We start from the raw sequence: 144,179 nt of genomic DNA on the forward strand, positions 1-144,179 counted from the left end.
TGGCCCCCTATTCCCTATGTAGTGCACTACTCTATCAACACAAATGTCCCCCTATGTAGTGCACTACTCTATCAACACAAATGGCCCCCTATTCCCTATGTAGTGCACTACTCAATCAACACAAATGGCCCCCTATGTAGTGCACTACTCTATCAACACAAATGGCCCCCTATGTAGTGCACTACTCTATCAACACAAATGGCCCCCTATGTAGTGCACTACTCTATCAACACAAATGGCCCCCTATGTAGTGCACTACTTTATCAACACAAATGGCCCCCTATTCCCTATGTAGTGCACTACTCTATCAACACAAATGGCCCCCTATGTAGTGCACTACTCTATCAACACAAATGGCCCCCTATGTAGTGCACTACTCTATCAACACAAATGGTCCCCTATGTAGTGCACTACTCTATCAACACAAATGGCCCCCTATTCCCTATGTAGTGCACTACTTCATCAACACAAATGGCCCCCTATGTAGTGCACTACTCTATCAACACAAATGGCCCCCTATGTAGTGCACTACTCTATCAACACAAATGGCCACCTATGTAGTGCACTACTCTATCAACACAAATGGCCCCCTATTCCCTATGTAGTGCACTACTCTATCAACACAAATGGCCCCCTATGTAGTGCACTACTCTATCAACACAAATGGCCCGACTATTCCCTATGTAGTGCACTACTTCATCAACACAAATGGCCCCCTATTCCCTATGTAGTGCACTACTCTATCAACACAAATGGCCCCCTATGTAGTGCACTACTCTATCAACACAAATGGCCCCCTATTCCCTATGTAGTGCACTACTCTATCAACACAAATGGCCCCCTATGTAGTGCACTACTTCATCAACACAAATGGCCCCCTATGTAGTGCACTACTCTATCAACACAAATGGCCCCCTATGTAGTGCACTACTTCATCAACACAAATGGCCCCCTATGTAGTGCACTACTCTATCAACACAAATGGCCCCCTATTCCCTATGTAGTGCACTACTCTATCAACACAAATGGCCCCCTATGTAGTGCACTACTCTATCAAAACAAATGGCCCCCTATGTAGTGCACTACTCTATCAACACAAATGGCCCCCTATGTAGTGCACTACTTATCAACACAAATGGCCCCCTATATAGTGCACTACTTATCAACACAAATGGCCCCCTATGTAGTGCACTACTTCATCAACACAAATGCCCCCCTATGTAGTGCACTACTTATCAACACAAATGGCCCCCTATGTAGTGCACTACTTATCAACACAAATGGCCCCCATATGTAGTGCACTACTCTATCAACACAAATGGCCCCCTATTCCCTATGTAGTGCACTACTCTATCAACACAAATGGCCCCCTATTCCCTATGTAGTGCACTACTCTATCAACACAAATGGCCCCCTATTCCCTATGTAGTGCACTACTCTATCAACACAAATGGCCCCCTATGTAGTGCACTACTCTATCAACACAAATGGCCCCCTATTCCCTATGTAGTGCACGACTCTATCAAAACAAATGGCCCCCTATGTAGTGCACTACTCTATCAACACAAATGGCCCCCTATGTAGTGCACTACTTTATCAACACAAATGGCCCCCTATATAGTGCACTACTTATCAACACAAATGGCCCCCTATGTAGTGCACTACTTCATCAACACAAATGCCCCCCTATGTAGTGCACTACTTATCAACACAAATGGCCCCCTATGTAGTGCACTACTTATCAACACAAATGGCCCCCATATGTAGTGCACTACTCTATCAACACAAATGGCCCCCTATTCCCTATGTAGTGCACTACTCTATCAACACAAATGGCCCCCTATTCCCTATGTAGTGCACTACTCTATCAACACAAATGGCCCCCTATTCCCTATGTAGTGCACTACTCTATCAACACAAATGGCCCCCTATTCCCTATGTAGTGCACTACTCTATCAACACAAATGGCCCCCTATGTAGTGCACTACTCTATCAACACAAATGGCCCCCTATGTAGTGCACTACTCTATCAACACAAATGGCCCCCTATGTAGTGCACTACTCTATCAACACAAATGGCCCCCCATGTAGTGCACTACTCTATCAACACAAATGGCCCCCTATTCCCTATGTAGTGCAGTACGTTGCAGATACAGGTCTGGTCATGGCATGTATAGCCAGGCGAATACACACGTCACAGACATAAATCCCACGTCTATTCCACGTTGGTGTCTTCCTGGGAAGGAGAGGAGGACCAAAATGCAGCGCGGTAGTCGTCCGTGGTTTTTTAATTATAAAACTGAACACATAACCAAAATAACAAAGTGAAAACCCAAAACCAGTCCCGTGTGGCACAAACACTAAGACAGGAAACAACCACCCACAAAACCCCACACAAAACAGGCTACCTAAATATGGTTCCCAATCAGAGACAACGACTAACACCTGCGTCTGATTGAGAACCATATCAGGCCCAAACACAGAAACAGACAAACTAGACATCCAACATAGAATGCCCACTCAGATCACACCCTGACCAACCAAAACATAGAAACATACAAAGCAAACTATGGTCAGGGTGTGACAGTAGGTTTCAGCGTAATTTCATTGAAATGATGTGGAAACCACATTGACTGAACACAGTTTATCATGTCATCTCTGGTGTAGCTAAATTCGATGATTCACCTACTAAAGTATTCTCTCCATGTATTGTAATGGTAGCAGTATGGGGGGATTCAGAACCCAGGTAAGCGAGCGTAAATTCCCTTCTTATGCACGTTTCTCTCAACGAGTATTCTGACCTTCAACTTAAGCCTGAGAATAGCAGGCTATTCACCAGATATTCATCCGCTATTCACCCGCTATTCACCCGCTATTCACCCGCTATTCACCCGCTATTCACCCGCTATTCACCCGCTATTCACCCGCTATTCACCCGCTATTCACCCGCTATTCACCCGCTATTCATTTGGGGTGGATATCAAATACGTGGAGGTGTGTCTATAGATACACTGTATTAATGGAGGTGTGGAGGAGGTGTGTCTACAGATACACTGTATTAATGGAGGTGTGGAGGAGGTGTGTCTATAGATACACTGTATTAATGGAGGTGTGGTGGAGGAGGTGTGTCTACAGATACACTGTATTAATGGAGGTGTGGAGGAGGTGTGTCTATAGATACACTGTATTAATGGAGGTGTGGTGGAGGAGGTGTGTCTACAGATACACTGTATTAATGGAGGTGTAGTGGAGGAGGTGTGTTTACTGATACACTGTATTAATGGAGGTGTGAAGGAGGTGTGTCTACAGATACACTGTATTAATGGAGGTGTGTCTACAGAAACACTGTATTAATGGAGGTGTGGAGGAGGTGTGTCTATAGATACACTGTATTAATGGAGGTGTGGAGGAGGTGTGTCTACAGATACACTGTATTAATGGAGGTGTGGTGGAGGTGTGTCTATAGATACACTGTATTAATGGAGGTGTGTCTATAGATACACTGTATTAATGGAGGTGTGGAGGAGGTGTGTTTACTGATACAATGTATTAATGGAGGTGTGTCTATAGATACACTGTATTAATGGAGGTGTGGAGGAGGTGTGTCTACAGATACACTGTATTAATGGAGGTGTGTCTACTGATACACTGTATTAATGGAGGTGTGGAGGAGGTGTGTCTATAGATACACTGTATTAATGGAGGTGTGGAGGAGGTGTGTCTACTGATACACTGTATTAATGGAGGTGTGGTGGAGGAGGTGTGTCTACAGATACACTGTATTAATGGAGGTGTGTTTACTGATACAATGTATTAATGGAGGTGTGGAGGAGGTGTGTCTACTGATACACTGTATTAATGGAGGTGTGGAGGAGGTATGTTTATAGATACACTGTATTAATGGAGGTGTGTCTACTGATACACTGTATTAATGGAGGTGTGGAGGAGGTGTGTCTACAGATACACTGTTTGAATGGAGGTGTGGAGGAGGTGTGTCTATAGATACACTGTATTAATGGAGGTGTGGAGGAGGTGTGTCTATAGATACACTGTATTAATGGAGGTGTGGAGGAGGTGTGTCTACTGATACACTGTATTAATGGAGGTGTGGAGGAGGTATGTTTATAGATACACTGTATTAATGGAGGTGTGTCTATAGATACACTGTATTAATGGAGGTGTGGAGGAGGTGTGTTTACTGATACAATGTATTAATGGAGGTGTGTCTATAGATACACTGTATTAATGGAGGTGTGGAGGAGGTGTGTCTACAGATACACTGTATTAATGGAGGTGTGTCTACTGATACACTGTATTAATGGAGGTGTGGAGGAGGTGTGTCTATAGATACACTGTATTAATGGAGGTGTGGTGGAGGAGGTGTGTCTACTGATACACTGTATTAATGGAGGTGTGGAGGAGGTGTGTCTACTGATACAATGTATTAATGGAGGTGTGTCTATAGATACACTGTATTAATGGAGGTGTGGTGGAGGAGGTGTGTCTACAGATACACTGTATTAATGGAGGTGTGGAGGAGGTGTGTCTACAGATACACTGTATTAATGGAGGTGTGGAGGAGGTGTGTCTACTGATACACTGTATTAATGGAGGTGTGTCTATAGATACACTGTATTAATGGAGGTGTGTCTATAGATACACTGTATTAATGGAGGTGTGTCTATAGATACACTGTATTAATGGAGGTGTGTCTATAGATACACTGTATTAATGGAGGTGTGGAGGAGGTGTGTCTACTGATACACTGTATTAATGGAGGTGTGGTGGAGGAGGTGTGTCTACTGATACACTGTATTAATGGAGGTGTGTCTACTGATACACTGTATTAATGGAGGTGTGGAGGAGGTGTGTCTATAGATACAATGTATTAATGGAGGTGTGGAGGAGGTGTGTCTATAGATACACTGTATTAATGGAGGTGTGGAGGAGGTGTGTCTACTGATACACTGTATTAATGGAGGTGTGGAGGAGGTGTGTCTACAGATACACTGTATTAATGGAGGTGTGATGGAGGAGGTGTGTCTACTGATACACTGTATTAATGGAGGTGTGTCTACAGATACACTGTATTAATGGAGGTGTGGAGGAGGTGTGTCTATAGATACACTGTATTAATGGAGGTGTGGAGGAGGTGTGTCTACAGATACACTGTATTAATGGAGGTGTGGAGGAGGTGTGTCTATAGATACACTGTATTAATGGAGGTGTGGAGGAGGTGTGTCTATAGATACAATGTATTAATGGAGGTGTGGAGGAGGTGTGTCTACAGATACACTGTATTAATGGAGGTGTGGTGGAGGAGGTGTGTCTATAGATACACTGTATTAATGGAGGTGTGGAGGAGGTGTGTCTACAGATACACTGTATTAATGGAGGTGTGGAGGAGGTGTGTCTACCTTGACTTAAGATCCACCACCTTCACAAGTGATGAATAAGGTTCTCAGTGCAACAGCATCTACTTTCTTTATGAAATTAAATAACATTCCGTTTTACTGCCGATGCGGAGCCCCACCGGGCCTTCACGACTGGACTACCGACTATCTGCCTGAGGGAGTTATCCAACTGGCCCCTCCGTGGCGACGTTACCTGAACGCCTATCTGCTGCCAGCTAAACGTTAGCCGTCTTATCGGCTGCTATCTGAATAGGTCTATCAGACAATTGTTCTTGGGTCACTATAACTATATCTATTTTGCCAATTGGATTGATCCCCTCTACCACACGGAACCCCACTAATCTACCGACGGAAACGCATGAGGTGTCTATTAACAGACCTCCATCCTATGCTAGCTTGCTACCGATGGCCCGGCTAGCTGTCTGAATCGCCGTGACCCCCAACCAACCTCTCCACTCACCGGACCCTTTTGATCACTCGATTAAGCATGCCTCTCCTTAATGTCAATATGCCTTGTCCATTGCTGTTCTGGTCAGTGTTTATTGGCTTATTTCACTGTAGAGCCACTGGCCCTGCTCATTATACCTTATCCAACCTTTCAGTTCCACCACCCACACATGCGATGACATCACCTGGTTTCAATGTTGTTTCTAGAGACAATATCTCTCTCATCATCACTCAATACCTAGGTTTACCTCCACTGTATTCACATCCTACCATACCTTTGTCTGTACATTATACCATGAAGCTATTTTATCGCCCCCAGAAACCTCCTTTTACTCTCTGTTCCAGAAGTTTTAGACGACCAATTCTTATTGCTTTTAGCCGCAGCCTTATTCTACTCCTCCTATGTTCCTCTGGCGATGTAGAGGTGAATCCAGGCCCTGCAGTGCCTAGCTCCACTCCTATTCCCCAGGCGCTCTCTTTTGATAACTTCTGTAACCGTAATAGCCTTGGTTTCATGCATGTTAACATTAGAAGCCTCCTCCCTAAGTTTGTTTTATTCACTGCTTTAGCACACTCTGCCAACAAGGGATGTCCTAACCGTGTCTGAATCTTGGCTTAGGAAGACCACCAAAAACTCAAGAAATCTCCATCCCTAACTACAACATTTTCAGACAAGACAGAACGGCCAAAGGGGGCGGTGGTGCAATTTACTGCAGAGATAGCCTGCAGAGTTCTGTCCTACTATCTAGGTCTGTACGCAAACAATTTGAACTTCTACTTTTAAAAATCCACCTCTCTAAAAACAAGTCTCTCACCGTTGCCGCCTGCTATAGACCACCCTCTGCCCCCAGCTGTGCTCTGGACACCATATGTGAACCGATTGCCCCCCATCTATCTTCTGAGCTCGTGCTGCTAGGTGACCTAAACTGGAACATGATTAACACCACAGCCATCCTACAATCTAAACTTGATGCCCTCAATCTCACACAAATCAATGAACCTACCAAGTACCACCCCAAAGCCGTAAACTCGGGCACCCTCATAGATATCATCCTAACCAACTTGCCCTCTAAATACACCTCTGCTGTTTTCAACCAAGATCTCAGCGATCACTGCCTCATTGCCTGCATCCGTAATGGGTCAGCGGTCAAGCGACCTCCACTCATCACTGTCAAACGCTCCCTGAAACACTTCAGCGAGCAGGCCTTTCTAATCGACCTGGCCCGGGTATCCTGGAATGACATTGACCTCATCCCGACAGTAGAGGATGCCTGGTCATTCTTTAAAAGTGCCTTCCTCACCATCTTAAAAAAGCATGCCCCATTCAAGAAATTTAGAACCAGGAACAGACATAGCCCTTGGTTCTCTCCAGACCTGACTGCCCTTGACCAGCATGGGCAGTTAGAAAAGCCAAGGCTAGCTTTTTCAAGCAGCAATTTGCTACTTGCAACACAAACTCAAAAAAGTTCTGGGACACCGTAAAGTCCATGGAGAATAAGAGCACCTCCTCCTAGCTGCCCACTGCACTGAGGATAGGAAACTCTGTCACCACTGATAAATCCACTATAATTGAGAATTTCAAAAAGCATTTTTCTACGGCTGGCCATGCTTTCCACCTGTCTACCCCTACCCCGGTCAACAGCACTGCACCCCCCACAGCAACTCGCCCTAGCAACCTCTCGTGTCGTCTGAGATTCCCAAAGATTGGAAAGCTGCCGCGAGCATCCCCCTCTTCAAAGGGGGGGACACTCGTGACCCAAACTCCTACAGACCTTTATCTATCCTACCCTGTCTTTCTAAGGTCTTCGAAAGCCAAGTCAACAAACAGATTACTGACCATTTCAAATTCCACCATACCTTCTTCGCTATGCAATCTGGTTTCAGAGCTGGTCATGGGTGCACTTCAGCCACGCTCAAGGTCCTAAACGACATCATAACCGCCATCGATACTGTGCAGCCGTATTCATTGACCTGGCCAAAGCTTTCGACTCTGTCAATCACTACATCCTTATCGGCAGAATCAATAGCCTTGGTTTCTCAAATGATTGCCTCGCCTGGTTCACCAACTACTTCTCTGATGGAGTTCAGTGTGTCAAATCGGCGGTCTCTATGGCAGCCTCTGGCAGTCTCTATGGGGGTGCCACAGGGTTCAATTCTTGGGCCGACTCTCTTCGCTGTATCTATCAACGATGTCGCTCTTGCTGCTGGTGAGTCTCTGATCCACCTCTATGCAGACGACACCATTCTGTATACTTCTGGCCCTTCTTTGGACACTGTGTTAACAAACCTCCAGACGAGCTTCAATGCCATACAACTCTCCTTCCGTAGCCTCCAATTGCTCTTAAATACAAGTAAAACGAAATGCATGCTCTTCAACCGATCGCTACCTGCACCTACCCGCCTGTCCAACATCACTACTCTGGACGGCTCTGACTTAGAATACGTGGACAACTACAAATACCTAGGTGTCTGGTTAGACTGTAAACTCTCCTTCCAGACTCACATCAAACATCTCCAATCCAAAGTTAAATCTAGAATTGGCTTCCTATTTCGCAGCAAAGCATCCTTCACTCATGCTGTCAAACATACCCTCGTAAAACTGACCATCCTACCGATCCTCGACTTCGCCGATGTCATTTACAAAATAGCCTCCAATACCCTACTCAATATATTGGATGCAGTCTATCACAGTGCCATCCGGTTTGTCACCAAATCCCCATATACTACCCACCACTGCGACCTGTACTCTCTCGTTGGCTGGCCCTTGCTTCATACTCGTCGCCAAACCCACTGGCTCCAGGTCATCTACAAGACCCTGCTAGGTAAAGTCCCCCCTTATCTCAGCTCGCTGGTCACCATAGCAGCACCCACCTGTAGCACGCGCTTCAGCAGGTATATCTCTCTAGTCACCCCCAAAACCAATTCTTCCTTTGGCCACCTCTCCTTCCAGTTCTCTGCTGCCAATAACTGGAACGAACTACAAAAATCTCTGAAACTGGAAACACTTATCTCCCTCACTAGCTTTAAGCACCAGCTGTCAGAGCAGCTCACATATTATTGCACCTGTACATAGCCCATCTATAATTTAGGCCAAACAAACTACCTCTCAAACAGATTACTGACCATTTCAAATTCCACCATACCTTCTTCGCTATGCAATCTGGTTTCAGAGCTGGTCATGGGTGCACTTCAGCCACGCTCAAGGTCCTAAACGACATCATAACCGCCATCGATACTGTGCAGCCGTATTCATTGACCTGGCCAAAGCTTTCGACTCTGTCAATCACTACATCCTTATCGGCAGAATCAATAGCCTTGGTTTCTCAAATGATTGCCTCGCCTGGTTCACCAACTACTTCTCTGATGGAGTTCAGTGTGTCAAATCGGCGGTCTCTATGGCAGCCTCTGGCAGTCTCTATGGGGGTGCCACAGGGTTCAATTCTTGGGCCGACTCTCTTCGCTGTATCTATCAACGATGTCGCTCTTGCTGCTGGTGAGTCTCTGATCCACCTCTATGCAGACGACACCATTCTGTATACTTCTGGCCCTTCTTTGGACACTGTGTTAACAAACCTCCAGACGAGCTTCAATGCCATACAACTCTCCTTCCGTAGCCTCCAATTGCTCTTAAATACAAGTAAAACGAAATGCATGCTCTTCAACCGATCGCTACCTGCACCTACCCGCCTGTCCAACATCACTACTCTGGACGGCTCTGACTTAGAATACGTGGACAACTACAAATACCTAGGTGTCTGGTTAGACTGTAAACTCTCCTTCCAGACTCACATCAAACATCTCCAATCCAAAGTTAAATCTAGAATTGGCTTCCTATTTCGCAGCAAAGCATCCTTCACTCATGCTGTCAAACATACCCTCGTAAAACTGACCATCCTACCGATCCTCGACTTCGCCGATGTCATTTACAAAATAGCCTCCAATACCCTACTCAATATATTGGATGCAGTCTATCACAGTGCCATCCGGTTTGTCACCAAATCCCCATATACTACCCACCACTGCGACCTGTACTCTCTCGTTGGCTGGCCCTTGCTTCATACTCGTCGCCAAACCCACTGGCTCCAGGTCATCTACAAGACCCTGCTAGGTAAAGTCCCCCCTTATCTCAGCTCGCTGGTCACCATAGCAGCACCCACCTGTAGCACGCGCTTCAGCAGGTATATCTCTCTAGTCACCCCCAAAACCAATTCTTCCTTTGGCCACCTCTCCTTCCAGTTCTCTGCTGCCAATAACTGGAACGAACTACAAAAATCTCTGAAACTGGAAACACTTATCTCCCTCACTAGCTTTAAGCACCAGCTGTCAGAGCAGCTCACATATTATTGCACCTGTACATAGCCCATCTATAATTTAGGCCAAACAAACTACCTCTCCCCCTACTGTATTTATTTATTTTACTCCTTTGCACCCCATTATGTTTATTTCTACTTTGCACATTCTTCCACTGCAAATCTACCATTCCAGTGTTTTACTTGCTATATTGTATTTACTTCGCCACCATGGCCTTTTTTTGCCTTTTTACCTCCCTTCTCACCTCATTTGCTCACATTGTATATAGACTTATTTTTCTACTGGATTATTGACTGTATGTTTGTTTTACTCCATGTGTAACTCTGTGTTGTTGTTTGTGTCGAACTGCTTTGCTTTATCTTGGCCAGGTCGCAGTTGTAAATGAGAACTTGTTCTCAACTGGCCTACCTGGTTAAATAAAGGTGTTCTCAACTGGCCTACCTGGTTAAATAAAGGTGTTCTCAACTGGCCTACCTGGTTAAATAAAGGTGTTCTCAACTGGCCTACCTGGTTAAATAAAGGTGTTCTCAACTGGCCTACCTGGTTAAATAAAGGTGTTCTCAACTGGCCTACCTGGTTAAATAAAGGTGTTCTCAACTGGCCTACCTGGTTAAATAAAGGTGTTCAACTGGCCTACCTGGTTAAATAAAGGCAAAATAAAAAATCCTCCTGCACTGTAATTTACAAATTGATAAGAGCAGGTACATTAGTACGCTGTTTGATTAAGGGGATTATAAATATAAATTACAATTGTTTTACAAATGTGAAACCAGTCATATTGCAGCAGGTTGAAGCATATCAATATATATATCACCTTTACCACAGGGCTGTTTATGACATGTTTTTGGCCTTATAACCTTTCAGGGATGAAATCTGGAGACCCAAGCTATAGGCTTCTGTTGCCATGTGAAAATGACAGTATAGCACCAAAACTACTGACTTGATTTATGATTTCTAGAATGTTTTCATTAAATCGTCAGTTAAATCCACCTACTGAGTTGATTTCTGATTTCTAGAATGTTTTCATTAAATCGTCAGTTAAATCCACCTACTGAGTTGATTTCTGATTTCTAGAATGTTTTCATTAAATCGTCAGTTAAATCCACCTACTGAGTTGATTTCTGATTTCTAGAATGTTTTCATTAAATCGTCAGTTAAATCCACCTACTGAGTTGATTTCTGATTTCTAGAATGTTTTCATTAAATCGTCAGTTAAATCCACCTACTGAGTTGATTTCTGATTTCTAGAATATTTTCATTATATCGTCAGTTAAATCCACCTACTGTAGATTTACAACAGTCACTGACTTCGTAGTTAATTTCCTTTGCAATGTTATTTTACCTTGCCTCCGTCTCGTTCCTGTGTTTGTCCTGATTAGTTTTTTTTTCTGTTAAACAGCAATTACTTTGCCAGCTACATCAGTCATCTAAAGAGTAGCCAGTTTCTGTTCTGCTTCCTTTTATAACTCAGTGGAAGAGCGCAACACGTACACACTGAACTATGCTCAACTCTCCCATGCCAGCCCAGCCAGCCTTCCAGAAGCTTTGTCTTCACTGGGTCCTAAAACCTAGTTGTATAAAACACTTAACACATTAACACATAAAACAACTTCAAAACAGCTTACCCGACCGCTCGGAGGCGTCCGTATGGTCCTAAAGCACACTGTTACCGTGTTTTGTATCACATTCCAATGATAACACTGGGGGGGGGGGACAGACAAAAATGCCATTTCAGAATGTGGTTGGGACATGTCCCCATCCCCACTGAAAGTTGCGCCCCTGGTTGTTCCTGAGGATAGCAAGCAATAGTGGATCATATTAGGCTAACGCCTTACAAGCTGTGAAATAGTCTGGGACATGTAGCCTATGGGAATCATTATGGAACGCAGGCCATATGTAGCAGATTAAACCTGGAGCCTGGCACACGGTTCACGATGACCGGACTGTTGTCATCACAGTTCCATGATTAGGAAGGATTATCAGGGTAGATTTATAGGACTACTGGTCAATCCCTGATTGTACACTTTTCCTCACCTTCCAGTATTTTGTGGATTTATCAATTAAAACATGGCAACTTTCAGGAGGAATCAAACCACTGTGTGTTTGATTCATCAATACATTTAGTCCATAAAGGCTCTCCAGTTCTGTTTTCATTATTATTTATATTTTCCTAACGCTAAATAATATAAAAGATTAGAGTATTTTTTAAATCTACCAGGAGATTAATGTGTGTGCTTTCTTTAATTGATCCCTAATATTCTGTTCTCTTCATATATTCTAGTGAGTCTTATATGGTTTAGAACTAAAGTTAAAGCCATGTTAGAGACTAGTGATCACATGGCTTTAAACTAAAGTTAAAGCCATGTTAGAGACTGGTGATCACATGGTTTAGAACTAAAGTTAAAGCCATGTTAGAGACTAGTGATCACATGGTTTAGAACTAAAGTTAAAGCCATGTTAGAGACTGGTGATCACATGGTTTAGAACTAAAGTTAAAGCCATGTTAGAGACTGGTGATCACATGGTTTAGAACTAAAGTTAAAGCCATGTTAGAGACTGGTGATCACATGGTTTAGAACTAAAGTTAAAGCCATGTTAGAGAATGGTGATCACATGGTTTAGAACTAAAGTTAAAGCCATGTTAGAGACTGGTGATCACATGGTTTAGAACTAAAGTTAACGCCATGTTGGAGACTGGTGATCACATGGTTTAGAACTGAAGTTAAAGCCATGTTAGAGACTGGTGATCACATGGTTTAGAACTAAAGTTAAAGCCATGTTGGAGACTGGTGATCACATGGTTTAGAACTAAAGTTAAAGCCATGTTAGAGACTGGTGATCACATGGTTTAGAACTAAAGTTAAAGCCATGTTAGAGACTGGTGATCACATGGTTTAGAACTAAAGTTAAAGCCATGTTAGAGACTGGTGATCACATGGTTTAGAACTAAAGTTAAAGCCATGTTAGAGACTGGTGATCACATGGTTTAGAACTAAAGTTAAAGCCATGTTAGAGACTGGTGATCACATGGTTTAGAACTAAAGTTAACGCCATGTTGGAGACTGGTGATCACATGGTTTAGAACTAAAGTTAAAGCCATGTTAGAGACTGGTGATCACATGGTTTAGAACTAAAGTTAAAGCCATGTTGGAGACTGGTGATCACATGGCTTAGAACTAAAGTTAACCACACCTGCATTCAACATAGTTCGTATACCTCATTTACTCAAGTACTTCCTTTATTTTGTCAGTTACATGTATATAATAATAGTATAAACACAATTAGTATACAATGAAGACTGTACACCTTGGTGTGGTTTGATAAAGCTTTAATTTCTCCTGCTATGGCACAGTTTCCAGCTGTAGATTATTCTGCTTCATAGTACAATTCATATTAAATAAAAAATAAAACGTTTTTTTTTTTTTTTAACAGAAGTTTGTCCAGCCTTTTTTGTTTTCCCGCTGCTTATAGATTAAATACCTACAATAATCATCATCATCAAAAACTTTAAATAAATTAGGCACCATAAAGCAAAAAAAAAAAAAAAAATGGTATCTACCAAACTTCATAAATATACATATCGTGACATGTTTAAAAAACAATATAACATCGGTACAATTGAAATAGACAAAATGGATTCCAAACAGACCCTGTTCTGCTACAGTGAGCCATGTGTTCCCTACATAGTGCACTACGTTTGACCAGAGTAGCTCTGTCCAAGCCGGCATGACTCCATCTCCTGTTTGTGAAGTACAACCCCCCACCAGGGACACGACTCTGGTCAAAGAAAAAAAAATTAAATAAAAATGGTGCACTATATTAGGGAAAAGGGTGCGATTTTTTTTGGACATACCCTCCAGAGACACTTGATACTTTGGTCCACTAGAAGTGCAAGGCAAGCAGTCTCTCATTCACAGATAGTTGGGTACATCATGAAGCAATCTAAAAGCAGTGTGTTCCTCTCCCTAATCAAGTTCAAGCCTCCACATACTGTGCTAGTATCAGGGGGGGGTTTGGGGGTCAATTTCAGTCAATTCAGGAAGTCCACTGAAATCTCCATTCAAAACGCTTTAAAAAAAAAAAAATGGAGGACAACTCGGAATAGCAATTGATTTTACTTTCTGAATTGACTAGAATTCCAAAGAATTTGACTCATCTACTAGTCAGCTAACTGCAAACCTTAAAGCAAATAGTTAACTTTAAATTTTTACATGCATTTTATTATATTGAATAATTGTTTCAAACTCCTGGAACAACACAATATTGAATCTGAAAGATGAAATGTTATTATTATTATTATTATTTTTTATACGGTCTTGTCTTCCAATAACAAATGTGAAATGTTTCAAAACAGGATGTAATATATTTCTCATATCCTGTTAGAGTGGAATACAGCGACATCTCGTTCAGAGAGCTGTATTCCTTTATTGCTGTTACTTTTCATTCCTCTTCCTGTCATTAAAAACAACGCCAGAGTGTGTGTCCCCCCCCCCAAATGGCACCCTATTCCCTACATAGTGCACCACCCCCCCATAAGGCCCTGGTCAAAAGTAGTGCACTATATAGGGAATAGGGTGACATTTGTGACAAATCCAATATCAGCCATATTAATATTTATAAGTTTGTATCAACAACAGATTTGACAAGACAGATAGAAGTAAACAGAACCACATCAACGTCATATCCTTCGTCTCATCAGCAGAGTAGGAAACCGGTAGCCTACGGTCAAGACAGTGCACAAACAGATCTGGGACCAGGCTAGGAGATGGACAGATCTGGGACCAGGCTAGGAGATGTGCAGATCTGGGACCAGGCTAGGAGATGTGCAGATCTGGGACCAGGCTAGGAGATGTGCAGATCTGGGACCAGGCTAGGAGATGTGCAGATCTGGGACCAGGCTAGGAGATGGACAGATCTGGGACCAGGCTAGGAGATGGACAGATCTGGGACCAGGCTAGGAGATGGACAGATCTGGGACCAGGCTAGGAGATGTGCAGATCTGGGACCAGGCTAGGAGATGTGCAGATCTGGGACCAGGCTAGGAGATGTGCAGATCTGGGACCAGGCTAGGAGATGGGCAGATCTGGGACCAGGCTAGGAGATGGACAGATCTGGGACCAGGCTAGGAGATGGACAGATCTGGGACCAGGCTAGGAGATGGACAGATCTGGGACCAGGCTAGGAGATGGACAGATCTGGGACCAGGCTAGGAGATGGACAGATCTGGGACCAGGCTAGGAGATGGACAGATCTGGGACCAGGCTAGGAGATGGACAGATCTGGGACCAGGCTAGGAGATGGACAGATCTGGGACCAGGCTAGGAGATGGACAGATCTGGGACCAGGCTAGGAGATGGAGGTCCAATTGCACTTGGTACAACACCAGGGTTTAAGTCCAGGAAAAGTCTCAAGCCAGACAACAGGGAAAGTCTCAGGCCAGACACCAGGGTTTAAGTCCAGGGAAAGTCTCAGGCCAGACACCAGAGAAAGTCTCAGGCCAGACACCAGGGAAAGTCTCAGGCCAGACATCAGGGAAAGTCTCAGGCCAGACACCAGGGAAAGTCTCAGGCCAGACACCAGGGAAAGTCTCAGGCCAGACACCAGGGAAAGTCTCAGGCCAGACACCAGAGAAAGTCTCAGGCCAGACACCAGAGAAAGTCTCAGGCCAGACACCAGGGAAAGTCTCAGGCCAGACACCAGGGAAAGTCTCAGGCCAGACACCAGGGAAAGTCTCAGGCCAGACACCAGGGAAAGTCTCAGGCCAGACACCAGGGAAAGTCTCAGGCCAGACACCAGGGAAAGTCTCAGGCCAGACACCAGGGCTGTGGTTACAGTGGAAAGAGGCCATTGGAGATTCCAGAAGCAACATGTCCTGTGACGAATTTGAAAGTATCCATCTCCCATAACAGCTGAAACATACCGTTTGCTAGTAGTCAGCATGAAGACGTTCTAAACACAATCAGCACAAGAGAATCAATCTGACAGCATATGGCATCAACTTGTTTCACCACGGCAACAGAGCAATTGTGCTTTAACGACTAATCTAATACAAATAGACCAGAAAATAATATGAGGTTACCCATGCAACAAAATAATTGTAACTAAATCAAGGTTGCCATGCCTGTGTGATAGAGTAAATTCTACTGTGGTAACATAGAGTCTACCCAGCCCCAGAGTCTAAACCTGGTTGACCCCCCATCTACCCAGCCCCAGAGTCTAAACCTGGTTGACCCCCCCCATCTACCCAGCCCCAGAGTCTAAACCTGGTTGACCCCCCATCTACCCAGCCCCAGAGTCTAAACCTGGTTGACCCCCCATCTACCCAGCCCCAGAGTCTAAACCTGGTTGACCCCCCCCATCTACCCAGCCCCAGAGTCTAAACCTGGTTGACCCCCCATCTACCCAGCCCCAGAGTCTAAACCTGGTTGACCCCCCATCTACCCAGCCCCAGAGTCTAAACCTGGTTGACCCCCCCATCTACCCAGCCCCAGAGTCTAAACCTGGTTGACCACCCCCATCTACCCAGCCCCAGAGTCTAAACCTGGTTAACCCCCCATCTACCCAGCCCCAGAGTCTAAACCTGGTTGACCCCCCATCTACCCAGCCCCAGAGTCTAAACCTGGTTGACCCCCCATCTACCCAGCCCCAGAGTCTAAACCTGGTTGACCCCCCATCTACCCAGCCCCAGAGTCTAAACCTGGTTGACCCCCCATCTACCCAGCCCCAGAGTCTAAACCTGGTTAACCCCCCACATCTACCCAGCCCCAGAGTCTAAACCTGGTTAACCCCCCACATCTACCCAGCCCCAGAGTCTAAACCTGGTTAACCCCCCCCCACCATCTACCCAGCCCCAGAGTCTAAACCTGGTTGACCCCCCCCCCCCATCTACCCAGCCCCAGAGTCTAAACCTGGTTGACCCCCATCTACCCAGCCCCAGAGTCTAAACCTGGTTGACCCCCCATCTACCCAGCCCCAGAGTCTAAACCTGGTTGACCCCCCCACATCTACCCAGCCCCAGAGTCTAAACCTGGTTGACCCCCCATCTACCCAGCCCCAGAGTCTAAACCTGGTTAACCCCCCCCCCCATCTACCCAGCCACAGAGTCTAAACCTGGTTAACCCCCCATCTACCCAGCCCCAGAGTCTAAACCTGGTTGACCCCCCATCTACCCAGCCCCAGAGTCTAAACCTGGTTGACCCCCCATCTACCCAGCCCCAGAGTCTAAACCTGGTTGACCCCCCATCTACCCAGCCCCAGAGTCTAAACCTGGTTGACCCCCCATCTACCCAGCCCCAGAGTCTAAACCTGGTTGACCCCCCATCTACCCAGCCCCAGAGTCTAAACCTGGTTGACCCCCCACATCTACCCAGCCCCAGAGTCTAAACCTGGTTAACCCCCCCCATCTACCCAGCCCCAGAGTCTAAACCTGGTTGACCCCCCATCTACCCAGCCCCAGAGTCTAAACCTGGTTGACCCCCCATCTACCCAGCCCCAGAGTCTAAACCTGGTTGACCCCCCATCTACCCAGCCCCAGAGTCTAAACCTGGTTGACCCCCCATCTACCCAGCCCCAGAGTCTAAACCTGGTTGACCCCCCATCTACCCAGCCCCAGAGTCTAAACCTGGTTGACCCCCCACATCTACCCAGCCCCAGAGTCTAAACCTGGTTAACCCCCCCCATCTACCCAGCCCCAGAGTCTAAACCTGGTTGACCCCCATCTACCCAGCCCCAGAGTCTAAACCTGGTTGACCCCCCATCTACCCAGCCCCAGAGTCTAAACCTGGTTGACCCCCCATCTACCCAGCCCCAGAGTCTAAACCTGGTTGACCCCCCCACATCTACCCAGCCCCAGAGTCAAACCTGGTTGACCCCCATCTACCCAGCCCCATGGTCTAAACCTGGTTGACCCCCAGAGTCGACACCTGGCAGGCAATTGTCACAAGTGGTCTAGTATTTAGGGGATAGGGTGCTATTTGGGTCAGACATACAACTATTGAACTTCCACACTACACAATGTGACACTAATGAAATGAATGGGGGCAGAAAACTGAAACACATGGACAATTTGGATGAGCATATTCCCACCAACAAAAACAAAAACAACAACAAAAACAACAAAAACAAAAAGTAACATTTCCAAAACCTTTGACTAAGTGCATTCTCGCCGCTTTGCCTTCTCTGTTTCAATAGAGAACGCTGACAGAGCAGGCGTGTCGAGTCAGAGGAGCGTTAAGAGGATTCTCATAGTTCAGAGAGAGAAAGCAGACACGGAGCTTCATACTGTAGGGTCAGAGGGGGGGGGGGGGTGCAGGCTTTTGTTTCAGCCCAGCACTAACACCCCCAATTCAGCTAATCGTGGTCTAAAAAGTGTGTTAGTGCTGGGCTGAAACAAAAGCCTGTACACCCAATAAAGCTCCAGGAGCTGGAGACAGTGATTTTACTGGATCAGATCAGCCTATCCAGCAGCCGAAACTCAACTCTGAAACTCCAAGCCAGTTCCAACACATTTCTTCATCGTTTCCCCTCTAATCAGGGCCTGATTTAGACCTGGGACACCAGGTGGGTGATTCCTCTCTCATCAGGGCCTGATTTAGACCTGGGACACCAGGTGGGTGATTCCCCTCTAATCAGGGACTGATTTAGACCTGGGACACCAGGTGGGTGATTCCCCTCTAATCAGGGCCTGATTTAGACCTGGGACACCAGGTGGGTGATTCCCCTCTAATCAGGGACTGATTTAGACCTGGGACACCAGGTGGGTGATTCCCCTCTAATCAGGGCCTGATTTAGACCTGGGACACCAGGTGGGTGATTCCTCTCTCATCAGGGCCTGATTTAGACCTGGGACACCAGGTGGGTGATTCCCCTCTCTAATCAGGACCTGATTTAGACCTGGGACACCAGGTGGGTGATTCCCCTCTCTAATCAGGGCCTGATTTAGACCTGGGACACCAGGTGGGTGATTCCTCTCTAATCAGGGACTGATTTAGACCAGGGACACCAGGTGGGTGCAATTAATTATCAGGTACAACAGAAAACCAGCAGGCTCTGGACCTCGTAGAGTCAGAGTTGAATACCCCTGGTTAAGAGACATGGTTGCATCACAAATGACACCCCTACGTAGGGGATAGGGTGTACACTACATTGGGAATAGGGTGTACACTACATAGGGAATAGGGTGTACACTACATTGGGAATAGGGTGTACACTACATAGGGAATAGGGTGCCATTTGCGACACATCCAGTCTTGAAAATAGCCAGCAATCTCACAGCAGAAAGACCGTGGTGCTTGAAAACCCGACCAATAAGCCAAAAAAATGGAACAAAGAGAATTCCTAGGTTTGGACCTTAAGTTTTCACATTAAAACAATATTCATTGAGTATAGAATTAAGACTAAATGAGGAATAGGGTGTAATTTGGGACGTAGGGCTCACTTCACGACAGGAGGATCTCGGTTTTCAACAGTTTGGATGGTAGACAGAAAAAGCATTAGTAATAAATGATATATTTCAACACACAGGTTAAAAACCATCAAACACTATGAATTCCATATGACGTTTTCTACCCGCCACGCCCATAAGGGGTGTTTCCTTCTCGCCGCCACGCCCATAAGGGGTGTTTCCTTCTTGCCGCCACGCCCATAAGGGGTGTTTCCTTCTATCAGTCATGCCCATAAGGGGTGTTTCCTTCTACCCGTCACCCCCATAAGGGGTGTTTCCTTCTTGCCGCCACGCCCATAAGGGGTGTTTCCTTCTATCAGTCACGCCCACAGCGGGTAGTTTCCTTCTATCAGCCACGCCCACAAGGGGTGTTTCCTTCTATCAGTCACGCCCACAGCGGGTAGTTTCCTTCTATCAGTCACGCCCACAGCGGGTAGTTTCCTTCTATCAGTCACGCCCATAAGGGGTGTTACCTTCTATCAGTCACGCCCATAAGGGGTGTTACCTTCTATCAGTCACGCCCACAGCGGGTAGTTTCCTTCTATCAGTCACGCCCATAAGGGGTGTTACCTTCTATCAGTCACGCCCACAGCGGGTAGTTTCCTTCTATCAGTCACGCCCATAAGGGGTGTTACCTTCTATCAGCCACGCCCACAGCGGGTAGTTTCCTTCTATCAGTCACGCCCATAAGGGGTGTTACCTTCTATCAGCCACGCCCACAGCGGGTAGTTTCCTTCTATCAGTCATGCCCATAAGGGGTGTTTCCTTCTATCAGCCACGCCCACAGCGGGTAGTTTCCTTCTATCAGCCACGCCCACAGCGGGTAGTTTCCTTCTATCAGTCACGCCCATAAGGGGTGTTACCTTCTATCAGCCACGCCCACAGCGGGTAGTTTCCTTCTATCAGTCATGCCCATAAGGGGTGTTTCCTTCTATCAGTCACGCCCACAGCGGGTAGTTTCCTTCTATCAGCCACGCCCACAGCGGGTAGTTTCCTTCTATCAGTCATGCCCATAAGGGGTGTTACCTTCTATCAGCCACGCCCACAGCGGGTAGTTTCCTTCTATCAGTCATGCCCATAGCTGGTTGTTTATTTTCTTCCACTGAATGTTGCCATCTCTCTCTGGCCGTATACCAAACGGCACCCTATTCCCTATATAGTGCACTACCTTAAACCAGAGCCCTATGGAACCCTATTCCCTATATAGTGCACTACCTTAAACCAGAGCAGAAACATATGGGCAAGTGTGGGCCCTGGTCAAAAGTAGTTGACTATATAGGGATGCTGATCAGTCTGTGTCTGGTATTGTCTCTGGCCCCTGGGGGTAATAGGACTCGGGTTATGTGTCCCTGTAGGCGGACTTAAGCTGGTAGCTATACATCCAGGATCTCCTCGGCCGTACCCCCACATCGTAACCTGTAGCGCCCCGTTCTCCAGCTGATGGTGGGGTCCCACAGGGCCGACAGGAAGATCTGGATGGTCATGGACTCTCTGATGAACCAGGCTACAGCGTAGTCCAGTTTGGAGAAGGCCGGCGCACCACCCTGTAGGGAGAGAAGGAAAAACATACTCCGTTGGTTGCTTCCACACAATTTATTTTCTGTCTTTTCTTTTCTGTCTCTCAGTTAAGAGTAACGAGCGGTGGTTATCAGTTTTTATGTCCCAGACATTAATAGCAGACAACCTGGTAACTTGGATGTAGTCAGAGATGATCCACACCAGACATTAATAGCAGACAACCTGGTAACTTGGATGTAGTCAGAGATGATCCACACCAGACATTAATAGCAGACAACCTGGTAACTTGGATGTAGTCAGAGATGATCCACACCAGACAGTGTGTGTGTGTGTGTGTGTGTGTGTACCTGAACTCCTCGGAGCTGGATGTAATCAGAGATGAACCACGCCAGACAGTGGCACATGAAGAAGACCATAATATCCCAGTGGAACACGTGATGCGCTGCCCAGCCAATGATCAGGCTGGCTACGAAACACTCCGAGATGGGCTCACAGATGGTGGCGGGGAGCATGTTGATACGAAGCTTGGCCCATCTGAGAGGGGAGGAACAGACCACAGAATTACAAATCAACGGATGTCCCCATTCAGGTCAATTACGTCATAATGGGTGGACTGGCGGCCATTTTGAGTGTCCACATAGCAGTAAAGCAGGAAGTAGTGGACTGGCGGCCATTTTGAGTGTCCACATAGCAGTAAAGCAGGAAGTAGTGGACTGGCGGCCATTTTGAGTGTCCACATAGCAGTAAAGCAGGAAGTAGTGGACTGGCGGCCATTTTGAGTGTCCACATAGCAGTAAAGCAGGAAGTAGTGGACTGGCGGCCATTTTGAGTGTCCACATAGCAGTAAAGCAGGAAGTAGTGGACTGGCGGCCATTTTGAGTGTCCACATAGCAGTAAAGCAGGAAGTAGTGGACTGGCGGCCATTTTGAGTGTCCACATAGCAGTAAAGCAGGAAGTAGTGGACTGGCGGCCATTTTGAGTGTCCACATAGCAGTAAAGCAGGAAGTAGTGGACTGGCGGCCATTTTGAGTGTCCACATAGCAGAAAAACAGGAAGTAGTGGACTGGCGGCCATTTTGAGTGTCCACATAGCAGTAAAGCAGGAAGTAGTGGACTGGCGGCCATTTTGAGTGTCCACATAGCAGTAAAGCAGGAAGTAGTGGACTGGCGGCCATTTTGAGTGTCCACATAGCAGTAAAGCAGGAAGTAGTGGACTGGCGGCCATTTTGAGTGTCCACATAGCAGTAAAGCAGGAAGTAGTGGACTGGCGGCCATTTTGAGTGTCCACATAGCAGTAAAGCAGGAAGTAGTGGACTGGCGGCCATTTTGAGTGTCCCCATAGCAGTAAAGCAGGAAGTAGTGGACTGGCGGCCATTTTGAGTGTCCCCATAGCAGTAAAGCAGGTGGTAAAAAAACATTATGTTTCTATGGATGAGACACCCCTTAGACTAATCTATAGACACATCTACGTAACTTTAGCCTATATCACAGTATGTCTTATCACACTATACACAAGTGAAAAATATATTTGATCTCTTTAAAAAAAAAAGAGATTACACTGATCAGAGTCAGTAGATCTGAAGCAATCTGAATCCCAACGTGGCAGGCTAGTCGGTGGACTATTAGGAGACTGAAACAGCTAAATTAGCTTTTAGAAATAAAATGCCACATGTTCAAATAATCTAGGACAACGGGTGTGTCAAACTCAATTCCCGGAGAGTTGTGTCTACTGTGACCTTAATTGATCAATCAAGTACAAAAGGGAGGAGAGAAAGAAGCCGGTCCCGTGGTCCTCCGGGAATCTGCTCTATAACAGTGGCTGAGTGTGAAAGTCTAAGCCCTGATAGTTTGTTTACCTGATCATGCGGGACTGGAACTGAGCAACTGAATAGGACCCGGAGTTCTGCATGGCTACCTGCGTTGCCATGGAGAATTTCCATCCCCTGTGAGATAAAGAGGGAGGGACAAAGGAAACAGTTAGCCCCTTCAGTTAAAAAGGGAAGTTCAGCCACAAATCACTCACGTTGATTTTTAGCTAGCGGTGGCCAAAGTTGGCAGACCTTTGTAGATGGCTGCTTAATGAAAACCAAGCCACATATTACAGAGCCTCCTTGCCCATAGACTCCTTTCAGGTTGAGGAAATATATCTAACGTCAAGTTGTAAAATAGTGAACTTCCCCTTTAAGAGCTGGAGTTAAGACCTGGCCAATGGCCGGCAATCCAATGAAAGTTTTCAATAACACCAAAACACAACCGTATCAAATCATCGATGTTTAGTGGACGAACAATAAAACAGGTCAAAGTGTCAGGGGTTAAAAGGCAAAGATGGGAACCGGGTTCAGGGCTCCCGAGTGGCGCAGGTCTAAGGCACTGCACCTCAGCGCTAGAGGCGTCACTACAGACCCTGGTTCTACACCTGCATTGCTTGCTGTTTGGGGTTTTAGGCTGGGTTTCTGTACAGCACTTTGAGATATCAGCTGATGTACGAAGGGCTATATAAATACATTTGATTTGATTTGATTCCAGGATGTATCACAGCGGTCTAAGGCACTGCACCTCAGCGCTAGATGCGTCACTACAGACCCTGGTTCGATTCCAGGCTGTATCACAACAAGCCACGTTTGGGAGTCCCATAGGGCGGCGCACAATTGGCCCAGCGTCCTGATGGTTTGGCCGGTGTCGGCCGTCATTGTAAATAATAATTTGTTCTTAACGGACTTGCTTAGTAAAATAAAAGGCTAAATACATTATTTATATAATTATTTTACATTTTTGAAAAACTTTATTATTATTTTTTACATTTTGAGGACTGACCAACACCATCAATAAACAAGGGATGTTGAGAGACATTTGTGTCCTTAAAGAACAAAAACACTCTTCCTTGTGTTTCGATGTGTAAAATATGCAAAACTTTATAGCCAACTTCATTTGAAACTTTCCTAAAACAATAATTGTCTCACGGTTCAGCCGTCGGAGATCAGAGCACTAAATGCATCAGGGCATTGCATGCTTAGACTTAGGAGTCCACTGTATGATATTAAAGATACATATAAATAATATATATATAAATAATAATAATTAATATATATATATAACACACATTCACACAGTACCAGTTGAAAGTACCCTCTCAAGGGTTTTTCTTTATTTTGACTATTTCCTACCATGATGTCTTCACTATTATTCTACAAAACTATGAAATAACACATATGTAGAAGATAGTAAAAATAAAGAAAAACCCTTGAATGAGTAGGTGTGTCCAAACTTTAGACTGGTACTGTATAGGGTACAATAGACAAACACAATTTAAAAAAAAGTGTCAACATACATGATATGATAAACTAGGCTGTATTGTGTGAAGGGTCAGGGTTAGGGTACGGTCAGGGTAAGGTGCAACATGTATAAGGTAAGGGTTAAGGTTAAGGTTAGGGTTAGGGTCAGGGTTAAGGGTCAGGGTTAGGGTCAGATAACCTTAGGTTAGCTGTAACATGTATGATGAAGGGTCAGGGTTAGGGTCAGGGTCAGGGTTAGGGTCAGGGTTAGGGTCAGATAACCTCAGGTTAGCTGTAACATGTATGATAAAGTAATGTCTGTACCTGTCAGCGATGGCCTTCGCCATAAAGTAGTCCTCGGCGATGTACTGAGCGAAGGTTATGAGCCCTCCAGCCTGGTCCAGGATATCTTTCCTCATCAAACACGACATCCCTGTCACACACTTAATACCCATCACGTTGGCTGAGATGTAGGAGCGTGGGTGGGACGTGCCAAAGTAGACCTGTTAGAAAGACGGAGGTAGATTAGTAGGACAGGTAACAGTCTCTATCCTTCGACCCCTAGAACCAAGTACCCGTGACGGAAAAGGTTAGGGAGAAAAAAACATTAAATATTGGAATTTCTGAACTTCTGTCTATTTTGTGTGTGTACGAACCACCCTCAATTTCTTTTCATTTTTATATATATATATATATATATATATATATATATATATATATTTATTTTATTTTAAATTTTACCCCTTTTTCTCCCCAATTTCGTGGTATCCATTTGTTTTTTAGTAGCTACTATCTTGTCTCATCGCTACAACTTCCGTACGGGCTCGGGAGAGACGAAGGTTGAAAGTCATGCGTCCTCCGATACACAACCCAACCAAGCCGCACTGCTTCTTAACACAGCGCGCATCCAACTCGGAAGCCAGCCGCACCAATGTGTCGGAGGAAACACCGTGCACCTGGCAATCTTGGTTAGCGCGCACTGCGCTCGGATCGCCACAGGAGTCGCTGGTGCGCGATGAGACAAGGATTTCCCTACCGGCCAAACCCTCCCTAACCAGGACGACGCTAGGCCGAATGTGCGTCGCCCCACGGACCTCCCGGTTGCGGCCGGTTACGACAGAGCCTGGGCGCAAACCCAGAGTCTCTGGTGGCACAGCTGGCGCTGCAGTACAGCGCCCTTAACCACTGCGCCACCCGGGAGGCCCTCACCCTTAATTTTTAACGCACCAAAACAAAATACTGTTTAAGTTTAGGGTTCTTCATCAGTCAGACAAACAGACGGCGAATAAAAACATGTTTTTGTTGTTGTTGGAAAACAGACATCTTAGATGAGTGAGGTTTGCACAATTCTAAAAGGCATAGGAATCTGTCAGAGGAAACACACACAGAGGTTTTGTTATTGACAGTTGTACGTTTCCACTCTTGGCTAATTTCAACAACAACAACAAAGGCGACTATCAGTTAAACACCATTTTTAAATATTTTTAGTACCTTCTCAGACAAGTGATCATAATTCATATAAAATAAAAGAGATTAGTGTTGATTTTTGCACGTTATAGTATATTACATGGGTAGTAATTACTACTTCTGTGTCTTCATGATAGCAGTCTTAGGACATGTCACAATCAATCCAGAAGCAACATAACATGGAAAGGGTCAGTCACCTAGTCAGTCAATGCGGAGGCTATATACAGGGTGTTACGGTACAGAGTCAATGTGGAGGCTATATACAGGGGGTACCGGTACAGAGTCAATGTGGAGGCTATATACAGGGGGTACCGGTACAGAGTCAATGTGGAGGTTATATACAGGGGGTACCAGTACAGAGTCAATGTGGAGGCTATATACAGGGTATTACGGTACAGAGTCAATGTGGAGGCTATATACAGGGGGTACCGGTACAGAGTCAATGTGGAGACTATATACAGGGTGTTACGGTACAGAGTCAATGTGGAGGCTATATACAGGGTGTTACGGTACAGAGTCAATGTGGAGGCTATATACAGGGTATTACGGTACAGAGTCAATGTGGAGGCTATATACAGGGTGTTACGGTACAGAGTCAATGTGGAGGCTATATACAGGGTATTACGGTACAGAGTCAATGTGGAGGCTGTATACAGGGTGTTACGGTACAGAGTCAATGTGGAGGCTATATACAGGGGGTACCGGTACAGAGTCAATGTGGAGGCTATATACAGGGGGTACCGGTACAGAGTCAATGTGGAGGCTATATACAGGGGGGTACCGGTACAGAGTCAATGTGGAGGCTATATACAGGGTATTACGGTACAGAGTCAATGTGGAGGCTATATACAGGGTGTTACGGTACAGAGTCAATGTGGAGGCTATATACAGGGTGTTACGGTACAGAGTCAATGTGGAGGCTATATACAGGGTGTTACGGTACAGAGTCAATGTGGAGGCTATATACAGGGTGTTACTGTACAGAGTCAATGTGGAGGCTATATACAGGGTGTTACTGTACAGAGTCAGTGTGGAGGCTATATACAGGGGGTACCGGTACAGAGTCAATGTGGAGGCTATATACAGGGGGGTACCGGTACAGAGTCAATGTGGAGGCTATATACAGGGTATTACGGTACAGAGTCAATGTGGAGGCTATATACAGGGTATTACGGTACAGAGTCAATGTGGAGGCTATATACAGGGTGTTACTGTACAGAGTCAATGTGGAGGCTATATACAGGGTGTTACGGTACAGAGTCAATGTGGAGGCTATATACAGGGTGTTACGGTACAGAGTCCATGTGGAGGCTATGTACAGGGTGTTACGGTACAGAGTCAATGTGGAGACTATATACAGGGTGTTACGGTACAGAGTCAATGTGGAGGCTATATACAGGGGGGTACTGGTACAGAGTCAATGTGGAGACTATATACAGGGTGTTACGGTACAGAGTCAATGTGGAGGCTATATACAGGGTATTACGGTACAGAGTCAATGTGGAGGCTATATACAGGGTGTTACGGTACAGAGTCAATGTGGAGGCTATATACAGGGGGGTACTGGTACAGAGTCAATGTGGAGACTATATACAGGGTGTTACGGTACAGAGTCAATGTGGAGACTATATACAGGGTGTTACGGTACAGAGTCAATGTGGAGGCTATATACAGGGTATTACGGTACAGAGTCAATGTGGAGGCTATATACAGGGTATTACGGTACAGAGTCAATGTGGAGGCTATATACAGGGGGTACCGGTACAGAGTCAATGTGGAGGCTATATACAGGGGGTACCGGTACAGAGTCAATGTGGAGGCTATATACAGGGGGTACCGGTACAGAGTCAATGTGGAGGCTATATACAGGGGGTACCGGTACAGAGTCAATGTGGAGGCTATATACAGGGGGCACCGGTACAGAGTCAATGTGGAGGCTATATACAGGGGGCACCGGTACAGAGTCAATGTGGAGGCTATATACAGGGGGTACCGGTACAGAGTCAATGTGGAGGCTATATACAGGGGGCACCGGTACAGAGTCAATGTGGAGGCTATATACAGGGGGTACCGGTACAGAGTCAATGTGGAGGCTATATACAGGGGGTACTGGTACAGAGTCAATGTGGAGGCTATATACAGGGGGCACCGGTACAGAGTCAATGTGGAGGCTATATACAGGGGGTACCGGTACAGAGTCCATGTGGAGGCTATATACAGGGGGGTACCGGTACAGAGTCAATGTGGAGGCTATATACAGGGGGTACCGGTACAGAGTCAATGTGGAGGCTATATACAGGGTATTACGGTACAGAGTCAATGTGGAGGCTATATACAGGGGGTACCGGTACAGAGTCAATGTGGAGGCTATATACAGGGGGTACCGGTACAGAGTCCATGTGGAGGCTATATACAGGGGGGTACCGGTACAGAGTCAATGTGGAGGCTATATACAGGGGGTACCGGTACAGAGTCAATGTGGAGGCTATATACAGGGTATTACGGTACAGAGTCAATGTGGAGGCTATATACAGGGGGTACCGGTACAGAGTCAATGTGGAGGCTATATACAGGGGGTACCGGTACAGAGTCAATGTGGAGGCTATATACAGGGGGTACCAGTACAGAGTCAATGTGGAGGCTATATACAGGGTGTTACGGTACAGAGTCAATGTGGAGGCTATATACAGGGTGTTACGATACAGAGTCAATGTGGAGGCTATATACAGGGGGTACCAGTACAGAGTCAATGTGGAGGCTATATACAGGGGGTACCGGTACAGAGTCAATGTGGAGGCTATATACAGGGGGTACCGGTACAGAGTCAATGTTGAGGCTATATACAGGGTGTTACGGTACAGAGTCAATGTGGAGGCTATATACAGGGGGTACCAGTACAGAGTCAATGTGGAGGCTATATACAGGGTGTTACGGTACAGAGTCAATGTGGAGGCTATATACAGGGTGTTACGATACAGAGTCAATGTGGAGGCTATATACAGGGGGTACCAGTACAGAGTCAATGTGGAGGCTATATACAGGGGGTACCGGTACAGAGTCAATGTGGAGGCTATATACAGGGGGTACCGGTACAGAGTCAATGTTGAGGCTATATACAGGGTGTTACGGTTCAGAGTCAATGTGGAGGCTATATACAGGGTGTTACGGTACAGAGTCAATGTGGAGGCTATATACAGGGTGTTACGATACAGAGTCCATGTGGAGGCTATATACAGGGGGTACCGGTACAGAGTCAATGTGGAGGCTATATACAGGGGGTACCGGTACAGAGTCAATGTGGAGGCTATATACAGGGGGTACCGGTACAGAGTCAATGTGGAGGCTATATACAGGGGGTACCAGTACAGAGTCAATGTGGAGGCTATATACAGGGTGTTACGGTACAGAGTCAATGTGGAGGCTATATACAGGGTGTTACGGTACAGAGTCAATGTGGAGGCTATATACAGGGTGTTACGATACAGAGTCAATGTGGAGGCTATATACAGGGGGTACCAGTACAGAGTCAATGTGGAGGCTATATACAGGGGGTACCGGTACAGAGTCAATGTGGAGGCTATATACAGGGTGTTACGGTACAGAGTCAATGTGGAGGCTATATACAGGGGGTACCGGTACAGAGTCAATGTTGAGGCTATATACAGGGTGTTACGGTACAGAGTCAATGTGGAGGCTATATACAGGGGGTACCGGTACAGAGTCAATGTGGAGGCTATATACAGGGTGTTACGGTACAGAGTCAATGTGGAGGCTATATACAGGGGGTACCGGTACAGAGTCAATGTGGAGGCTATATACAGGGGGTACCGGTACAGAGTCAATGTGGAGGCTATATACAGGGGGAGGCACAGGTTATTCGAGGTAATATGAAAGACTCACAGCTGTTATCGCTAATGTATTGACTCAGGGGTTGAATTCTTATCTAATCAAGATAGTGTTTTATTTTCCATTAATTTAAAAATAAATGTTCAAATTTATCTTCCACTTAGACATTTTGTGTAGATCGTTTACAAAAAAAAAAATTAAATCCATTTTAGTCCCACAACCTAACAACAAAATGTAGAATAAGTAAAGAAGTGTGAATGCAAATCACACACACACACACACACACACCTCTGATTTGGTAACTTGCTGTTTGGAGAGTCAATATTCCAGAACGGATTTGAAAAGTGAACTTGAGCATTAAGGCCTGTAGTGTGAACACGGCTTCCGGACTCTGAGGGTTAAGTCACATAGATCTAGTAGAGCACCAGACTAGTGGTCTGTCTCTGTCTGGAAGAATGCTACTGTCTACCGGCTCCCCAGGCTCCCCAGGCCCCCCAGGCCCCAGTCTCCCCAGGCCCCCCTGGCCACCAGCTCCCCAGGCCCCCCTGGCCACCAGCTCCCCAGGCTCCCAGCTCCCCAGGCCCCAGTCTCCCCAGTCTACCGGCTCCCCAGGCCCCCCTGGCCACCCGCTCCTCAGGCCCCCCTGGCCACCCGCTCCCCAGGTCCCCCAGCCCCCCCCCCCCCCGTCTCTTTCTCAATTTAGATTTTTTTTTAAAATTATTCCTTGCGTCCTCTTTCCTCTGACTTTTGAGATAGAGTTAAGGACAGAGGATGCAAGGGATGGAGGGAAGATGAACTGAGAGCCTCCGTCTGTAAGGATGCCCACCAGCTCCCCAGGCCCCCCGCTCCCCAGGCCCCCCTGGCCACCAGCTCCCCAGGCTCCCAGCTCCCCAGGCCCCAGTCTCCCCAGTCTACCGGCTGCTGGTACTGTGTTGTATTAGAGAGGGAGTGGGGTAGTCACAAGGGATGGAGGGAAGATGAACTGAGAGCCTCCGTCTGTAAGGATGCCCACCTGCTCCCCAGGCCCCCCGCTCCCCAGGCCCCCCTGGCCACCAGCTCCCCAGGCACCCAGCTCCCCAGGCCCCAGTCTCCCCAGTCTACCGGCTGCTGGTACTGTGTTGTATTAGAGAGGGAGTGGGGTAGTCACTAGGGATGGAGGGAAGATGAACTGAGAGCCTCCGTCTGTAAGGATGCCCACCTGCTCCAGTGTAGCCGCGAAGCCCTGTCTGTCGGCCACGTAGGGAAGGCCATGAACCAACCCCACCTTCTCAGTCATCTGATTGGCCATATCGGTCAGAGTGTCCGGTTTCACTGGGGAGGAACAGGAACAAAATCATTCTATCAATGTATATAGAAAGCCCATTGTTCATTTTATTTTAATTAAAAATCAGCAGTTTACAGATCAGGCAATGGGATCTAACGTATCGTTTTCATCCAACTACAGTACTTGAATATAGGTGAATAAAATAAACGTTGATTGCTTAACATACAAACATAACGTCTGGTTTATCTAGGTTCAGTTTATTTGTTCAAGGTTCAAAACTAGAATACATCAGATAGTCTCTCTATTATCTAACGGCTGTGAGTCAGTGATAAGAACGAAAACAGAGACCGCCGGCTGATTTGTAACAGCGCAGCTGATTCATTCTGTTACGATTCAAAATCAGAGTAAGGAAACGGTCCCCAAAAGGCACCACAATCCCTACGTAGTGCACTACTCTTGACCAGGGCAGTGCACAACGTAGGGAATAAAAAAGGTGCCATTTGGGACACAGGCAAAGTGGAGTTTCCTACCTCGTATTCCGCTGTCGCAGATCCACACGAGGTCATACTTGGCCCCTTCATAACCCGGCATCAGGTTATTAATCTTGGGGTTGATGCCGACCTTCTTTCCTCCTGCAACAGAACGTTAGTTCAGTGACTTGACGTGCACTAGGACCGTCGGCATCACCAAGACTGTGTTGTAAAAACCAAGAGATTCTCTTCAACCCTCCTTTACAGACGGTTTCACTTCACTTCAGCCTTTTCATCCAGCAGGGAGCCCGTTTTGTGCGTGGCCTTATATGGGACTCGCGGGTCACGGCAGGTGAATGACACAGCCTGGGATCTTCCCAATTCATTACATTTTAATCTCGAAGACAACCAATACATACATTTACTCAATAAAAATGTTATTTTTTTAAATGATCTGTCTCAATAAAGTTAGAATATTGTCCAATCAAAAGAAATCAGTAGTTCATTCTGCCCCCCAAAAAACTAAATGTGAACGTATTCATTGTATCTTTTGGCGACTGCGGAGGAAATTGCTATACACTTCATGAGGAGGAAGGACGTCTGACATTTGTATCACTTCTTTATTTTTTGGGGGGTGATGAAAGTGGACGTTTTTGACAGATTTAAAACCTACAAAATGCCTTCCAGTCAGAACCTATGTACATGATACAGACAACGTCTAGCCATTATTCTGTCAGACCCCACGATCTGTGATCCGTACATGATACAGACAACGTCTAGTCATTATTCCGTCAGACCCCACGATCTGCGATCCGTACATGATACAGACAACGTCTAGTCATTATTCCGTCAGACCCCACGATCTGCGATCCGTACATGATGCAGACAACGTCTAGTCATTATTCCGTCAGACCCCACGATCTGCGATCCGTACATGATACAGACAGCATCTTGGTGTCATTTTACTCTTTATATTGTGCTGTAAAATAAGGTCCCTTATTGTCTAGATTCTGAAATACAATGTTTCACATTCATTTATTAAAAATGAGAAATACTCTCTCCAAAGTACCCTTTTTTGATTTTTTAAAACATATTGTCTGGAACAATATAATCATCAAAACACGACACCTTTCCTGAGTGGCTCTCTGCTGTTAATGACAAGACCCATTTTATACATAGAAAATGACATTATAGGTCATTAACGAATCACAGCCTTCCTTTTGAATCCATTTTCCCCATTCACTGTGTTGGTGGTGCTCCTGAAATTGATTATAAACGTCAAAATCAGCAGCGAGCCCACTCTGGAAATGTGATGTACTTGTAGAGCATATTGTTCCAAACAATGTCTAAAAAAAATAGGATAAATGAAATTGAGTACTTTTGAGATATTAATAACAATATTTTTAATTAATCCATATTTTACAGAACAGTATAAGTAGTATAATGACAGCAATATATGGACACTATTTCAGCCACACCTGTAGCTGACAGGTATATCAAACCGCCATGCAATGTCCATAGACAAACATTGTCAGTAGAATGACCTTACCTTAGAGCTCAGTAACTTTCAATGTGGCACCGTCATAGGATGCCAACAAGTCAGTTTGTCAAATCCCTGCTTTGCTAGAGCTGCCTCAGTCAACTAGTAAGTGCTGTTATTGTGAAGTGGAAACGTCTAGGAGCAACAACGGCTCAGCCACGCAGTGGTAGGCCACACAAGCTCACAGAACGGGTTTCCATGGCCGAGCAGCCGCACACAAGCCTAAGATCACAATAAGCAATGCCAAGAGTCGGCTGGAGTGGTAAATAATGCTGGCAGTCCGACAGACGAATCTGGGTTTGGCGAATGTCAGGAGAACACTACCTGCCCGAATTCATAGTCCCAACTGCAAAGTTTGGTGCAGGAATAATGGTCTGGGGCTGTTTTTCATGGTTCGGGCCCCTTAGTTCTAGTGAAGGGAAATCTTAATGCTACAGCATACAATGACATTCTAGACAATTCTGTGCTTCCAACTTTGTGGCAACAGTTTGGGGAAGGCCCTTTCCTGTTTCAGCATGACAATGCCCCCATGCACAAAGCGATGTCCATACAGAAATGATTTGTCCAGATTGGTGTGAAAGAACTTGGCTGATCTGCACAGAACCCTGACCTCAACCCCATCGAACACCTTTGGGTTGAATTGGACCGCCGACTGAGAGCCAGGCCTAATCGCCCAACGTCAGTGACCAACCTCACTAATGCTCTTGTGGCTGAATGGAAGCAAGTCCCTGCAGCAATGTTCCAACATCTAGTGGAAAGCCTTCCCAGAAGAGTGGAGGCTGTTATAGCAGCAATGTTCCATCGTCTAGTGGAAAGCCTTCCCAGAAGAGTGGAGGCTGTTATAGCAGTAATGTTCCAACATCTAGTGGAAAGCCTTCCCAGAAGAGTGGAGGCTGTTATAGCAGCAATGTTCCATCAGCTAGTGGAAAGCCTTCCCAGAAGAGTGGAGGCTGTTATAGCAGCAATGTTCCAACATCTAGTGGAAAGCCTTCCCAGAAGAGTGGAGGCTGTTATAGCAGCAATGTTCCAACATCTAGTGGAAAGCCTTCCCAGAAGAGTGGAGGCTGTTATAGCAGCAATGTTCCATCATCTAGTGGAAAGCCTTCCCAGAAGAGTGGAGGCTGTTATAGCAGCAATGTTCCAACATCTAGTGGAAAGCCTTCCCAGAAGAGTGGAGGCTGTTATAACAGCAATGTTCCAACATCTAGTGGAAAGCCTTCCCAGAAGAGTGGAGGCTGTTATAACAGCAATGTTCCAACATCTAGTGGAAAGCATTCCCAGAAGAGTAGAGGCTGTTATAGCAGCAATGTTCCATCATCTAGTGGAAAGCCTTCCCAGAAGAGTAGAGGCTGTTATAGCAGCAATGTTACAACATCTAGTGGAAAGCCTTCCCAGAAGAGTGGAGGCTGTTATAGCAGCAATGTTCCAACATCTAGTGGAAAGCCTTCCCAGAAGAGTGGAGGCAGTTATAGCAGCAATGTTCCAACATCTAGTGGAAAGCCTTCCCAGAAGAGTAGAGGCTGTTATAGCAGCAATGTTCCAACATCTAGTGGAAAGCTTTCCCAGAAGAGTGGAGGCTGTTATAGCAGCAATGTTCCAACATCTAGTGGAAAGCCTTCCCAGAAGAGTAGAGGCTGTTATAGCAGCAAATGGGGGGACCAACTCCATATTTAATGCCCATGATTATGGAATGAGATGTTTGATGAACAGGTGTCCACATAATATTGGTCAAGCAGTATTGGTGGTCAGTGTAATGTAGGGTTCAGAGGTCAAAGGGTCTTACAGTATAGGTATAGGCATGTATAGGCATGTATAGGTCTAAAAAAAAAGGGGCATAAAAATGTCCACTTTCAAAATTATTTAAAAATAAAATACGTGACAAAAATGTACCAAACGTCCTTCCTCCGATTACATTTATATGTGAGAATTGCCAGAACAATCTTAGATGGCAAAAACACATTTTCCATCCAGCCACGCTCAAAAAGGAATTGGCCAACTGTGTATTGTTGTTCAGTCCGTCTCTTTGTGTCCCGACAGGCCACCATACTGAGCATTGACACGTTTCCCTACTTACAACTACACATATTAACACAGTTATTAGACAGATCTTAGAATAGCAGGACATGAGATATGAATATTAATTAACAGTTGTTCAAAGAATTCATCAACCAGACTCTTTCTTACCTATAAATAACCGAGCATCAACGTTGGGATATTTTCCTAAAAGCTTTTTACAAACATCAATGGCTGGGTCGTCATGGTCCTGTACACAGAGTAGGATCTCAAACTGGGCAGAGAGAGAGAGAGAGAGACAGACAAAACATTAGTTCAATACTGTAGAGAAACTGTAGAGAAAGACAGATATGTTAGTTCAGTCCAATACTGTAGAGAGACTGTAGAGAAAGACAGATATGTTAGTTCAGTCCAATACTGTAGAGAAAGACAGATATGTTAGTTCAGTCCAATACTATAGAGAAACTGTAGAGAAAGACAGATGTTAGTTCAGTTCAATACTGTAGAGAAAGACATATGTTAGTTCAGTCCAATACTATAGAGAAACTGTAGAGAAAGACAGATGTTAGTTCAGTTCAATACTGTAGAGAAAGACATATGTTAGTTCAGTCCAATACTATAGAGAAACTGTAGAGAAAGACAGATGTTAGTTCAGTTCAATACTGTAGAGAAAGACATATGTTAGTTCAGTCCAATACTATAGAGAAACTGTAGAGAAAGACAGATGTTAGTTCAGTTCAATACTGTAGAGAAAGACATATGTTAGTTCAGTCCAATACTATAGAGAAACTGTAGAGAAAGACAGATGTTAGTTCAGTTCAATACTGTAGAGAAAGACATATGTTAGTTCAGTCCAATACTATAGAGAAAGACATATGTTAGTTCAGTCCAATACTATAGAGAAACTGTAGAGAAAGACATATGTTAGTTCAGTCCAATACTGTAGAGAAAGACATATGTTAGTTCAGTCCAATACTATAGAGAAACTGTAGAGAAAGACAGATGTTAGTTCAGTTCAATACTGTAGAGAAAGACATATGTTAGTTCAGTCCAATACTATAGAGAAACTGTAGAGAAAGACAGATGTTAGTTCAGTTCAATACTGTAGAGAAAGACATATGTTAGTTCAGTCCAATACTATAGAGAAACTGTAGAGAAAGACAGATGTTAGTTCAGTTCAATACTGTAGAGAAAGACATATGTTAGTTCAGTCCAATACTATAGAGAAACTGTAGAGAAAGACATATGTTAGTTCAGTCCAATACTGTAGAGAAAGACATATGTTAGTTCAGTCCAATACTATAGAGAAACTGTAGAGAAAGACAGATGTTAGTTCAGTCCAATACTGTAGAGAAAGACATATGTTAGTTCAGTCCAATACTGTAGAGAAACTGTAGAGAAAGACAGATGTTAGTTCAGTTCAATACTGTAGAGAAAGACATATGTTAGTTCAGTTCAATACTGTAGAGAAACTGTAGAGAAAGACATATGTTAGTTCAGTCCAATACTGTAGAGAAAGACATATGTTAGTTCAGTTCAATACTGTAGAGAAACTGTAGAGAAAGACATATGTTAGTTCAGTCCAATACTATAGAGAAAGACATATGTTAGTTCAGTCCAATACTATAGAGAAACTGTAGAGAAAGACAGATGTTAGTTCAGTCCAATACTGTAGAGAAAGACATATGTTAGTTCAGTCCAATACTATAGAGAAACTGTAGAGAAAGACAGATGTTAGTTCAGTTCAATACTGTAGAGAAACTGTAGAGAAAGACATATGTTAGTTCAGTCCAATACTATAGAGAAACTGTAGAGAAAGACAGATGTTAGTTCAGTCCAATACTGTAGAGAAAGACATATGTTAGTTCAGTCCAATACTATAGAGAAACTGTAGAGAAAGACATATGTTAGTTCAGTCCAATACTGTAGAGAAAGACATATGTTAGTTCAGTCCAATACTATAGAGAAACTGTAGAGAAAGACATATGTTAGTTCAGTCCAATACTGTAGAGAAAGACATATGTTAGTTCAGTCCAATACTATAGAGAAACTGTAGAGAAAGACAGATGTTAGTTCAGTTCAATACTGTAGAGAAAGACATATGTTAGTTCAGTCCAATACTATAGAGAAACTGTAGAGAAAGACATATGTTAGTTCAGTCCAATACTATAGAGAAACTGTAGAGAAAGACATATGTTAGTTCAGTCCAATACTGTAGAGAAAGACATATGTTAGTTCAGTCCAATACTATAGAGAGACTGTAGAGAAAGACAGATGTTAGTTCAGTCCAATACTGTAGAGAAAGACAGATGTTAGTTCAGTCCAATACTATAGAGAAACTGTAGAGAAAGACAGATGTTAGTTCAGTCCAATACTGTAGAGAAAGACAGATGTTAGTTCAGTCCAATACTATAGAGAAACTGTAGAGAAAGACAGATGTTAGTTCAGTCCAATACTGTAGAGAAAGACAGATGTTAGTTCAGTCCAATACTGTAGAGAAAGACAGATGTTAGTTCAGTCCAATACTGTAGAGAAAGACAGATGTTAGTTCAGTCCAATACTGTAGAGAAAGACAGATGTTAGTTCAGTCCAATACTGTAGAGAAAGACAGATGTTAGTTCAGTCCAATACTGTAGAGAAAGACATATATTCAATTCATTTGTTTAACTTCAGCAGTGTTCCACTCTGACCCCTTCAGCAGTGTTCCACTCTGACCCCTTCAGCAGTGTTCCACTCTGACCCCTTCAGCAGTGTTCCACTCTGACCCCTCCAGCAGTGTTCCACTCTGACCCCTTCAGCAGTGTTCCACTCTGACCCCTCCAGCAGTGTTCCACTCTGACCCCTTCAGCAGTGTTCCACTCTGACCCCTTCAGCAGTGTTCCACTCTGACCCCTTCAGCAGTGTTCCACTCTGACCCCTCCAGCAGTGTTCCACTCTGACCCCTTCAGCAGTGTTCCACTCTGACCCCTTCAGCAGTGTTCCACTCTGACCCCTCCAGCAGTGTTCCACTCTGACCCCTTCAGCAGTGTTCCACTCTGACCCCTTCAGCAGTGTTCCACTCTGACCCCTCCAGCAGTGTTCCACTCTGACCCCTTCAGCTGTGTTCCACTCTGACCCCTCCAACTGTGTTCTACTGGCCCTCTGACCCCTCCAACTGTCTTCCACTCTGACCCCTCCAACTGTCTTCCACTCTGACCCCTCCAACTGTCTTCCACTCTGACCCCTCCAACTGTCTTCCACTCTGACCCCTCCAACTGTCTTCCACTCTGACCCCTCCAACTGTCTTCCACTCTGACCCCTTCTGCAGTGTTCCACTCTGACCCCTTCAGCTGTGTTCCACTCTGACCCCTCCAACTGTGTTCCACTCTGACCCCTCCAACTGTGTTCCACTCTGACCCCTCCAACTGTGTTCCACTTGCCCTCTCCAACTGTGTTCCCCTCTGACCCCTCCAGCAGTGTTCCACTTGCCCTCTCCAACTGTCTTCCACTCTGACCCCTTCAGCAGTGTTCCACTCTGACCCCTTCAGCTGTGTTCCACTCTGACCCCTTCAGCTGTGTTCCACTCTGACCCCTCCAACTGTGTTCTACTGGCCCTCTGACCCCTCCAACTGTCTTCCACTCTGACCCCTCCAACTGTCTTCCACTCGGACCCCTCCAACTGTCTTCCACTCTGACCCCTCCAACTGTCTTCCACTCTGACCCCTCCAACTGTCTTCCACTCTGACCCCTCCAACTGTCTTCCACTCAGACCCCTCCAACTGTCTTCCACTCTGACCCCTCCAACGGTGTTCTACTGGCCTTCTGACCCCTTCAACTGTGTTCCACCCTGACCCCTCCAACTGTGTAAATCAGAGGCTTATTCTGAATAATACTACTCACTACTTTTGACCAGGTGCCCTTCAGTGCATTTGGAAACTTTTCAGACCCCTTGACACATTGTTACACCCTTATTCTAAAATTGATAAAATAGTTTTTTCACCCCTCAATCTACACACAATACCCTATAATGACAACGCAAAAACAGTTTGTTTTTTTAAATCAATTTTAGCTAAATAAAAAATACTTAAATATCACATTTACATAAGTATTCAGACCCTTTACTCAGCACTTTGTTGAAGCACCTTTGACAACAATTACAGCCTCGAATCTTGGGTATGACGCTACAAGCTTGGCACACCTGTATTCTCTGCAGATCCTCTCAAGTTCTGTCAGGTTGAATGGGGAGCGTCGCTGCACAGCTATTTTCAGGTCTCTCCAGAGATGTTCGATGGGGTTAAAGTTCAGGCCACTCAAGGACATTGAGACTTGTCACAAAGGCACTCCTGTGCTGTCTTGGTTCACCGTAGGGATGGTGCCAGGTTTCCTCCTGACGTGACAGTTGGCATTCAGGCCAAAGAGTTCAATCTTGGTTTCATCAGAACAGGGAATCATGTTTCTCATGGTCTGAGCGTCCTTTAGGTGTCTTTTGGCAAACTCCAAGCGGCCTGTCATGTGCCTTTTACTGAGGAGTGGCTTCCGTCTGGTCAGTCTACTATAAAGGCCTGATTGGTGGAGTGCTGCAGAGATGGTTGTCCTTCTGGAATGTTCTCCCATCTCCCTGACCAAGGCCCTTCTCGCCAGATTGCTCAGTTTGGCCAGGCGGCAAGGTCTAGGAAGAGTCTTGGTGGTTCCAAACTTTCTTCCACTTAAGAATGATGGAGGCCACTGTGTTCTTGGGGACCTTCAATGCTGCAGACATTTGTTGGTACCCTTCCCCAGATCTGTGCCTTCGACACAATCCTGTCTCGGAGCTCTACAGACAATTTCTTCTACCTCATGGCTTGGTTTTTGCTCTGATGTGCACTGTCAATTGTAGGACATGATATAGACAGTTGTGTGCCTTTCCAAAACACGTCCAATCGGTTGAATTTACCACAGGTGGACTATCAATCAAGTTGTAGAAACATTTTAATGATGATCAACGGAAACAGGATGCACCTGAGTCTTATTTTTTTTATAATTTAGCAAAAAAAATTATTATAATAATTTTTTTCTCACTTTGTCATTATGGGGTAATATGTGACTCTCGGGCACGGTGTTTCTGGCTGTCGGGCACGGTGTTTCTGGCTGTCGGGCACGGTGTTTCTGGCTGTCGGGCACGGTGTTTCTGGCTGTCGGGCACGGTGTTTCTGGCTGTCGGGCACGGTGTTTCTGGCTGTCGGCCACGGTGTTTCTGGCTGTCGGGCACGGTGTTTCAGGCTGTCGGGCACGGTGTTTCAGTCTTACTGGCACGGTGTTTCCGTCTTACTGGCACGGTGTTTCCGTCTTACTGGCACGGTGTTTCAGTCTTACTGGCACGGTGTTTCTGTCTTACTGGTACGGTGTTTCAGTCTTACTGGCACGGTGTTTCAGTCTTACTGGCACGGTGTTTCAGTCTTACTGGCACGGTGTTTCAGTCTTACTGGCACGGTGTTTCTGTCTTACTGGCACGGTGTTTCAGTCTTACTGGCACGGTGTTTCTGTCTTACTGGCACGGTGTTTCAGTCTTACTGGCACGGTGTTTCTGTCTTACTGGTATGGTGTTTCTGTCTTACTGGCACGGTGTTTCTGTCTTACTGGTATGGTGTTTCAGTCTTACTGGTATGGTGTTTCTGTCTTACTGGTATGGTGTTTCAGTCTTACTGGCACGGTGTTTCAGTCTTACTGGTATGGTGTTTCAGTCTTACTGGTATGGTGTTTCTGTCTTACTGGCATGGTGTTTCAGTCTTACTGGCACGGTGTTTCAGTCTTACTGGCACGGTGTTTCAGTCTTACTGGCACGGTGTTTCAGTCTTACTGGCACGGTGTTTCTGTCTTACTGGCACGGTGTTTCTGTCTTACTGGCACGGTGTTTCTGTCTTACTGGTATGGTGTTTCAGTCTTACTGGCACGGTGTTTCTGTCTTACTGGTATGGTGTTTCTGTCTTACTGGTATGGTGTTTCAGTCTTACTGGCACGGTGTTTCTGTCTTACTGGTATGGTGTTTCAGTCTTACTGGCACTGTGTTTCAGTCTTACTGGTATGGTGTTTCAGTCTTACTGGTATGGTGTTTCAGTTAGATTATTCATCATGTTTCACAGCTATTACTGAATATGAAAAGATAAGGACATAGTGAACCTGTAGAGACATGTTGGTTAAGGCTTGTTGTAATCGAGTATCACCCTAGGAAGGTAAGGCAGGGCGTTTTAAATACCTCTCAGTCATCCCTAACCTCACGTCCTATCCAGGTACTGTAACGGCAAAGTCCCTGCATGAAAGGCTATCGCCAGCGTCAATCATCTGGTTTGGTTGGTAACACGCACCGACGTCATGGATATGTTGCGTAATGCTTCCCTTTACAGCATCGTTCAATGGGAAGCAGGTACTTCTGGCTTCCTACACTCTAATGCATTACTATGACGTGTGCAACTGTATTGGAACATTATCTATAACAGTAGACTGATGGTTACTAACAAACAGTGTGGTGGGTAGGCCTGGGCAGTATACCATGTATTAACATACATACACCAGGGTACTTGGAAAGCCACGGGATTATTTTTCCATACCGTCAAAAACAATTTATTTTAAAGTTACTCAATAAATTGGAATATTTGTAGCTACTTTTTAAAGTTATTGCCAGCAGTCAACTTGTGCAATACGCCGGGAGACAAAGCAGACTGCGTTCTTCATTAGGTCATGAGGCTTACCGTAGTTCCTCAGAACAGTTGAGCCCGTCACGTGATTTGTTTGTAAAATATCACAGCAGGAGAAAGCATGAGTCAGTGAGTTCCGCTTTCTAGATCTATCAGTGAGTCTTAGTTGTAACGGTGCACATGAGATGACCAAGTTACACTTGTACGCAATTCACTACTAAATATTTGCCATGAAGATGTTTGAGAGAATGCCAAGAGTGTGCAAAGCTGTCATCAAGGCAAAAGGGTGGCTACTTTGAAGAACCTCAAATATAAAAAAATATATTTTGATTTGTTTAACATTTTTGTTTTTTTGGGGGGGTTACTACATGATTCCATATGTGTCATAGTTTTGATGTCTTCACTATTATTCTACAATGTAGAAAATAGTAAAAATAAAGAGAAACCCTTGAATGAGTAGGTGTGTCCAAACTATTGATTGGGTACTGTGTGTCAATATTTATCTTCAGAAATTAGCATGGCATTTAGCCCATTAATATAATGCAGCTTTGGACCCCCGTCTCAAAACCACAAAGAGCGTTTGGAATTTTACAGAGAGCTATTAGCCTATTAGTTCAGGGCTAAGCCTACCTCTCGTTGACGCAAGCAGCCGTGTCTCTCGTACTGTGCACACACAGTTGTTATCTGACAGTTAAGCCCTGTTTACATCTGAGCAGTCCACTGCAGAGCTCCGGACGCAAAACAGCATTTATTCATGAATTTAGCAGTAGTGTATGTATTAGCCATGAGAAAAATAAAATATCAGCTCTATGGAGAAATGTGTTGAATTACAGGAAATTGTCTTAAAAATGTTAGTTTCTGTACAGCTATATAAAATTCTCTAAAAGACAGCCGCCTTGCCACACCCATTCATTCACGTCACTGGGGACCATCCGGAGTGATATCGCAGCACCCCCACGCAGTTGAAAAGCTACGTTGCGAAACGAATGCCGCATACTTTACATTTGTACATACTTTACATTTGTACATACTTTACATTTGTACATACTTTACATTTGTACATACTTTACATTTGTACATACTTTACATTTGTACATACTTTACATTTGTACATACTTTACATTTGTACATACTTTACATTTGTACATACTTTACATTTGTACATACTTTACATTTGTACATACTTTACATTTGTACATACTTTACATTTGTACATACTTTACATTTGTACATACTTTACATTTGTACATACTTTACATTTGTACATACTTTACATTTGTACATACTTTACATTTGTACATACTTTACATTTGTACATACTTTACATTTTTCCAAACATTGCGTTTGTCTTTAATGCAGCCAGAGTCTGTCAATGGAAAAGGAAGTTACCAGACCACACAACAAGATGAAAATGTGTTTTTTTGAGCAATAGTTAGTTAGCAACATGTAAACAATTAACCATTCCTATAAGTGAGTACTATTTAAATGTTAAAATAACACACATTGGCTGTTACAAAGTCTTATGGATAGGGGGCAGTATTTTCACATTTGGATGAAAAGCATCCCCAGAGTCAACTGCCTCCTACTCAGTCCCAGATGCTAATATATGATTATTATTAGTAGTATTAGATAGAAAACACTCTGAAGTTTCTAAAACTGTTTGAATGATGTATAACATAACTCATATGGCAGGCAAAAACCTGAGGAAAAGAATCCAACCAGGAAGTGGAAATCTGAGGTTTGTAAGTTTTCAACTCAGCCCCCATTGAATATACAGTGGGATATGGGTAATCTTGCACTTCCTAAGGCTTCCACTAGATGTCAACAGTCTTTAGAACGTTGTTTCAAGCTTCCCTGTGAAGGGGGGCCGGATGGGAGGGGAATGAGTCAGAGGTCTGCCAGCAGCCTCGGTCTCGTGATGCGCGGTCATGAGAAAGTTACCTCTCGTTCCATTGCTTTTCTACAGACAAATGAATTCTCCGGTTGGGACATTACTGAACATTGATGATAAAAACATCCTAAAGATTGATTCTATACATCGTTTGATTTGTTTCTACGACCAGTAATATAACTTTTGGGGATTTGTCCGACATTTCCCGCTGGAATTGCCCGTGAGTTTCGATTTGTTTACTAAACGCCCTAACAAAAGGAGGTATTTGGACATACATTATGGACTTCATGGAACAAAGCAAACATTTACTGTGGAACTGGGATTCCTGGGAGTGCATTCTGATGAAGATCATCAAAGGTAAGTGAAAATTTATGCTATTTCTGACATCTGTTGACTCCAACATGGCGGATATCTTCTTGGGTTGTGTTGGTCTCTGAGCGCCATACTCAGATTATTGCATGGTTTGCTTTTTCCGTAAAGTTTTTAAATCTGACACAGCGGTTGCATTAAGCAGAAGTATATCTTTAAATCTTTGAATAACACTTGTATCTTTTATTAATGTTTATTATGAGTATTTCTGTGATTTGATGTGGCTCTGTGCGAATTCACAGGATGTTTTGGAGGCAAAGTCAAATGTAAACTGAGTGTTTTTTTTTATATAAATATGAACTTGATTGAACAAAACATACATGTATTGCGAAACATGTCTCGGGAGTGTCATCTGATGAAGAATATCTAAGGTTAGTGATTCATTTTATTTATATTTCTGCTTTTTGTGACTCCTCTCTTTGGTTGGAAAATGGCTGTATGCTTTCTGTGACTAGTTGCTGACCTAACATAATGATATGTTCTGCTTTCGCCGAAATGCTTTTTTGAAATCGGACACTGTGGTTGGATTAACGAGAATGTTATCTTTAAAATGGTGCCTAATACTTGTATGTTTGAGAAAATGTAATTATGAGACTTCTGTTGATTGAATTTGGCGCCGTGCAATTTCATTGGGTGTTGGCGAGGGGTTCCACTAGCGGAACGGGGTTGTTGCCTACCGTTTTAGTTTATTGTGATGATAAAGAGATTTTGTTTTCGCTGATAATTATTAGGTGGTGGTTGCTAGATACAATTATACATTCAACCTAGCCTAGCTTTTAGCTAACTGCTCGGTAACCTAGCTTGACTTGCTAGAAAGTTTAAAAAATATATATATATCTCTAAGTTACTTACTGTTTTATCATCACCTGAATCAATGTTTCATCGGTCTTGAATGAAACTGTACTAAATCTCCCAAAATAAATGCGATATTTGACGAAAGACTAGGTTTCTCAATCTTGTCTTGCGTTTTGAAACACTGTGTTCTCATCCAGTAGCGAAACGTGATTTACGTGAAGGTGGCGTACGGCGTAATGAACTACGCTGTGATGTCATACGTAGTTAAATGCATAAACGTTCCATAGGCTATGGAACTGATGGAGGGAGCATCAATTCAGTCGCAACAGATGGATATTTTTAAAGTCAGATATTTTAAGAGTGAAAACTATTAAAGTGAACCGGTGATTCATAACGTTTGAAACTGGTTTCCTGACCGATGCTTCATTTGGATCGGCTTGGGCACCCGCAGACCGATATTTTTATTTATTTCACCTTTATTTAACCAGGTAGGCAAGTTGAGAACAAGTTCTCATTTACAATTGCGACCTGGCCAAGATAAAGCAAAGCAGTTCGACAGATACAACGACACAGAGTTACACATGGAATAAAACAAACATACAGTCAATAATACAGTAGAAACAAGTCTATATACGATGTGAGCAAATGAGGTGAGATAAGGGAGGTAAAGGCAAAAAAAGGCCATGGTGGCAAAGTAAATACAATATAGCAAGTAAAACACTGGAATGGGAGATTTGCAGTGGAAGACTGTGCAAAGAAGAAATAGAAATAATGGGGTCCAAAGGAGCAAAATAAATAAATACAGTAGGGAAAGAGGTAGTTGTTTGGGCTAAATTATAGATGGGCTATGTACAGGTACAGTAATCTGTGAGCTTCTCTGACAGCTGGTGCTTAAAGCTAGTGAGGGAGATAAGTGTTTCCAGTTTCAGAGATTTTTGTAGTTCGTACCAGTCATTAGCAGCAGAGAACTGGAAGGAGAGGCGGCCAAAGGAGGAATTGGTTTTGGGGGTGAACAGAGAGATATACCTGCTGGAGCGCGTGCTACAGGTGGGAGATGCTATGATGACCAGTGAGCTGAGATAAGGGGGGACTTTACGTAGCAGGGTCTTGTAGATGACCTGGAGCCAGTGGGTTTGGCGACGAGTATGAAGCGAGGGCCAGCCAACGAGAGCATACAGGTCGCAGTGGTAGGTAGTATATGGGGCTTTGGTGACAAAACAGATGGCACTGTGATAGACTGTATCAAATTTATTGAGTAGGGTATTGGAGGCTATTTTGTAAATTACATCGCCAAAGTCGAGGATCGGTAGGATGGTCATTTACATTTGAACAAGGGACTGATTTGTATCGGTAAATCGTTACATCCCTAATATAGAACAAGTCGTACCTTGGAGGGATAGGGTATAGGACATAGACATGTAGGATATAGAACAGGTAGTACTGTGGGGGGATAGGGTATAGACATGTAGGATATAGAACAAGTAGTACCGTGGGGTAGTCGAGCTCAAAGAAGGTCTCCAGGTTATTGATGAGGTTGGGGTCTACTCCTTTCAGAGGCTTCAGTAGAGAGACCCCCGACAGCTTACTGTAGGGCTGCTTGTCAGGGCTCTTCTTATTGAGACAGAGTCGGCTACAGGAGAGACAGACAAGCACAATTACAACGTTATTGTCAATGCTCTTCTTATTGAGATAGAGTCGGCTACATTCAGGGAGACAGACACACAGAAAGAGAGACAACAAACGAGATCTTCCGTTTTTTTTTTTTTAATTTGTTTTTTTTTTACATGTGGCCCTAGTAATCTTAGAATGGACACATTTCCGACACGATTAGCCAAAATTGAGGCAACTTTGAATAGACACAATCACAAACACTGGTATAAATGGCTTTAAAAAGAAAAATAATGACTTCACAGGTTGTTTTCCCGAAGACAAGGCATCAAAAGTGTTGTTTATGTTGTGATAAGATAAATCCATGCTACGGTCTTTACAGGCCTAGTCTACATCTCACGCTCAATCCCAACAGGAAAGAAAAGCACCGCCTACAAACGCTGGAATTAGACTGTCTGTCCAACCATTGGGGTTGAAGCCTAATTATCTGCATTTAATGCCATCGATCATGTGACCGACTCGACATTCCACAATCTCTTGAGGTGGCCTGAATGAAACGCCTTTGTTTCTGAGTGAGTCACACAAATGCTTTCATGGGGGCTTGGATCCCAAATGGCACCCTATATATAGTCTAGTGCACTACTTTTCACCAGAACCCAATGGGCCTTGGTCCAAAGTAGTACACTATGTGGCCTAGGGTGGTCTAGTGGTCTAAGCCACAGCCCTCGGTGCACATATAACGCTGCAGCATGAGTTCCAATCCTGCCCACTGCTCATCTCACTACTCTCCTTCAGCCAATCCTGCCCACTGCTCATCTCACTACTCTCCTTCAGCCAATCCTGCCCACTGCTCATCTCACTACTCTCCTTCATCCAATCCTGCCCACTGCTCATCTCACTACTCTCCTTCATCCAATCCTGCCCACTGCTCATCTCACTACTCTCCTTCATCCAATCCTGCCCACTGCTCATCTCACTACTCTCCTTCATCCAATCCTGCCCACTGCTCATCTCACTACTCTCCTTCATCCAATCATGCCCACTGCTCATTTCACTACTCTCCTTCATCCAATCCTGCCCACTGCTCATCTCACTACTCTCCTTCATCCAATCCTGCCCACTGCTCATTTCACTACTCTCCTTCATCCAATCCTGCCCACTGCTCATTTCAGCACACTCTCCTACATCCAATCATGCCCACTGCTCATTTCACTACTCTCCTTCATCCAATCCTGCCCACTGCTCATTTCAGCACACTCTCCTACATCCAATCCTGCCCACTGCTCATTTCAGCACACTCTCCTTCATCCAATCATGCCCACTGCTCATTTCACTACTCTCCTTCATCCAATCCTGCCCACTGCTCATTTCAGCACACTCTCCTACATCCAATCCTGCCCACTGCTCATTTCAGCACACTCTCCTTCATCCAATCATGCCCACTGCTCATTTCACTACTCTCCTTCATCCAATCCTGCCCACTGCTCATTTCACTACTCTCCTACATCCAATCCTGCCCACTGCTCATCTCACTACTCTCCTTCATCCAATCCTGCCCACAGCTCATCTCACTACTCTCCTTCATCCAATCCTGCCCACTGCTCATCTCACTACTCTCCTTCATCCAATCCTGCCCACTGCTCATCTCACTACTCTCCTTCATCCAATCCTGCCCACAGCTCATCTCACTACTCTCCTTCATCCAATCCTGCCCACTGCTCATTTCACTACTCTCCTTCATCCAATCCTGCCCACTGCTCATTTCACTACTCTCCTTCATCCAATCCTGCCCACTGCTCATTTCACTACTCTCCTTCATCCAATCCTGCCCACTGCTCATCTCACTACTCTCCTTCATCCAATCCTGCCCACAGCTCATCTCACTACTCTCCTTCATCCAATCCTGCCCACTGCTCATTTCAGCACACTCTCCTACATCCAATCATGCCCACTGCTCATTTCACTACTCTCCTTCATCCAATCCTGCCCACTGCTCATTTCAGCACACTCTCCTACATCCAATCCTGCCCACTGCTCATTTCAGCACACTCTCCTTCATCCAATCATGCCCACTGCTCATTTCACTACTCTCCTTCATCCAATCCTGCCCACTGCTCATTTCAGCACACTCTCCTACATCCAATCCTGCCCACTGCTCATCTCACTACTCTCCTTCATCCAATCCTGCCCACTGCTCATTTCACTACTCTCCTACATCCAATCCTGCCCACTGCTCATCTCACTACTCTCCTTCATCCAATCCTGCCCACTGCTCATCTCACTACTCTCCTTCATCCAATCCTGCCCACTGCTCATTTCACTACTCTCCTTCATCCAATCCTGCCCACTGCTCATCTCACTACTCTCCTTCATCCAATCCTGCCCACTGCTCATCTCACTACTCTCCTTCATCCAATCCTGCCCACTGCTCATCTCACTACTCTCCTACATCCAATCCTGCCCACTGCTCATTTCACTACTCTCCTTCATCCAATCATGCCCACTGCTCATCTCACTACTCTCCTTCATCCAATCCTGCCCACAGCTCATTTCAGCACACTCTCCTACATCCAATCCTGCCCACTGCTCATTTCAGCACACTCTCCTACATCCAATCCTGCCCACAGCTCATCTCACTACTCTCCTTCATCCAATCATGCCCACAGCTCATTTCACTACTCTCCTTCATCCAATCCTGCCCACTGCTCCTTTCAGCACACTCTCCTACATCCAATCCTGCCCACTGCTCCTTTCAGCACACTCTCCTTCATCCAATCCTGCCCACTGCTCCTTTCAGCACACTCTCCTACATCCAATCCTGCCCACTGCTCCTTTCAGCACACTCTCCTACATCCAATCCTGCCCACTGCTCCTTTCAGCACACTCTCCTTCATCTTTCCCACAGTCTCTCTATCCAATAAAGCATAAAAATGCCATGAAATAAATAAATAATATATATATATATAAAAACAAAGATCTAAAAAGTAGTGCACTATATATGGAATAGGGTGCCATCCTCATCATCCTCCTTGTGGATTCTCTGCCGTCTCCCTGCTGAACATGAAGTATTATCTACTACCGTCTGTCTCCCTGCTGAACATTAAGGATTATCTATTACCGTCTCCCTGCTGAACATTAAGGATTATCTACTACCGTCTCCCTGCTGAACATTAAGGATTATCTACTACCGTCTCCCTGCTGAACATTAAGGATTATCTACTACCGTCTCCCTGCTGAACATTAAGGATTATCTACTACCGTCTCCCTGCTGAACATTAAGGATTATCTACTACCGTCTCCCTGCTGAACATTAAGGATTATCTATTACCGTCTCCCTGCTGAACATTAAGGATTATCTATTACCGTCTCCCTGCTGAACATTAAGGATTATCTATTACCGTCTCCCTGCTGAACATGAAGGATTATCTATTACCGTCTCCCTGCTGAACATGAAGGATTATCTACTACCGTCTCCCTGCTGAACATTAAGGATTATCTATTACCGTCTCCCTGCTGAACATTAAGGATTATCTATTACCGTCTCCCTGCTGAACATTAAGGATTATCTATTACCGTCTCCCTGCTGAACATGAAGGATTATCTACTACCGTCTGTCTCCCTGCTGAACATTAAGGATTATCTATTACCGTCTCCCTGCTGAACATGAAGGATTATCTACTACCGTCTCCCTGCTGAACATTAAGGATTATCTATTACCGTCTCCCTGCTGAACATTAAGGATTATCTATTACCGTCTCCCTGCTGAACATGAAGGATTATCTACTACCGTCTCCCTGCTGAACATGAAGGATTATCTATTACCGTCTCCCTGCTGAACATGAAGGATTATCTACTACCGTCTCCCTGCTGAACATTAAGGATTATCTATTACCGTCTCCCTGCTGAACATTAAGGATTATCTATTACCGTCTCCCTGCTGAACATGAAGGATTATCTACTACCGTCTCCCTGCTGAACATTAAGGATTATCTATTACCGTCTCCCTGCTGAACATGAAGGATTATCTATTACCGTCTCCCTGCTGAACATGAAGGATTATCTACTACCGTCTCCCTGCTGAACATGAAGGATTATCTACTACCGTCTCCCTGCTGAACATGAAGGATTATCTACTACCGTCTCCCTGCTGAACATGAAGGATTATCTACTACCGTCTCCCTGCTGAACATGAAGGATTATCTACTACCGTCTCCCTGCTGAACATTAAGGATTATCTACTACCGTCTCCCTGCTGAACATGAAGGATTATCTACTACCGTCTCCCTGCTGAACATTAAGGATTATCTACTACCGTCTCCCTGCTGAACATTAAGGATTATCTACTACCGTCTCCCTGCTGAACATTAAGGATTATCTATTACCGTCTCCCTGCTGAACATGAAGGATTATCTACTACCGTCTGTCTCCCTGCTGAACATTAAGGATTATCTATTACCGTCTCCCTGCTGAACATGAAGGATTATCTACTACCGTCTCCCTGCTGAACATTAAGGATTATCTATTACCGTCTCCCTGCTGAACATTAAGGATTATCTATTACCGTCTCCCTGCTGAACATGAAGGATTATCTACTACCGTCTCCCTGCTGAACATGAAGGATTATCTATTACCGTCTCCCTGCTGAACATGAAGGATTATCTACTACCGTCTCCCTGCTGAACATTAAGGATTATCTATTACCGTCTCCCTGCTGAACATTAAGGATTATCTATTACCGTCTCCCTGCTGAACATGAAGGATTATCTACTACCGTCTCCCTGCTGAACATTAAGGATTATCTATTACCGTCTCCCTGCTGAACATGAAGGATTATCTATTACCGTCTCCCTGCTGAACATGAAGGATTATCTACTACCGTCTCCCTGCTGAACATGAAGGATTATCTACTACCGTCTCCCTGCTGAACATGAAGGATTATCTACTACCGTCTCCCTGCTGAACATGAAGGATTATCTACTACCGTCTCCCTGCTGAACATGAAGGATTATCTACTACCGTCTCCCTGCTGAACATTAAGGATTATCTACTACCGTCTCCCTGCTGAACATGAAGGATTATCTACTACCGTCTCCCTGCTGAACATTAAGGATTATCTACTACCGTCTCCCTGCTGAACATTAAGGATTATCTACTACCGTCTCCCTGCTGAACATTAAGGATTATCTACTACCGTCTCCCTGCTGAACATTAAGGATTATCTACTACCGTCTCCCTGCTGAACATTAAGGATTATCTACTACCGTCTCCCTGCTGAACATGAAGGATTATCTACTACCGTCTCCCTGCTGAACATGAAGGATTATCTACTACCGTCTCCCTGCTGAACATTAAGGATTATCTACTACCGTCTCCCTGCTGAACATTAAGGATTATCTACTACCGTCTCCCTGCTGAACATTAAGGATTATCTACTACCGTCTCCCTGCTGAACATTAAGGATTATCTACTACCGTCTCCCTGCTGAACATTAAGGATTATCTACTACCGTCTCCCTGCTGAACATTAAGGATTATCTACTACCGTCTCCCTGCTGAACATGAAGGATTATCTACTACCGTCTCCCTGCTGAACATTAAGGATTATCTACTACCGTCTCCCTGCTGAACATTAAGGATTATCTACTACCGTCTCCCTGCTGAACATTAAGGATTATCTACTACCGTCTCCCTGCTGAACATGAAGGATTATCTATTACCGTCTCCCTGCTGAACATTAAGGATTATCTACTACCGTCTCCCTGCTGAACATGAAGGATTATCTACTACCGTCTCCCTGCTGAACATTAAGGATTATCTACTACCGTCTCCCTGCTGAACATTAAGGATTATCTATTACCGTCTCCCTGCTGAACATTAAGGATTATCTATTACCGTCTCCCTGCTGAACATGAAGGATTATCTATTACCGTCTCCCTGCTGAACATTAAGGATTATCTATTACCGTCTCCCTGCTGAACATTAAGGATTATCTACTACCGTCTCCCTGCTGAACATGAAGGATTATCTACTACCGTCTCCCTGCTGAACATTAAGGATTATCTACTACCGTCTCCCTGCTGAACATTAAGGATTATCTACTACCGTCTCCCTGCTGAACATTAAGGATTATCTACTACCGTCTCCCTGCTGAACATTAAGGATTATCTACTACCGTCTCCCTGCTGAACATTAAGGATTATCTGTTGCCGTCTCCCTGCTGAACATTAAGGATTCTCTACTACCGTCTCCCCACTGAACATGAAGGATTATCTGTTGCCGTCTCCCTGCTGAACATTAAGGATTATCTGCCGTCTCCCCACTGAACATGAAGGTGTGTTCCCTGAAGCAGTAATTATGATGTCATGGGGAAGGAAGGTGTAGAAACTGGCAGAAACAGGGTGTTGGCTATGTGGAAAAGTCATGTTGCAACAGAGGACAACTATCAACCAGTAAAACTGGGAAATCTCTTTTCGATCCCCACAATAACAATGACTAGCACGGCAATCTGGGGGAAGTATCGGGGGACTCATGTAGTGAATTTAATTCCACTGCTCCCATCCATCACTAGGCTAAATATACAGAGCTTTCAGAAAGTATTCACACCCCTTGACCTTGTCCACATTCTGTTGTGTTACAGCCTCAATTTAAAATGGATTAAATTGAGATGTGTGTGTAGGCCAGTGACACACACACACACACACACACACACACACACACAATACCCCCATAAAAGGTCAGTGGAATTATGTTCTTTGAAATGTTCACAAATTAATTAAAAATTAAAAGCTGAAATGTCATAAGTCAATAAGTATTCAGTCCCTTTGTTATGACAAGCCTAAATAAGTTCAGGAGTAAAAATGTGCTTGACAAGTCACATAAATAAGTTGCATGGACTCACTCTGTGTGCTATAAACATGATTTAAAAATGACTACCTCATCTCTGTACCCCACATACAATAATCTGTAAGGTCCCTCAGTAGAGCAGTGAATTTCAAACAGATTCAACCACAAAGACCAGGGAGGTTTTCTAATGCCTCGCAAAGAAGGGCACTGATTGGTAGATGGGTAAAAATAAATAAAAAGCTGCCGTTAAAAATATCCTTTTTCAGCATGGCGAAGTTATTAATTACACTTTGGATGGTGTATCAACACACCCAGTCACTATAAAGATACAGGCGTCCTTCCTAACTCAGTTGCTGGAGAGGAAGGAAACCGCTCAGGGATTCCATCATGAGGCCAATGGTGACTTTAAAACAGTCTCAGAGTTTAACATGGTTGTGAAAGGAGAAAAATGAGGATGGATCAACAACATTGTAGTGAGGTGTCCTTTTGAACACAGAAAATAAGTTAAATGCAACCAATCAACATTAAAAAAAACCTGGTAAACTATGTATGCTGTGAGAAATGCACCATAAGCAATGTTTGAAGACTAAGCTTCACTCAGGCAGAGGGACATTAGCTTACAATTTAATTCCTACAGAAACAGGCCTCAGAGGAATGTACAGAAGACTGTTTATCACATGTATCCTTTATAGGGCACTACTTTTTGACCAGGCCCGTTACACTATATAGGGAATAGGGTGCTATTTGTGACACAGTCCATGTCACCTGGCATGGAGGGATGACATTCTGGAGATTACTCACACCCCTCCTGTTAGAACAGCAGGAGCTGAACAAACTAGTTGTTTGGTCTTCACTTTCACTAAGGAAGCTTCGCTTCAAGTGTGTTTTTTGTTGTCATTTTGTTTTGTTGCTGTGATCGTCTCTCTAAAAACATAGATTAACTAGGCCCAACGATTGGTGGCAAGAAGCTGGGTTGTATTCATTAGTGCACACCGTAGCATAAAACAGTTTGAAACAGAAAAACGAGTTCCTCCCTGTTTCAGTCTGCTCTCCTCCGTTTTAGTGAGTAAAGAATACGACCAGGCAACAAGGCAATTAGTGATTGTCAGCAAGCCAAGAGGCATCCCACGTTTGAAATCCATCCGTCTATAGCATAGAACAAGTTGGCCTTCTGCTAGGGATTTAAAAAAAAATGGTATTTCACCTTAATTTAACCAGGTAAGCAAGTTGAGAACAAGTTCTCATTTACAACTGCGACCTGGCCAAGATAAAGCAAAGCAGTTCGACACATACAACGACACAGAGTTACACATGGAGTAAAACAAACACACAGTCAATAACACAGTATAAACAAGTCTATGTACGATGTGAGCAAATGAGGTGAGATAATAAGGGAGGTAAAGGCAAAAAAAAGGCCATGGTGGCAAAGTAAATACAATATAGCAAGTAAAACACTGGAATGGTAGATTACATCTTGTCTGACACAACAACTAGAGGGGAATATTTAAAATACTATATAAAGGAGGTAGGGTTTCAGGTGCTTTCAGAAGATGGGCAGGGACTCTGCTGTCCTAGTTTCAGGGGGGAGCTGGTCCCACCAAATGGGGTGCCAGGACAGAGAAGAGCTTGGACTGGGCTGAGCGGGAGCTGACCAGAGGTGGCAGAACAGAGTGCTCGGTGTTGGGGTGTGTTATTGGAGCTGTGACTGAAACATATAAAGCAGTGCTTCAATTTCAAACAGTGTAATTTGTGATTGCTAAGCATACAAATAAGATTATTTATCGAAAACCTTTGAAACAAGGTCTACTTGCGGCCGCAACCGACATGATTGTGAAGTGAATGAAATTGCTTGACTGCTTGCGCAATAGGATATCCTTCGCAAACTGCAGAAGCCACACAAAAGATTTGTTCTCGAGTTCAAGTGTTGATCAGGAGGCAGGCGGAGCATGTTCTGAATGTATTGCATTCATTCTTGCACCATATCAATCATTTATCAACATGTACTTTCCATATATGCTGCCTGATCTAATTTTTCTGCACACATGATAGACAGTTGGTGGTTGGAGTACGGTATAAATTATGCTGTAACCAGCAAGTCAAACTAACAAATGAAATTACTCATAAGAAAAATCATGACTCGAGTCAGTCTACACTTCGCTATTCCTCGTTGGTGTGCCAGTCGGAGCTAGGCAACATGTCTGACCAGCTAGATGGTTGAACACCACAGCTGTACCACCACAACAAGTCAGAAAGGTCTCAACGCGGTCACAGGTGTGTGGAGAACACTCCACAGCCAATTAGCACAGGTGTGTGGAGAACACTCCACAGCCAATTAGCACAGGTGTGTGGAGAACACTCCACAGCCAATTAGCACAGGTGTGTGGAGAACACTCCACAGCCAATTAGCACAGGTGACCCGCCTATGTCTTCCGTTAACAAACCGCGTAACACGGCCGTGTGGGAACACTAACCCTATAAAAAAAGGTGTAGTAATTTAACCTTTTTTAGTAAATTTATTTATTTATTGCCGGTATGAATGATACGTTTATATATTTCGAAACCCGTAACATAACCAATCCTTTTCAACTTTCAGGACGAGTGTCGGAAGAACAAACGAACCCGAGCAGAAGAGACCATCAAATATGCACTAAAAGCAGTTAGTCTATGACTGGGGTACAAGATAACTAGCGAACTCAATGAATTAAACGGTGTAATTGGGCTATAAGAACTTGTTAATTAACAAGTTATCGTCTATCATCGTGACCATGTCAGAGGTGTTAGGTCAAACGACAAAAATACCATACCGACATTACCGATGTCTAGGCTGTATCACAGCATCAACATCATGTCAGCTAACGTAAAATCCGTAACAAAATAAACTGATATCCAATTGTGTCTGTGCCAGTAACGTTAGCTAGCTAAATACAAGGGAACGCTGAAAAAACAGTTTAGACATTTAAACAAAAAAACGAAACAACGCGTTAGACAGTGACTAACAATTGAATGGTATTCAAGAGACACATTACTTTACTTAGCTGGCTAAACATCGATTAGTTTACTATCTATCATGTGAGAGGTTGTAATTTCAGTCTATCGACATAGATAGCTAAGCTAACTAGCTGACGTTATATTTGACATCATGCTAACGTTAGCTTGAGACATACTTTAGCTAGCTAACGTAGTGGTGTCACTAGCTAAATTGATAGGTAATACTTACACATAGACGATGGACATGAAATGCATAAACCAGAGTACCAGAAATAGAATGAATCCAAATATAGAGAAACCTTGCATGGCAAGATCCAAAAGAGCCATCATTGTGGCTAAGCTGCTACGTTAACAACACCGGCGGTGTAAATATCCAGGCGGACTGGCGAGTCCGGGCGGGGTATGGCACTTCCGCCCTGTCTTTTCTTCTTCTGTGGATTTTACATGTGTCATTTGGCAACCAACTTTACAGTGCATTGCCGCCACCAACTGGACTGGAGGGTGGTCTAAATCTAAGGAAAACTTTTTAATTTTTTTTTATACCATTATTTAACTAGGCAAGTCATTTAAAGACCAACTATTTCTTTACATTGACAGCTGGGTAAATTGTGCACTGCCCTATGGGACACCCAATCACAGCCAGATGTGATGCAGCCTGGATTCGAACCAGGTACTGCAGTGACGCCTCTTGCACTGAGAAGCAGTGTCTTAGACCGCTGCTCCACTCTGGAGCCCTCCACATAGCACTGAGATGCAGTGTCTTAGACCGCTGCTCCACTCTGGAGCCCTCCACATAGCACTGAGATGCAGTGTCTTAGACCACTGCTCTACTCTGGAGCCCTCCACATAGCACTGAGATGCAGTGTCTTAGACCACTGCTCTACTCTGGAGCCCTCCACATAGCACTGAGATGCAGTGTCTTAGACCGCTGCTCCACTCTGGAGCCCTCCACATAGCACTGAGATGCAGTGTCTTAGACCACTGCTCCACTCAATCTTGTGTGTCCCAGTCTCATCCTTGTGTGTCCCAGTCTCATCCTTGTGTGTCCCAGTCTCATCCTTGTGTGTCCCAGTCTCAGTCTTGTGTGTCCCAGTCTCATCCTTGTGTGTCCTAGTCTCATCCTTGTGTGTCCCAGTCTCAGTCTTGTGTGTCCCAGTCTCATCCTTGTGTGTCCCAGTCTCAGCCTTGTGTGTCCCAGTCTCAGTCTTGTGTGTCCCAGTCTCATCCTTGTGTGTCCCAGTCTCAGTCTTGTGTGTCCCAGTCTCATCCTTGTGTGTCCCAGTCTCAGTCTCAGCCTTGTGACGACCCTTTCCTCCCTTCTCTCTCGGCCTGAGGACCCCCCCCTGCCCCCACTTTTTCCTGGATCTTATACAGGGGTCTTCCCTTTCTCTCCATGTTCCACAACTCTTGCCATTTGTTTTTATCCACTGTTCTTATTAACCCCTTGGCTTCTGCTTTACTGATTGACAATTCCATTCATACTCCCGAGTGGCGCAGTGGTCTAAAGCACTGCATCTCAGTGCAAGAGGTGTCACTGCAGTCCCTAGTTTGAATCTAGGCTGTATCACAACCGGCCGTGATTGGGAGTCCCATAGGGGCAGCGCACAATTAGCCCAGCGTCGTCCGGGTTTGGCCGGGGTAGGCCGTCATTATAAATAACAATTTGTTCTTAACTGACTTGCCTAGTTAAATAAAGGTACAAAATCATTTCAACATTAGGATGCTTTAAGAGCCTGCTTGGAGATAATATCCATCTCCTCGTTCCCCTCTACTCCCACATGAGCTGGTATCCAGAGGAACATCACAAATACACCCCCGGTCTGTTTCACCCTGTACAAGCACTGCAAAACCTCATACAATACATCCTGTCTGCTCTGAGACACAAATGCATTTAAGCTTATCAGTGCTGCAGTATCAAGCTAGATAACATGGGGGTTGGAGGATGGGTTTTTAGTGCTGCACAGGAATCAGAGCAGATGACTACTCTGTCTGGCCTCAACCTCCTCCACCCACTCTGCAGCCAATAGAAAGGCCGACAACTCCATTGTGTAAACAGATAAATGATCCATTGTTCTTTTCGTCACTGCCACCTTAAACTCAGGAACACTAAACACTAAACACTAAAAGCTGTCCTGTCCTCCTTGTTTTAGGGTCCTTAGATACAGTGCCTTGCGAAAGCATTCGGCCCCCTTGAACTTTGCGACCTTTTGCCACATTTCAGGCTTCAAACATAAAGATATAAAACTGTATTTTTTTGTGAAGAATCAACAACAAGTGGGACACAATCATGAAGTGGAACGACATTTATTGGATATTTCAAACTTTTTTAACAAATCAAAAACTGAAAAATTGGGCGTGCAAAATTATTCAGCCCCCTTAAGTTAATACTTTATAGCGCCACCTTTTGCTGCGATTACAGCTGTAAGTCGCTTGGGGTATGTCTCTATCAGTTTTGCACATCGAGAGACTGACATTTTTTCCCATTCCTCCTTGCAAAACAGCTCGAGCTCAGTGAGGTTGGATGGAGAGCATTTGTGAACAGCAGTTTTCAGTTCTTTCCACAGATTCTCGATTGGATTCAGGTCTGGACTTTGACTTGGCCATTCTAACACCTGGATATGTTTATTTTTGAACCATTCCATTGTAGATTTTGCTTTATGTTTTGGATCATTGTCTTGTTGGAAGACAAATCTCCGTCCCAGTCTCAGGTCTTTTGCAGACTCCATCAGGTTTTCTTCCAGAATGGTCCTGTATTTGGCTCCATCCATCTTCCCATCAATTTTAACCATCTTCCCTGTCCCTTCTGAAGAAAAGCAGGCCCAAACCATGATGCTGCCACCAACATGTTTGACAGTGGGGATGGTGTGTTCAGCTGTGTTGCTTTTACGCCAAACATAGCGTTTTGCATTGTTGCCAAAAAGTTCAATTTTGGTTTCATCTGACCAGAGCACCTTCTTCCACATGTTTGGTGTGTCTCCCAGGTGGCTTGTGGCAAACTTTAAACAACACTTTTTATGGATAACTTTAAGAAATGGCTTTCTTCTTGCCACTCTTCCATAAAGGCCAGATTTGTGCAATATACGACTGATTGTTGTCCTATGGACAGAGTCTCCCACCTCAGCTGTAGATCTCTGCAGTTCATCAGAGTGATCATGGGCCTCTTGGCTGCATCTCTGATCAGTCTTCTCCTTGTATGAGCTGAAAGTTTAGAGGGACGGCTAGGTCTTGGCTAGATTTGCAGTGGTCTGATACTCCTTCCATTTCAATATTATCTCTTGCACAGTGATCCTTGGGATGTTTAAAGCTTGGGAAATCTTTTTGTATCCAAATCCGGCTTTAAACTTCTTCACAACAGTATCTCGGACCTGCCTGGTGTGTTCCTTGTTCTTCATGATGCTCTCTGCGCTTTTAACGGACCTCTGAGACTATCACAGTGCAGGTGCATTTATACGGAGACTTGATTACACACAGGTGGATTGTATTTATCATCATTAGTCATTTAGGTCAACATTGGATCATTCAGAGATCCTCACTGAACTTCTGGAGAGAGTTTGCTGCACTGAAAGTAAAGGGGCTGAATAATTTTGCACGCCCAATTTTTCAGTTTTTGATTTGTTAGAAAAGTTTGAAATATCCAATAAATGTCGTACCACTTCATGATTGTGTCCCACTTGTTGTTGATTCTTCACAAAAAAATACAGTTTTATATCTTTATGTTTGAAGCCTGAAATGTGGCAAAAGGTCGCAAAGTTCAAGGGGGCCGAATACTTTTGCAAGGCACTGTACAACTCTAACCCTTTATTTAACCAGGTAGGCAAGTTGAGAACAAGTTCTCATTTACAGCTGCGACCTGGCCAAGATAAAGCAAAGCAGTTCGACACATACAACGACACAGAGTTACACATGGAGTAAAACAAACATACAGTCAATAATACAGTAGAAACAAGTCTATATACAGTGAGCAAATGAGGTGAGATAAGGGAGGTAAAGGCAAAAAAAGACCATGGTGGAAAAGTAAATACAATATAGCAAGTAAAACACTGGAATGGTAGATTTGCAATGGAAGAATGTGCAAAGTAGAAGGAGCAAAATAAATAAATAAAATGAATACAGTAGGGAAAGAGGTAGTTGTTTGGGCTAAATTATAGGTGGGCTATGTACAGGTGCAGTAATCTGTGAGCTGCTCTGACAGCTGGTGCTTAAAGCTAGTGAGGGAGATAAGTGTTTCCAGTTTCAGAGATTTTTGTAGTTCGTTCCAGTCATTGGCAGCAGAGAACTGGAAGGAGAGTCACCGGGGAGGTCCTGATTGCTCCACAACTTATTCTTAGTGCTTGAGCCTGGATTATATCTAGCTTTTTAAAGATGTTTGAGTTGCATATCCTTGCCTAGTTTAAATAAAAGTGAAATATTTTTTTTTTAAATATCCATATGCTACACTTCCATAATCCAGTGATGACCTTAGCACTGCAATATATAGCATGACCTCTCAATATCAGGTCTCACCTGGGAGAATACATTGTCAATCATAATGGAGAACAACAAAGGACTAATGACACTTCCCTGGGGGGTGCCATTATCTACCTCATATCTTTTCTGACATAGAGCCCCTCCCCCCTTCACTTGTATTGATCACCCAAAAATAAAATCCTTTAACCAGTTAAAAATCCATCCTCCATCCCCCATGTTATCCAGCTTGGTACTGTAAGTATGCTTCCCTTTCACATCATATCTTCTGTGCATCAAAGAAAAAGACTACCAGCGTCTCTTTATTTGCCTTCAGTATGACTGAGTCAAGGCCCAGTACGGGATCCATTGGTCCCCCTGCCTTTCCTGAACCGTCTGGTGACATTTGTCCTCTACTCTACAGAAAGTAAGTCAACCTTTCCGCTATCATCCTTTCCGTACGTTTACATACATCAGCGTCTCCTTATTTGCATTTGCCTTGAAGGCCCAGTACAGGATCCATTGGTCCCCCTGCCTTTCCTGAACCATCTGGTGATATTAGTCCTCTACTCTACAGAAAGAGTCATAATTTCCATACGTTTACATACATCAGATGTCAATGCTATCGGCCTATAGCTTAAAGGACAGGCTGCTTCCAACTTCCAGGCAGTTTTCCTTCCTGCCACACCTTATTGTAAAGTTACAATACTTTCCCCTTTCTTCCATAGACTTACCCAGTAATTACGACAACTTCCGGAGGACGTCCTATCAGAGCTCTTGCAGCACAAACTGACATGTTGTCCACCCAATCAAAGGATCAGAAAATGAATCTAGTACTGAAAGCATAAGCTACAGCTAGCTAGCACTGCAGAGCATAACATGATGAATCTAGTACTGAAAGCATAAGCTACAGCTAGCTAGCACTGCAGAGCATAACATGATGAATCTAGTACTGAAAGCATAAGCTACAGCTAGCTAGCATTGCAGAGCATAACATGTGGTGAGTAGTTGACTCAAAGAGAAAGACAATAGTTTAACAGTTTTGAACAAATTATTTTCTTCCAAAATTAAGAAGAAGCAAGAGAGAGAGCTTGCTATATTTGGTTGCATTTTTTAAACGTTCACTTAGCTATCAAATGCAGCTAGCTAGTTTAGCATACTCAAACACCCGGCTCAAACAGAGAGGGATGCTATGTTAGCTAGCTGGCTATGGCTATCCAACAGAGAGGGATGCTATGTTAGCTAACTGGCTATGGCTATCCAACAGAGAGGGATGCTATGTTAGCTAGCTGGCTATGGCTATCCAACAGAGAGGGATGCTATGTTAGCTAACTGGCTATGGCTATCCAACAGAGAGGGATGCTATGTTAGCTAGCTGGCTATGGCTATCCAACAGAGAGGGATGCTACGTTAGCTAACTGGCTATGGCTATCCAACAGAGAGGGATGCTATGTTAGCTAGCTGGCTATGGCTATCCAACAGAGAGGGATGCTATGTTAGCTAACTGGCTATGGCTATCCAACACTGGAACTCTTCCAGCTTTTGGTTTTATTAATTTATTTCCACCGGGGCCCACCGGTGTAACTGCTAAACTGTACACTGTACTGCACGATTATAGCGGGTTTACTAACACGTTAGTTCTAGTAGCTATGTTGACTATGACGTGACAACGATGTAGGCTGTGTGTAGCGGTTATGATATGAAGGTTTGGCTTGGAAAGTTGTTTTCTCCTGGTCACAGACAGCTGATGTGTTGTGCACTGAAGTCCAGAAGGAAAAGGTGAGAGGAGCAGAACGTGTAGATAGTTGATCATGCTGTTTGTATGTGGCTGCTGTGAAAGTGAGCTGTTTGCATGTGATCGGGGGTGTATTCATTCTGCCGATTCTGTTGAAAAACGTTTATTAAACGGAAGCAAAGGGAACAAAACGGGGATAAACATACCAGAATTTGTCCAATAGAAACTTTAGTTTGTAACTGTTGGACTAATGATTACACCCTAGATCAGCTAGATGCAGGCAAGAGTGTTCAAGGTGGTATTGAATGTGTCACTGTCTGTCACCTTTATTACAAAGAATTATCGTGACCTGTGAACCTACATTGTAAACTTTCATTCATAGGCTAGGTTGTAACAACCTCATGATGGGTATAGGGAAAATTTGAGATTTTCCATGAATCGGCTTTAAGTGCCTATACTACGAATCAAGTTTCAAAAATCAAATCAAAGTTTATTGGTTGCGTACACAGTTTAGCAGATGTTATAGCGGATGCAGCGAAAATGCTTATCTTACTATCTCCTAACAGGGCAGTAAAATGCTTATCTTACTATCTCCTAACAGGGAAGTAAAATGCTTAACTTACTATCTCCTGTCAGGGCAGTAAAATGCTTATCTTACTATCTCCTAACAGGGCAGTAAAATGCTTATCTTACTATCTCCTAACAGGGCAGTATAATGCTTATCTTACTATCTCCTAACAGGGCAGTAAAATGCTTATCTTACTATCTCCTAACAGGGCAGTAAAATGCGTATCTTACTATCTCCTAACAGGGCAGTAAAATGCTTATCTTACTATCTCCTAACAGGGCAGTAAAATGCTTATCTTACTATCTCCTAACAGGGCAGTATAATGCTTATCTTACTATCTCCTAACAGGGCAGTAAAATGCTTATCTTACTATCTCCTAACAGGGCAGTATAATGCTTATCTTACTATCTCCTAACAGGGCAGTAAAATGCTTATCTTACTATCTCCTAACAGGGCAGTAAAATGCGTATCTTACTATCTCCTAACAGGGCAGTAAAATGCTTATCTTACTATCTCCTAACAGGGCAGTAAAATGCTTATCTTACTATCTCCTAACAGGGCAGTAAAATGCTTATGTTACTATCTCCAAACAGGGCAGTATAATGCTTATCTTACTATCTCCTAACAGGGCAGTATAATGCTTATCTTACTATCTCCTAACAGGGCAGTAAAATGTTTATCTTACTATCTCCTAACAGGGCAGTAAAATGCTTATCTTACTATCTCCTAACAGGGCAGTAAAATGCTTATCTTACTATCTCCTAACAGGGCAGTAAAATACTTATGTTACTATCTCCAAACAGGGCAGTATAATGCTTATCTTACTATCTCCTAACAGGGCAGTATAATGCTTATCTTACTATCTCCTAACAGGGCAGTAAAATGCTTATCTTACTATCTCCTAACAGGGCAGTAAAATGCTTATCTTACTATCTCCTGTCAGGGCAGTAAAATGCTTATGTTACTATCTCCTAACAGGGCAGTATAATGCTTATCTTACTATCTCTTAATAGGGCAGTATAATGCTTATCTTACTATCTCCTAACAGCAGCACTCCACTAATCAGACCTTTATGGTAGAGTGGCCAGACGAAAGTAAAAGGCACATGACAGCCCCCTTGGAGTCTGAGACCATGAGAAACAAGATTCTCTGGTCAGATGAAACCAAGATTGAACTCTTTGGCTTGAATGCCAAGCTTCACGTCTGGAGAAAACCTGGTACCATCCCTACAGTGAAGCATGGTGGTGGCAGCATCATGCTGTGGGGTTGTTTGTCAACGGCAGGGACTGGGAGACTAGTCAGGATCGAGGGAAAGATGAATGGAGCAAAGTACAGAGAGATCCTTGATGAAAACCTGCTCCAGAGTGCTCAGGACCTCAGACTTGGGAGAAGGTTCACCTTCCAACAGGACAACAACCCTAAGCACACAGCCAAAACAATGCAGGAGTGGCTTCGGGACAAGCCTCAGAATGTGCTTAAGTGGCCCAGCCAGAGCCCAGACTTGAACCTGATCGAACATCTCTGGAGAGACCTGAAAATAGCTGTGCAACAACACTCCCCATCTAACCTGACAGAGCTTGAGAGGATCTACAGAGAAGAATGGGAGAAACTCCCCAAATACAGGTGTGCCATCACAGCCCGCTTGGGGTTTGTCAAAAGGCACCTAAAGACTCTCAGACCATGAAAAACAAGATTCTCTGGTCTGATGAAACCAATGAAGAATGGGAGAAACATTTATAAAAACCTGTTTTTGCTTTGTCATTGTGGGGTATTGTGATGTCATTATGGGGTATTGTGATGTCATTGTGGGGTATTGTGTGTAGATTGAAGTGTAGTATGTGTAGTATCGGGACAGGGAGTTGAGTATAGGGACAGGGAGTTGAGTATCGGGACAGGGAGTTGAGTATAGGGACAGGGATAGGTGAGTATAGGGACAGGGATAGGTGAGTATAGGGACAGGGAGTTGAGTATGGGGACAGGGATAGGTGAGTATAGGGACAGGGTTGGTTGAGTATAGGGACAGGGTTGGTTGAGTATAGGGACAGGAAGTTGAGTATAGGGACAGGAAGTTGAGTATAGGGACAGGAAGTTGAGTATAGGGACAGGGTTGGTTGAGTATAGGGACAGGGTTGGTTGAGTATAGGGACAGGAAGTTGAGTATAGGGACAGGAAGTTGAGTATAGGGACAGGGTTGGTTGAGTATAGGGACAGGGTTGGTTGAGTATAGGGACAGGAAGTTGAGTATAGGGACAGGAAGTTGAGTATAGGGACAGGAAGTTGAGTATAGGGACAGGGTTGGTTGAGTATAGGGACAGGAAGTTGAGCATTGGGACAGGGATTGTTGAGTATAGGGACATGTATCTTAAATGTATGCCTACATTCAGATATACAGTTGAAGTCACTTAGGTTGGGGTCATTAAAACTCGTTTTTCAACCACTCCACACATTTCTTGTTAACAAACTATAGTTTTGGCAAGTTGGTTAGGACATCTACTTTGTGCATGACACAAGTCATTTTTCCAACAATTGTTTACAGACAGATTATTTCACTTATTATTCACTGTATCACAATTCCAGTGGGTCAGAAGTTTACATTCATGGGAAGACCACAGGCACAGTTCTTGTTAAGGCCAGAAGTGGCAGGCCAAGTAAAATATTGGAGAGGCAAAGGCGAAGGATGGTGAAAACGGTCAAAAACAGCCCACAGACCACCTCCAAAGACCGACAACATCATCTTGCTGCAGATGGTGTCACTGTGCATCGGTCAACAATTCAGCGCACTTTGCACAAGGAGAAGCTGTATGGGAGAGTGATGCGGAAGAAGCCTTTTCTGGACACACGCCACAAACAGAGTCTCTGGAGGTATGCAAACGCACATTTGGACAAGCCAGCTTCATTCTGGAATAAGGTGCTGTGGACTGATGAAACAAAGATTGAGTTATTTGGTCATAACAAGGGAGGTTATGCATGGCGGCAAAATAACACAGCGTTCCAGGAAAAACACTTGCTACCCACAGTAAAATTTGGTGGGGATTCCATCATGCTGTGGGGCTGTGTGGCCAGTGCCGGTACTGGGAATCTTGTTCAAGTTGAGGGTCGCATGGATTCCACTCAATATCAGCAGATTCTTGGGATTAATGTTGAAGAAGGAGTCACAAAGTTTAAGTTACGCCGGGGCTGGATATTTCAACAAGACAACGACCCAAAACACTGCTCAAAATCTACCCGGGCATTTATGCAGAGGAACAAGTACAATGTACAATGCCATCCCAGTCGCCAGACCTGAATATCATTGAGAATCTGTGGGATGATTTGAAGCGGGCTGTCCATGCTCGGCAACCATCAAACCTAAATGAATGTTTTGTGGTCTTGTGGTCCAAAATACCTTCATCCAGAATCCAGACACTCATTAGAGGCTATGGGAAGCGTCTAGAGGCTGTTATTTTAGCAAAAGGCGGCTCTACTAAATATTGATGTGATTTTTTGCCCAAATTTATGCACCTGTCTAATTTTGTTTTGATGCATATTGCAAATTTTCTGTTAATCCAATAAACCTCATTTCACTACTGAAATATTGTCCATCAGTTATACGATAGATCAAAAGGAAATGGCTGATCCAAACACCCAATTATTTATAAATGGAAATCATGTAAATTGTCAGGGGCTGCCCAAACTTTTTCATACGACTGTAATTAGGAATGTACTTTTGCAATTCTTGTATCTGTTGGGCGTTTCCAAACACTCCCCCTCTCTCACACACACACACATATATACACATATATTTCCCTAGGCAAGTCAGTTAAGAACTAATTCTTTATTTCAATGACAGCCTAGGAACAGTGGGTTAACTGCCTGTTCAGGGGCAGAACGACAGATTTGTAGCTTGTCAGCTCGGGGGTTTGAACTTGAAACCTTCCGGTTGCTAGTCCAACGCTCTAACCACTAGACTACCCTGTATACATACACACACACATCTATATACACACACACATACACACACACACCTATATATACACACACACACACATATATACACATTTATACACACACACACATATATACACACACATATAAACACACACACACACACACATATACACACACACACACACACATACACACACACGATGACTTCCTCGTGTGTGTTATATGACTTCAGAGAGATTGTCCGTGAGAGAGAGTGAGGCAACACTCAGCGTGTCATAGATGTTGCCATAATAAGTATCGGTGGAAACTGCCAGAGAAGGAGCGCAGTGTCACGTGACATCACGAGGACACTTATCCAGGTCACATGATGCCATGAGGTCACATATCTATTGGCGGTGACAGGTGACTTCACATTAGTCATATAGACTATGATGTGGGTGTGTTTGGGGGGGGAAGTTCGCTCACTCAGTACACTTTATCAACGTTACCACAATAGGTCTGTATACCATCAATAGAAATCATTTCAGGTCATAAGTAGCAAATCAAACACATTTTGGTTAAACATGATTTTATTAATTTACACACAGACAGGCCACATGTGAAACAAAAGCACGTTATTATTGAGTTTTAGACATAATTTAAAACTCAACAGAGCACAATATTTGAAAGATACCAAACAGACGGGTAAACTATCAATCCAAAATGAATCTGTGCAGCCATGCTGGATTGTTTACTAAACGTTTGGCTTTCTGTCGCACTTAAAACAACCTCTAGAAATCACTGACTGTTGTACATCTAGCAACACTCAAGACTTTGTCCTCCTGTAAAATAATGTCCTGTCTTCATCTGGTTTAATCTCATCCAGTAATGTCTGTTTTACAGTTTTACAGTAATGTCTGTTTTACAGTTTTACAGTAATGTCTGTTTTACAGTAATGTCTGTTTTACAGTTTTACAGTAATGTCTGTTTTACAGTAATGTCTGTTTTACAGTTTTACAGTAATGTCTGTTTTACAGTAATGTCTGTTTTACAGTTTTACAGTAATGTCTGTTTTACAGTTTTACAGTAATGTCTGTTTTACAGTTTTACAGTAATGTCTGTTTTACAGTTTTACAGTAATGTCTGTTCTTCACCAGGATGGACATATTAATATACAACTATATGACGGAACAGCTACATACATACAGTAGTAACCTAGCGCCTTTAAGGGGTAGCAAGTGTTTTATGATACTAAAGGTGTCCATCTTGTGGTGAATTGAAAGGGTTGCAGAATGTTCCATTTATCTGGTATCTAGCCTGGTAAGAAGAAAAAAAATGTATATTGTTTTGAAGGAGGGGCCTGCATATGAAAACATGAACATCCTTTAAATACATGGAGAAAACCACTTAAAACGGAACCCGGTGGAGGAAGTTTATGAATGACCTTGGCCTATAGGGAGGAGGTCAGAGAACTGGCAGTGTGGTGCCAGGACAACAGAGCTAGACAAAGGAGCTGATCGTGGACTACAGGAAAAAGGAGGTTCAAACAAGCTCCCATTAACATCAACGGGGCTGTAGTGGAGCAGGTTGAGAGCTTCAAGTTCCTTGGCGTCCACATCTCCAACAAACTAACATGGTCCAAGCACACCAAGACAGTAATGAAGAGGGCACGACAAAACCTTTTCCCCTTCAGGAGACTAAAAAGATTTGGCATGGGTCCCCAGATCCTCAAAAGGTTCTACAGCTGCACCATCGAGAGCATCCTGACCAGCATCCTGACCGGTTGCATCACCACCTGGTATGGCAACTGCTCGGCATCTGACCATAAGGCGCTACAGAGGGTAGTGCGAATGGTCCAGTACATCACTGGGACCAGGCTTCCTGCCATCCAGGACCTGTATATCAGAGGGTAATGCGAACGGCCCGGTACATCACTGGGACCAAGCTTCCTGCCATCCAGGACCTGTATAATAGGCAGTGTCAGAGGAAAGCCCAGAAAATTGTCAGGGACTCCAGTCACTCAAGTTATAGACTTTTCTCTGCTACAGCAGGGCAAGCGGTACCGGAGAGCCAAGTCTAGGACCAAAAGGCTCCTCAACAGCTTCTATCCCCATGTCATAAGACTGCTGAACAATGAATAAAATTTCCACCGGACAATTTACATTGACCCCCCCCCCCCCCCCCTTGTACTGTTTATTATCTATACATAGTCACTTCACCCCCAACCAACATGTACAAATTACCTCAACTAGCCTGTACCCCTGCACACTGACTCTGTACCGTAACACCCTGTATATAGCCTCCACATTGACTCTGTACCGGTACCCCCCTGTATATAGCCTCCACATTGACTCTGTACCGGTACCCCCCTGTATATAGCCTCCACATTGACTCTGTACCGGTACCCCCCTGTATATAGCCTCCACATTGACTCTGTACCGGTACCCCCTGTATATAGCCTCCACATTGACTCTGTACCGGTACCCCCTGTATATAGCCTCCACATTGACTCTGTACCGGTACCCCCTGTATATAGCCTCCACATTGACTCTGTACCGGTACCCCCCTGTATATAGCCTCCACATGGACTCTGTACCGGTACCCCCTGTATATAGCCTCCACATTGACTCTGTACCGGTACCCCCTGTATATAGCCTCCACATTGACTCTGTACCGGTACCCCCTGTATATAGCCTCCACATTGACTCTGTACCGGTACCCCCTGTATATAGCCTCCACATTGACTCTGTACCGGTACCCCCCTGTATATAGCCTCCACATTGACTCTGTACCGGTACCCCCTGTATATAGCCTCCACATTGACTCTGTACCGGTACCCCCTGTATATAGCCTCCTTATTGTTATTCTTATTTTGTTACTTTTTATTATAACTTTTTTATTTTAGCCTACTTGGTAAATATTTTCTTAACTCTATTTCTTGAACTGCACTGTTGGCTAAAGGGCTTGTCAGTAAACATTTCACGGTGAAGATCTACACTTGTTGTATTCGGCGCATGTGACTAACAAAGTTTGAGTTGCTCCCGAAAAAGCAGAAGTAAGTCAGTGTTTTCCGTTGAGGTGTAACCAGGCTGTTAACAAGAAAAACGTTAAGTGAGAGTGACCTACATGTATCAGCAGACATGTTCAAATGATATTACCCTCTCTTCATCTGACGATGACAAACAACTGGGAAACCACTAATAACAATCATTAATGAGGGAATCTGGGATTCACACGACAATGGCTATATGCCAATATATATTTTTAAATAATGAAAATGCAACAATCCCAGATTGCCCCTTTTTTTTTAGAAGCCTGATGAAGTTTTTCCACTCAATAATGAGTGTGTTTGTAATGTTTGTGTGCATGTTAGGTTTCCTTGCGAAAGAGACCTTGGTCCCTGGACCCACGACTGCCGCTCTTGTATCAAACAGGATATGGCAAAATAACACTATGTCTCAAATGGCTCCCTATTCCCTATGTAGTGCACTACTTTGGACCAGAGCCCTATGGAACCCTATTCCCTATATAGTGCACTACTTTAGACCAGAGCCCAATAGAACCCTATTCCCTATATATATAGTGCACTACTTTAGACCAGAGCCCTATGGAACCCTATTCCCTATATAGTGCACTACTTTAGACCAGAGCCCTATGGAACCCTATTCCCTATATAGTGCACTACTTTAGACCAGAGCCCTACGGGCAATAAGGTGCCATTTGGGACACAATCTAAGTTAAAGGGAAAGGGAAGTCACAGTAACATCCTGTGGTCAGGGGCTCTACTGACACTGGGCGGTGGTGGAAGCATACGTCTATGGGTGGAAAGTGCTTTCCTTGGTATCAGTTACAGCTTTTCCACGACGCTAAAAGAAACCGATCGAGTTCAGTCCGTGGCTGCCCCCCCCCCCGTCTCAGCACAACATCTTGTATGTTGTGAATTAACTGGAAGTAACTGGAATTCCATGTGAATGATTAAGTATCTGTGGTGGGTTTAAACAGGAAGACCTAGCTTCCTGTCACTGACTATAAGTGGTTTCCATTATACATCGTTGTCTCAACAACAGGAAAGGAAGGAGTTTAACGATTCCGAGGCAGTTTTGAGTCCCCCCCCCCCCCCCCCCGACTTAAAACATCTCTTCAGTTTAAGATGATGCAATGCAAAACAAAGCTAAAGAACAATGTTGTAATTACAGCATTAGACCTATTTTACCCCTCCTGTATAAGATCAAGTTTATATTAAATGTTACCAAACTTGTAAAAAAAAACAAAAAATAACTTTGGGACTAAAAATACTAACATCCAAGAAACAAATGTAAAAAATGAGCTCCAATATACAAACCTATTATTACTTCACATAATATATATTATTGAAGAAACCTGACGAAGCCACGTGGCACAAGAGAAAACAAATATCTCTCAAATGAACGCAACCTGATCACTTTTTCATCGTTTTTTGGATTCCAACTGAAGTTTTCCTCTGCATGACTCTGCCGTTTCTGTGTCTTGTCCTGCAAAAAAAACACATAACATACATATATATATACACATATATATATATATATATTTTAAAGGAGGATAGAAAGCGCTGTAGCCCTTTGTAGATGGAAGTTGCTCTTGGGTTAAAGGGTTCATTGGTCATCAAAAACAAGGACCAAGGCAGAAGGCACTTCATCATATTTAGTTGTATTTCCCCTCTCAGAGGAACCAGCAGGCCCCCTGCATAGGTCCCCCAGCCTAGACCCTGGTCTAAAGTGGTGCACTATATAGGGGAATAGGGTTCCATAGGGCTCTGGTCTAAAGTAGTGCACTATATAGGGAATAGGGTTCCATAGGGCTCTGGTATAAAGTAGTGCACTATATAGGGAATAGGGTTCCATAGGGCTCTGGTCTAAAGTAGTGCACTATATAGGGAATAGGGTTCCATAGGGCTCTGGTCTAAAGTAGTGCACTATATAGGGAATAGGGTTCCATAGGGCTCTGGTATAAAGTATTGCACTATATAAGGAATAAGGTTCCATAAGGCTCTGGTCTAAAGTAGTGCACTATATAGGGAATAGGGTTCCATAGGGCTCTGTTCTAAAGTAGTGCACTATAATAGGGAATAGGGTTCCATAGGGTTCTGTTCTAAAGTAGTGCACTATATAGGGAATAGGGTTCCATAGGACTCTGGTCTAAAGTAGTGCACTACATAGGGAATAGTTTAGTACCTTAGAACAGGTTACAGGATCGTGGTTCTCTGAAGGGGTTGGAGCCTGCCGGAACCCCGACCAGCAGAGCATCTTTAGCCGCATTCTGATGGCAGTACTGCTGGAGCTCTGCAGCTGCCTGAGACACCTGGGGGTACAATTAGTGTTTAAATGCTTAAAAAAGGGCATGTGAAGTCAAAAAACGATGTTCCTACCATGTTTTGTATCATATGTGTACAGCAGCTGATGAAACTAACACTGCTAAAGTGTGTGTGTGAGGGGGGGGAATACGATCAGTGTTTATTTCCTGATAGTTTCTGGTTTAAGATCAATAGGACACCGAATCATAACTCTATTGGCATTTTTTTTACCTGATACCTAATATCATCAAGCAATAATTCCATATAGTTAATGAGACGGCAGACAATGAATGAATGAATGAATTATATAATACCATGGCGAATCAATTTTCATTTAGGAAGTATCAAGGCCAATTTTGGTCGACTCAATTTCTAAACGGAATTAACGAATCTTTTCACAGCATCAGTCACATCACAGTCGGACCACATAAGAGCTGTCTGAAAGAGATACTGTAGACTAAATTAAATGCCATCATCACCCACACGTTTACAATCATCTTTTCAAATGACATTGCAAGAAATATACCCCAAAATCTATCCTAAAAGCTTCTGCCTGTCTTTCTTTAAGATGTTCTTTTCGTTTACCTTAATCCGTTCCAAACTGGCTTCGAGTTTCAGTTGTTCAACAAGTCGACGCATGTTGGACACGTTGGAATTAGACGTCATGTTTTCTTTCTTTCTTTCTTTCTTGTTTTTTTTTTGTAAAATAGTTTGAGGACTATTAGAGATATGGACGGGAAACGGCGCTTTCTGGACTGGTAAAAAAAAAGAACTTCCCAAACTTTTGAAGCAGGAAGCCACATCCTCAGATGGGGAGGACCAGGGGCGTCATGCAACTCACACATCTGAGGGGGCACAAAGTATGAGTATGTTTTCCTTTTTTTTTTTTAAAACAACATTTATTTATTACTAGACACCTAGCAATTGTATGACGTTAGCTAGCAAGCCCAGATAGGTTCCCAATCTCCCATCCTCATAACTAGCTTCCAAAAAAGCCATTTCAGGCTATAAATCAATTTAGAATAGCTAGTTTGTCTAACTATCTTAGCTGGCATGTCTGCTGGCAGGTTTGGTATACTTTAGAAAAGCAAGCAATAACTAAATGAACTGAATAAGATATTCAGTATATAATAACACGCATTCCTTTACATTTTTTTCTACCCTGAACGGAATTTGCAAAAATGCAACAACAAAAAACGTCTTTAAACTGTTGATCAATGCACCATCATACCAGGTCATTTAATGCTTAAAAACAAAACAAAATTGTATGAGTAAGATATTTGGCCAAATAAGTGCCCTTTCTTACTGATCTCTACAGCTTCCGGTCAAAACCAATCCGGTGAAATGACGTCAACAAATACTGGAGGAGTTACTGGCTAGCTTAGCTAACAAACTAGCTAGGTCGGTTGCGATGTGCATGACCAGAATGAGACGTCAACGAACCCCCAAAGGCACACCCCGATTTTTGTTAGAAAATTGAGAAAAGGGTGGAGTTGGACAGTTTTTTTTTTGTGTGCCCAAATTTGAACTTTAACGGCTAAAATCTGAGGGGGCATTTGCCCTTGTGCCCATGCTCCCTATGGCTATGACGCCTCTGGGGAAGACCACCGAGGACCAAGTAGAGAGCCAGGGCTGTTGGATCTCCAGACCCAAAAATAAAATCAGGCTCTCAGTGGCCCGCAGCTGCAGTGTTGGCACTACATTTGCATTGGCATCTATATGTTTTGCATCTGACAGGGACAGTTGAAGTCGGAAGTTTACATACACTTAGGTTGGAGTACTTAAAACTCGTTTTTCAACCACTTCACAAATGTCTTGTTAACAAACTATGCCTGTGGATGTATTTCAAGGCCTACCTTCAAACTCAGTGCCTCTTTGCTTGACATCATGGGAAAATCAAAAGAAATCAGCCAAGACCTCAGAAAAACAATTGTGGACCTCCACAAGTCTGGTTCATCCTTGGGAACAATTTCCAAACGCCTGAAGGTACCATGTTCGTCTGTACAAACAATAGTACGCAAGTATAAACACCATGGGACCACGCAGCCGTCATACTGCTCAGGAAGGAGACACATTCTGTCTCCTAGAGATGAACGTACCTTGCTGCGAAAAGTGCAAGTCAATCCCAGAACAACAGCAAAGGACCTTGTGAAGATGCTGGAGGAAACAGGTACAGAAGTATCTATATCCACAGTAAAACGATTCCTATATTGTCATAATTTGAAAGGCCGCTCAGCAAGGAAGAAGCCAATGCTCCAAAACTGCCATAAAAAAAAGCCAGACTACAGTTTGCAACTGCACATGGGAACAAAGATCGTACTTTTTTGGAGAAATATCATCTGGTCTGATGAAACAAAAATAGAACTGTTTGGCCATAATGACCATCGTTATGTTTGGAGGAAAAAGGGGGAGACTTGCAAGCCGAAGAACACCATCCCAACAGTGAAGCACTAGGGGGGCAGCATCATGTTGTGGAGGTGGTTTGCTGCAGGAGGGACTGGTGCACTTCACAAAATAGATGGCTTCATGAGAAAGGAAAATTATGTGGATTTATTGAAGCAAATGGGTCTTCCAAATGGACAATGACCCCAAGCATACTTCCAAAGTTGTGGCAAAATGGCTTAAGGACAACAAAGTCAAGATATTGGAGTGGCCATCACAAAGCCCTGACCTCAATTATATAGAAAATGTGTAGAAAATGTGTGGGCAGAACTGAAAAAGCGTGTGCGAGCAAGGAGGCCTACAAACGTGACTCAGTTTCACCAGCTCTGTCAGGAGGAATGGACCAAAATTCACCCAACTTATTGTGGGAAGCTTGTGGAAGGCTACCCAAAACATTTGACTCAAGTTAAAACAATTTAAAGGCAATGCTACCAAATACTAATTGAGTGTAGGTAAACTTCTGACCCACTGGGAATGTGATGAAAGAAATAAAAGTGAAATAAATCATTCTCTCTACTATTATTCTGACATTTCATATTCTTAAAATAAAGTGGTGATCCTAACTGACCTAAAACAGGGAATGTTTACTAGGATTAAAAGTCAGGAATTGTAAAAAAAAACGGATTTTAAATGTATTTGTCTAAGGTGTGTGTAAACTTCGGACTTCAACTGTGTATGACAAAGACATCCACAGTTAAAATATGTCATTTTTAATATTTTAGGAGGGGTTATGAATACTTTGTATAATTGTGTGTACCGGTACTTTCAACTGTGATTCAAAACAGTCTTCCCAGGTAAAACAATGTCATTCGGATTACGGGGAGCTTTGCCTGACCCAGATGAAGACTGTTCCTTTATTTAACTAGGCAAGTCAGTCAAGAACAAATTCTTATTTACAATGAAGGCCTACACCGGCCAAACCCTAACCAGGACGACACTGGGTCAATAGTGTGCCGCCCTATGGGACTTCCGATCACGGCCGGTTGTGATACAGCCCAGGATTGAACCAGGGTCTGTAGTGACGCCCTCTAGCACTGCGATGCCTTAGACCGCTGCGCCACTCGGGAGCCCCCAATGGTTCACGGACCAACGGAGACCAGAAGTAGAGCTAATTTGGATCTGATGGGATGACAGACCAGAGACAGACGAGCAGCTACAATGGACTGTAAACCTTGGGTTGTGTTCCAAATACAGTAGGCTTCGTAATAAGAGCAGCTCCTTCAGGCAGGTTTCTGATACAGGCAGAACGCTGAAAGACCATTTTATGAAAGGCAGCACCAGCAGTGAGTACACTGCAAAAAGATTCCATATACCTTAAAAGCTATAAAAATACCGTTCACCTTAAAATGTCCCCAATCCATGAAAAAAATGATAATTTGAAGTACTACTCATTAATAAATGAGTATAGAGGATATATGAACATAGAGATATACTAGAGCTCATCTTTTACCTTTGTTAAGTGTGCCCTCTATCCAACTAAATGCTCATGCACAATAACAGAGAGCAACAGTGTGAGGAAATCTGATGGGGCAACACTTCAAGCAGTGGTTTGAAGACGAGAAGCTATGATATAGACTCCACCTGTGTCTTCTATCAAAGAGGAGGGTTATCCCTCGCCAAACTCTGTCCAAAATAAGCCCAATGCATTTCTATGGGCTTAAGCAGACCAAAGATGATTGCCTGTCGGGACAACGACTCCTGTCGTTAGGGCGGAGACATGAGCATCTCATCATTATATAAAAGATCTCTGTCCCGATAGAATAACTCTTGAAAATAATGTCACCATTCCGTACAAACAGGAATTATTGTTAATCGTCTGTATAAACAGCATCAGTAGATCTATTCACAAATACACAGGTATACAAACACAGTGTGACTGTATAACAGGCACAAGTCAGGTGTGATTATTGATCGGCATGTTGTCAATCGTCAATAAAAGTGAGTCGTCCAGGTCCTTCATTCTTCATCCACCGTCGGTACCTCTTCCACCTGGGGTCCAGGGCCATCTTCGTCTTCATCTCTTCCTCCTGTTCTTCCTTGTACACCTGTACAACAACAGAAGACAATAGAACTGTAGAAACACATTCAGAAATCATTTGGGGTTTTAAATCTGTAACCATTTCCCCATTAGTGTCAGTCTGTTTCTGCCCCCCTTTGTCAAACATGGAGTTGGCAAAACACCTATATGTTGTGATCACATCATTATACATGGTGCAAAGCTTCACACTGTTACTATTACTACTACAACTATACGGCTACCACTACACTGCTACAACTACACTACTGCTACTACAACTACACTGCTACAACTACACTACTGCTACTACAGCTATACTGCTACAACTACACTGCTACAACTACAACAACTATACTACTACAAATAACATACTACTACACTACTGCAACTATACTGCTACAACTATACTACTACACATATCATACTACTACACTACTGCTACTACAACTATACTGCTACAACTACTACAACTATACTACTACACTACTGCTACAACAACTATACCACTACACATATCATACTACTACACTACTGCTACTACAAATATCATACTACTACACTACTGCTACTACAACTGTACTACTACAAATATCCTAATACAACTATACTACTACTACTGTTACTAGCTACTACAACTATAACTATACTACTACATAATATTACTGCTACTAATACTGCTACAGCGTTACTACTAGCTCTATACTACTATACCAGTGATACTACTACTACTACTACTATAATACAACAACTCCTGCCCCCCCCCCACTACTACTACTACTATAATACAACAACTCCTGTCGTCCCCCCACCACTACTATAATACAACAACTCCTGCCCCCCCCCCACTACCACTACTACTATAATACTACAACAACTTCTGCCCCCCCCACTACTATAATACAACAACTCCTGTCCCCCCCCCCCCCCCCACTACTATAATACAACAACTCCTGCCCCCCCCACCACTACTACTATAATACAACAACTCCTGTCGTCCCCCCCACCACTACTATAATACAACAACTCCTGTCGTCCCCCCCCCCCCCACTACTATAATACAACAACTCCTGTCGTCCCCCCCACCACTACTACTACTATAATACAACAACTTCTGCCCCCCCCACTACTATAATACAACAACTCCTGTCGTCGTCCCCCCCCCCACTACTATAATACAACAACTCCTGTCGTCGTCCCCCCCCCCCACTACTACTACTATAATACAACAACTCCTGTCGTCCCCCCCACCACTACTATAATACAACAACTCCTGTCGTCCCCCCCACCACTACTATAATACAACAACTCCTGTCGTCGTCCCCCCCCCACTACTATAATACAACAACTCCTGTCGTCCCCCCCCCCACTACTATAATACAACAACTCCTGTCGCCCCCCCCCCCCCCACTACTATAATACAACAACTCCTGTCGTCCCCCCCACCACTACTATAATACAACAACTCCTGTCGTCCCCCCCACCACTACTATAATACAACAACTCCTGTCGTCCCCCCCACCACTACTATAATACAACAACTCCTGTCGTCCCCCCCCCCACTACTATAATACAACAACTCCTGTCGTCCCCCCCACCACTACTATAATACAACAACTCCTGTCGTCCCCACCACCACTACTATAATACAACAACTTCTGCCCCCCCCACTACTATAATACAACAACTCCTGTCGTCCCCCCCACCACTACTATAATACAACAACTCCTGTCGTCCCCACCACCACTACTATAATACAACAACTCCTGTCGTCCCCCCCACCACTACTATAATACAACAACTCCTGTCGTCCCCACCACCACTACTATAATACAACAACTCCTGTCGTCCCCCCCACCACTACTATAATACAACAACTCCTGTCGTCCCCCCCACCACTACTATAATACAACAACTCCTGTCGTCCCCCCCACCACTACTATAATACAACAACTCCTGTCGTCCCCCCCACCACTACTATAATACAACAACTCCTGTCGTCCCCCCCACCACTACTATAATACAACAACTCCTGTCGTCCCCCCCCCCCACTACTATAATACAACAACTCCTGTCGCCCCCCCCCCCCCACTACTATAATACTACAACAACTCCTGTCGTCCCCCCCCCCCACTACTATAATACAACAACTCCTGTCGTCCCCCCACCACTACTATAATACAACAACTCCTGTCGTCCCCCCCCCACCACTACTATAATACTACAACAACTCCTGTCGTCCCCCCCCCACCACTACTATAATACAACAACTCCTGTCGTCCCCCCCCCACCACTACTATAATACAACAACTCCTGTCGTCCCCCCCACCACTACTATAATACAACAACTCCTGTCGTCCCCCCCACCACTACTATAATACAACAACTCCTGTCGTCCCCCCCCCCCACTACTATAATACAACAACTCCTGTCGTCCCCCCCCCCCCACTACTATAATACAACAACTCCTGTCGTCCCCCCCCCCCACTACTATAATACAACAACTCCTGTCGTCCCCCCCACCACTACTATAATACAACAACTCCTGTCGTCCCCCCCACCACTACTATAATACAACAACTCCTGTCGTCCCCCCCACCACTACTATAATACAACAACTCCTGTCGTCCCCCCCCCCACTACTATAATACAACAACTCCTGTCGTCCCCCCCACCACTACTATAATACAACAACTCCTGTCGTCCCCCCCCCCCACTACTATAATACAACAACTCCTGTCGTCCCCCCCACCACTACTATAATACAACAACTCCTGTCGTCCCCCCCACCACTACTATAATACAACAACTCCTGTCGTCGTCCCCACCACTACTATAATACAACAACTCCTGTCGTCCCCCCCCCCCCACTACTATAATACAACAACTCCTGTCGTCCCCCCCCCCCACTACTATAATACAACAACTCCTGTCGTCCCCCCCACCACTACTATAATACAACAACTCCTGTCGTCCCCCCCACCACTACTATAATACAACAACTCCTGTCGTCCCCCCCACCACTACTATAATACAACAACTCCTGTCGTCCCCCCCACCACTACTATAATACAACAACTCCTGTCGTCGTCCCCCCACTACTATAATACAACAACTCCTGTCGTCCCCACCACCACTACTATAATACAACAACTCCTGTCGTCCCCCCCACCACTACTACTACTATAATACAACAACTCCTGTCGTCCCCCCCACCACTACTATAATACAACAACTCCTGTCGTCCCCCCCACCACTACTATAATACAACAACTCCTGTCGTCCCCCCCCCACTACTATAATACAACAACTCCTGTCGTCCCCCCACCACTACTATAATACAACAACTCCTGTCGTCCCCCCCACCACTACTATAATACAACAACTCCTGTCGTCCCCCCACCACTACTATAATACAACAACTCCTGTCGTCCCCCCACCACTACTATAATACAACAACTCCTGTCGTCCCCCCACTACTACTATAATACTAGATACTATAATACTACAACAACTCCTGTCGTCCCCCCCCCCCACTACTATAATACTACAACAACTCCTGTCGTCCCCCCACCACTACTATAATACAACAACTCCTGTCGTCCCCCCCCCACTACTATAATACAACAACTCCTGTCGTCCCCCCCACTACTACTATAATACAACAACTCCTGTCGTCCCCCCCACCACTACTACTACTATAATACAACAACTCCTGTCGTCCCCCCCACCACTACTACTACTATAATACAACAACTTCTGCCCCCCCCCCACTACTACTACTACAGACCTCATAGTTGTCTTTGATCCAGAGCTGCCTCTCCAGTAACGTGTCTCTCTGCTCCGCCTCCAGACTGTCGAACTGAGACTGAGACATCTTCATGTTCCTCCTGATGATGTAGAGCTTCTCCTCGTCTCCGTACTCCTCTCTGCAGATGGTGAACCTGTAGATCCACTTACAGTACCAGACCACATAGGCACACAGGCAGTAAGGGAACAGGACAATCTGACAGAGCAGGATGTCCAAGATTTTAGGCTTCTGGTAGCCTCCCTTGATGTCGATCTTGTTCTTGATGATGTCACGGATGACCTCTTCTTCCTGTTCCCGGATCTCCTCTTTGGACCGTCGGTTCTTGCCCTTCTCTTTTGTCTTGTTCAGGAGACCCAGCTGCTTGGCTATCTCTGTCGCCTGGATACGGTACTTGGGGACCGTTGATAGGTAGTTGATGGCTTCAGTGTAGCTGGCCCACCAACTGTAGTACTGAAGGATGAAAAGCGTTAGAATGTTTCCCAAATGGCAACCTATTCCCTATTCAGTGCACTTCTTTTGACCAGAGCCCTATGGACATGAAATAGGTTGCCACGTGGGGACTATTTGGTTTTAGTGTGGAAACAATTTCCATTGAAATATATAATTGCATTTAAGCCAAGAGACTTTTGAGAGTATGTGAAGATACGACTGTACCTGGAAGATGGATATAGCAACCACGGTGACCAGAATGACAATCCGCACGTCCACTTTAGGTGCCAGTCGTCTCCTGTAGTAGGTGTAGTAGTGGCTGTAGTACTCTTCGGGGTGGTCCAGCATGTAGTCGTAGTCTCTACGGGAGTCCTCATCCTGATACACAGGAGGAAATGGCCCTTATTTTCACCTTCCTTTAACAAACTATTACGACCACTAGATAATAGGCCTAGTAACAAGACTACAAGAAGATTATTTTAAAATATATATATTACCTTTATTTAACTAGGCAAGTAAGTTAAGAACAAATTCTTATTTTTAATGACAGCCTAGGAACAGTGGGTTAACTGCCTTGTTCAGAACGACAGATTTTTTTATCTTGTCAGTTCGGGGATTTGATCCAGCAACCTTTCGGTTACTGGCCCAACGCGCTAACCACTAGGCTACCTGTCCCTTATCAGAATGATTTACAGCTGTATGTATATATCAAATCAAATCTATTGAGTCAATTGAGTAAATATATCAATCATCTATGAGTAGGATCAGTTTTTGCCTTTTAGATTACAACAAACAAGAGAATATAGCCATGGGGGCCCCGATCCTAGATCAGCACCCCTACTTTAAGAAGCAGGAAGGACATACCTGCTCTACCTTTCTCAGGATACTACTACGGTAGCTCCGTGAAAAGGGACTATCCTGATCACTTCACTGTTGAGTCTCTTCAGGTCTATTGAGTAAATAGTCATTGACAGTATTAGTACACTATAAGCCAAAAGGTTCAAATTGACTGCGGGCCTTTGATTCAGAGGTTAGAGAAAAGTGCCACATTGGCATATACAACATGAGTTGACGTCAGCGAGAACCGACGGCAACCCCAGCTTGGCCAGAGAGCTGGAGAAATGGAGGTCTATGGTATCTGTGGGGTTTCTACACTTACCTTCAGAGTTTCATATGCAGTTGCAATGAGCAAAAAATGTTGATGAGCACTTTCACGTGTCTCGCCTGTAAGACTTGAGAATCTATCGGGGTGATACTTTCTGGCTAACTGTCTGTATGCACGACCTATGTCGGATTTAACCGCATCTCTCGGTACTCCGAGTACATCGTAACAAATCTCCGTGCCACAATAAAGTCCCTCGATAAGCGCCGTGGCAGAGGGTATGAGACCCCCCCAAAATAACAAAATGCCTATCCATTGACCAAAGTGTCGCCCATTCTTCATGGGCGCAGCCATTTCACTATCGTCACAAGTTCTTCTTCGTGTTGCTTTCCGGTAGAATAGACGCTTTGTTGCGTCTTGCTGCCTTTCACAGTTTGGAATGTATATTGCACATTTATTCACAAAAGGGGGGGGGGGGGGGGGGGGGGGGGGTAATAGCACCGCTATCTAACCTAGGGTGACCACATTTCCCGGATTGTGCGGGACAGTCCCACACTTTGGCCCGTTGTCCCGCAACCAAACAATAATGTCCCCGCATATTATAAACAAATTCAAACACCGCAGAAGATAAGTCGATTTATCTCGTATTTCAGTCAGACATTCCGACCTGTGTCTAGCAGTCGCGTTGCGTTTATGAACATTATATATCATAAAGATGTGGCAGAAATTTGACCAACTGACTTGTTGGAAAGGTGGCATCCTATGATGGTACCACGTTGAAAGTCACTGAGGTCTTCAGTAAAGGCCATTCTACTGCCAATGTTTGTCTATGGAGATTGCATGGCTGTGTGCTCGATTTTATACACCTGTCAGCAACAGGTGTGGTCATAAAAAGCCAAATCCACTCATTTGAAGGGGTATCCACATACGTTTGCATATACAGTGCATTTGGAATGTATTCAGACCACAGTTAAGTTACAGCCTTATTCTAAAATGGATTAACTTGTTTTTCCCCCTCATAAATCTACACACAATACCCCATAATGACATCACAATACCCCATAATGACATCACAATACCCCATAATGACATCACAATACCCCATAATGACATCACAATACCCCATAATGACATCACAATACCCCATAATGACAAAGCAAAAACAGTTTTTTTGGTGTGCAAATATATATATATATATAAATGATATCACATTTACATAAGTATTCAGACCCTTTCCTCAGTACTTTGTTGAAGCACCATTGGCAGTGATTACAGTCCGACTCTTCTTGGGTATGACGCTACAAGCTTGGCACAAATGTATTTGGGGAGTTTCTTCTCTGCAGATCCTCTCAAGCTTTCAGGTTGGATGGGGAGCGTTGCTGCACAGTTTTTTTCCCCAGATCTCTCCAGAGATGTTTGATCGGGTTCAAGTTTGTGCTCTGGCTTGGCCGTCATTGGCCGTCATTGAAAATAAGAATTTGTTCTTAACTGACTTGCCTAGTTAAATAAAGGTAAAAATATATATATAGACAGGTGTGTGCTTTTCCAAATCCTGTCCAATCAATTGAATTTACCACAGGTGGACTCCAATCAAGTTGTAGAAACATCTCAATGGAAACAGGATGCACCTGAGCTCAATTTACTTCTGTAAATAAGGTTTTTACATTTGCAAAATTTCAAAAAAACTGTTTTTACTTTGTCGTTATGGGGTATTGTGTGTAGATCGCTGAGGAAAAAAATACGTTGTTATTACATGATCATTAACAGATATCGCCACCGAAGGTAATGGTGGATGTGTAGAAGAGGACTGGCCACCCCCCCACAGCCTGGTTCCTCTCTAGGTTTCTTCCTAGGTTTTGGCCTTTCTGGGGAGTTTTTCATAGCCACTGTGCTTCTACACCTGCATTGCTTGCTGTTTGGGGGTTTTGGGCTGGGGGGTTTCTGTACAGCACTTTGAGATATCAGCTGATGTACGAAGGGCTTTATAAATACATTTTATTTGTGTACTGCACTGAGAAGAAGAGCCCAGCATTTAGCATTTCACTACAGCATTTAGCATTTCACCTCAGCATTTAGCATTTCACTACAGCAATTAGCATTTCACTACAGCATTTAGCATTTCACTACAGCATTTAGCATTTCACCTCAGCATTTAGCATTTCACTACAGCAATTAGCATTTCACTACAGCATTTAGCATTTCACTACAGCATTTAGCATTTCACCTCAGCATTTAGCATTTCACTACAGCAATTAGCATTTCACTACAGCAATTAGCATTTCACTACAGCAATTAGCATTTCACCTCAGCATTTAGCATTTCACTACAGCAATTAGCATTTCACTACAGCAATTAGCATTTCACTACAGCAATTAGCCTACATCATGTGACCAATAAACTTTGATTTGATCACATCTGATGTTCAATCAGTACAAACCTCTATTTCCTTCTGTCCATCTCCATTGTATTGTCTGTATCTGTGTCGTGTAGCACCAGGTCAGTATGCTGTGATCTGATCTGATCTGCGATCTGATGTGATCTGTGATCTGATCTGGCGACACCATAAGAACATGGTGGGTTCAAGAAGGATGGAAACCAAGAGTTCAACAAGAGGACCATTTTCTACAGGAGATACCCAGATACACACATCTATATTGAGGTTAGAAAGACACACACACAGTTCACTGGGTTGACACAGAAAGGTTACAGTACTAATGATTTGAGTCACACGTGTTTGTGTTTGTGTGTGTGTGTGTGTGTGGAGGAGGCAGCTGATGATCTGCGGGTCATATTACTATTAGTGATGTATTATTAGGCTTAAATACACCGTGGCCAGTTTATTAGGTACACCACCCTTTCACACAACATTTTTCACTCCTACAGACAGTGGAGTCATGTGGCTTGTTATATAAAGCAGGCAGACAGGCATCGAGGCATTCAGTTACTGTTCGATTAAACATCAGACTGGACAAAACTAGTGCCCTAAGTGACTGAGCCTGGTATGATCAGTGCCTGGTGCATCGGTTCCAGTACCTCAGAAACGGCCTCCTGGGCTTTTCACGCACGACAGTGTCTCGGGTTTACTGAGAATGATGCAACAAACCAAAACATCCAGTCAGCAGCAGTCCTGTGGGCGATAACATCTGGTTGATGAGAGGTTGAAGGAGAAAGGGAAGAATCATGCAAGTTAACAGCTGGTTGATGAGAGGTTGAAGGAGAAAGGGAAGAATCATGCAAGTTAACAGGCGGGCCTCAAACAGACAAATAACGGCGCAGGACAACAGTGGTGCGCAGAACGACATCTCAGAACCCACAACTCGTCGGTCCTCGTCATGGATGGTTCTATTACAGAAGACGACCACATTCTATTACAGGAGATGACCACATTCTATTACAGGAGACGACCGTGTTTCACTCCTATCAGCTAAAAAACAAGAAGAAGTGTCTCCTGTGGGCACTGGACAATTGAGGAGAGGAAAAACCTAGGCTGATGAATCCCAGTTCCTGTTGTCATGCTATTGGCAGAATCCATGGCCACATCTTGCCTAGTGTCAACGGTACAGCCTGGTGACAGTTTTCCTGCCACATGTTAAATCCCTTGATACCAATTGAGCAATGTTTTCACGCCCCAAAGAATTCAGGCTGTTCTGGAGGCAAAGGGGGGTCCGACCCAGTACTAGATGAGTGCACCTGATAAACTGTCAAAAGTTTGGACACACCTACTCACTCATTCCAGGGTTTTTCTTTATTTTTACAAATTTCTACATTGTAGAATAGTAGTGAAGACATCAAAACTATGAAATAACACATATAGAATCAAACCAAACAAGTGTTAAAAAATCTAAATATATTTTATATTTGAGATTCTTCAAAGTAGCCACCCTTTGCCTTAATGACAGCTTTGCACACTCTGGGCATTCTCTCAACCAGCTTCATGAGGTCGTTTAATCCATTTTAGAATCAGGCTGTAACGTAACATGTGGAAAAGGGGAAGGGGTCTGAATACTTTCTGATTGCACTGAACATTAAGAACACCTGCTCTTTCCATGACATAGACTGACCAGGTGAATCCAGGTGAAAGCTTGCATCCCTGTGGAACGCTTTAGACACCTTGTAGAGTCAACATGGACCAGCATCCCTGAAGATGTACAGTAGGCCTGATCATTTCTACAGTAAGATGTACAGTAGGCCTGATCATTTCTACAGTAAGATGTACAGTAGGCCTGATTCATTTCTACAGTAAGATGTACAGTAGGCCAGATCATTTCTACAGTAAGATGTACAGTAGGCCTGGTCATTTCTACAATAAGATGTACAGTAGGCCTGATCATTTCTACAGTAAGATGTACAGTAGGCCAGATCATTTCTACAGTAAGATGTACAGTAGGCCATATCATTTCTACAGTAAGATGTACAGTAGGCCAGATCATTTCTACAGTAAGATGTACAGTAGGCCAGATCATTTCTACAGTAAGATGTACAGTAGGCCAGATCATTTCTACAGTAAGATGTACAGTAGGCCTGGTCATTTATCCATCTGTACCGTTACTTAGGGTTGCACCATCAGTAACTAGCTAGCTTGCTTTGGCTAATGTTAGCTATTAGCTGTGTAATTTACAAGACCAGGGGATTGTTTGAAAGAGAAACTCACATATACTACGATGAGAGAGAAGCACCGTTTCCCTGATCCACCGTTTCCCTGAACCACTGTTTCCCTGAACTACCGTTTCCTGAAGCACTGTTTCCCTGAACCTGAACCACTGTTTCCCTGAACCACCGTTTCCCTGAAGCATGCTGCCCTGTTCTGACATAGCTCCCTGGGTTTACCATCATGCTGCCCTGTTCTGACATAGCTCCCTGGGTTTACCATCATGCTGCCCTGTTCTGACATAGCTCCCTGGGTTTACCATCATGCTGCCCTGTTCTGACATAGCTCCCTGGGTTTACCATCATGCTGCCCTGTTCTGACATAGCTCACTGGGTTTACCATCATGCTGCCCTGTTCTGACATAGCTCACTGGGTTTACCATCATGCTGCCCTGTTCTGACATAGCTCACTGGGTTTACCATCATGCTGCCCTGTTCTGACATAGCTCACTGGGTTTACCATCATGCTGCCCTGTTCTGACATAGCTCACTGGGTTTACCATCATGCTGCCCTGTTCTGACATAGCTCACTGGGTTTACCATCATGCTGCCCTGTTCTGACATAGCTCACTGGGTTTACCATCATGCTGCCCTGTTCTGACATAGCTCACTGGGTTTACCATCATGCTGCCCTGTTCTGACATAGCTCCCTGGGTTTACCATCATGCTGCCCTGTTCTGACATAGCTCACTGGGTTTACCATCATGCTGCCCTGTTCTGACATAGCTCACTGGGTTTACCATCATGCTGCCCTGTTCTGACATAGCTCACTGGGTTTACCATCATGCTGTGGCTGTTTGGTCAGGACGTGGCGTTTTATTTATTTTAAGAGAGACTCGTTACTAAAGGTTAAGCACTTCCCGGCACAAAACACATTGTGGGCGCTCCTCGTTATTTCTCAAAGTGTGTATGAAAGAGAGAAACTCATCCTTGTATTTGCGTTTCATTATCAATTGAGCTCAGTCAGAAATGTGGCTAACGTGAGTCCATTTGATGACAGCGGTGAGTGATGGCGAGTGGGAATGACAAGTCAGGGGCTGGCAGGGCATCATGTGCTGCTGAACCACAGCGCTGCGTCCTGTGTCGCAGAGTTATCAACACAACTGCAGAGAAAAGATCTGGTGAACCGCGAACCACATGGGCATCTCCCTCTCACACAGCAGAGACCGCTGCTAAGCGGCTGCTGCAGAGAGACCGCTGTTAAGCGCAGAGACCGCTGCAGAGAGACCGCAGCTAAGCGCAGAGACCGCTGCAGAGAGACCGCTGCTAAGCGCAGAGAGACCGCTGCTAAGCGCAGAGACCGCTGTTAAGTGCAGAGACCGCTGTTAAGTGCAGAGACCGCTGCAGAGAGACCGCTGCTAAGCGCAGAGACCGCTGCTAAGAGCAGAAAGACCGCAGATGCACTTGGCCAAATCAATTCCAGTAATTAATGAAATTATACATTTACTCTGACACGTCGCGACCCACCATTAACACCCATACCTGAAGGCTGCTTTAAAAGGATGACTTTTCCACCAGCAGCACCGCAAACACTTCTGTCACACAGAGACAAAGGGGATACCTAGTCAGTTGGGGATACCTCGTCAGTTGGGGATACCTCGTCAGTTGCACAACAATGTGTTGAATTGAAATGTCTTCAGCATTTAACCCAACCCCTCTGAATCAGGGAGGTGTGGGGGGGGCTGCCTTAATCCACGACATCGGTACCCGGGGAGCAGTTGTTGTTGGGGGTTAACTGACTTGTTCAAAGGCAGATTATTATAATTTTTTTTTACACCTTGCCCGGTCGAGGATTCGAACCAGCGACCTTTCGGTTATTGTCTCAACGCGCTTAACCACTAGGCTTTCTACACTGGGTCACTTTACACCCTTACAGGTGTCTGTAATAAATTAAAATAGATGTTTTACAAAGGGTGAGGGAGTGCCAAGATGGAGGTACGGTGGCTTCGACACAGCGCCCCCTATCAGTATATATACGAACGACACAGCGCCCCCTATCAGTATATATACGAACGACACAGCGCCCCCTATCAGTATATATACGAACGACACAGCGCCCCCTATCAGTATATATACACGAACGACACAGCGCCCCCTATCAGTATATATACACGAACGACACAGCGCCCCTATCAGTATATATACGAACGACACAGCGCCCCCTATCAGTATATATACGAACGACACAGCGCCCCCTATCAGTATATATACGAACGACACAGCGCCCCCTATCAGTATATATACACGAACGACACAGCGCCCCCTATCAGTATATATACGAACGACACAGCGCCCCCTATCAGTATATATACGAACGACACAGCGCCCCCTATCAGTATATATACGAACGACACAGCGCCCCCTATCAGTATATATACGAACGACACAGCGCCCCCTATCAGTATATATACGAACGACACAGCGCCCCCTATCAGTATATATACGAACGACACAGCGCCCCCTATCAGTATATATACGAACGACACAGCGCCCCCTATCAGTGTATATACACGAACGACGCAGCGCCCCCTATCAGTATATATACGAACGACACAGCGCCCCCTATCAGTATATATACACGAACGACACAGCGCCCCCTATCAGTATATATACACGAACGACACAGCGCCCCCTATCAGTATATATACGAACGACACAGCGCCCCCTATCAGTATATATACGAACGACACAGCGCCCCCTATCAGTATATATACGAACGACACAGCGGCCCCTATCAGTATATATACACGAACGACACAGCGCCCCCTATCAGTATATATACGAACGACACAGCGCCCCCTATCAGTATATATACGAACGACACAGCGCCCCCTATCAGTATATATACACGAACGACACAGCGCCCCCTATCAGTATATATACACGAACGACACAGCGCCCCCTATCAGTATATATACGAACGACACAGCGCCCCCTATCAGTATATATATACGAACGACACAGCGCCCCCTATCAGTATATATACGAACGACACAGCGCCCCCTATCAGTATATATACGAACGACACAGCGCCCCCTATCAGTATATACACGAACGACACAGCGCCCCCTATCAGTATATATACGAACGACACAGCGCCCCCTATCAGTATATATATACGAACGACACAGCGCCCCCTATCAGTATATATATATACGAACGACACAGCGCCCCCTATCAGTGTATATACGAACCATTGATTACGATGTTCATCGTGATGTAAAGCGTTCTATTATTTATTATACTTCAACACACAAAGGTGTTATGACTGGTTTCATAAAGGTTTGAATGCCTTAAAAAAAATATACTCAGTTCTGAGTAAAAACAGTTTCTGTAAAGTGAATCAATCCAGACCAGTCTTTTACTTATCAACTGACGACAGTAGTAAAATACACAGTATTTTTGTTGTACAAAACAGACCTTCAAAACATACTTTCCCCCCCCCCCCCCCCCCAAGCAAACATTCTCTCATCGCCTTACAGCACTGATTAGAGTCTGGATTTAAACTTCAGAAAATCAAGATCTAGACAGACAATATTGCTTTTTGCTTCTGGACCGGTTAAAAAAAAACTTGAAACGTCTTGAAACTAAAAAGACCAGGAAACAAAAGAGATTTACTACAACAGATTCAGTACAACTCAATTACACCCCTTGAAGTAGTAACATCTTAAATGTGAACCAGGTACAATTATGAACAACACAAAAACACAATGTGGAATGAAAAACATTTAAAAAGTCATTACTGTCTGTCTGGGTCTCAGGAAGAAACTAAAACAAACGAACATAAACATCTGCAATAGTTTGACGCTCCAAACCCCTTTCTCCTGGTACTGCCTTTGTTCAGTTACACTGCTTTTATGATACACATGAGCGGATGACTTGACAACATAACGGTAAAAAAAACAAGAGTACACAATCACTTAAAAAGACACAGCTTATTTATAAAAAGGAAACGCGGTAAAATAAACTACTGCAGAGGACTTGCTGTTTGATTTTAGTCCCTGATTATCTCCTGTAGTGCCCCCTCTCCTTCTCCTTCTCCCTGTCCCTGATCCTGTCTCTCTCCCGGTCGCGTCCACGATCTCGGTCCCGGCGGGCATCTCTGGGCCGTTCTCGCTCCCTTTGCCTGTCTCGTTCCCGCGGACGGCTGCGGCGACTGGTCACCACGGCCTGGGTCCGTCTCAGGAAGTCATCCACGCGCATATCATAGTCATGCTGCAGAGGGAGAGAGATGTGGCGTTCACTAGTTAAAAACTCACCCCTCTGGACATTAACACATTGAAGTGAACATTTGATATGTGAATGGGTAATGCACAGTCCTTCTGTTGGGTAGGCTGGGCACTGGACACCTATCAAGTACGAGCTCAGTGGAGCAAACTACTCATAACACCTGTATTGTAACTAAATGAAACATTTCCACAGTTGTGTCGTATGGCAAAACAAGTGGTCACTACAAAAGACAAGGGAACACCGACACCATCTCGCTCCAAACAAGGTGCACTAGGAGTAAACTGAAGTGCCGAGGATATCCAGCCACTCAGTGGATTTTGATAAAAGCTCTTCTTTATATTGATAAAAAAAACTAAAAGTAATTAATTCAGCCCTTAAGTCTTCATTTGTAATTTTCTGTTGCGTTTTTAAATCAACTTCCACTGCCCTCCAAGTGTGAATGTCCTCTTTTAAAACAAGTAAATCACATCAGAGCAGACAGAAATAAGCGTTTACCACGCTGGAGCTATAGGAGCGGACAAGTCTCTTCTCTCTGAAGCGGGCGTCGTGTGGTACAGGTTCTCTGAAGCGGGCTTCGTGTGGTACAGGGTGTTGCCCAGCATAGGGTGGGTGTGACTGGGGAGGAGGAGGATGGTGCTGGTAGAACGGGTGGTGAGGTTGCTGCTCCATCCCAGGGTACTGTGCCTACAGACGAAAAGGAGCATCTTATTAGATTTATACAATTAATGGATGAACAGGTCAGTGGGAAAAAAAAAGTCCCCTGAATGGCAGGTAGATAAAGTGGTCAGTGTAGGAGCAGATCAGCCTATTATATTACAGAAGGTCGCATACGGCAACCTGTTTCGACCAATCAGGTCTTTCGTTTAGCTGCATTTTTCTCTTTTGATTTATCAAACCATAGAGATGTAGATATATGAAACTAGATAGAGATGTATCAACACTATATATACACACACACAGCAGTATGTGGACACCCCTTCAAAAATGAGTGGATTGGACTACTTCAGCCACGCCCGTTGCTGACAGGTTTATACAGTACAGACACTGATCTGAAACAAGCAGCTGAAACACTGCTATGTCCAAGTCTAAAACCGGATTGGTGCACATTACGAATAGAGGAAGTGGAGAAAGAAAGAAGTTCTTAGGTATCAGTTGGCCAGAGATTCTAAAACTTTGGAAAAGGCAAGATAACTACCGTCCAAATTCCAAATAAACAAAGTCAGAAGGATCTCCTCCTTTATGTAGGGGAAATTTGTTAGAATAATATGTAAATAGTAGATTTCAGGGTGAAAAGCTGGGGCGAGTTTAATTCTCAGCAGAGAACGATTTAGCACAGTACAAATATCTTTCATACCATCAGATACTGGCAATCAACCAATCTAGATGAAGATCACGCGCTATCAGTCATTCAGATTGAGCATAGTTAGACATCAGGTCAATTTACTGAAAGCACATAATGAAGGCAAGAGGGAGATTGATATTTTATTTGACCCTTTTTTTAAAAACATTTTTAAAGTTGAATGAGAACACATTCTCATTTATAGCAACACGGGAGAGGGGGATGAATGAGCCATTTTGTAAACTGGGGATAATTAGGTGATCGTGATGATATGAGGGCCAGATTGGGAATTTAGCCAGGACCCCGGGGTTGACACCCCTACTCTTACGTTAAGTGCCATGGGATATTTAGGGACCACAGAGTCATGACACCCGTTTAACGTTCCATCTGAAAGACAGCACCCTACTTAGGGCAATGTCCCAAATCACTGCCCTGGGCCATTGGGATATTTTTTTAGACCAGAGGAAAGGGTGCCTCCTACTGGCCCTCCAACACCACTTCCAGCAGCATCTGGTCTCCCATTCAGGGACCAACCAGGACCAACCCTGCCTAGCTTCAGAAGTAAGCCTGTAGTGGGATGCAGGGTGGTATGCTGCTGACCAGGATGGTATGATAAATTACCACTAGCGTCAGATGGACATTTTTTTACCAAGTCCCACATTTAGGACTAGACATACTAATTGCTTAGGGACAAAGGGCCCGATTCGGGCCCAATGACCAATTCTAGAACATTTAGCATCTACTGTAGATTCTAGAACATTTAGCATCTACTGTAGATTCTAGAACATGTAACATGTACATTCTAAATCATTTTTAACATACCATTCCTTGCCAAGGAGGAGGCTGCCCAATGGTGTGGTGGAACTCTCTCATGTAATCGTTGTAGGACTGTGGATCAAATGAACCACATCATGTTACTATCAATAGGACTGGGGATCAAATTACCCACATCATGTTACTATCAATAGGACTGGGGATCAAATTAACCACATCATGTTACTATCAATAGGACTGGGGATCAAATTAACCACATGTTACTATCAATAGGACTGGGGATCAAATTAACCACATCATGTTACTATCAATAGGACTGGGGATCAAATTAACCACATCATGTTACTATCAATAGGACTGGGGATCAAATTAACCACATCATGTTACTATCAATAGGACTGGGGATCAAATGAACCACATCATGTTACCATCAATAGGACTGGGGATCAAATTAACCACATCATGTTACTATCAATAGGACTGGGGATCAAATTAACCACATGTTACTATCAATAGGACTGGGGATCAAATTAACCACATGTTACTATCAATAGGACTGGGGATCAAATTAACCACATGTTACTATCAATAGGACTGGGGATCAAATTAACCACATGTTACTATCAATAGGACTGGGGATCAAATTAACCACATCATGTTACTATCAATAGGACTGGGGATCAAATTAACCACATGTTACTATCAATAGGACTGGGGATCAAATTAACCACATCATGTTACTATCAATAGGACTGGGGATCAAATTAACCACATCATGTTACTATCAATAGGACTGGGGATCAAATTAACCACATCATGTTACTATCAATAGGACTGGGGATCAAATTAACCACATGTTACTATCAATAGGACTGGGGATCAAATTAACCACATCATGTTACCATCAATAGGACTGGGGATCAAATTAACCACATGTTACTATCAATAGGACTGGGGATCAAATTAACCACATCATGTTACTATCAATAGGACTGGGGATCAAATTAACCACATCATGTTACTATCAATAGGACTGGGGATCAAATTAACCACATCATGTTACTATCAATAGGACTGGGGATCAAATGAACCACATCATGTTACCATCAATAGGACTGGGGATCAAATTAACCACATCATGTTACTATCAATAGGACTGGGGATCAAATTAACCACATGTTACCATCAATAGGACTGGGGATCAAATTAACCACATCATGTTACCATCAATAGGACTGGGGATCAAATTAACCACATCATGTTACTATCAATAGGACTGGGGATCAAATGAACCACATCATGTTACTATCAATAGGACTGGGGATCAAATGAACCACATCATGTTACCATCAATAGGACTGGGGATCAAATGAACCACATCATGTTACCATCAATAGGACTGGGGATCAAATGAACCACATCATGTTACCATCAATAGGACTGGGGATCAAATTAACCACATCATGTTACTATCAATAGGACTGGGGATCAAATTAACCACATGTTACTATCAATAGGACTGGGGATCAAATTAACCACATCATGTTACTATCAATAGGACTGGGGATCAAATTAACCACATCATGTTACCATCAATAGGACTGGGGATCAAATTAACCACATCATGTTACTATCAATAGGACTGGGGATCAAATTAACCACATGTTACTATCAATAGGACTGGGGATCAAATTAACCACATCATGTTACCATCAATAGGACTGGGGATCAAATGAACCACATCATGTTACTATCAATAGGACTGGGGATCAAATGAACCACATCATGTTACCATCAATAGGACTGGGGATCAAATTAACCACATCATGTTACTATCAATAGGACTGGGGATCAAATTAACCACATCATGTTACTATCAATAGGACTGGGGATCAAATTAACCACATCATGTTACTATCAATAGGACTGGGGATCAAATTAACCACATCATGTTACCATCAATAGGACTGGGGATCAAATTAACCACATCATGTTACTATCAATAGGACTGGGGATCAAATTAACCACATCATGTTACTATCAATAGGACTGGGGATCAAATTAACCACATGTTACTATCAATAGGACTGGGGATCAAATTAACCACATCATGTTACTATCAATAGGACTGGGGATCAAATTAACCACATCATGTTACTATCAATAGGACTGGGGATCAAATGAACCACATCATGTTACTATCAATAGGACTGGGGATCAAATTAACCACATGTTACTATCAATAGGACTGGGGATCAAATTAACCACATCATGTTACTATCAATAGGACTGGGGATCAAATTAACCACATCATGTTACTATCAATAGGACTGGGGATCAAATTAACCACATCATGTTACCATCAATAGGACTGGGGATCAAATTAACCACATGTTACTATCAATAGGACTGGGGATCAAATTAACCACATCATGTTACTATCAATAGGACTGGGGATCAAATTAACCACATCATGTTACTATCAATAGGACTGGGGATCAAATGAACCACATGTTAATATCAATGACAGTTTAATATATAACTGAAAGCAATAGCAGGGTGCCCCTGAACTCACCCCATTGAGAAAAACATCTCTCCTCACTCCAGTGGGGAACCGCCTTGGGGAAAAAATGGACTGATTATTGGTTGGGGGAGGGCAAGGGGCTGGGAATGATTGGTGGAGAGAGGAAGGGCAAGGAAATGATTGGTGGAAAGAAGAAGACTTGGGAATGATTGGTGGAGAGGAACCACGTGCCCTAACATCGACCACTTGTCACTTGTGGAGCACTAAGAGGACTGGGTTGATGGAAGCAATATGGTGCCAGCTTTGTCTTGGCCTGATAGGCCAGGTGAAAGGTTTACTGTATTGCTTATACCCTACCCAATCCTCTCCAAGCTACACAAGTGCCTATGGGCTAGGGTTTATATTTGGGGTCAAAGGTGAGTCTGTTGTGAGGTACTTACCGGTCAACTGGCGGGTTGCGAGGGTCCAGTGTAAAGCCTGTACGAAGAGAGAGAAGCTGATTCACTGACTGGCGAGTATGTCCCGATGTAACACCTCTCTGTCTACAAAAATACACTAGCTCTGGTTTCCTAAACGTTTGGTCCTGATATAGTCAGTCACCAGTAGAGACACTAGCTCTGGTTTCCTAAACGTTCGGCCCTGATATAGTCAGTCACCAGTAGAGACACTAGCTCTGGTTTCCTAAACGTTCGGTCCTGATATAGTCAGTCACCAGTAGAGACACTAGCTCTGGTTTCTCTACGTTTGGTCCTGATATAGTCAGTCACCAGTAGAGACACTAGCTCTGGTTTCCTAAACGTTTGGTCCTGATATAGTCAGTCACCAGTAGAGACACTAGCTCTGGTTTCTCTACGTTTGGTCCTGATATAGTCAGTCACCAGTAGAGACACTAGCTCTGGTTTCTCTACGTTCGGTCCTGATATAGTCAGTCACCAGTAGAGACACTAGCTCTGGTTTCCTAAATGTTCGGTCCTGATATAGTCAGTCACCAGTAGAGACACTAGCTCTGGTTTCTCTACGTTTGGTCCTGATATAGTCAGTCACCAGTAGAGACACTAGCTCTGGTTTCCTAAATGTTTGGTCCTGATATAGTCAGTCACCAGTAGAGACACTAGCTCTGGTTTCCTAAACGTTCGGTCCTGATATAGTCAGTCACCAGTAGAGACACTAGCTCTGGTTTCTCTACGTTTGGTCCTGATATAGTCAGTCACCAGTAGAGACACTAGCTCTGGTTTCCTAAACGTTTGGTCCTGATATAGTCAGTCACCAGTAGAGACACTAGCTCTGGTTTCCTAAACGTTTGGTCCTGATATAGTCAGTCACCAGTAGAGACACTAGCTCTGGTTTCCTAAACGTTCGGTCCTGATATAGTCAGTCACCAGTAGAGACACTAGCTCTGGTTTCTCTACGTTTGGTCCTGATATAGTCAGTCACCAGTAGAGACACTAGCTCTGGTTTCCTAAACGTTTGGTCCTGATATAGTCAGTCACCAGTAGAGACACTAGCTCTGGTTTCTCTACGTTTGGTCCTGATATAGTCAGTCACCAGTAGAGACACTAGCTCTGGTTTCTCTACGTTCGGTCCTGATATAGTCAGTCACCAGTAGAGACACTAGCTCTGGTTTCCTAAATGTTCGGTCCTGATATAGTCAGTCACCAGTAGAGACACTAGCTCTGGTTTCTCTACGTTTGGTCCTGATATAGTCAGTCACCAGTAGAGACACTAGCTCTGGTTTCCTAAACGTTTGGTCCTGATATAGTCAGTCACCAGTAGAGACACTAGCTCTGGTTTCCTAAACGTTCGGTCCTGATATAGTCAGTCACCAGTAGAGACACTAGCTCTGGTTTCTCTACGTTTGGTCCTGATATAGTCAGTCACCAGTAGAGACACTAGCTCTGGTTTCCTAAACGTTTGGTCCTGATATAGTCAGTCACCAGTAGAGACACTAGCTCTGGTTTCCTAAACGTTTGGTCCTGATATAGTCAGTCACCAGTAGAGACACTAGCTCTGGTTTCCTAAACGTTCGGTCCTGATATAGTCAGTCACCAGTAGAGACACTAGCTCTGGTTTCCTAAACGTTCGGTCCTGATATAGTCAGTCACCAGTAGAGACACTAGCTCTGGTTTCTCTACGTTCGGTCCTGATATAGTCAGTCACCAGTAGAGACACTAGCTCTGGTTTCTCTACGTTCGGTCCTGATATAGTCAGTCACCAGTAGAGACACTAGCTCTGGTTTCTCTACGTTCGGTCCTGATATAGTCAGTCACCAGTAGAGACACTAGCTCTGGTTTCTCTACGTTCGGTCCTGATATAGTCAGTCACCAGTAGAGACACTAGCTCTGGTTTCCTAAATGTTCGGTCCTGATATAGTCAGTCACCAGTAGAGACACTAGCTCTGGTTTCCTAAACGTTCGGTCCTGATATAGTCAGTCACCAGTAGAGACACTAGCTCTGGTTTCCTAAACGTTCGGTCCTGATATAGTCAGTCACCAGTAGAGACACTAGCTCTGGTTTCCTAAACGTTCGGTCCTGATATAGTCAGTCACCAGTAGAGACACTAGCTCTGGTTTCCTAAACGTTCGGTCCTGATATAGTCAGTCACCAGTAGAGACACTAGCTCTGGTTTCTCTACGTTTGGTCCTGATATAGTCAGTCACCAGTAGAGACACTAGCTCTGGTTTCCTAAACGTTTGGTCCTGATATAGTCAGTCACCAGTAGAGACACTAGCTCTGGTTTCCTAAACGTTTGGTCCTGATATAGTCAGTCACCAGTAGAGACACTAGCTCTGGTTTCTCTACGTTTGGTCCTGATATAGTCAGTCACCAGTAGAGACACTAGCTCTGGTTTCCTAAACGTTTGGTCCTGATATAGTCAGTCACCAGTAGAGACACTAGCTCTGGTTTCCTAAACGTTTGGTCCTGATATAGTCAGTCACCAGTAGAGACACTAGCTCTGGTTTCTCTACGTTCGGTCCTGATATAGTCAGTCACCAGTAGAGACACTAGCTCTGGTTTCTCTACGTTTGGTCCTGATATAGTCAGTCACCAGTAGAGACACTAGCTCTGGTTTCCTAAATGTTCGGTCCTGATATAGTCAGTCACCAGTAGTCAATACGATCTTGAATAGGTACTTATGAACACACACGTCAAAGAATACATAATATACTACTTAACATTATGGTTTTATATATCGCACACTCTGATTAATAACAATACCACCCCAAAGAGTGGAAAACATTACAATACCAAATACCATAGTATCATATAAAATGCAATTCAGACAGCAGTCAGTCACATGTACCCATAGTAACCCATAGTTGTAACAGTAGACATTCAGACAGCAGTCAGTCCCTTGTACCCATAGTAACCCATAGTTGTAACAGTAGACATTCAGACAGCAGTCAGTCACTTGTACCCATAGTAACCCATAGTTGTAACAGTAGACATTCAGACAGCAGTCAGTCACTTGTACCCATAGTAACCCATAGTTGTAACAGTAGACATTCAGACAGCAGTCAGTCACTTGTACCCATAGTAACCCATAGTTGTAACAGTAGACATTCAGACAGCAGTCAGTCACTTGTACCCATAGTAACCCATAGTTGTAACAGTAGACATTCAGACAGCAGTCAGTCACTTGTACCCATAGTAACCCATAGTTGTAACAGTAGACATTCAGACAGCAGTCAGTCACTTGTACCCATAGTAACCCATAGTTGTAACAGTAGACATTCAGACAGCAGTCAGTCACTTGTACCCATAGTAACCCATAGTTGTAACAGTAGACATTCAGACAGCAGTCACATGTACCCATAGTAACCCATAGTTGTAACAGTAGACATTCAGACAGCAGTCAGTCACATGTACCCATAGTAACCCATAGTTGTAACAGTAGACATTCAGACAGCAGTCAGTCACTTGTACCCATAGTTGTAACAGTAGACATTCAGACAGCAGTCACATGTACCCATAGTAACCCATAGTTGTAACAGTAGACATTCAGACAGCAGTCAGTCACTTGTACCCATAGTAACCCATAGTTGTAACAGTAGACATTCAGACAGCAGTCACATGTACCCATAGTAACCCATAGTTGTAACAGTAGACATTCAGACAGCAGTCAGTCACTTGTACCCATAGTAACCCATAGTTGTAACAGTAGACATTCAGACAGCAGTCACATGTACCCATAGTAACCCATAGTTGTAACAGTAGACATTCAGACAGCAGTCAGTCACATGTACCCATAGTAACCCATAGTTGTAACAGTAGACATTCAGACAGCAGTCAGTCACTTGTACCCATAGTAACCCATAGTTGTAACAGTAGACATTCAGACAGCAGTCACATGTACCCATAGTAACCCATAGTTGTAACAGTAGACATTCAGACAGCAGTCAGTCACTTGTACCCATAGTAACCCATAGTTGTAACAGTAGACATTCAGACAGCAGTCACATGTACCCATAGTAACCCATAGTTGTAACAGTAGACATTCAGACAGCAGTCAGTCCCTTGTACCCATAGTAACCCATAGTTGTAACAGTAGACATTCAGACAGCAGTCAGTCACATGTACCCATAGTAACCCATAGTTGTAACAGTATACATTCAGACAGCAGTCAGTCACATGTACCCATAGTAACCCATAGTTGTAACAGTAGACATTCAGACAGCAGTCAGTCACTTGTACCCATAGTAACCCAGTTGTAACAGTAGACATTCAGACAGCAGTCAGTCACTTGTACCCATAGTAACCCATAGTTGTAACAGTAGACATTCAGACAGCAGTCACATGTACCCATAGTAACCCATAGTTGTAACAGTAGACATTCAGACAGCAGTCAGTCACTTGTACCCATAGTAACCCAGTTGTAACAGTAGACATTCAGACAGCAGTCAGTCACTTGTACCCATAGTAACCCATAGTTGTAACAGTAGACATTCAGACAGCAGTCAGTCACATGTACCCATAGTAACCCATAGTTGTAACAGTAGACATTCAGACAGCAGTCAGTCACTTGTACCCATAGTAACCCATAGTTGTAACAGTAGACATTCAGACAGCAGTCAGTCACTTGTACCCATAGTAACCCATAGTTGTAACAGTAGACATTCAGACAGCAGTCAGTCACTTGTACCCATAGTAACCCATAGTTGTAACAGTAGACATTCAGACAGCAGTCAGTCACATGTACCCATAGTAACCCATAGTTGTAACAGTAGACATTCAGACAGCAGTCAGTCACATGTACCCATAGTAACCCATAGTTGTAACAGTAGACATTCAGACAGCAGTCAGTCACTTGTACCCATAGTAACCCATAGTTGTAACAGTAGACATTCAGACAGCAGTCAGTCACATGTACCCATAGTAACCCATAGTTGTAACAGTAGACATTCAGACAGCAGTCAGTCACTTGTACCCATAGTAACCCATAGTTGTAACAGTAGACATTCAGACAGCAGTCACATGTACCCATAGTAACCCATAGTTGTAACAGTAGACAATCGTTCATCTGGATTCAACATTTTGTCCATATGGTTGCATGAATGGATCCACTGAGCTTTCATTTGAAACTCCAAGTAGTTTTCAAGACCACGTTCTATCGTTCAGATCCTGTTAACCAATAAAAGGACAAGACAGACCAACACCAACGTTGGTCCATGCGCAGCAGGTGGCCGTCCAATCACCTCTGACCGCAGAACGTCGGCCACCATTTTCTGTTTATTTCCCGTGGCCACATTTATCGAGGTGCGTGCACACACACACACAAATACTCCAAACCTTGTGCGCACCAGCTGTCCAAAGCAAAGGTATTTATACATTTTGAAGTTGACGGCAAATCGCAAATCACAAAACAGGTGTTTGACGCACCGGGATTATAATAATGGCAGAGCATAGAAACATCAATCTATTGATCTCAGAGCCTAAACCAAGGCAGGCCATAGAAACATCAATCTATTGATCTCAGAGCCTAAACCAAGGCAGGCCATAGAAACACAAGCTATTGATCTCAGAGCCTAAACCAAGGCAGGCCATAGAAACATCAATCTATTGATCTCAGAGCCTAAACCAAGGCAGGCCATAGAAACATCAATCTATTGATCTCAGAGCCTAAACCAAGGCAGGCCATAGAAACATCAATCTATTGATCTCAGAGCCTGAAACCAAGGCAGGCCATAGAAACACAAGCTATTGATCTCAGAGCCTAAACCAAGGCAGGCCATAGAAACATCAATCTATTGATCTCAGAGCCTAAACCAAGGCAGGCCATAGAAACATCAATTGATAAAACGAAATATTGAACAATTAATCATTGTAATTTTTCACAGCGTGGGCTGTTGTATTTACTTTAAATGGTTTGAACAGAATAATTGAAAAATACGACAACATTCTGCCCACAGCTCTACAAAAATGTCATCAAAATTTGCCATTGCACTTTATCTGAACGATCATGGCCCCCTTCCAACATCTACAAACCATACAGCAAATGAGGCCGTTTTTGTTACCACAGAGGGTGAACGGAGGGCGTTTTTGTTACCACAGAGGGTGAACGGAGGGCGTTTTTGTTACCACAGAGGGTGAACGGAGGGTGTTTTTGTTACCACAGAGGGTGAACGGAGGGTGTTTTTGTTACCACAGAGGGTGAACGGAGGGTGTTTTTGTTACCACAGAGGGTGAACGGAGGGCGTTTTTGTTACCAGAGTATATGGAGAGTTTCAGGCAGGGGTTCTGGTGCTCGTTCACGCCCTTACAAATATAATATGGCTCTGAATTATCAATGAAAACATGCTTATATATATATATATATATATATAGTGTGCGACAGTTAAATAAATCCCAATAATTTACGTACGGCATAATTTAGTAACGAATGTAGAAGTGTTTGATAAACGACGACTTTCAGCACCATGGTTTGTTCCTAACAGACCTACTGCTCATGGCTGACCATCGGGTTGGCATTTCCTGTCCTTATAATAAACAACAAACTGTACCCAATACAATAAGTAGTTATGTGCCCAAATGGTGGGCGGGCACAGGTCAAGAATAGTGCACTATATATAGGGAATAGGGTTCCATAGGGCTCTGGTCTAAAGTAGTGCACTATGTAGGGAATAGGGTTCCATAGGGCTCTGGCCTAAAGTAGTGCACTATATAGGGAATAGGGTTCCATAGGGCTCTGGTCTAAAGTAGTGTACGACATAGGGAAAAGGGTTCCATAGGGCTCTGGTCTAATGTAGTGTACTACATAGGGAAAAGGGTTCCATAGGGCTCTGGTCTAAAGTAGTGCACTATATAGGGAATAGGGTGACATTAGGGACATAGATCATTTTCATACTGTACCAATTCATATGGTAGTAATAGTAACCTGGTCTCTGTGGGAACTCTGCTGGATAATCAATCCTCGGCCGTTTCCTGTTGTGAATGGCATTTTCCTCTGGCCGACCCCTACATGAATTAGGCAAACAATTGAGACAAGGAAACACAAGATAAAGCACAACATCCCAGTAGCCCTATAACATCATAGATAAAGCTCAACATCCCAGTAGCCCTATAACAGATACAGCACATCATCCCATCCCAGTAGCCCTATAACATCATAGATACAGCACATCATCCCATCCCAGTAGCCCTATAACAGATACAGCACATCATCCCATCCCAGTAGCCCTATAACAGATACAGCACAACATCCCAGTAGCCCTATAACAGATACAGCACAACATCCCAGTAGCCCTATAACAGATACAGCACAACATCCCAGTAGCCCTATAACAGATACAGCACAACATCCCAGTAGCCCTATAACAGATACAGCACAACATCCCAGTAGCCCTATAACAGATACAGCACAACATCCCAGTAGCCCTATAACAGATACAGCACAACATCCCAGTAGCCCTATAACAGATACAGCACAACATCCCAGTAGCCCTATAACAGATACAGCACAACATCCCAGTAGCCCTATAACAGATACAGCACAACATCCCAGTAGCCCTATAACAGATACAGCACAACATCCCAGTAGCCCTATAACAGATACAGCACAACATCCCAGTAGCCCTATAACAGATACAGCACAACATCCCAGTAGCCCTATAACAGATACAGCACAACATCCCAGTAGCCCTATAACAGATACAGCACAACATCCCAGTAGCCCTATAACAGATACAGCACAACATCCCAGTAGCCCTATAACAGATACAGCACAACATCCCAGTAGCCCTATAACAGATACAGCACAACATCCCAGTAGCCCTATAACAGATACAGCACAACATCCCAGTAGCCCTATAACATCATAGATACAGCACAACATCCTAGTAGCCCTATAACAGATAGAGCACAACATCCCAGTAGCCCTATAACATCATAGATACAGCACAACATCCTAGTAGCCCTATAACAGATAAAGGACGGTGCTCTAATATCCTAATACAAACATTTCTGAAGCAATCTGAACAGATTATTCCATAACACAATTAACAGATTGAGAAATAAAGGTGATTTAGGCTATATCGCATGTCATATCGCCTGTCATATCACCTGTCATATTGCCATTGTATCCACCTCCAGAAAAGGGTGGAAACTTTTTTCATGTCTAAAACTGAAGATTTCATTGAATGTTTTGATAGTAGTAGTTTAAAAACACTAAACACGTACAGACAGTTCTACTGAGCAGACCATCACCATCACCATCACTATCATATTCTCAATGACATTTTACTGCTTACAGACAGTTATACTGAGCAGACTATCACCCATTATATTCTCAATGACATTTTACTGCTTACAGACAGTTATACTGAGCAGACTATCACCCATTATATTCTCAGTGACATTTTACTGCTTGATCAACCATTATACTCTCAATTACATTTTACTGCTTGTAGACAGTTAATTCACCAGTTAGTTCCATGCAGCTAATTCACCAGTTAGTTCCATGCAGCTAATTCACCAGTTAGTTCCATGCAGCTAATTCACCAGTTAGTTCCATGCAGTTAATTCACCAGTTAGTTCCATGCAGTTAATTCACCAGTTAGTTCCATGCAGTTAATTCACCAGTTAGTTCCATGCAGTTAATTCACCAGTTAGTTCCATGCAGTTAATTCACCAGTTAGTTCCATGCAGTTAATTCACCAGTTAGTTCCATGCAGCTAATTCACCAGTTAGTTCCATGCAGTTAATTCACCAGTTAGTTCCATGCAGCTAATTCACCAGTTAGTTCCATGCAGCTAATTCACCAGTTAGTTCCATGCAGCTAATTCACCAGTTAGTTCCATGCAGCTAATTCACCAGTTAGTTCCATGCAGCTAATTCACCAGTTAGTTCCATGCAGCTAATTCACCAGTTAGTTCCATGCAGCTAATTCACCAGTTAGTTCCATGCAGCTAATTCACCAGTTAGTTCCATGCAGCTAATTCACCAGTTAGTTCCATGCAGCTTAAGCATGATGTTTACAGTAGCTTAACTCTTGAGGTACATTCTTGTTAGATATTTTTTTTTAAATAAATTAAAAAAAAAAAAAAAAAAAGAGGTTTGGGGCATCTGTTATTTACCTCCTTGGCATCCATCTTTGGGAGTTGGCCCATGTTTTTGATAAAATAATTTAAATGTTGAAAGGTAATGATAAAGTAATTCCACTCTGAAACCTTATAACTGTATGAAATTGATTAGAATCATAAAATTATAATCTGATGATGCGTGTAGTTTTAGTCAGAATTAGGTGTCTGTATAGTGGAAAAACAGACTGTCTGAGCAAGGCGTAGCTTAGCATTTGAACTTGTACGTGGGGGCCGAAGGAAAATACCGTAGAACAATTAAAACTGTGTTTGGACCGACCTGGCTAGGCCTCTGAGGAACCTATGAGAGCATAGGGAGTACTTCTCAAGGTTTCCCTAATCTCGGGGGAATGGACCTGTCGGCTGGGTGGTGATACACAGTGGTGAGAACTACGGAGAAGGATAAAACTCACCTACTGTTTGTGTGGAAGTATGTGCGTAGGATACCTACCGTTTGTGTGGATGTAGGTGTGCAGCTATAAAATGGATGTCTTTGTATAGAGGACTTCAGAACGTCCTCTGAATAAACGGTACTAATATTTTGAATAAGCTGAGTCTTTGACTAATTATTATGAAAATTCTTGTGACAGTTTTAGTACATTTCCACGTTGTTCCAATAACGAGCTAGAAACTGTATTATCTGCATTAAACCAGTATAGTTATTGCTTCTGACTAGCCAATCAATATAACAATTAAACCAATTTATATCATGGCATTGTTGAATACTCCTTTCTGATTGGCTTGAAGGGCATTCTAGAGCGTGCATTATTTCCCTATAACGCACAGTATATTTGCATGGTGGAATTCAATGGGTATAGTTCACTTTTACATATTTTGTTTGAGCTGTTTTTTGTAAGTAAAAGTTGAATTGAAAACAGTATTGTTATTGTTGAATTCGATTTTCGTAATAGCAAGCTAGTACTGATGGTTTGGTTAGCTAAACTAGCGAGTGTTTGGTTACCACGGCAACTACTGTAACTATCCAGTAAACGGGCTAGCTACTTCAGTGGATGTTGGAAGACATTTCTATATAGCCATGGTATAAAAGGGATAATCGACTCGGGGCTCTATACGTTCTCTGGAAAATAATGTAAGTCCATAAAGCCCTGAGTTGATTATCCCGTACATAGTCACTGCTTCTGACTAGCCATCAACATAAAACAATGTACGCACTGAAACGCCACACCTTGTTCAATTAAAAATCAACCAGATACAGTTAAAATGTAAAAAAATAAAACAGCAGAGTTAACTGTCACCAGGTAAATTAGTAAGAGCTGGTTAAAATGGTAACATACCGCTTTCTTGTAGTTGTGTTACCGTTGCTGGTTAAGTAATCAGAAGTTCATATAGACAGTCCATCTTATGGTTTAGGGTCTACAGCCACAAATACATGACAAGGAGGGGCCTGGCTGAGAGGGCAAAGGGGCTGATTGACTCAGTCCATTGCAATCAAAACAAAAACAAAAACGCAGGATGAGCTTCACTTCGGACGTTTTATAAAACTAAAAAGTGACCGACCCTCTTTGGCTTAGACCTTCCCTTCCTTGTGGTGTCATTCTCAGTTCATTAAAGCCTTAAAAAGGGAAAGAGGTGGGTTTGTATCACTCTGCCTCTGGGTCTCCTCCTAACTAACACTCCTGCCCTTTAGGTCGGGGTATGGAAACACTCCTGTCCTAGTCCTTTAGGTCGGGGTATGGAAACACTCCTGTCCTAGTTCTTTAGGTCAGGGTATGGAAACACTCCTGCCCTTTAGGTCGGGGTATGGAAACACTCCTGTCCTAGTCCTTTAGGTCAGGGTATGGAAACACTCCTGTCCTAGTCCTTTAGGTCGGGGTATGGAAACACTCCTGTCCTAGTCCTTTAGGTTTCCCTAACCACCTAACTGCCAACAGATGACATTCATTCCTGATGAAGTTAAGGTTTAACAACATGAATTTCCTCAGTCCAGTCTGCGGGGGGGGCAATGACCGACTGACCGACCGTTGACCAACTAGGTTCCCAGGTCCCCTTGCATGACCAGGTTCCCAGGTCCCCTTGCATGACCAGGTTCCCAGGTCCCCTTGCATGACCAGGTTCCCTTGCATGACCAGGTTCCCTTGCATGACCAGGTTCCCAAGTCCCCTTGCATGACCAGGTTCCCAGGTCCCCTTGCATGACCAGGTTCCCAGGTCCCCTTGCATGACCAGGTTCCCAGGTCCCCTTGCATGACCAGGTTCCCAGGTCCCCTTGCATGACCAGGTTCCCAGGTCCCCTTGCATGACCAGGTTCCCAGGTCCCCTTGCATGACCAGGTTCCCAGGTCCCCTTGCATGACCAGGTTCCCAGGTCCCCTTGCATGACCAGGTTCCCAGGTCCCCTTGCATGACCAGGTTCCCAAGTCCCCTTGCATGACCAGGTTCCCAGGTCCCCTTGCATGACCAGGTTCCCAAGTCCCCTTGCATGACCAGGTTCCCAAGTCCCCTTGCATGACCAGGTTCCCAAGTCCCCTTGCATGACCAGGTTCCCAGGTCCCCTTGCATGACCAGGTTCCCAGGTCCCCTTGCATGACCAGGTTCCCAGGTCCCCTTGCATGACCAGGTTCCCAGGTCCCCTTGCATGACCAGGTTCCCAAGTCCCCTTGCATGACCAGGTTCCCAAGTCCCCTTGCATGACCAGGTTCCCAAGTCCCCTTACATGACTAGGTTCCCAAGTCCCCTTGCATGACCAGGTTCCCAAGTCCCCTTGCATGACCAGGTTCCCAAGTCCCCTTGCATGACCAGGTTCCCAAGTCCCCTTACATGACCAGGTTCCCAAGTCCCCTTACATGACTAGGTTCCCAAGTCCCCTTACATGACTAGGTTCATCTCCCCAGGATAGAAAGAAAATACTGTGGGAACCAATTTAAAACAACTTACCTAGAGAAATGCATTCAAGCAGTGAACCTATGGACTATTGAAAAGTGTGTATAAACTCAACTAAAACATTGGTGGTTTAATAAGTAGCTAGTGAGGGGGTTTAAATTGAGACTATTCAGTACAGGGAAAGATCAAGACCCCCAAATTAAAACCGGTTTCTTTACACATCACCACCACGTGCAGACAGAAACAAACCAGACTCAAACTACTAGTACCCTGGTTAGCGCTGGGCCGCAGAGACACCGTGGTTAGCGCTGGGCCGCAGAGACACCGTGGTTAGCGCTGGGCCGCAGAGACACCGTGGTTAGCGCTGGGCCGCAGAGACACCGTGGTTAGCGCTGGGCCGCAGAGACACCGTGGTTAGCGCTGGGCCGCAGAGACACCGTGGTTAGCGCTGGGCCATAGTGACACCGTGGTTAGCGCTGGGCCATAGTGACACCGTGGTTAGCGCTGGGCCATAGATAGATAGATCTATCCTCCTCAGAGCTGCTGTAAACAGTCCTAGGCAGCAGACCAGAGGATTTCAGGTACCCTTCTTCGTGGGGATGTGATGAGAGTAGAGAACTCTGGGAAGGACGGTTAGATGATCATATCAGAACCGCTCCGTCATCACAAGAGCTCACTAGCAGTCTAAATAACAATGTCTAACCTTCCCGGGTCGCCTCGGGTGGGCTCTCTGTGCGGCGGGCGTCCTCGAGAGCGCGGCTCCGAAGGCATCCTCCTCTTGTGTCGCATTTTATGAATAACTTGAAACAAGTTAATGCTCTCGTCCTGGGGGAACGTCACACACAGCTGCATTCCACACCCTGGCTCCATTTCCTGCAGGGCCGGAAGGGGGGGACAGATTAGTAGATCAACCCATAGAATCTCTGTGAATCTAAGTTCAAGTTAGTTAGTCTTAACTATTCCCCCTTTGGGATGCTAACAGTTAACCATTAATTGGTTAGCCGCCGGTCACTCTTTAGGGTAATTTGCATGACAGTGAATAGTTAGCGAGACAAGGGATCAAATTAATTTTATAAAGCCCTTCTTACATCAGCTGATATCTGAAAGTGCTGTACAGAAACCCAGCCTAAAACCCCAAACAGCAGGCAACGCAGGTGTAGAAGCACGGTGGCTAGGAAAAACTCCCTAGAAAAAGGCCAAAACCTAGGAAGAAACCTAGAGAGGAACCAGGCTATGAGGGGTGGCCAGTCCTTTTCTGGCTGTGCCGGGTGGAGATTATAACAGAACACGGCCAAGATGTTCAAATGTTCATAAAATGACCAGCTGGGTCAAATAATAATAATCACAGTGGTTGTCGAGGGTGCAGCAGGTCAGCACTTCAGGAGGATGGATAGTATGTTCTCTTCATTGGCTAGATGGTGCTTTCAGAAAGTATTCATACCCCTTGACTTATTCCACGTTTTGTCATGTTATAGCCGGAATTCAAAATGGTAAAAAAAAATATATATATATATATATATATATCACACAAACACAGTGAAAACAAGTTTTTAGAAATGTTTGAAAATGAAATACAAAGTATCACACCACTGAGTCAATACATTTTCAATGTACCTTTCAATGCAGTGATTGAAGCAGTGAGTCTTTCTGGGTAAATCTCCTAGAGAGTTGCACTCCTGGATTGGTCAATATTTGCATATTCTTTTAAAAATTCTTCCAAGTGCTGATCAGTGCTTGACACCCATTTTTAAAAAAAAGTCTTGCCATAGATTCTCAAGGCCAAAAATCTAGTTAAATCAAAACTGGTAACGAGGCCATTCAAGGAACATTCAACGTTGCCTTGGTAAGCAACTCCAGTGTTTATTTGGCCTTGTGTTTAAGGTTGTCCTTCTGAAAGGTGAATTTGTCTCCCCAGTGTCTGTTTCTTTTTAGGGAGTGGCTCCTAATCTGTGAACAGACCTTTTATTTCCGAGGCTCTGTATCCGTGAGTGAGTAAAATCTTGCAGTATCTTGTGTGAATTTGGGACTTGATGAATTTCCTCATGCCGTAACCAGATTAGAATAGATACATACCGGTAGTTAAATCAGAGTTAAAATGACAATAATAAAATATTTGCAATTTCACTAAAAAAAACACAAACCAAAACATCAACAGCCACTATAATGTCGAAACATAACTTTGTCATGAGTTCAATCCCATTTGCTTAATTTTGCAGACCCACAACCAGATGAGAAGGCGTATCGCTGCAGAATACTGTGGTAGCCATGCTGGTTAAGTGTGCCTTGAATTCTAAATAAATCACAGACAGCGTCACCAGCAAAACACCTCCTCCTCCATGCTTCACAGTGGGAACCACACATGCAGAGATCATCCATTCACCTACTCTGCATCTCACAAAGACACAGTGATTGGAACCAAAAATCACAAATTTGGACTCGGACTAAAAAGGACAGATTTCCACCGGTTTAATGTTCATTGGTCGTGTTTCTTGGCCCAAGCAAGTCTCTTCTTCTTATTGGTGTCCTTTAGTAGTGCTTTCTTTGCAGCAATTTGACCATGAAGGCCAGACTCCTCTGAACAGTTGATGTTGAGATGTGTCTGTTAATTGAACTCGGAAGCATTTATTTGGGCTGCAATTTCTGAGGCTGGTAACTCTAATGAACTTATCCTCTGCAGCAGAGGTAACTCTGGGTCTTCCTTTCCTGTGGAGGTCCTCATGAGAGCCAGTTTCATCATAGCGCTTGATGGTTTTTGCGACTGCACTTGAAGAAACTTTCAAAGTTCTTGAAATTTTCCAGATTGACTGAACTTCATTTCTTAAAGTAATGGACTGTCGTTTCTCTTTGCTTATTTTAACACTTCTTTGGTTACTACATGATTCCATACGTTATTTCATAGTGTTGATGTCTTCACTACTATTCTACAATGTAGAAAATAGTAAAAATGAAGAAAAACCCTTGAATGAGTAGGTGTGTCCAAACGCTCCCAAGACCCCATTTTTACAACAGGTGACCCCCACTTGGCGACCCCTAGTTTGGGAACCGCGGTCTTACGAGGTGGTGTTGACTGGGAGGGCCTGTGATACAATAGACAGCCAAGTGGTCAATTGCATTTTGTTCTAAAGAGAGAACAAAGCTCTTTGATAATGCACTTTTACAACCAAAATGACTACTCCTTGTATCTGCTTGGCTGGGTAATTAACATTTTTTTTTTTTTTTTTTTTTTTACACCTTTATTTAACTAGGCAAGTCAGTTAAGAACAAATTCTTATTTTCAATGAAGGCCTAGGAACAGTGGGTTAACTGCCTGTTCAGGGGCAGAACGACAGATTTGTACCTTGTCAGCTCGGGGGTTTGAACTTGCAACCTTCCGGTTACTAGTCCAACGCTCTAACCACTAGGCTACCCTGCCGCCCCAACATAACACACATTACTGTTGATGATGAAGCTGTCTGTGTCATCAGGGCAGTAACTAGGGTCAAGACAAGTCTAAGTCATCACTAGTTACCACAGCCACAACGTTTTTAAAAAAACACACAAAAAAAAAAAAACAGGCCTATTTCTACCATTTTACTTAAGTGAGTTTGGCCTTTACCTGTTTGTTAGATCCATGAACACTGTCTCCATTTATTTCTTGCGCAAGAACTACGAGCCAAATGTCAGAGAAATTGTGGACTAATATGCAGTGTATTGACAGCTATTCTGTCATATGCTTTCTTTTCTTTTGCTCAAGATAATGGAGATGACGCCAGGGCAGTAACTAACTACTTTACAACATGCTAGCTCATAGCTATGTGAACGTATGTGTACTGACTGTTATTAACTACTGATAATTGCATGAGAACTGCATCTGTGTATGTGCCAGTGTTGTTGCGTCCCCTGGGACAGTCCATTCTCGTTTTAATGTTGACACAACACCAGAGTCGGTCTTTGACTGGTCCTGCCATGCAAACAAAGAGTTTATAACACCTAACAGACAGGGGTATAACATATCGAGATTCATTTTCTAATTTGTTAAATACTTTTATGGTGCCTATTGCTTTTGTTGTTTTCACATTTACTGATAATTGCAAAATAATATTTAAAATCTAATTGAAAAGGAGTTTGTTCTCTGCCCACTTCATTTTATGGATAAAAAAACACTAGCATTGCTAGCATGCCAATGTTAGTTAGCTAGCTAATGACAATACACCATAGTCTCACGGGTCTTTAAAATCAAGCAAATGGTACTGAACATGGCAAAAAAATCATGTTTTGACATTGTAGTTGCTTGTCTTTTGCTTAGTGACATTGCTAATATTATATTTTTGTCTTTTAACGTTTTTTTAATCGCTTTGTATCTAATCTGGTTTCGGCATGAGAAAATTAGCAAAGTCCCAAATTCCTGCGAGAAACTGAGAGAATTTGCACACTCACTGATACGGAGCCTCAGAATTAAAAGATTCGGTCAAGAAACTGATGTTAAGTGCCTTACCCAAAAGTTACCCAAAATGTCAATTTAATCTATTATAAATTCAGGCTTTAACACATTAAAATGTGGAAAAAGTCAATTGTGAAGGCTCTGTCTAAAGAGGTGAATTAGACGAGACCGATAGATACAGATATATTTCAACTTCAAATTAATGGATTAGGCCATTTCAGCCACAACCGTTGCTGACAGGTGTATAAAACTGAGCACACTGCCATGCAATCTCCATAGACAAACAGTTACCTTACTGAAGAGCTCAGTGACTGTTAACGTGGCACAGTCATAGGATGCCATCTTTCCAACAAGTTAGTTCGGCAAATTTCTGCCCTCCCTGAGCTGCTCCCGTCAAATGCAAGTGCTGTTATTGTGAAGTGGAAACGTCTAGGACCAAAAACGGCTCAGCCGCGAAGTGGTAGGCCACACAAGCTCACAGAACGGGATCGCAGAGTGTTGAAGAGCGTAAACATCGTCTGTCCTCGGTTGCAACACTCACTACCGAGTTCCAAACTGCCTCTGGAAGTAACCTTTGCACAAGAACTGTTTGTCGGGTTTCCATGACGGCGCAGCCGCACACAAGCCTAAGATCACCATGCGCAATGCCAAGGCTGGAGTGATGTAAAGCTCACCGCCATTGGACTCTGGAGCATGGAAACACATTCTCTGGAGTGATGAATCACATTTCACCATCTGGCAGTCTGACGGACAAATCTGGGTTTGGCGGATGCCAGGAGAATACTAACTGCCCGAATGCCAACTGTAAAGTTTGGTGGAGGGGGAATAATGGTCTGAGGCTGTTTTTATGGTTTACAATATTTTTCGTCTCTTTCAGTCTAGGACTAGGGTTTGGCCTAGGCCCCAGTTGAGGGAAATCTTAACGCTACAGCATAGCGTACATTCTGTATTTCCAGCTTTGTGGCAACAGTTTGAGGAAGGCCCTTTCCTGTTTCAGCATGACAATGCCCCATTGCACAAAGCGAGGTCCATACAGAAATGGTTTGTCAAGATCGGTGTGGAAGAACTTGACTGGCTAACACAGAGCCCTGAACTCAACCCCATCGAACACCTTTGGATAAATTTGAACTGACTGCGAGCCAGGCCTAATCGCCGACCTCACTAATGCTCGTGGCTGAATGGAGACCCCACAGAATTGTTTTCATTTAACATTTATTTAAACTTTATTTAACTAGTTAAGAACAAACTCTTATTCACCGTAACGGCCTACCCCGGCCAAACCCGGATGGGCTAATTGTGCGCCGCCCTATGGGACTCCCAATCACGGTCGGATGTGATACAGCCTGGATTCGAACCAGGGACTGTATTGACGCCTCTTGCACTGAGAAGCGGTGCCATAAACCGCTGAGCCACTCGGGAGCAAAGTTCCAACATCTAGTGGAAAAACTTCCCAGAAGAGTTGGAGGCTGTTATAGCAGCAAAGGGGAGGACCAACTCCTTATTTATGCCCATGATTTTGGAATGAGATGTTCGACAGAGCAGGTGTCCACATACTATTGGTCACGTAGTGTATATAGGAGGTGAATTAGAGGAGGAGACAGATGTGGGGACAAATAGACTGGAAGGTCACAGGGCGGGGTTTTTCAACCCATGCCCAGGGGTCCAATGCGCGGTCCGGCACTGCGACTGGGCCCGACTGACTCATGGATAGAAATGATTAATCAATAATGTTTACCTGTCCGTCTCGGCCGATCTTTACAGGCTTGTGTTCGTTCCACGAGTTGGAGAGGTGAGCCGTTTTAGTGAACGGCAACTCCCGTCTGAAAACAAAATGGTTTAGAGCAGAAGTTTTAAAAACAGGTCTGGGACGACAAAACACCAAGGGGCGGTTAAAAGCTCTTTAGGGGCGGCAGGGTAGCCTAGTGGTTAGAGCGTTGGACTAGTAACCGGAAGGTTGCAAGTTCAAACCCCCGAGCTGACAAGGTACAAATCTGTCATTCTGCTCCTGAACAGGCAGTTAACCCACTGTTCCTAGTCCGTCATTGAAAATAAGAATTTGTTCTTAACTAGCCTAGTTAAATAAAGGTAAAATTATATGGAGATTATCCATAGAGTTCTTTCAGTCTAGGACTAGGAAAATCTCCCGTAATTAATTTTGTCTGAAGTTACATTTGAATTATAGCTACCACATTATAAAAAGGCATGGTTTAGGCCTTACCGGCAGATCCAGTCAATCTTGAACACCCCACCCAGCATCTTGGCGTTCATCCCAGCAGGCAGGACCCAGTGGATGGGAGACCCTCCATGATGAGACTCCGAGGACAGCCTGGCAAAACCTGCACGCACAGGAGGACAGACCATATTCAGTACACTACACACAGGAGGACAGACCATATTCAGTACACTACGCACAGGAGGACAGACCATATTCAGTACACTACACACAGGAGGACAGACCATATTCAGTACACTACACACAGGAGGACAGACCATATTCAGTACACTACACACAGGAGGACAGACCATATTCAGTACACTACACACAGGAGGACAGACCATATTCAGTACACTACGCACAGGAGGACAGACCATATTCAGTACACTACGCACAGGAGGACAGACCATATTCAGTACACTACACACAGGAGGACAGACCATATTCAGTACACTACACACAGGAGGACAGACCATATTCAGTACACTACACACAGGAGGACAGACCATATTCAGTACACTACGCACAGGAGGACAGACCATATTCAGTACACTACACACAGGAGGACAGACCATATTCAGTACACTACACACAGGATGACAGACCATATTCAGTACACTACACACAGGAGGACAGACCATATTCAGTACACTACACACAGGATGACAGACCATATTCAGTACACTACACACAGGAGGACAGACCATATTCAGTACACTACACACAGGAGGACAGACCATATTCAGTACACTACGCACAGGATGACAGACCATATTCAGTACACTACACACAGGAGGACAGACCATATTCAGTACACTACACACAGGAGGACAGACCATATTCAGTACACTACGCACAGGAGGACAGACCATATTCAGTACACTACACACAGGAGGACAGACCATATTCAGTACACTACACACAGGAGGACAGACCATATTCAGTACACTACACACAGGATGACAGACCATATTCAGTACACTACACACAGGAGGACAGACCATATTCAGTACACTACACACAGGATGACAGACCATATTCAGTACACTACACACAGGAGGACAGACCATATTCAGTACACTACACACAGGAGGACAGACCATATTCAGTACACTACGCACAGGAGGACAGACCATATTCAGTACACTACACACAGGAGGACAGACCATATTCAGTACACTACACACAGGATGGCAGACCATATTCAGTACACTACACACAGGAGGACAGACCATATTCAGTACACTACACACAGGATGACAGACCATATTCAGTACACTACACACAGGAGGACAGACCATATTCAGTACACTACACACAGGAGGACAGACCATATTCAGTACACTACACACAGGAGGACAGACCATATTCAGTACACTACACACAGGATGACAGACCATATTCAGTACACTACACACAGGAGGACAGACCATATTCAGTACACTACACACAGGAGGACAGACCATATTCAGTACACTACGCACAGGAGGACAGACCATATTCAGTACACTACACACAGGAGGACAGACCATATTCAGTACACTACACACAGGAGGACAGACCATATTCAGTACACTACACACAGGAGGACAGACCATATTCAGTACACTACGCCCATGATCACTCTGGATGAACTGCAGAGATCTACAGCTGAGGTGGGAGACTCTGTCCATAGGACAACAATCAGTCGTATATTGCACAAATCTGGCCTTTATGGAAGAGTGGCAAGAAGAAAGCCATTTCTTAAAGATATCCATAAAAAGTGTTGTTTAAAGTTTGCCACAAGCCACCTGGGAGACACACCAAACATGTGGAAGAAGGTGCTCTGGTCAGATGAAACCAAAATTGAACTTTTTGGCAACAATGCAAAACGTTATGTTTGGCGTAAAAGCAACACAGCTGAACACACCATCCCCACTGTCAAACATGGTGGTGGCAGCATCATGGTTTGGGCCTGCTTTTCTTCAGCAGGGACAGGGAAGATGGTTAAAATTGATGGGAAGATGGATGGAGCCAAATACAGGACCATTCTGGAAGAAAACCTGATGGAGTCTGCAAAAGACCTGAGACTGGGACGGAGATTTGTCTTCCAACAAGACAATGATCCAAAACATAAAGCAAAATCTACAATGGAATGGTTTAAAAACAAACATATCCAGGTGTTAGAATGGCCAAGTCAAAGTCCAGACCTGAATCCAATCGAGAATCTGTGGAAAGAACTGAAAACTGCTGTTCACAAATGCTCTCCATCCAACCTCACTGAGCTCGAGCTGTTTTGCAAGGAGGAATGGGAAAGAATGTCAGTCTCTCGATGTGCAAAACTGATAGAGACATACCACAAGCGACTTACAGCTGTAATCGCAGCAAAAGGTGGCGCTACAAAGTATTAACTTAAGGGGGCTGAATAATTTTGCACGCCCAATTTTTCAGTTTTTGATTTGTTAAAAAAGTTTGAAATATCCAATAAATGTCGTTCCACTTCATGATTGTGTCCCACTTGTTGTTGATTCTTCACAAAAAAATACAGTTTTATATCTTTATGTTTGAAGCCTGAAATGTGGCAAAAGGTCGCAAAGTTCAAGGGGGCCGAATACTTTCGCAAGGCACTGTACATGGGGAAAGCCAACTCCAGTCCTGGGGGAGCCTCAACACTTCTGCTGGAGATGAATGAAACACATACATGGGGAAAGCCAACTCCAGTCCTGGGGGAGCCTCAACACTTCTGCTGGAGCTGGAGGAATGAAACGTGTACATACATATTAACCATATGAACTTCACCTTGGAACTTGCCACTCTCCTTGACTGAGAAGACCAGGATGACACTGCGATCGGAGCGGAAGGCAGCGTTCAGCTTCTTCTCATTAACAGGCAAAGTGGACCACACACCCTGGAAATAACAAAGTCAACATCCAACCGTTTTGCTTGTATTCAACATGGTGAAACATTTTCATACCAACTTTTATTTCGGTACATTTTCTGCAGTTCAAAAGGCATTTGACAGTGTTTTGTACAGTCTTCCTAAGAGACTATGGTTACGTCCGCGACGCCACCCGACCTCCCCCGAAGCCACCCGACCTCCCCCGAAGCCACCCGACCTCCCCCGAAGCCACCCGACCTCCCCCGAAGCCACCCGACCTCCCCCGAAGCCACCCGACCTCCCCGAAGCCACCGTATTCACTATATGATGCACTACTTTTAACCATGGCAATACCGTCGGTCACAAGCAGTGCACTACGTAGGGAGTAGGGTGCCATTTGGTACATAGCTTCTGAGTTAAAGGGATACTGTGAAATCCTGGCATACAAGGCCCCTGTTCTACTTATAGCATTCTATAGTGCACGCACAGACATACAAAGTCCGTAGTAGTTTCACGTGCCAATGCTAACTAGCGCTAGCGCAACGACGAAGTCTATAGATACGGTAACATTGCTAACTTCTTTTATACTGCACACAGAGACATGAAAATGGTATCCGACTCTGGGGAAGTAGAACACTGGTATATGTGTGCTAGAATTTCCCAACATCCCTTTAAGATACCTTAGCCTTGGCCAGGGACACGTTCTCATGGTTGTTGCTCTTGATCATGAAGAAGCGGGCGTCTCGTATCACGTACTTCAGCTTGCTGTTCTGGTTCTTGCGGACAGCGCGGACAGACGATGACAGTTTCTCGTGCGTTTTCTCAGAACCTGGAGAACACCACGCAGTTTTCAAATACGTGCAAATAACTTATTCATAGCACATGGCATGGCTGCAACAAAAACAACACTCAGAACAAGAGAAAGATCGATACATTGATTCTTCAGCAATGAAAAGACACAAAATGGGCAGTGTGCTTTAAGGATATAACAACTAACAGATAAGCATCGGTCCCCGATTCAAATGTTTAAGGCGCTAGTGCATCAGTCCGCGGGAGCCCAGACCGATCCAAAAGGGTGCATCGCTAATAAAACCGATTCCAATGTTATGAATCGCCAGTTGACTAATGATCTTCAGCCTTATTCCTCTCATCTGTTGTGACTGAATTGATGAGTCTCCCTCAGCCTTATCAAACTTGTCTGCGTGTAACGGAGTCTCCCTCAGCCTTATCAAACTTGTCTGCGTGTAACGGAGTCTCCCTCAGCCTTATCAAACTTGTCTGCATGTAACAGAGTCTCCCTCAGCCTTATCAAACTTGTCTGCATGTAACAGAGTCTCCCTCAGCCTTATCAAACTAGTCTTCGTGTAACAGAGTCTCCCTCAGCCTTATCAAACTTGTCTGCATGTAACAGAGTCTCCCTCAGCCTTATCAAACTTGTCTGCATGTAACAGTCTCCCTCAGCCTTATCAAACTTGTCTGCATGTAACAGAGTCTCCCTCAGCCTTATCAAACTAGTCTTCGTGTAACAGAGTCTCCCTCAGCCTTATCAAACTAGTCTGCGTGTAACGGAGTCTCCCTCAGCCTTATCAAACTTGTCTGCGTGTAACGGAGTCTCCCTCGGCCTTATCAAACTTGTCTGCGTGTAACGGAGTCTCCCTCAGCCTTATCAAACTTGTCTGCATGTAACGGAGTCTGACACGGACCTATAAGTCAGATAACTGTCCTACCAGTGCGGGAGGCTAACGAGAGGTAGACCTACCATATTCCCTGTTCTAATATCAGTAGGTTACATCTGCATGGGAAATGATAGGCGTTATTCATTGAGGGACAACCAGTGTAATTTGCTGGAAATGTAAGAGGTTTTTAAACAGGCAGAGTGGTGTAGGTTACCGGAGTGGACAACTCACATCTAACTGCTGACCGGGGCTTTCCGTTAACAGGTTCACCATACTAAATATGTTTTTGGGGAGTTCTGGTATAAACAGTCAGTGCATTGGGTCATTTTTAAATCCGAAGTGTAAAAGGTGTAATTTCAGAATTTTCATAAAGCCTAAGAGAGTGTCCCAATAATCTCTTCTTCCTGAATTGTACACTTGTTCACTACTTCCCACAAATGTATCAACCATTGAATTGGTGTAAGCAAATAGACTAGAGGGGAGTTCCCACCATTTTCTTATTCCAGTCATTTCCTTCTTAATCCATGAAGGGAAGTGAACAAGTGCACACTTGGGAAGAGGGACATAAATTGGGACATAGCCCACGTGAATGTTGAGCAGGTGTGTTTTACCTGAAGCCTCAGAGGCAGAGCCGGAGAGAACAGACTCGCCCTCAGAGAAGGACACAGACTCAGACCGGGAGTCGCTGACTTCACTGCGAATGTCGTAATCATTTGGAGCATTCTTGGCTCTCTGATCCACTTCCTGCACCTCATACTCTTCCTCCTCGCCCTCCTCTTCATCTTCCTCTCCCTCCTCCTCCATGTTGGATTGGTGTCCCTCGGAGGACTCGGCCGTGCTGCCCGTCTCCTGGTCTGATGCCCCCTCTTCTTCTGCTGCTTCCTTAGAGGGGCTGACCCTGCCCTCCTCGCTGGGAGGACTCAGCTTCTAGACAACAAAACAGATGGACATCAGTAACCTAACCCTCAGTCTCTACAGAGGAAGGACATCAGTAACCTAACCCTCAGTCTCTACAGAACACAGAGGGACATCAGTAACCTGACCCTCAGTCTCTACAGAACAGATGGACATCAGTAACCTGACCCTCAGTCTCTACAGAACAGATGGACATCAGTAACCTAACCCTCAGTCTCTACAGAACACAGATGGACATCAGTAACCTAACCCTCAGTCTCTACAGAACAGATGGATATCAGTAACCTGACCCTCAGTCTCTACAGAACAGATGGACATCAGTAACCTAACCCTCAGTCTCTACAGAACAGATGGACATCAGTAACCTAACCCTCAGTCTCTACAGAACACAGAGGGACATCAGTAACCTGACCCTCAGTCTCTACAGAACAGATGGACATCAGTAACCTAACCCTCAGTCTCTACAGAACACAGATGGACATCAGTAACCTAACCCTCAGTCTCTACAGAACACAGAGGGACATCAGTAACCACTGGGAGTCTGTCCCCGGGGAACCACTGGGAGTCTGTCCCCGGGGAACCACTGGGAGTCTGTCCCCGGGGAACCACTGGGAGTCTGTCCCCGGGGAACCACTGGGAGTCTGTCCCCGGGGAACCACTGGGAGTCTGTCCCCGGGGAACCACTGGGAGTCTGTCCCCGGGGAACCACTGGGAGTCTGTCCCGGGGGAACCACTGGGAGTCTGTCCCGGGGGAACCACTGGGAGTCTGTCCCGGGGGAACCACTGGGAGTCTGTCCCGGGGGAACCACTGGGAGTCTGTCCCGGGGGAACCACTGGGAGTCTGTCCCGGGGGAACCACTGGGAGTCTGTCCCGGGGGAACCACTGGGAGTCTGTCCCGGGGGAACCACTGGGAGTCTGTCCCGGGGGAACCACTGGGAGTCTGTCCCGGGGGAACCACTGGGAGTCTGTCCCGGGGGAACCACTGGGAGTCTGTCCCGGGGGAACCACTGGGAGTCTGTCCCGGGGGAACCACTGGGAGTCTGTCCCGGGGGAACCACTGGGAGTCTGTCCCGGGGGAACCACTGGGAGTCTGTCCCGGGGGAACCACTGGGAGTCTGTCCCGGGGGAACCACTGGGAGTCTGTCCCGGGGGAACCACTGGGAGTCTGTCCCGGGGGAACCACTGGGAGTCTGTCCCGGGGGAACCACTGGGAGTCTGTCCCGGGGGAACCACTGGGAGTCTGTCCCGGGGGAACCACTGGGAGTCTGTCCCGGGGGAACCACTGGGAGTCTGTCCCGGGGGAACCACTGGGAGTCTGTCCCGGGGGAACCACTGGGAGTCTGTCCCGGGGGAACCACTGGGAGTCTGTCCCGGGGGAACCACTGGGAGTCTGTCCCGGGGGAACCACTGGGAGTCTGTCCCGGGGGAACCACTGGGAGTCTGTCCCGGGGGAACCACTGGGAGTCTGTCCCGGGGGAACCACTGGGAGTCTGTCCCGGGGGAACCACTGGGAGTCTGTCCCGGGGGAACCACTGGGAGTCTGTCCCGGGGGAACCACTGGGAGTCTGTCCCGGGGGAACCACTGGGAGTCTGTCCCGGGGGAACCACTGGGAGTCTGTCCCGGGGGAACCACTGGGAGTCTGTCCCGGGGGAACCACTGGGAGTCTGTCCCGGGGGAACCACTGGGAGTCTGTCCCGGGGGAACCACTGGGAGTCTGTCCCGGGGAACCACTGGGAGTCTGTCCCGGGGAACCACTGGGAGTCTGTCCCGGGGAACCACTGGGAGTCTGTCCCGGGGAACCACTGGGAGGCTGGGCTGAGTTGTTATCTCCTCTCTCATACTGACTCTAGTCTGTCCTGAGGAACCACTGGGAGTCTGGACTGTATCATATTAGCGCCACTCATGTTATAAAGTTAAACACATTTGAATAACGCAACACGGCATGTAGAAATGTTGAATCTGTTAAATTACTGTTCGCAAAACAATGTTAATTACAGACTAAAACACTTTGAAATGTGAGAAGATACCGGTAGTGTCCAACTTTCTTATAGGCCTAAAATATGTGACAATGTTACATACAAGGACATACCATTTCAAATGATTAATTTAATAAAAACTAACTTTTCAATTTAGCCTTTTGTTTTTATGAGGTGCACCCCATAAAAAAACAACTGGCAGCTGACTGGTAGCCTGTTGGTTATGTTGGCCAATCAAAGCGGCTCAATGTGTAGCAAGTGGAGTGAGAGTTCACTAATGCAAGATGGAGTAAAATTACAGAATTTAAAGCTAGCGAAATAACATGTACATTAGAGTGTCTAGTTTGAGAAACAGACGTCTCACAAGTCCTCAACTGGCAGCTTCATTAAATAGTATCCGCAAAACACCAGTCTCAACATCAACAGTGAAGAGGCGACTCTGGGATGCTGAACTTCTAGGCAGAGTTCCTCTGTCCAGTATCAACATCAACAGTGAAGAGGTGACTCCGGGATGCTGGCCTTCTAGGCAGAGTTCCTCTGACCAGTCTCAACATCAACAGTGAAGAGGCGACTCTGGGATGCTGGCCTTCTAGGCAGAGTTCCTCTGACCAGTCTCAACATCAACAGTGAAGAGGCGACTCTGGGATGCTGGCCTTCTAGGCAGAGTTCATCTGTCCAGTGTCTGTGTTCTTTTGCTCATCTTAATCGTTTATTTTTATTGTCCAGTCTGAGATATGGCTTTTCCTTTGCAACTCTGCCTAGAAGGCCAGCATCCCAGAGTCGCCTCTTCACTGTTGACATGGAGACTGGACAGAGGAACTCTGCCTAGAAGGCCAGCATCCCAGAGTTGCCTCTTCACTGTTGACATGGAGACTGGACAGAGGAACTCTGCCTAGAAGGCCAGCATCCCAGAGTTGCCTCTTCACTGTTGACATGGAGACTGGACAGAGGAACTCTGCCTAGAAGGCCAGCATCCCAGAGTCGCCTCTTCACTGTAGATAGAAGCTACAGAATTGTATTTTTGTTGAGTTTGGACAAGCGAATGTGATCGAGAGGCATTGAGTGAGTGAACAAAGTTTACGCACATGCAGTACTGGCTCTGAGTGTCTCCTACACGCTGCGTCTGTGTCGAGTCTGGAGTTGCTAGGTCAACGGTAGCAGGGTAGCCTAGTGGTTAGAGCGTTGGACTAGTAACCAGAAGTTTGCAAGTTCAAACCCCCGAGCTGGGTGTCGTTCTGCCCCTGAACAAGGCAGTTAACCCACTGTTCCTAGGCCGTCATTGAAAATAAGAATTTGTTCTTAACTGACTTGCGTAGGTAAATAAAGGTTAAATACATTTTAAAAAATAAAAACGGAGAGGAGTAAAAGTATTAATTCAGCCATTTACTTTGGTACCAAGTTCAACTAGGGGTCGTGTTAACAATTCCGTTTTTTTTCAAGCAGGGAAAAAAAAATGAAGAAATATCTTCCTGTGTGTTGTAAACGTACATCTAAAAAAAAGGCGTATTTTTGTCATTTCTGCATCAGACTCATTTTTTTGTGCTTCAGTTGCACTTGAGAATTCACCAGAAGGCATTCTATCAGCCGACAGCGCTCTGCGGATCTACTTCTCTCTGCTACTTGTCCGGGTGTAGCCAGCCTACTTGTCCGGGTGTAGCCAGCCTACTTGTCCGGGTGTAGCCAGCCTACTTGTCCGGGTGTAGCCAGCCTACTTGTCCGGGTGTAGCCAGCCTACTTGTCCGGGTGTAGCCAGCCTACTTGTCCGGGTGTAGCCAGCCTACTTGTCCGGGTGTAGCCAGCCTACTTGTCCGGGTGTAGCCAGCCTACTTGTCCGGGTGTAGCCAGCCTACTTGTCCGGGTGTAGCCAGCCTACTTGTCCGGGTGTAGCCAGCCTACTTGTCCGGGTGTAGCCAGCCTACTTGTCCCCAGTAAAATGCCAGATTAACTTTAAGCAAAACATAAGGACATGTAGCGGACTCCATTCTTTCTGTGATAGGTCTAAACAGTATCAGTATGATGGCCATGCATCTTGCCTTTTCATTGTAAGCTCATATACTTGTGGCTCCCGGCCAAATAACGTTGAACTTCCGTTGTCACCGGATAAAAATGAAGCCATTTACTATTTGATTTTGGGACAGAAACCATGTGTGGCTTGGATTAAGTTATATACTATGCGCTGTTCAATGGCTACCCTGGAAGGTTTTCACTTGTGGACAGCAGGTGAGTGCCAATATCTACCAGGTAGAAACGATTCATGCCCACCAGGACCAGAATTGAACAGCCCTGCAGCTATGCTAAAGTAATCCCCCCCCTCCCCCCCCATAATCCTTGGTAAAGCAGCTCCTACCTCGGTGGTGAGCTCAGGCATGATCCTGTGTCTGTCTGGCTCTCTCCTGCGGCCAAGGGGCTTGTCAGGGTGGGCTGCTTTGGGAGGCTCCCCTCTCTGCGCCCCACCATCTCTTATAGGATGGGTCTTCCTGCGGCCAAGGGGCTTGTCAGGGTGGGCTGCTTTGGGAGGCTCCCCTCTCTGCGCCCCACCATCTCTTATAGGATGGGTCTTCCTGTCCTCATAGTAACTATCAGTATCGTACTCGGAGGGGTGCCGTCCCCTCCTGGAGTTGACTGGCTTTTTACCGCTGGCCCCAGCCGAGGGGGCTGATCTCTTAGTAGCCTGTCTGGCGGTGGTGTGAGCCGTGGGTCGCAGACGCTTCAGCACGTGGTTATCCCCTCGGTTGTTCTTCCTCTTAGACCCTGGAGGGCGGGAAAAGTCATTCATCTTCAAATATTAAAAAGGTCAATATCTAACCTGGTCTGTTTAGTGCTCTTGGGTCTATTTGGGATTCGATACTGAATTCAATAGAAGCTAAAAGTAGTAAGAAGCATCAGGGTTTAATTTTTATTTTATTTTACGTGTGCACCCTTATTCAACCATCCGTTTGCGCTCTTGCCAGCGCCATTACAAACCGGAATGATTACTATGAGTGGATTTAGCATTGACGGCACAAACAGACTCGGGCTAACCAATATAGGCTTTTTAAATCTGCCAATTCTCAGAACTGTGTGGTTAAAAAAAAAAAGTACCTTTTTTCTGGTTGACGTGCTGTTCACTCTCAGGGTTATAGAGCTCGTCATCCTGGTCAGGGGCCTCGGTGAGGATGTCATCCAGCACGTTGAGCTCTCCGTCTGGGACGACAGATTCAACCACACTGTGTTTAATAGAAAATCTACTACATTTGATCAAGGCCCATAGAGCTCTGGTCAGAACTAGTGCCCTATGTAGAGCAGGGCTGCCCAATCCAGGTCCTGTAGGGCCTAAACACTTCTGGTTTTCATCCTCGCTTTCTAAAACCAGGGACTAATTCAGACCGGGGGCACCAGGTGAGTGCAATTAACTACTAGTAGAAAGAAAGAAAAAAACAGGAGGACCTGGATTGGGCAGCACAGATTACGAGAACAGGATGCTACTTGGGACGTAGCATTAGTGGTTTATAATTAGTAGTATTAGTGGTTTATAATTAGTAGTATTAGTGGTTTATAATTAGTAGTATTAGTGGTTTATAATTAGTAGTATTAGTGGTTTATAATTAGTAGTTTATAATTAGTAGTATTAGTGGTTTATAATTAGTAGTATTAGTGGTTTATAATTAGTAGTTTATAATTAGTAGTATTAGTGGTTTATAATTAGTAGCATTAGTGGTTTATAATTAGTAGTATTAATGTGTGCACAACAGAGTTAAGCACCTATGGCCTAGTGAGCTGATGTTTGGACTGGCCTTCTTGCCTGCGTACAGGGCTAATCAATGGTTTTTAGATATTATTATCATCATCATCAAACTAGTTAGTGCCACAGGAGACAAGTCATCCAAGCCTCTGGTCTCAGCTAGAGCTAGGGGGTGCACAACTCAGAACAATCGAGTTGCACAGTTCTGCTTGATCTCATTTAGCTAGCTAATGAGACGCGATTGGTTCTGTTAACCATCTCTGTAGCTTAGTTAGTTAGCTAATAGCTAGCTAACTGAATAGCTAGCTATGGCCAGAGGGTAAAAACCAAAAATATATATAACCAAATTGGGATGTACGATATATCGGTGAACATATCGTATCGGCCGATATTAGCTAAAAATACCAACATCACCGATGTCTAGGTTAACGCCCGATGTACAAAACCGATGCCAAAGCTGACGTGCAGACCTATATAACGAAGGTACATGACGTAATGACGCCACGTAAAATGTAGCGCTACACAGCATTCCTAACCTAGCCCACAATGTCTGCTGTGTGGATCAACCAGTCAACAAGTCCGGCAGTCATTTGAAAGAGTAAGAACATTTCAGCAAGATAACTCAAAAGGCGAAATCCATTAACGCCAAGAAAATGGAATTCATTGCCCTTGACCAATCAACCGTTCTCTGTCGAGGGTGATGTTGGCTTTCGCCGACTGGTCGCGGACCGGTACACACTACCAAGTGCGCTTTTTTCAGATGTTGCCCTACCGGAGTTACACAGTAATAGCGACACTGCTATTAGCTTCACGACATACATACATACTATGGAACTCCGTTTGGATCTTTGCATGTCAAAAAAGATACAGTAGCACTGTCAAAGCTGTACAAAAAAAAAATATCTGCAAACACCGATGTTTTTACAATACCGCGTTGTTCGACCGCAAACTTCTGGGGTAGCTAGCTTTAGCTTGGTACGTAGCTAGCTTTAGCTTGGTACGTAGCTAGCTTTAGCTTGGTATGTAGCTAGCTTTAGCTTGGTACGTAGCTAGCACCAATACAACCAGCCTGAAAACTGCAGTCCTTTTCATTATTCTTAGCAATGATTTAGGAATCCTTGTAAGATTTAGCTAGGTTGCCACTGGTTGTTTGACTATTGAAATTGAACTTCTGTTCATGAAAATAAATAGCTAGCCAGCTACTTAACCCTGTTGCCCAAAGTTAATGTTATAAGCAGCCAGCTAGCTTCATCTGGCTAGTGAGGCTCGACCGGACCGAGTTATGAAGCTAGCCACAATAAGAATTAGGCACAAGTGGAATTTGCGGTTTGCCTTCAAAATAAAATAATGTAATTGACAGTGATGAAAAATAATATATAGTAGAATTATGCCATACTTTTATTTTGAAGGCTAACTGCAAAGTCCACTTGTGGCTAATCCTTATTGTGGCTAGCTTCACAGATGAGTCCGACCACCATTAATCAAATAAGAACTGTCTTATAAACTAGGCAAGTCAGTTAAAGAACAAATTCTTATTTACAATGATGGCCCGGATGACGCTGGGCCAATTGTGCGCTGCCCTATGGGACTCCCAATCCCGACCGGATGTAATACAGCCTGCATTCGAACCAGGGGCTGTAGTGACGCCTCTTGAACTGAGATGCAGTGCCTTAGACCGCTGTGTCTATGTGTGTGTGTGTTAACTATTTAACTGTACTAGAATGTTTAAAAGGCTGCTAAAATGTTTAATATCGGTATCGTGTTTTTTTTGGCAAGGAAAATATTGGATATCGGTATCAGCTAAAACTGTGATATTGGTGCATCACTAATAACTAACCCAGACAGTTCATTTATGTTCTTTTCAATGTCTTCTCTGTGCACATTAACTTAAATAGCCCCTGCACTCTTTATAAAAACACTTTTGCTTTTAAACTTTAGCTAAGGGTCACGTTCACAAAACAGTTAACTGCGGCAGATTTGTACCTTGTCGGCTCGGGATTCGACCTTGCAACCTTTTGGTTACTAGTCCAACGATCTAACCACTAGGCTACCTGCCGTTGAATTGCGGCTCCACTGTCTTTGTAGTGACATTTTGCCTGTTTGATTGCCTTACAAAAATGTTAGTTATTTCCTGTGTATTGGATCATATTCCCAGTGACCTCGACATGGTTAAATGCAGTGGTTCACGCTTTCAGTTTTGCGCGAATGCTGCCATCTATCCATATGGATTCAAATTATTTGTATAAATTTTTACATTTAAAATGTAACCTTTATTTAACTAGACATGTCAGTGAAGAAATTGTTCTTATTTACAATGACGGCCTACACCGGCCAAATCCGGACGACCCTGGGCCAATTGGTAACGTTTTCCTCAAATTTGCTTTGTTAAAATCTCCAGCTACAATAAATGCAGCCTCATGCTGTCATTTCTAAACCTTAAACCCCGACCTGGTCTAGAAGGGTGAAATTGCGGCCTGCATTTCTAGGGCGTTCCTGCATGTGGGCAACAGTAGGAGCGGGGGCGTCAACAGTAGCTAGCTGGCTGTGCACCGGTAGACAGTGTCCTTCATCCCCACCTGTCTGGTACTGCTTTCTCGCAGTTATGTTAATGACAGCCAGGGCAGGTGGGAGCTTAGGACACAGTGTGCTAGCTTAGCCAGCTAGTCCGGTACACAGCAGGCAGGGGCGAGATCAAATCTGTGTCGACACTGTTAGCTAACAAGCATGCTAGCTAACATAGGGTGTTAACATAGGGTGTCCTTAACTAGCAAGCTAGCAACTAACACACAGTGTTGTGCTAGTGGGAGGCGGGGGTGACCGGCAGACAGTGTCCTTTGCCCCCGCCCGACAGGCAACGTTTTCCCATAGTTCTGTTGACAGGGGTGATGGGGGAGGGGGGGGGGGTTCATGCAGGAACCAATGGGGTACTTGAGGGGAGGAAGTTCACACATTTTAGTAATTTAGCGAACGCTCTCATCAAGAGCAATTTACAGTAGTGAGTGCATACATTTTCGCATTCGAACCAATGGGATAGTCGAGGGGGGTGTTAATGAAGGAACAAATGGGATAGTCGAGGGGGGTGTTAATGAAGGAACCAATGGGATAGTCGAGGGGGGTGTTAATGAAGGAACCAATGGGATAGTCGAGGGGGGTGTTAATGAAGGAACCAATGGGATAGTCGAGGGGGGTGTTAATGAAGGAACCAATGGGATAGGCGAGGGGGGTGTTAATGAAGGAACCCCAGAATTGCACATTGTTTGCCCTGGTCTGCTTGGCCAGCGTTCCCGGTAGTCTCGCACATCTGGTTTTTAGAAACTGTGGTGCTGTTTTCTTTGCTAATTAGCTATAACAGTAAGACTAGTATCTAGTAACCAAATGAGTATTATAACTCGTTAACTAGCTATCAAAACGTGGTAACGTTAACCTGGCTTTGTGTAAATGAATATTAGCATATTTAAATGAACTCACTGACTGGCCATTCCAAAAAGCCAGTTGGGAGAAACTCGCGTCGTTGACAAAACTTCATTAATTACTGACTTCATTGTCCCCATGGGGAAATGTTGTTGCAGTATCATGTACACGTTTAAAGTGGCGTTTAAATACAGAACAAAAATGGACAATACAACTTCTATAACAGTTACACACACACATATATGTTTTGTTTTAAAGACTAGCCTGCTGGCCTTACTGAGTTTATAGGAAGATTATCCCGAGGTATTTAGGAGGGATATCACACCTGGCACAAAGGATGGTTAGAAACACAGCCAGAGAGATGTATATAATGATGCTCATGTCTCCGTCCTAACAATGGGAGTCATCCTAGAGTCGGGAAGGCTAGGGGACAAGTTTAGGTCCAAAAAAATAAGCCCATAGAAAATCATAAACCCATAAACTACTGCGATTAACGTTACGTACCTTTCTCATCTCGTTTGTCGACCGCCATCTTCCGCCCCTTTCCCTGCTTTCCGCTAACCTTTAGAGGACTCGTTTTTACCTTCGCTCACGGGTGACCCGATAGCTAACTAAATACTTATTTAGCAAAAAAAATGTGTTAAATTGATGCCCCCCCTCCCCTTCAATGTTTACTAGAAGTGGGTCTCATCGTAGCTACTGAAATGGCGGATCCCTCCTTTATCTTCGTGTTCATTTCCGGTTGACTAGACCCCGTGTTGCGTATTGCTGCCTTTCGCAGGTCGGAGTGCAGATTGCACATTTCTAACAAAAAGGCATTTAAATTGCACCACGATCTAACCCTACACCCATCCCACTACTTTGGCCCTCTAGATGACACTACACCAGGCCGTTGGACTGGAAAGATGGAACCCCTTCTCTCAAAACTCCCTGTAGATCTCCTGAACTAATTTATTCCACCTTTATTTAACCAGGTAGGCTAGTTCTCATTTGCAACTGCGACCTTTTTTCAACTTGCACGCACCCTGTGAAGGTGAAATAAACACCTACCGCGCTCTGCGCGTGAATCCACACCTTTCTCTCCCTGAGTATTCATTACAATGTTGAAGTTGAAATGGTGCCCGAGGAGTGGAGGAAACGTTTTTGGCGACTTGCGGTAAAATTCTCTGTGGTTCTAAATCAAGTTGTTGTGAAGTCTGAAAATGTCAGAAACATTAACTTTCTTGACCCCTGCAGCCGGTCATGTAACTGTTTGTTATATGCAATATTTGATTTGTGGACTTCATCAGACAGATGTTGTTCCCTGGTTTTGTAATGAAACAAAGGTGTGGTTGAATTTATTTATTCTTATTGTCTCAGCCTTCATGCCTTTATATCACGTTGGCAAGGCATATGAACTCACAGGTTATAGAACAAACAACGCAATTATCACAACACATCGGTTGTAATATGGCTTTTCCCCCCTGACTTAAAAATAAATAAATAATTTCACCTTTATTTAACCAGGTAGGCCAGTTGAGAACAAGTTCTCATTTACACCTGCGACCTGACCAAGATAAAGCAAAGCAGTGCGACACAAACAACAACAACAGAGTTACACATGGAGTAAAACAAACATACAGTCAATAACACAGAGTTACACATGGAGTAAAACAAACATACAGTCAATAATACAGAGTTACACATGGAGTAAAACAAACATACAGTCAATAATACAGAGTTACACATGGAGTAAAACAAACATACAGACAATAATACAGAGTTACACATGGAGTAAAACAAACATACAGTCAATAATACAGAGTCACACATGGAGTAAAACAAACATACAGACAATAATACAGAGTTACACATGGAGTAAAACAAACATACAGTCAATAATACAGAGTTACACATGGAGTAAAACAAACATACAGTCAATAATACAATATACTTGGCTTCCCCACTGATTTTACTCACGCACCGCTACAGCATTCAACACAAATCAAATGGTAATTGTCAAATGCTTCATTAACAGGTGTAGACTAACAGTGACATACTCACTTACAGGCCCTTCCCAACAACGCAGAGAGAAAAAATAGAAACATAATAACAAGAGGAATAAATACACAATAAGTAACAATAACTATAAACACATGGTGTACCAGTACTGAGTCTATGTGCAGGGGTACCAGGTAATAACATGGTTATATACAGGGAGTACCAGGTAATAACATGGCTATATACAGGGGTACCAGGTAATAACATGGCTATATACAGGGAGTACCAGGTAATAACATGGTTATATACAGGGAGTACCAGGTAATAACATGGCTATATACAGGGAGTACCAGGTAATAACATGGCTATATACAAGCAGTAGCAGGTAATAACATGGCTATATACAGGGAGTACCAGGTAATAACATGGCTATATACAGGAAGTACCAGGTAATAACATGGTTATATACAGGGAGGTAATAACATGGTTATATACAGGGAGTACCAGGTAATAACATGGCTATATACAGGGAGGTAATAACATGGTTATATACAGGGGGTACCAGGTAATAACATGGCTATATACAGGGAGTACCAGGTAATAACATGGTTATATACAGGGAGTACCAGGTAATAACATGGCTATATACAGGGAGTACCAGGTAATAACATGGCTATATACAGGGAGTACCAGGTAATAAATAACATGGCTATATACAGGAAGTACCAGGTAATAACATGGCTATATACAGGGAGTACCAGGTAATAACATGGTTATATACAGGGAGGTAATAACATGGCTATATACAGGAAGTACCTGCGCTGTGATTGGCTCAGTGTTCTGTCACTCATGGAGACACTACGTCACTGCAGAATCTACAGGGAGAGCTAGACAGTTGAAGCCGTCTTGGATGCTGCCATAGATTTACATTATGAGTGCCCATCCAAGAAGGTTCAAGGTCATTGGCCACGGATAAAATGACCTCAAATCACGTTATAGCAACCGTAACTTTTGTTTGGACTGATCATGCTACTTTCAAAATCTTAGCTAGCAAGCTAGACAAGCAGTCATCATCATGAACCACGTCCACAATCTACTGGCAAATCCTTTTCAATCCTATGAAGATAAATTATAGATACAAGGTATCGGTTCTCATCGGACATTTGACAAGTTGGAAATCGCAAATTGTACAATGAGGGGTTTGGAACGAATCAGTGGCTAACTGCAAGCGTTTCAAAGCAATCACTATTTTACTTCCTCTGCCTGCTATACGGTGGAGAGGGTTTGTGGTCCAAATCTGGATTTAAGGCTTTAAAACATCTGTCTTAAATGGTCTATTTTCCAAGCTTAAAAAGGATAAACATTCACTTAGCAACACCATAGGCCAGAAAAGGTTGAATACATTGACCGTGCTGTCAATCCAGCATGACTTCTGCCGCGTTCAAGACAACTGGGAACTCGGTAAAAAACGTGCTGTCAATCCAGCATGACTTCTGCCGCGTTCAAGACAACTGGGAACTCGGTAAAAAACGTGCTGTCAATCCAGCATGACTTCTGCCGCGTTCAAGACAACTGGGAACTCGGTAAAAAACGTGCTGTCAATCCAGCATGACAGTCTTTTCCCATTCAAATATTTGTTTTCAACATAAAGTTCAGTAATAGACTGTGTGATTCTAGGGCTTGTAAGTAAGCATTTCACTGTAAGGTTGTATTCGGTGCATGTGACAAATAAAATTTGATTTGATATTGTTGTTGGGTTGTTTTATGCAATGCACTGTCTGTTGTCTAGAAATCGTTATTTTATTTTCCTCTTTTGGATCACACATAATTATTGAAGAACCAAGTTTTCATTATCTTTTTTAACTTTTACCCCTTTTTCTCCCCAAATTCGTGGTATCCAATTGTTGTAGTAGCTACTATCTTGTCTCATTGCTACAACTCCCGTACGGGTTCAGGAGAGAAGAAGGCATGTCATGCGTCCTCCGATACATAACCCAACACAGCGCGCATCCAACCCGGAAGCCAATGTGTCGGAGCACCTTGCACCTGGCAACGCTGGTGCGGGATGAGACAAGGAGATCCCTACCGACCAATCCCTCCCTAACCCGGACGACGCTAGGCCAATTGTGCGTCGCCCCACGGACCTCCCGGTCACGGCCGGTTACGACAGAGCCTGGGCACGAACCCAGCGCCCTTAACCACTGCGCCACCCGGGAGGCCAAGTTAATGTCATTATCAATTTAGGTTGTAAGCATTACCTTTTTACTCCGGGTAAGGTAAGGTGACTTTTTATGTCAGAAGCATTTGATTTTGCAATTCCATATATAATTTTATATATATGTTATAACGTTTCGTTCCTCACGTCCTTGTCAATCATTGGTTCATTGGTGAAATTAGCATTATGACGTCTTTAATGAAATCATTCAAAAACCTTTATTAATGCAATTGCAGACAGAAGTTGACAAACGGGAACATAGCACGCATGTTTCTGAGTAAGTTCTGCCTCATACTAAAGGTCACAAGTTGTTTAATTAAACCAAAGTCCCGCCTTAGTGATGTCACTGCCTACGCCATTACCTTTTTACTCCGGAGACCAATACCCTGCATCCATGGCGATACAAGCATAGAGCTTCAGGGTTTATCTAAAAGCCCCTCCCCAAAGTGGATTTATTGTGGAATGTCTGAGTAGTCGCTTATCTCCCACACTCCCCTGCAGAGTTCTGTCTCAGTCACACATTGAGCGAGTGAATGAGAAAACAACTGTGGAACAATTCTAAACCTCTATAATGAATATTGTTAATCTGTAGTCTAGGACCCTATTAACTATTAATATAACATAAGCACAATCAATTATTCTAATACATCAAACATTTGTACAGCCCCAAATCATGACCGCTAGGTGAATCCTGACATGTCCATAACAACTGTTTTCACCCCATGACATAAGGAGACATGTCCATAACAACTGTTTTCACCCCATGACATAAGGAGACATGTCCCCATGACATAAGGAGACACGAAATGTTATGTAGCTACGCTGGATTTCTGAAATCTCTATACAAAAAAAACTGTACGACAACTAGATCCAAGTTCAATGTCTAATTTAACTGATTAATGTTTTTTATATGTTATAATGACAACTTACACTGCTATAAATGCAAGGACAGAAAAGGTAATGCTTTTTATATGTTATAATGACAACTTACACTGCTATAAATGCAAGGACAGAAAAGGTAATGCTTTTTATATGTTATAATGACAACTTACACTGCTATAAATGCAAGGACAGAAAGGTAATGCTTTATGGCACATGATTTTGGACAAATCAATCAAGACACCAACCATGATAAAGGGATACACATAGGTGTTAAATCACCAAGGACATTTTATTGACTATAGTTAAAATCCCCTCATATATCTTAATGTAATGACATGAAAACAAAATGGCTGATTATTATAAATGACTTATCAGCAGCTTTAACATGTTGTCCCGTGTAGGAAATGCTCATGGGTACCCTAGTTCATGAAGACCCTTTCGCACTATGATAATGTCGCCCATGATGATAATGCCCACTACGATAATGTTGTCCACGACGATAATGCACACTACGATAATGTTGTCCACGACGACAATGCACACTACGATAATGTCACCCACAACGATAATGCCCAATATGATAATGTCACCCACGGCGATAATGACCACCACGGTAATGCCGCACACGACGATAATGCCCGCTACGATAATGTCGGTCACGGCGATAATGCCCACTACGATAATGTCACCCATGATGATAACGCCCACTACGATAATGTCTCACCATGATTGTTTCAGTACATTACATTATTACCAGACCAGGGTAGTCACTCTGTCTTCGGTCTTGCTTTAGTTTTCCTGAAGCAGAAAGTACATGTTTTAACTGAGACTATAATGAAGAGTGCCGTCACGGAGAGCAGGGCAGCGGTCACGTCCAGACAGTGGTACTGGTACCAGCTCAGGTTATGGGACTCCACCCTCAGGTGCTTGGCACCCTTGTTGCGTATCACAAACTCAATCCAGAACACTGCTGTATCCAATGGCTTCATTGGCTGGTCGTGGTGGAGACTGGAAAGCCTCATCACGTTTTCTTTGTACCTGGTGAAAGAGAAAGGGATAGTAGTTATTTTTGTCTTATAGTATCCAGTCTGTTTATGCCATCACACCAAACTGTAACCAGTGCATGCAACCTGGTTCAGTACCTACCAGGGTAGTTTACAAACAGCACAGGAATGAAATCATCATCATGTATTGATCACATCTTTTTCTAATGCTGCAGAAATGTGCTTGAAAAGCATCATATCCAGATCCATTGGATGCAGTGATCACAACATAGTAGGCGTGTCTATGAAAACCAAAGTTCCAAAGGCGGGGCCTAATATAGTGTATCAGAGGCTTCATTGGCTGTATTCTTATGTTGTTGATGTAAATAATATTTGTTGGTCTGTGGTGTGTAATGAGGAGCAACCAGACGCTGCTGGTCTGTGGTGTGTAATGAGGAGCAACCAGACGCTGCTGGTCTGTGGTGTGTAATGAGGAGCAACCAGACGCTGCTGGTCTGTGGTGTGTAGTGAGGAGCAACCAGACGCTGCTGGTCTGTGGTGTGTAATGAGGAGCAACCAGACGCTGCTGGTCTGTGGTGTGTAATGAGGAGCAACCAGACCCTGTTGGTCTGTGGTGTGTAATGAGGACCAACCAGACGCTGCACTTGACACATTTATGAAATTGGTTATTCCAGTTACTAATGAGCACGAACCCATTAAGAAAATAACTTTTAAAAACTGTTACATCGCTGTGGATTGATGAGGAATTGAAAAATGGTATGGTTGAGAGGGATGAGGCAAAAGGAATGGCAAATAAGTCTGGCAGCACAACCGATTGGCCAAAGTATCGCAAATTGAGAAATCATGTGACTAAACTGAATTAAAAGAAGAAGAAACGACACTATGAAACCAAGATAAATGACATAAAGAATGACAGTAAAAAAGCTTTGGAGCACCTTCAATGACAGCTGCATCATTCATTGAATCAGATGGTTCATTCATCACAATGACATTGCTAACTACTTTTTCATTGGCAAGATTAGAAACCTTAAGACATGACATGCCAGCAGCAAATGATGACACAACACATCCAAGTATATCTGGACAAATTATAAAAGACAAGATTTGTACTTTTGTATTCCGTAAAGTCAGTGTGGAAAAGGTGATTTTTTTGTTGTTGTTGTCTATCAATAATGATAAGCCACCGGGGTCTGAAAACTTGGATGGAAATTTACTGAGGATAATAGCGGACGATTTTGCCACTCCTATTTGCCATATTTTCAACAGGCCCTAGTTTTGTCACACCTGGACTACTGTTCAGTCATGTAGTCAGGTGCCACAAAAAGGGATTTAGGAAAATTGCAATTGACTCAGAACAGGACAGCACGGCTGGCCCTTAAAAGGACACGGAGAGCTAACATTAATAATATCCATGTCAATCTCTCCTGGCTCAAAGTGGAGCAGAGATTGACTTCATCACTACTTGTATTGATGAGAGGTAATGACATGTTGAATGCACCGAGCTGTCTGTTTAAACTACTGGCACACAGCTCAGACACCCATGCACCCACATCAACAAGACGTCTCTTCACAGTCCAGAACAGACTATGGGAATCGCACAGTACTACATAGAGCCATGACTACACGGAACTCTATTCCACAGTACTACATAGAGCCATGACTACATGGAACTCTATTCCACAGTACTACATAGAGCCATGACTACATGGAACTCTATTCCACAGTACTACATAGAGCCATGACTACACAGAACTCTATTCCACAGTACTACATAGAGACATGACTACATGGAACTCTATTCCACCTCAGGTAACTGATGCAAACAGTAAAATGAGATTAAAAATGTGATAAAAATACAACTCATGGAACAGCGTGGACTGTGAAGCAACACAGACACGTGCAAACACACACACACGCGATAACATACGCACTAAACACACACGTACAAATGGAATTTGTATTGTGGGTACAGTATGTGGTAGTGGTGGAGTAGGGGCCTGAGGGCACCCAGTGTGTTGTGAAATCTGTGAATGTATTCTAATGTTTTTAAAATTGTATAAACTGCCTTAATGGGTATCCATAATAAATACAAATAGAAATCAACTGCAATTTTTTATTTTAAAACATTTTTTTTTTTACCTTTATTTAACCAGGCAAGTCAGTTAAGAACAAATTCTTATTTTCAATGACGGCCTGGGAACAGTGGGTTAACTGCCTGTTCAGGGGCAGAACGACAGATTTGTACCTTGTCAGCTCGGGGGTTTGAACTCGCAACCTTCCGGTTACTAGTCCAACACTCTAACCACTAGGCTACCCTGCCACCCCGATGGGTGTCCCAAGGGGGACATCATCCGTGGGGGACGACATGTTCACTGTTGCTTTGTTTTATATTTAAGGAGAAGTGAGGCATTCCAGAACAACTAAAACATGATAATTTCCTCCCGGACTTTTTAATACAGTAAATGTCAAAAAATACCTTACCTGACACAGGTTGTTGGCTTTGAAATAAGCCAATCAGCAAGTGAGGAAACCAATCGTAAGCGAATAGTTTTTTTTTTTTTTTGGTGTCTGCAAAAGGACTTACGATGGGTCATTGATCACAGAGTTGAGTCCTTCCGTCAGATCTTTGGATGTCATCTTGTTGAAGTCCATGATGACAGCCGCTCCTTTGTTCTTCATGTGCATGACGTTGACTGACTGGTCAGCGAACAGAGGGATACCCACCATAGGAACTCCATGGTAGATGGCTTCATAGAGTCCGTTGGTTCCACCGTGAGTGATGAAGGCTTTAGTCTTCGGATGCCCTTTTGGGATATACAACACAACGACAATGTCACGCCCTGACCATAGAGAGCTGTTTATTCTCTATGTTGGTTAGGTCGGGGTGTGACTAGGTGTGGGTCATCTAGGTGTTTGTATGTCTATGGTGGCCTGATATGGTTCCCAATCAGAGGCTTATCGTTGTCTCTGATTGGGGATCATTTTTAGGTAGCCATTTTCCCCATTGTTGTTTGTGGGATCTTGTCTATATTGAGTTGCCTGAGTGCACACCAGTAGCTTCACGTTTCGTTTGTTCTTCATTGTTTTGTTTTGGTGAGTTTCTCTTTATTAAAAATATGTGGAACTCTATTCACGCTGCGCCTTGGTCTACTCATTACGACGAACGTGACAGACTGAGAGAGAACAGGGTTGTAGGGTCTCATTGATCCCTAGGTTGACGATACCCAGGCTAGGACAAGTCTCGGCCTTGGTCTCATCATTACGACGAACGTGACAGACAGAGAGAGAACAGGGTTGTAGGGTCCCATTGAGCCCTAGGTTGACGATACCCAGGCTAGGACAAGTCTCGGCCTTGGTCTACTCATTACGACGAACGTGACAGACTGAGAGAGAAAAGTGTTGTAGGGTCCCATTGATCCCTAGGTTGACGATACCCAGGCTAGGACAAGTCTCGGCCTTGGTCTCATCATTACGACGAACGTGACAGACAGAGAGAGAACAGGGTTGTAGGGTCCCATTGATCCCTAGGTTGACGATACCCAGGCTAGGACAAGTCTCGGCCTTGGTCTCATCATTACGACGAACGTGACAGACAGAGAGAGAACAGGGTTGTAGGGTCCCATTGATCCCTAGGTTGACGATACCCAGGCTAGGACAAGTCTCGGCCTTGGTCTCATCATTACGACGAACGTGACAGACAGAGAGAGAACAGGGTTGTAGGGTCCCATTGATCCCTAGGTTGACGATACCCAGGCTAGGACAAGTCTCGGCCTTGGTCTCATCATTACGACGAACGTGACAGACAGAGAGAGAACAGGGTTGTAGGGTCCCATTGATCCCTAGGTTGACGATACCCAGGCTAGGACAAGTCTCGGCCTTGGTCTCATCATTACGACGAACGTGACAGACAGAGAGAGAACAGGGTTGTAGGGTCCCATTGATCCCTAGGTTGACGATACCCAGGCTAGGACAAGTCTCGGCCTTGGTCTCATCATTACGACGAACGTGACAGACAGAGAGAGAACAGGGTTGTAGGGTCCCATTGATCCCTAGGTTGACGATACCCAGGCTAGGACAAGTCTCGGCCTTGGTCTCATCATTACAACGAACGTGACAGACAGAGAGAGAACAGGGTTGTAGGGTCCCATTGATCCCTAGGTTGACGATACCCAGGCTAGGACAAGTCTTGGCCTTGGTCTCATCATTACAACGAACGTGACAGACAGAGAGAGAAAAGTGTTGTAGGGTCCCATTGATCCCTAGGTTGACGATACCCAGGCTAGGACAAGTCTCGGCCTTGGTCTCATCATTACGACGAACGTGACAGACAGAGAGAGAAAAGTGTTGTAGGGTCCCATTGATCCCTAGGTTGACGATACCCAGGCTAGGACAAGTCTCGGCCTTGGTCTCATCATTACGACGAACGTGACAGACAGAGAGAGAACAGGGTTGTAGGGTCCCATTGAGCCCTAGGTTGACGATACCCAGGCTAGGACAAGTCTTGGCCTTGGTCTCATCATTACGACGAACGTGACAGACAGAGAGAGAACAGGGTTGTAGGGTCCCATTGTTCCCTAGGTTGACGATACCCAGGCTAGGACAAGTCTCGGCCTTGGTCTCATCATTACAACGAACGTGACAGACAGAGAGAGAACAGGGTTGTAGGGTCCCATTGATCCCTAGGCTGACGATACCCAGGCTAGGACAAGTCTCGGCCTTGGTTTCATCATTAGACGAACGTGACAGACAGAAAGAGAACAGGGTTGTAGGGTCAAAGACTGTGTGGGACCTACAGGGCCCATGTTCATAAAGCATTTCAGAGAAGGAGTGCTGATCTAGGATCAGTTTGGACTTTTAGTTTATAGTGAATGGACAGGGGGTGACCTGATCCCTAGGTTGAAGATACCCAGGTTAGGACAAGTCTCGGGACCAATCCCTAGGTTGAAGATACCCAAGTTAGGACAAGTCTCGGGACCAATCCCTAGGTTGAAAATACCTAGGTTAGGACAAGTCTCGGGACCAATCCCTAGGTTGAAGATACCCAGGTTAGGACAAGTCTCGGGACCAATCCCTAGGTTGAAGATACCCAGGTTAGGACAAGTCTCGGGACCAATCCCTAGGTTGAAGATACCCAGGTTAGGACAAGTCTCGGGACCAATCCCTAGGTTGAAGATACCCTGGTTAGAACAAGTCTAGGGACCAGTGCTGCTGTTAGATCATTTCTGGTCCAGTTGTTTAGAATTTTTCCTCAGTTATACATTTTTACATTTTAGTCATTAAGGCAGATGCTCCAATCCAGACGCGATTTACAATTAGTGCATTCGTCTTAAGATAGCTAAATGAGGCAACAACACATCCCAGTTGTATGAAAATAGCTATGGGCTATTAGAATGGTAGTCTTATTAACCTTTGTTATCTTCAACTTGATCCTAGATCAGCACTAACTCGCAAGCCAAGGATTATAAAGACAAGTTATTACCTAGTAAGTCATTCTGTGGAATCCACTCATAAAGTCTTGTGTTGGGAGCCAGGGTCTCTGGTTTCTCCCCACTGTATCTCCACAGCACCTGGCGAGAAAACAGGAATAAGAATCTGCAATGAAACGGTACTCATAACCAGAAGCTATGGTTTTCTGAAGGGGGCCCCGATGGCCAAATTCATCAACACCTCTGAATAAATCCTGTGTAAAAAAAAACAAAGAAGAAAACACAGTAGGCTATCTTGTATATTTGTATCCCACAAATGGATCAGATTGAGGGGACATATGTTCTCCCTGCTTAGTTTCAATGGGCAACTTATAACAACAAAGGCAGATTCCCAAATGGCTCACTATTTCGATATTCCCTATATAGTGCACTACTTTTGACCAGAGCCCTAAGTAAGTGCTCTAAATAGGGCATAGTGTACATAAATAGGGCCATTTTGGAACGAAGCCTGAAACAAACAGAACCAGACTCACCTTCTGTGGTATCTGTCCCAATGCAGTGGCTACGGTGTTTCCTCTCTCTGTGGTCAGGTTCTTGACCATGGAGCCCAGTGAAAACACTACGATGCCGTCATCTCCTGAACTCTGCACAAACTCCTCCATGGCCTGATAACCAACAATGACACAGTCCACAGTGTCTCAATGGTCCCAAATATGCTACTTTATTGGGATTCAATGATAATCAGCCATCATGCCTGACAGTATCTTATTGACGGATGGTCTATGTCTGTAATGGTACCCTAGTGTACTAGATGGAATTTGGGTGCCATTTCGGACATCGGCAATCAGCACTGCTTGTAAAATAGCGTTTAAAAGCAAAAGCCTTACCTCTGAAAGTGGCTTTGCAGGTTTGCAGTGAAGTCCTCCCACAAATTTGAAGTTTGGCAGGAAAGGTCGAGGATACTCAATGTCCCAGTATGTTCGTATCAACCAGATGTCAGCCTTCCCCATCATCTCACAGAACCTAGTCGGACTTCCTGATACATGCAGAGAATAGAATCAGAACCTTCATTCACCAAGGAGATGTACATATACCCATAATTTACACAGTCTACATACATTATATATACAGTATTGACTTTGCAGTGGGGCAAAAAAGTATTTAGTCAGCCACCAATTGTGCAAGTTCTCCCACTTAAAAATATGAGAGAGGCCTGTAATTTTCATCATAGGTACACTTCAACTATGACAGACAAAATGAGAAGAAAAAAAAATCCAGAAAATCACATTGTAGGATTTTTAATGAATTTATTTGCAAATTATGGTGGAAAATAAGTATTATTAAGTAGGTACAATTAAATAAAATAAAATTCCCTACATAGTGTGCACAATTCCCTACATAGTGCATCCTATTCCCTACATAGTTCACGGTCTGGTCTAAAGTAGTGCACTATATGGGAATGGGGTACCATTTGGGACGTAGTGGGAATTCTGATCAACTTACCCTTTATCTCACTGTACAAAGTGTCCATGGTCGTTAGTAAGTGTACACTCATAAAGATATCAAAAAAAGTATACGTAACGAAATTGTGGACCCGCTCAAAGAAACTCATTTTGTCTGTGTACGGCAATTCCGGGGAAGGGACGTAAGAGGAAGGTGCTGGCATCTGTGCACATTGCCTCTCTAACACCATGCCAAATGAGAACCTCAAGGAGAAAATCAGAGGCAAGTCAAGAGCATCCGCGATTAAGTCACTGCACGGGAACATCGGATCAGAAAGGAGCGCGTCAAACTTGGACAGTTTCAGTGACTCCAGAAGCTCTTTGTCATTGAACATAGACTTACACATGTTGACCGTTAGAACGTTCATTTTCTGCATGAAGTCTCTGATCCACTGTCCCAGTTGCAGCATGGACGTGCTGTGAGACTCGTTCATCCACCACTTTATGAAGCCATCATTGAGAGCCTGCCAGTCTTGTTTTTCATGGGGTACATCGTAAACCTTGAAGCCGAACTTCTCTGGCCTGGAGAAGTCGACGGACGGCGAGGCGGTTGACACCAGCACGGTAACACTATGGTTCCTCTCCACTAGCTCCTCCAGGATCACTCGCATGTTGAGCCAGTGACTGTACTCTCCGGGAAAGACCACCACGTTGCCACCCTGCGTGCCCAGACACCCGCAGAGCAGGAGGGGCACCGACAGCAGCAGCATCCTCACAGAAACCATCCTGGGGAATAGACTAGACAGTAGCCTCTGACACCCAGACTTCCGAGTCAACGAGATGAGGTTTGGAAGGATGTCTCCCCAGACTAAGTAGACCGGAGGTTGATGTGTTCAAGGCGACCACATACAACCAAGAGAGGAATAAGTGAAAACCCAGCAGGTTGTGACTCTAATATGTCAACAACACTGTAAAATAGGGAGTATTCAGTGCGGTTTCAAAGCCTATTGGTCAGAGGGTATTATGATAATTAACGGTTGTGTAACTCCTGAACTTGAGCCAACTCTTTTTCAATGAGGTAAAAGTACACGCGAACAAAACAAACACATAGCCTACTGTGAGAAGAGCTTGAATTTCACAGTATTTCCACAAAAGGTAGAGCCACTTCTGTTCCGTTCATATCTTGGCCCCAAAAGCATCTTAATGCTGAAAGTTCATCATTAGAACCTTCGTAGATACATCATTAAATCCCCCCCCCCAAAAAACATAGTAAAGTTGTTATATACCCACTGCCTCAGACCACTTGTAAAAACAGCTAAGAGCATTTTTTTTTTGTTGCCCTTCCGCGTCACTTTGTACGCAGAAGATCTCTGCTAAACATATAATCAAGATGTTGATCTTGTCTGTCTATGACCTCTGATAACTTGTGAAATGAAGTTCACAACAAACACACAAAAAAAGAAAAGTTGTCTTTGAACAAGAAAAGGGAAGGATAAGAATGAATGGCAGTGGGCCTACACATTTAAATCATATTGACGTTAATGTCATGTTCAGCCAACGGAGTTAAACATACATTTCATGATGTGTAACAGCATGCGCAATTATGTGCCAAATGGATATGTGATTGAGTGCATTATTATAGGGTAATGTCACACCCTGACCATAGTTTACTTTGTATATTTCTATGTTGTGGTTGGTCAGGGTGTGATCTGAGTGGGCATTCTATGTTACATGTCTAGTTTGTCTAGTTCTATGTTCGGCCTGATATGGTTCTCAATCAGAGGCAGGTGTTCGTCATTGTCTCTGATTGGGAACCATATTTAGGTAGCCTGGGTTTCACTGTGTGTTTGTGGGTGATTGTTCCTGTCTATGTGTTTTCACCAGATAGGCTGTTTAGGTTTTCGTTACGTTTATTGTTTTTGTAGTGTTTAGTGTGTTTTTTCATTAAACATGAATCGCAATCGACACGCTGCATTTTGGTCCGATCCTTGTTCTACCTCTTCATCAGAGGAGGAGATAGAAGAAAACCGTTACAGGTAAGCATTAGAATAAGTTGCCTCATTAGTTGCAGTCATTAATATTTAACGGAGCTGATCCGTCGTCAGTATTGTGAAATTATTATAATGTCAAGATAAGATTAGAATGGAGAAAGCTGATCTGAGAGCAGAGTTGCCTTTCTTTTGAACC

At 44.2% G+C, this 144,179-nt stretch overlaps 5 protein-coding genes across 19 annotated transcripts; all 5 read right to left on the reverse strand.

Annotated features, from left to right (window-relative positions):
- Positions 1-19,800: 19,800 nt before the first annotated feature.
- ugcg (UDP-glucose ceramide glucosyltransferase) lies at positions 19,801-56,581 on the reverse strand. Of its 5 annotated transcripts, none has more exons than XR_016484854.1 (10): positions 56,376-56,581; positions 46,197-46,338; positions 35,175-35,277; positions 31,511-31,612; positions 30,915-31,027; positions 24,728-24,906; positions 22,988-23,074; positions 21,480-21,666; positions 20,830-21,158; positions 19,801-20,782 (listed from the first exon to the last, which is right to left on the reverse strand). XR_016484854.1 is itself a non-coding variant. In XM_036936749.2 (9 exons), the coding sequence occupies exons 1-9, from the start codon at positions 56,474-56,476 to the stop codon at positions 20,988-20,990; spliced, it is 1,185 nt and encodes a 394-aa protein (XP_036792644.1). In that variant the 5' UTR covers positions 56,477-56,581; the 3' UTR covers positions 19,801-20,987. The 5 variants fall into 5 exon arrangements, 1 of the variants encoding a protein (XP_036792644.1); XR_016484853.1 differs by having other exon boundaries at positions 19,801-20,542; positions 20,641-21,158; XR_016484852.1 differs by having other exon boundaries at positions 19,801-20,217; positions 20,250-21,158.
- A 10,789-nt stretch (positions 56,582-67,370) lies between these two features.
- On the reverse strand, positions 67,371-72,915 carry gng10 (G protein subunit gamma 10). The gene is made up of 3 exons (XM_036936750.2): positions 72,713-72,915; positions 72,009-72,135; positions 67,371-71,309 (listed from the first exon to the last, which is right to left on the reverse strand). Exons 1-2 carry the CDS (start codon positions 72,791-72,793, stop codon positions 72,010-72,012), a joined length of 207 nt encoding a protein of 68 aa, XP_036792645.1. The 5' UTR covers positions 72,794-72,915; the 3' UTR covers positions 67,371-71,309; position 72,009.
- An 89-nt stretch (positions 72,916-73,004) lies between these two features.
- On the reverse strand, positions 73,005-82,925 carry LOC110536869 (dnaJ homolog subfamily C member 25). The gene is made up of 4 exons (XM_021622547.3): positions 81,983-82,925; positions 81,049-81,201; positions 80,374-80,844; positions 73,005-76,614 (listed from the first exon to the last, which is right to left on the reverse strand). The coding sequence occupies exons 1-4, from the start codon at positions 82,277-82,279 to the stop codon at positions 76,492-76,494; spliced, it is 1,044 nt and encodes a 347-aa protein (XP_021478222.3). The 5' UTR covers positions 82,280-82,925; the 3' UTR covers positions 73,005-76,491.
- A 6,859-nt stretch (positions 82,926-89,784) lies between these two features.
- LOC110536768 (YTH domain-containing protein 1) lies at positions 89,785-130,034 on the reverse strand. 11 transcript variants are annotated; one of them, XR_016484857.1, is made up of 16 exons: positions 129,548-129,803; positions 124,993-125,094; positions 124,259-124,662; positions 119,630-119,945; positions 118,023-118,171; positions 117,264-117,372; positions 114,489-114,606; positions 114,006-114,090; positions 108,554-108,723; positions 108,120-108,470; positions 102,812-102,891; positions 95,880-95,916; positions 95,491-95,533; positions 92,964-93,029; positions 91,298-91,486; positions 90,167-90,787 (listed from the first exon to the last, which is right to left on the reverse strand). XR_016484857.1 is itself a non-coding variant. In XM_036936753.2 (15 exons), exons 1-15 carry the CDS (start codon positions 129,573-129,575, stop codon positions 90,578-90,580), a joined length of 2,106 nt encoding a protein of 701 aa, XP_036792648.2. In that variant the 5' UTR covers positions 129,576-130,034; the 3' UTR covers positions 89,785-90,577. The 11 variants fall into 11 exon arrangements, 4 of the variants coding, with proteins under 4 accessions (XP_036792648.2, XP_090047682.1, XP_090047683.1 ...); XM_036936753.2 differs by lacking the exon at positions 108,120-108,470 and having other exon boundaries at positions 89,785-90,787; positions 129,548-130,034; XM_090191556.1 differs by lacking the exon at positions 108,120-108,470 and having other exon boundaries at positions 89,785-90,787; positions 119,630-119,942; positions 129,548-129,791.
- A 3,398-nt stretch (positions 130,035-133,432) lies between these two features.
- LOC110536871 (UDP-glucuronosyltransferase 2A3) lies at positions 133,433-143,027 on the reverse strand. Its single transcript, XM_021622549.3, has 6 exons — positions 142,054-143,027; positions 141,438-141,586; positions 141,084-141,215; positions 140,604-140,691; positions 137,709-137,928; positions 133,433-135,158 (listed from the first exon to the last, which is right to left on the reverse strand). Exons 1-6 carry the CDS (start codon positions 142,775-142,777, stop codon positions 134,888-134,890), a joined length of 1,584 nt encoding a protein of 527 aa, XP_021478224.3. The 5' UTR covers positions 142,778-143,027; the 3' UTR covers positions 133,433-134,887.
- Positions 143,028-144,179: the final 1,152 nt, after the last annotated feature.

This window comes from Oncorhynchus mykiss, chromosome 12, assembly GCF_057628025.1.
Source record: "Oncorhynchus mykiss isolate SJ-2025 chromosome 12, ASM5762802v1, whole genome shotgun sequence".
Classification (NCBI taxonomy): domain Eukaryota; kingdom Metazoa; phylum Chordata; class Actinopteri; order Salmoniformes; family Salmonidae; genus Oncorhynchus; species Oncorhynchus mykiss.

Excerpts from the sequence above, each read along its gene's own strand:
- gng10 (XM_036936750.2), bottom strand. The coding sequence starts at position 72,793 with ATGACGTCTAATTCCAACGTGTCCAACATGCGTCGACTTGTTGAACAA. Across the intron at positions 72,136-72,712 it reads CCAGTTTGGAACGGATTAAG|GTGTCTCAGGCAGCTGCAGA; the intron begins GTAAACGAAAAG and ends TTGTACCCCCAG.
- LOC110536869 (XM_021622547.3), bottom strand. The coding sequence starts at position 82,279 with ATGGCTGCGCCCATGAAGAATGGGCGACACTTTGGTCAATGGATAGGC. Across the intron at positions 81,202-81,982 it reads CTGCATATGAAACTCTGAAG|GATGAGGACTCCCGTAGAGA; the intron begins GTAAGTGTAGAA and ends CCTGTGTATCAG. Across the intron at positions 76,615-80,373 it reads GGATCAAAGACAACTATGAG|GTGTACAAGGAAGAACAGGA; the intron begins GTCTGTAGTAGT and ends GTTGTTGTACAG.
- LOC110536871 (XM_021622549.3), bottom strand. The coding sequence starts at position 142,777 with ATGGTTTCTGTGAGGATGCTGCTGCTGTCGGTGCCCCTCCTGCTCTGC. Across the intron at positions 141,587-142,053 it reads TTTGTACAGTGAGATAAAGG|GAAGTCCGACTAGGTTCTGT; the intron begins GTAAGTTGATCA and ends TGCATGTATCAG. Across the intron at positions 137,929-140,603 it reads TCCACAGAATGACTTACTAG|GGCATCCGAAGACTAAAGCC; the intron begins GTAATAACTTGT and ends ATATCCCAAAAG.
- LOC110536768 (XM_036936753.2), bottom strand. The coding sequence starts at position 129,575 with ATGGCGGTCGACAAACGAGATGAGAAAG. Across the intron at positions 124,663-124,992 it reads GCACGTCAACCAGAAAAAAG|GGTCTAAGAGGAAGAACAAC; the intron begins GTACTTTTTTTT and ends CCCGCCCTCCAG. Across the intron at positions 91,487-92,963 it reads CTCCTCCTTGGCAAGGAATG|GCACAGTACCCTGGGATGGA; the intron begins GTATGTTAAAAA and ends TTTCGTCTGTAG.
- ugcg (XM_036936749.2), bottom strand. The coding sequence starts at position 56,476 with ATGATGGCTCTTTTGGATCTTGCCATGCAAGGTTTCTCTATATTTGGA. Across the intron at positions 35,278-46,196 it reads TTGAGCTCGACTACCCCACG|TTTGAGATCCTACTCTGTGT; the intron begins GTACTACTTGTT and ends CTCTCTGCCCAG. Across the intron at positions 21,159-21,479 it reads TCCAGCTCCGAGGAGTTCAG|GGTGGTGCGCCGGCCTTCTC; the intron begins GTACACACACAC and ends CTCTCCCTACAG.